The sequence below is a fragment of the Copadichromis virginalis genome, linkage group LG17, assembly GCF_057382275.1.
Source record: "Copadichromis virginalis isolate Kocher_CV1m ecotype Utaka linkage group LG17, C_Virginalis_male_GT1.1, whole genome shotgun sequence".
NCBI classification, from domain to species: domain Eukaryota; kingdom Metazoa; phylum Chordata; class Actinopteri; order Cichliformes; family Cichlidae; genus Copadichromis; species Copadichromis virginalis.
The window spans coordinates 2,362,456-2,494,929 of record NC_140634.1 but is presented as its reverse complement, the minus strand read 5'-3'; the positions used below and the strand labels follow the sequence as shown (position 1 = coordinate 2,494,929).

At 41.3% G+C, this 132,474-nt stretch overlaps 5 protein-coding genes, 2 long non-coding RNA genes, 1 other non-coding gene and 2 pseudogenes across 10 annotated transcripts in view; 2 read left to right on the top strand and 8 right to left on the bottom strand.

The window, feature by feature from the left end:
- LOC146688742 (uncharacterized) overlaps nucleotides 1–2,392 on the bottom strand; it is a 12,078-nt gene extending 9,686 nt beyond the window's left edge. The window contains exon 1 of one of the 2 annotated variants that reach the window (XM_085437276.1): nucleotides 2,320–2,392. The gene's annotated coding sequence lies outside the window, so the exon portion shown is untranslated. The other variant, XM_085437277.1, reaches the window with a different exon arrangement.
- Nucleotides 2,393–13,537: 11,145 nt separating this feature from the next.
- Nucleotides 13,538–29,507, bottom strand: ttll12 (tubulin tyrosine ligase-like family, member 12). The gene is made up of 14 exons (XM_085437054.1): nucleotides 29,306–29,507; nucleotides 28,950–29,125; nucleotides 27,336–27,534; nucleotides 26,915–27,074; nucleotides 26,619–26,752; nucleotides 25,144–25,220; nucleotides 22,511–22,627; nucleotides 21,004–21,192; nucleotides 19,857–19,968; nucleotides 16,734–16,885; nucleotides 16,184–16,265; nucleotides 16,024–16,092; nucleotides 15,584–15,722; nucleotides 13,538–14,013 (listed from the first exon to the last, which is right to left on the bottom strand). Exons 1-14 carry the CDS (start codon nucleotides 29,444–29,446, stop codon nucleotides 13,862–13,864), a joined length of 1,899 nt encoding a protein of 632 aa, XP_085293180.1. The 5' UTR covers nucleotides 29,447–29,507; the 3' UTR covers nucleotides 13,538–13,861.
- A 4,236-nt stretch (nucleotides 29,508–33,743) lies between these two features.
- LOC146688740 (uncharacterized) lies at nucleotides 33,744–34,745 on the bottom strand. Its single transcript, XR_014915879.1, has 3 exons — nucleotides 34,550–34,745; nucleotides 34,366–34,426; nucleotides 33,744–34,232 (listed from the first exon to the last, which is right to left on the bottom strand). It is a non-coding gene; the product is annotated as an uncharacterized LOC146688740 (long non-coding RNA).
- Nucleotides 34,746–35,895: 1,150 nt separating this feature from the next.
- Nucleotides 35,896–35,984, bottom strand: trnat-agu (transfer RNA threonine (anticodon AGU)). The gene is given in 2 exon segments: nucleotides 35,896–35,931; nucleotides 35,947–35,984. It is a non-coding gene; the product is annotated as a tRNA-Thr (tRNA).
- Nucleotides 35,985–39,454: 3,470 nt separating this feature from the next.
- On the bottom strand, nucleotides 39,455–41,227 carry LOC146688738 (uncharacterized; annotated as a pseudogene).
- Nucleotides 41,228–56,546: 15,319 nt separating this feature from the next.
- On the top strand, nucleotides 56,547–64,550 carry LOC146688737 (uncharacterized). The gene is made up of 3 exons (XR_014915862.1): nucleotides 56,547–56,610; nucleotides 61,639–61,743; nucleotides 63,977–64,550. It is a non-coding gene; the product is annotated as an uncharacterized LOC146688737 (long non-coding RNA).
- A 2,525-nt stretch (nucleotides 64,551–67,075) lies between these two features.
- Nucleotides 67,076–78,728, bottom strand: LOC146688736 (E3 SUMO-protein ligase KIAA1586-like; annotated as a pseudogene).
- A 4,454-nt stretch (nucleotides 78,729–83,182) lies between these two features.
- LOC146688735 (sorting nexin-4-like) lies at nucleotides 83,183–93,075 on the bottom strand. Its single transcript, XM_085436750.1, has 14 exons — nucleotides 92,915–93,075; nucleotides 91,883–92,007; nucleotides 91,569–91,707; nucleotides 90,423–90,572; nucleotides 90,228–90,275; nucleotides 90,068–90,123; nucleotides 89,337–89,409; nucleotides 88,972–89,033; nucleotides 88,368–88,433; nucleotides 88,177–88,266; nucleotides 86,071–86,170; nucleotides 85,326–85,471; nucleotides 85,108–85,222; nucleotides 83,183–85,020 (listed from the first exon to the last, which is right to left on the bottom strand). The coding sequence occupies exons 1-14, from the start codon at nucleotides 92,996–92,998 to the stop codon at nucleotides 84,973–84,975; spliced, it is 1,302 nt and encodes a 433-aa protein (XP_085292876.1). The 5' UTR covers nucleotides 92,999–93,075; the 3' UTR covers nucleotides 83,183–84,972.
- Nucleotides 93,076–94,324: 1,249 nt separating this feature from the next.
- Nucleotides 94,325–109,249, bottom strand: pnpla3 (patatin-like phospholipase domain containing 3). The gene is made up of 9 exons (XM_085436156.1): nucleotides 108,937–109,249; nucleotides 107,467–107,699; nucleotides 107,320–107,385; nucleotides 104,513–104,722; nucleotides 98,432–98,492; nucleotides 98,145–98,318; nucleotides 97,922–98,054; nucleotides 97,703–97,810; nucleotides 94,325–97,493 (listed from the first exon to the last, which is right to left on the bottom strand). The coding sequence occupies exons 1-9, from the start codon at nucleotides 109,121–109,123 to the stop codon at nucleotides 97,271–97,273; spliced, it is 1,395 nt and encodes a 464-aa protein (XP_085292282.1). The 5' UTR covers nucleotides 109,124–109,249; the 3' UTR covers nucleotides 94,325–97,270.
- A 1,224-nt stretch (nucleotides 109,250–110,473) lies between these two features.
- sult4a1 (sulfotransferase family 4A, member 1) lies at nucleotides 110,474–127,680 on the top strand. 2 transcript variants are annotated; one of them, XM_085436790.1, is made up of 7 exons: nucleotides 110,474–110,837; nucleotides 115,120–115,250; nucleotides 117,543–117,623; nucleotides 118,096–118,222; nucleotides 118,337–118,431; nucleotides 119,492–119,630; nucleotides 124,456–124,645. In XM_085436790.1, the coding sequence occupies exons 1-7, from the start codon at nucleotides 110,669–110,671 to the stop codon at nucleotides 124,458–124,460; spliced, it is 747 nt and encodes a 248-aa protein (XP_085292916.1). In that variant the 5' UTR covers nucleotides 110,474–110,668; the 3' UTR covers nucleotides 124,461–124,645. The 2 variants fall into 2 exon arrangements, with proteins under 2 accessions (XP_085292916.1, XP_085292915.1); XM_085436789.1 differs by lacking the exon at nucleotides 124,456–124,645 and adding an exon at nucleotides 124,654–127,680 and having other exon boundaries at nucleotides 110,475–110,837.
- The last annotated feature ends 4,794 nt before the right edge of the window (nucleotides 127,681–132,474 follow it).

Below are 132,474 nucleotides of genomic sequence, written 5' to 3'. Positions count from 1 at the left end.
CCAGGAGGTGGCTGTACTTACTGAGAGCGTCTTATCTATGATTTTAAAAGACAAGAGACCACTTGCTGTGGGTGAGGGATTCAAAGAAATGCTGACCACTTTCCAACCAGGTTACACTCTGCCGTCTAAGCGTCATTTTACAAGCATGATGGAGAGAAAGTATGAAACTTCAGTGGAGAAACTAAGGAATGAACTAAAAAAAGCCACATCCAAAATCTCCCTTACCACTGATGCTTGGACAAGTCTGGTCACAGAGTCCTACTTAGGGGTAACTTGTCATTTCATTATTTGTTCAAAGACGCCATTGCTGCTGTTTGTATATTATTAATTTTTTGCTATGATTTCCTTTGTTATATTTGTTTTGCAAAACATTTAATTTTTTGTTAAAAACAGAAGATTGTAGTACAATGTTATTGTGGATTTTGTTTTGTGAATGAAGAGCACTTTTTGGCAGAAAGCAAAGTGAATGTTACATTTTGTTTGTTTAAAGACACCATTGTTGCTATTTATTTGAAATGTTTTGTTAACTTTTCCTTAATTTTATATATGTTTGCACATTTCATTTCTTGTTAAATGCTATCTCTATTGTATTGATTGTACGACCTCTACAACTTTATTTTGCAATTTTTTTTTATTAAAAGGTCTTCAAATGAATAAATTTGTGTTTTTCATTTATATACATAAATTAGTAAATGTGAAATTGCTATACAAGTCAAATAATGGGGAAAAAAAATCGTTAATCGAATCGAAATCGAATCAGATTGAAAAATGAATCGTTAGATTAATCGATTAGGAAAATAATCGTTTTGCCCAGCCCTACCTCTCACATGTTTAAGCTTGCTGCGGGAGATTTCACTTGTCATGTTTGCATAGTAAGCTAACGATTGATAAGACGACGTCAGAGGGATTGGTGCACAAATTATCATCACTCACAGATCAGTGCTGTCGCTCTCTATACACAGTTCGCGCGATTGCAAAGTGAAAGCAAAAAACAAGCACAAATTCAAACACGATTTCAATATGTCACATATTGACAGTGGCTCACCGATGTCAATGACATAATTACCCAGCTACATTTCCGAAAGAACACAAAAGCATTGACATATATTTTTCCTTCCTATGATAGCCCGATGGGCAGGGCAGGGCCCGACTGGAAAAATCGCTAGCCCCGGGACGTCGGGCTAGAGATTTTGCGAGCCCTGTTATTTCATTACAGACTAATATTAAATATATATTCAAATTCATGAATCTGCAAAGGATGCAACAAACAACAGCTAACCCATCTAAGTAATTTAACTACAGTAGAACAACAAAGTTATGGAAAAGTTCAAAATTAACTTCAGATAATGTGTGGTATTTATTAAACTAAGATGGATCGAAGACAATCACCAGGACACTGTACAGGAAGAGACTGAGAATGCAGAGCAAGAAAAACTACACTTCTGTAGAAGAAACACCTTCAAGCCAGACTAAAGTATGCTAAGGATAACTTGGGAGAAAGATTCTACACACTGGTAGCACTTCCTTTCTCACATGAGATGAAACTAGAGCTCTTTGGACATGGAGACAGTGCTCATGTTTAAGAAGGGAGAGGCATACAACCCAAAGGCAGTTGGTAGAGATGTGGAATGAGTACCAAAAGGATCAAAGCAAAAATGCTGCACAAGATGATTCTGAATTAGCACTCTGCAGGCACCAACCGCTTTGAGTGGTAGAGACTGACGCTACAACCACACTAGCCTGGATAAATGTGAAAACGGCGTTTTCGCCTCCGCGTCCACACTAGCATTTTCAGTCGTTTTCACGGAGTTGAAACGGCTGAAAACGCTTACGTTCCAGTCCTGCGCATGCGTGAAACGCAAGAAGATTCGACCTGCCTCATTTCCGTCTGCCGTTTATTTACTTGTTGAAATGTGGCAGCAAAATGTTGAGGAAAAGCAGCGAGCTTTTTAAATGGACTAACAATGAGGTGGAGTTGTTGCTGCGAGTAACACAAAAGTACAAAGTTGCAAAAGCGAGTGAGAATTAAAGAATTTGAAGAAAAGCTCTCTGGAGCATGTACAGACTGATATTATGAACAAGCGTACAACAACAAAAGTCAGTCACATTTATTTATATAGCAAACAGAGGCGTGTTATGTCTTTTGAACGGTAATTAAAAGGTTATAAAAAACAAACACGTCGAGGTGCTCATGTCACTCATCCTTACCGCGTTTTTCACAATGCAATTCTCATCGTCTTTGAAGCGTGCACACAAAACAATGCAACGGCTGAAAGATCAAATTCAATGATGATGCTTGCTACCAGCAAACTTACGTACCACAGTAAATACGTTTTTATATCTTGGTCCCGCTGAACTGTCTTCTTCCGTTTCTTTTCGTTTTCTTCGGACGTTAATGGCGAGTGGAGAACCGACTGGCATGCGCATTAGCGCCACCTACGGGAAGGGCGTGGTGATGGAGTACAGCGTGCGGTGGGGAATATAACTAATTCTCGTCTCTCTTCCACATGCTTTGTGCAATTGGTCCATACATGTTTAACGCTTTCTGGTGTATTACGTTAAAGACAGAGACCTGTTGGGTGTTTTGCTTTTTTATGGAGTACATGGTTTAATCCTATATGTTCTCTTTTCAAGGGAGTAATAAGCATCGTGTTCTTTGAGTTCCTGCCTTATTATATTCAACTCCTTTTGGATATTGTTAGTTATATACACCAGTAATTTTCCATATATGATTCTAAATTATATTTTATCCTCAGCTCTGCTTGTTAACTTCCTATTATTTTAATGAAATGTGCATTTGCATCTCTACCTTTCCGTTCCCTTTAACAGTACATGAGCAATAATTTGGGTAAATTACATTTCTGAAACCCTGCTGTGGAATTCCAAAAGCATGTGAAAGATGTGATAATAATAATATTCAGTCTACATGATAATTTTCCAGACTGATTGAAATGTGCTGAAAAGCTATATGTATGATGGAACTTTGATTTTGGTTACTTTCTTTGACCTACTGCAGTGCAAACATTATTCCCATTACTTTTATGCTGTATCCTGAAAAAAGATCTGTTCTATTCTTCACTGCTACATATTGAGGGATATAAAAAACAGTACTTGCAGTACTCATCAGTAAATATATATTTTCTTTGAATTGCTGTTGATCTTTATACTCTTGTATTAAACCCCGATTCTTTTGTCCCCATGACAGAAGAAACACAACATAATTCCTAATTTATCCCATTAAGTTTACATCAATTCAATCCAATTCAATTTTATTTATATAGCGCCAAATCACAACAAAAGTCGCCTCAAGGCGCTTCATAGATACAGAGAAAAACCCAACAATCATATGACCCCCTATGAGCAGCACTTTGGTGACAGTGGGAAGGAAAAACTCCCTTTTAACAGGAAGAAACCTCCGGCAGAGCCAGGCTCAGGGAGGGGCGGGGCCATCTGCTGTGATTGGTTGGGGTGAGATAACAGAGACTTTGAAGAGAGAGACCTAATATTTAATAATCCACATTTCACTGTTTTACTCTTTGGTTCAGATGTGGATTCTGTATTGTTCTTTCGTTGTGATTGTTTATGTTTACGTTGTTTACTGCTGGCTTTTAGTTTGTTTTTGTCTGTTTGGGAGCTGACACAGTCTCTATGGAGATGGGTTTTATTTGGGGTAGCATTAGGAGAGAAGCTGCAGAGAGGCGTGTTCCATGTTAAAAGCTAAAATATAACAAAAAAAATCATGCTAAACAAAACAAAACCTTTCAATTGCCCAACCCTATCTGTCCCCTCAACGGGTTGTATGTTTTCAATGTTTCCTTATTATTTTTGTCATAAAAATAAATCAAACAAATAAATCAAGTTGCGAGACAGCACCTTGCATTTACGCCAGGCTGTGAGCTGCCCTAACTCTACGTCCTTCACCCCCTTTTCAACTAGAATCCCAGTTTAAAACTATTCCTGACTTCCCTCAGTGTACACTGTAAACTCCAAAAGATACAATTAGCTTTTCCTGGTAAAAGGTCCTACTTTACTCTTGTCACTGGTTTGGAAACAACCTCTATAAAGTTAACCCGTTTCATCTTTAAAACTTAGTCCTGGTTTCTTCGTCCCCTTTAACGGGTAGCGCATATCCTGAACTTGACACTTATTAACCCATAAAATGACCAATAACCTATGATCCTGTGTTTTCCTAAACACACATTGGTCTCTTTTCTCTCTTACCACAACATCTCATGTTACTTTTATCTCAGTACTGTCTTTTTCTCACAGTGTCATTATCCTTACTTCAAAGCTTCACTTTATTCTCAAGAATTTAGTTTTACCACTACTGAGCCAATTTAATAGTTAAGATCATCCACTCAGCGAACAGATAATTTAGAATTCAGCCAATATGCACAAATTTGCTTTTTGAACAGGTTTGTGCCTACCTTTAAATCTCTTTAGACCGGTCTTCTGTTCGCCTCATATCAGATCCAACCTTCGGCCACATTTGTTCTCTCTGTTACACGAAGAACCGGGCGGAAACCCCGATTCTTTTGTCCCCATGACAGAACAGAGAAAACCGACTCATAGTGTGTTAAAACATTTATATTTCTTTTTATTCAATCATCTTCCGGAAGAGAGAGACCCCTGCACAGCTCAAACGCCAGTTGCAAGAGCTCTAACATTTTTAGCTCAACATGTGTCTCATATGGTGTTATTTCTGTACTTCAGACGTCACACAGTTTCAAACATTGCTTATATGGAAAGTTCCTCTTTTCTGTGTCTTAGCTATTAATATGGCTGTGCACTAAAACTTCCTGTTTTTCAGTCTGGCTGAGCACTTAGTTTGTGAGTCAAAAGTGGCCTTGCTTTACAAGCCTTCATTATTAAAGTACATAACACAATCTAATAGGAAAATAAGGATATTGATTTCATGACACTTGTATTATTGCACCTTCTGATATTCTTTTTGATTTTTTTTCAGGAACAAGAGAAAGTGGTTTAATGGTTTAACAAATTTTCAGGGAGGAATAGGTGACAATGACACAATCAGACTTAACCACCTTTGCCAAGGTCACAATGTTTTTGCTAGCGTGTGTGTGCATGTACGTCATTCTGTTTGTAAACACAATAACTAAAGCTTTGAAAAAATTGTGAATTGATTATGTTGTAGAGCAGGGGTGTCAAACTCAAATACACAGTGGGCCAAAATTCAAAACTGGAACAAAGTCGCAGGCTAACGCTAATATTTAATGAAATATATTTATTCCTCCAGAATGAATCTTTTCTTATGGACTCAAACACGTTTTGCTGAAAAACTGAATATGGAACAAGCAAAGCTTAATACTAAACAATATATATATATTAGCTGTATAATACCAGTAGGCCAGCTCTAATAATAATTTGGTGTGGCTTTGCGGGCCAAATGTAATTAGGCTGCTGGCCAAATTTGGCCCGCGGGCCAGAGTTTGACACCTATGTTGTAGAGTGAGATCACTGTAATAAATTTATTGGTCTAAATTTGACAGAAAGCCTTAAGTTAGACACTATGATTCTTGCAAGTGTGGTGTGTATTCTCAATATGTAGAAAGTACTTTATAAGTATATTTTAAAATATATCACCATCGTCCTTTTGTTAAGCCATAAAGAGCTGCACACACTCCCTTGTGAAATGGCATTGTCAGCTATATGTGTACTGTCCAACCAAATGAGGAAGTCCAATACCCACAATTTACCATTTACTCATAGTTTAACCTGTTCACTCCAACTTTATCATATTTGATCTATGTGTTTTTGAAACGTCTTTTTTTTCTAACTAAACCTAAATAAATTGCATTTTAAGGAATAAGTTGCAAAAAATGCATGAAATAGCAAACGTGAAACAAATTAAAACTCATATGCATTTATCAAAAAGTTTCCAGATTTTTTAAGACAAGTGCAGGCCCATTTCCAAACTTTGATTCATTTTAAAAGAATGGATTGTTAATGATTTTCGGAATTCATTTGCACTAAGGGTACATGTAAACACTCTCAAAAAGGAGACAAAAGGTGATCTGGAATCTTTTTTTGGTAATATAAAGTAATAATATAAAGAAGTAAAAAATAGCAATAATAATAAACAGAACAAGTATTATTATTAAGGTTTGTTATACACCCACAAGACAAGCTCGGGTAACAGGACAAGATGTGCTGTTCACATAAGAAAAAAAATGTTTCCCAGTCTTTTCAAATTTGTGCCCAGTACCAGATAGGGTCAGTCTGATCTTCTCCAGCTTCAGATGATAGAGCACTTCCTTAACCCAGGCCATATGAGAAGGTGGAACTGAAGAGTACCACCTCAAAAAGATCAGCCTGCTGGCCAACAAAGTTAAGGATGCTATCGAGTCTTTATGTAGATTGAGTGAAGCTCATGATACACAAATTATGCAGTCACAGCATTTAGAACAATATTTCTCCCAGTTACCTTGGACAGGGCATCAAAGACTCCAGATCAGGACACCCTCAAAGATGGAGAGTGCCAGAATATATGAGCATAATTTGCAGAAGAATGACGGAGACATTGGATTATATATTTTAGTGAGCCAGTCCTTAGTATAATGAGTACGGTGTATCATCCTAAACCGAGCAAAATAATGTTTAGCATAAATAGATGACTAAGGAGAACAGGACAATCTTTATATGAACGGTGAACAAAGTTTTGGACCTGGAAGTATCTGAAAAAAATGGCTCCTAAGTAATGCAAATTTTGCGATCAATTGTTGAAAAGATGCAAAAGATGAATCTAAATATAGATCTGCAAAAGTCCCAATGCCCAACCTGGCCCATCCAGTGAATACACTGTCTTGTAGAGATGGGGAAACAGATGGTTCCCTATTAATGGTGCTTCAATAGAGGGCCCCTGCAAACCAAAAATGTGTCTAAATTGGGTCCAGAAAGCGGAGCACTCATGACTCTGTAACCATCATTGACTGTCGGCTTGCTCTCACACGTGTGGTAATAAAGGTATTGACGTCAGCTGGCTGTGTTTGCATACTTTGTCAACAAAATCCATAACAGAAGGCTTTCATGCTACACAGTCTTTCTCTCTTTGGACCAGTTACTGGAAACCACATGTTCATCCCCTCCCTGTCAGGTGGAGGCTTTCAGGTTTTGTGTAAAAATAGTATTCTGTCAATACAGGACATTTATATAAGAAACAGTTTTCCCTCTTTCCATCAGCTGGTAAACAGGTTTTCCATACCCAAATCTATTTTTTTATGCTTACAATTACAAAACTTTGTATCCTTACATACAGATTGCTTCTTGTCAAGAGATTTATTCTAAAGACACTTCTTCAGCTGAGAATCTAAAGGTAGAAACACACAGACATTCTCTGCGACCTGCTGGAGCGGGGGGGCTAGGAGGAGGAGTTGGCCGTCCGACTGCGGTCTGGAGTGTGGGGCCTCCCTGCTGCTGCGGAGTCGGGGCGGTCTGCCTCCCCCCACCGCAGGGAAAAGGGTAACACCACCTGGGTCTGGGTGCAGTTCCCCCCTCCAGGGGTAAGGGTACCTAGACCCGGTTTGTAGAGTACGCTTGGGGAGTGTGATCGTGTGTACAGCGTCTCTTTATGTCTGTCTCCACGTTGGTTGAGTGTGGAGTAAGTGCATATGAGAGCATGAGGGTGGGAATGGATGTTTGTATCTGTGTGTGCCTGTATGTCTGTGTCTATATGTCAGGTTGGGTGTCAGGCGCCACCTCTCTGGGGACATCTCAGGCCCTCCAAGGTTTGGAGGCCTATCTCCCCCTACCACCACTTCCCCTGCCAGTGGTGGACTCCCTCAGACATCGGTGCGTTGGTGGTTCTTTGTGTCCGGGGATGGGCGTCCGGGTACACACCGGCTCACTCCTTGGCGGCCGCTTATCGGGGCCTGGAGCCTGGGGCTCGCTCGGGCCACTTCGGAGGTGGGGTGCCCCCGGCCTCTCGGCCTGGGGCTCGGTCACTCAGGCACGGCTGGCTGCCGGCGGAGCTCACGGGCGCGTCACTGCAACCCCCCCTGGCTTCTGCTCCGCGGCTGCTGAGTGAGCCCTCATTTGGGACTCTCCTCAGCTCTTTCTGGGACAGTGGCGCGGCTGCCCCTCTGTTGGTCTTCCTTGGTCTCTTGTGTTCTGGGGGCCTCTGGATGTCTGGAGTCTTGATCTCCTCCATACCTGCTTCATGCCCTGGAGGACGGGGCTGTGGCCCCCCCACACCCTCTAGCAGATCATTACATGAAGGAACCTTTTAAAAACAAGCGCGTCCATGCTCACAGGTGTACACACGGGTGATCACACCCACAAACTACACCCTTTTTGGCTCCTACCTCAAAGCACACTGTGTTCTGTTGATCTTATGTGCTGCACAATAATGTTTAATATTTAGTATTTACTGTCATATTCCCATATATCATTGTGATGTTGTTTATTCTATTACTCTTGTTCTCTTCTGCTTGCTTTCTTTTTTCTTTCTCAGCAGGTGATCCAGGTGATTGATATATGCATTTTCTTTTTCTGCTCATTCTGTTGGTTTTTGTCTTTTGCCCTTCTCCCCCGTCCCTCTTCTCAGCTGTTTCTCTTTCCCTCTTTCTTTCTCCCCTTCTTTCCCCCAGTCAAGTCTGTCCCGTATTCAGTAAGTGAAAATAAAATAAACAATAAAAGGTGAATCAAATGGACCATTACGGCAAGGCTGGGATGGTCAGTTTGGTAAAGTAAATCCGTTGGGCATCTTTCTTTGCCTTTAGACAACAATTCTGATGCAAAAGAGCCAAACGGGACAGGCAAAAAAAAAAAAAAAAAGAAAAAGAAAAAAAAGAAACACACAGACGCTGCAGCTTTTACTTGCAAGGGCGATCACAGAACGCTCACACCAGAGTGGGGGCCCTGTGATGTGCGCTCCGTTCCTGCACTTGTCTTTATTTATATACAAAAATAATACAACAGTGAATACGTCTATTCATAGGAAGAGGAATGTTAGTGTGTATGTAGGTGTGTGTGTGTGTGTGTGTGATTGTGAAGGACGTGGCCCCTCTTCTTGTTAGGGAGCGCAGATAAAAGAGTCCAGCTCTCCTCTTCCTAGCAGGAGTGAAATAATAACAGCTTGTTCAGCTATTATCGCTGTGAGAAACAGTCTTGTAGTGGACAACAGTCTAAGTCATAAAAAGGTCATCATGCAGTATTCTATCATATGCAAACTTATATCATTTAAAAGCTTATACTGACTAATAAGTACAATTTTATATTGACATTTCCCCTCTCGTCCAGCTGTTTCTCTGCTAGATGATACTTTTAAAGTAGCATTTGATCAGAATTATTGGTAACATTTATAAAAAACGAATCCACAGCTCAACCACTCTTAATCACGTAAAAGTAAAGTTTGAAGTGGATTTAAATGTTGAAATCTCCAGGGAAGACTGCCTAAAAATTATAAGTAAGATTTGTTCATCATCAATTTGCCAATGTCATACTCGTCAAAGATTTGTCCTGATTTAGACCAGATCTGGATTCTACCTGTGATAAATGTAGGCAGGCTCCAGCGATCCTCCTACATATGTCCTGGACACATTCAATGCTACATCAGTTTTGGCAATTCTCTACTCTTTTTAAAATTTGATCCATGTTGCTTTGTTGCTCTATTTGGTACCACAGGGGAGGCATCTGAAAAAACACAAGCTGAAGATGCTTTTGTCCTCTGTTAGCCAGGAGACTTGTGCTGTTGCACTGAAAGACTCCTCACCCCCTTCATGTTCACAATGGATCACAGAAGTTATGGAGTATCTTAAACTGGAAAAGCATGTCTTTTATCCTGTCTTCCTTCTCTAACCCCAACCAATCACAGCAGATGGCCCCGCCCCTCCCTGAGCCTGGCTCTGCCGGAGGTTTCTTCCTGTTAAAAGGGAGTTTTTCCTTCCCACTGTCGCCAAAGTGCTGCTCATAAGGGGGTCATATGATTGTTGGGTTTTTCTCTGTATCTATGAAGCGCCTTGAGGCGACTTTTGTTGTGATTTGGCGATATATAAATAAAATTGAATTGAATTGAATTGAACTAGAAGCCAAATGCAAAACTAGTGAAAACAAAATCGTCAGAAAAAATGATTCAAGATTTAAGATTCTTTATTTGTCATGTGCATAGTTATACAGGTATAACACGCAGTGAAATGTGACCTGATACGCTCCTTGACTGTGCAAAGACAAAGAGAGAGACAGAACATTATATACAGTGCATGAGTATACACAAAGGAGGAGGGAAAGGTCAGTGGCCTCCACCTGTAAAACCATTAAATTACCTGAAGAGGACTGACCGTTTGGACCCCAAGTCATCTCTATTTGGCTCTCTGGGAACAGACCACCTAGTCCATTCCTAGAGATCTCTTTCAGCCCAGCTGGTTCCGAGTACACCTGACTTTGAACTACAGTCTCTGACTGACCTGTCCTCAATCCCTGATTGGATTCCACCTTTTCTGATTTTGAAGAATCTTAAACTTCAGTGTAAAATTCCTATTTTTATTTTAGTTCTCCTTCTATTCTGCTATACCACCAGGGGTGTCTGAGACCCACAAAAACATCTCTATGCTTTCTGTATGACACAATGTGACCTTGTTTGAACCTGCTGGGAGTTGTAGGTGTGATGGTTGTGCTATATTTGTACATACTTGAATAGATGTTTTTCTTTTTAGGATTTCGGCCTTCTCTGTAGTCTAAGGAGCTTGGAAAGAAAAGCGTCTGGACTTCTTTAAGTTGCTTGAAGATGTTTCATCTGAGAAGCTTCTTCAGTTCTAGGGTTGAATGGTGGAGAGTCCCAGATTTAAATCCTGTGGGAGTGTCCCCCCAAGAAGGTCATGGACCCCTTATTGATCCTCTACCTCAGTGGTCTCCAACCTCTTTTGCGCCACGGACCGGTTTATGCCCGACAATATTCTCACAGACCGGCCTTAAATACAACAAAATAAAACTAGTACCGGTACCGAAAAAAAAAAGATTTATTCATAACACACGTGAAAAGACCCAGGAAAACCGAGTTAACGATAAAAACGATAACAAAATAACGCTGGAAACCGATAAAAACCCTGAAAACCAGACATTTCACACCTGAGCCTCAACTCTCACGGCCCGGTACCAAACGACTCACGGACCCAGTGGACATAGATGCTTCTTTCGCTCCTCTTTCTAACCATCTGTCTTCTCTGTCCAGAATGTGAACATTGACCTTTGTCCTTCAGATGCAGATGGACAGCCGAGTCTTGCCCCGTCGAGGCAGCTCTTCTCTGTTATTCTATTCTTATAGCTAAGAACAGAATTGATCCCCTTCCAAGGGCAAATTAAAACTTTACAAAAACAACTTGTTTGTGTAGTTTATGTCATCTTATAGTTAATGAGGCAGCTTAAGATTCACCATATCAATCAATCAATCAATCAAAATTTATTTATATAGCACATTTTTAAGACCGAAGTACACCAAAGTGCTTTCCATTAAAATCGCAGTACAAATAAAATCACAATAAAATATAAATTACAAATATATAAAATAAGATAATTACATAATCTAAATACAGAGCCAGATGTAAATTACCCTAATTCGCCTTAAATGCCAGATCAAACAAATACGTTTTTAAACGTGATTTAAAAGACTGAATGGAATCTGACGCGCGAATATGAAGAGGGAGAGTATTCCATAGCCTGGGTGCAGCAACGGCAAAGGCACGGCCTCCTCTGTCAACAGAACCTGTGCTTGTAGTCTAACACTGAGGTCTGCCTTTAGGTGGAGACAGCCCGGCAATTCCTCCTGTGAATATTTGAGAATAAAGGCGGGAAGGGAAAAGGGGGAAAAACAAAGAAACCAAAACCTCTGCTTTTTTGAATTTTAACACATGATTTAATTAACCCTGTCCTGTCTGGCAGCTTTTGCGATTAAGATCTGCTTGCACTGTTGTGCCAAACACATTTTGCTTTTCCTCTGTGACCATGTCCCACAGGGACCCAGGCCCAGCCACACATACCATTCACTCACTCATACATACCCACCAATGACACACAGACACACGAAGCCACACATGCAGACACAATGACCACTTGCCCCCCCAGCAAGCAGACTGTTTAGCCTAACTGTTGAACAGTAGCGCACATCCCCTGTCATTGTCTAAGATGCAGATAAAAATGAAGGGCAGATAACAGTTAAGGGGTGAACGGGGCCACTGCAGCAGTCCCACCCACAAGCCTCTTGGGGGGCCCCTCAAGGGCCTGTGAGTGTGTGTGGTAATATGTTGTGAACTGTAATGGAGGATGAAGGAACTGATACCAGTTACTGCCCCTCACACTCAGCTGGCCTATAGAAAACTTCTGGGACATTGAATATCAGACGTCAGTAGGAGAAGTCAGTCATACAGCGTTTGGACGTAGTGTTTTCTCCCACTGACAACGACAGAATCAGCTTTTTTGGATTTCCTTACCTGGATGACTGAGCAAGCATCAAGACTGTGTGTGTGTGTGTGTGTGTGTGTGTGTGGGGGGGGGGGGGGGGGGGGGGGGGGTCATACAAAGTACTGACTATCATTTTTCTACAAAGTGGACCCTCTGCTGCAGCATCTTTCCACTTTGTTTCCATCATTCCTAACACATTAGACTCACTGCTGCTTTCTACTCTACCTGTGCACTCAAGGCATTATGCAACCCGACTTACCCTTTCATACAAGCGCTTTTTTTCTAGGCTGAAGTACTTTTAGCTAACATGCATTAGTAGATGCTGCTCTGCCTCCTGAGCTACAACCAACTCTACCCCTCACATTTCAGGATAGCCTGGACTCAAACCAGGCCTGTTCAGAATGTGTACATCCTCATCACTGAAAGACTGGCCACTGAGTGTAGGTGTAAACACTGCAGAGTCCTGGCCTGATGAGTTAGCTCTTCTGTGGTGTGTCATCCTCTTAGCCAGAGGCTGTTTGGTTCCCCCGATGAATAAAACACAGCAATCCACTGGCTGCTGTATCTTTGGGGATGGTGTTCAGTCGGTGTTGTATTATACTGACACATAGCCAATTTAGACCCATTTGGGGGTGCTTAGGTATCATCAGAGCACCCCTAAAATAACCATAGTTGTAATAACAGCATATTTTTGGTTATTTTCTAGAATTATGATGTTACACTTTTCTAATTTGTCTATTTACAACACTACAGCATAGAATGAAAACAGGTTTTATGACCTGATTCACCCAGTTGGTGCTCCCATTACTGATGGCAATTTCACAGTCTCAGCCTGAGACTAAAAAAAGTCACTTGGGACGAAACATTTCTCCCACTGAACACGCTGCATCCAGATAAACAGAATCAACTTTCTGGGATCCTAATAGGGCCTGCATCAACACATATCACATGTCCAGTAGGATTTTTTCTTTGATGGAGTTTCGAACTATATCTTTCATTTTTTGTATGCAGTATATGTGTGACGTCTTCTGAGCTACTGTCTGCAGGAACTGCAGAACAATGTCAGCCGTGTGTGCATGAGGAAACATACAGCAAAAGAAAGAAAAAGTAATTATAATGACACAGATGAAAGAGTACAATATGGCTTTAATGAACAGTGAAACTAAAGAGATTACATTTATACTCTCTGAGAAGCCTGAGAGAGAACATCAAGAGAAATCATTAACAGAAACTGAAGTTTATCCATTTTTAATCTCACTGTGCAACACAGAGTTGACAAGGTGTTCCTCTATACGACTCTACGAGCACACAACCAGCAGAGTATGCACAGTTGTTATCTCGCATACAGGGAGTTCCACCAAACCTATGCAGCGCAGATGGATAAGGGGAAGATTTCAGCAACTTGAAGCATGAAAACATAAACTAAAGACACTCCATCATGTTCGGTTAATCACATGATTTGCGTGACAGGGCACTCCTCAGGCTGATCCAGGAACAGCGTCTGAAACATGTGGTTGTAGAAGTCAGGGTGGTAGAGGCAGGCCCGGGCACAGTCTGGGCTGAAGTTCAACTCTAGGATCTGAGGTTGTATTATACGTTCACCTGAAGGATGAGAACACATAAACGATTCACAGGCTGATCACACAGTAAATAAAGTTTTAGTCTGATAAGCTGATATGTGCAATGTCTTGTTACAAAACTACACCTGTTGTGCCGCCAACAGGTGTAGTTTTGTAAAAAGACTGTAAATGGGCCGAAATAGCCAAACACTTTCCAAAGACACTGTCTCATTAAGCTCTCTGAAGCTCACAGTAAACACATTTCTTGATGCCATATTTTAAGAAGACTGGATAAGCAGAAAATAACTGCAAAATATGGCATGTCTTTATCCTGTCGTCCTTCTCTCACCCCAACCGGTGGCAGCAGATGGCCCCGCCCCTCCCTGAGCCTGGTTCTGCTGGAGGTTTCTTCCTGTTAAAAGGGAGTTTTTCCTTCCCACTGTCACCAAAGTGCTGCTCATAAGGGGGTCATGTGATTGTTGGGTTTTTCTCTGTATGTATCATTATAGGGTCTACCTTACAATACAAAGCGCCTTGAGGCGACTGCTGCTGTGATTTGGCGCTGTGTAAATAAAACTGAATTGAATTGAAGTCTAGATACAGACACTTTATTCTGGTTCAGATGCACCAAGGCACGATTACAAGGATTCAGACTCTGGGGTAGGGTCTGCATGTTTTGTTGTAAAAAAGGGGTTTTGAGTTTCTTTTCTTTAATCTGTACCCTTCTCCTGTCACTTTCATGAATCCCTGTTTTACTCTGAGCCTTTGTCTTCAAAAGACCTCGAGCTCAATAAGGCCTCTGAAATGTTGATAGATACTACAAGGGCTCATTTTGATTTAGTCGTGAAAGCGACCTCTTTTACATATTTACTACACAAATACAGACATTCACTCAATTCTAGCTGTGCATCAGGGAGAGTGTTAATCACATGGAAGAGTCTACCAAGCAGCTAAATCATTTAAGAGAGAAAAAACCTTGTATCAGAATTGGACAGCTAACGTCCTGTGTCACTGACATCCTGATTTCTTCACACGTGGAGCGAAGGATGGAAATGCCTCTCATGCAGCCTGACACCAGCCTGATCTGAACTTGTGACGGTGGTTCTGAGAGCCAGTTTGCTGCAAGAGATGCTGCTAAAATGCAACTTGCTTGTTAAGTATTTAAACTTATAACCCACTTTAACCTCTTTTCTACTGTCAGGGCTGCTGTACATGATGATCCTTTTTATCTTGCAATCTGTACTTGTACAGTGTGGATTTCCTCCGAGCTTTCCAGAAAGTTGAATGATGGTAAAACATGCTTTGCACAGCTTTTAAATGAGTCTGTGTGATTCTTTTCTGCCTGGGAATGCATAACGGGACAAATTTGCAACCTCTCCTCCGCCCTCTCAACCTTGATTGAAGCAGAATCTCAAAGTTACAGAATCTTGTGTTAATGAATTTGGGGAAACAAAATAAATGTAGAGAGATGCTCCCAAAGGTCACAGAAGAAAAAACATGAGCCAGGTCAAATGAAGAGAGCTTGCCTTTGAAACAAATGTGGTTAAGGTGCCATTCCTCTGAGGCTCAAACAAATGTTACTGGCTTTGATGATCAGTAGGATAAATGCTCACCATTTTGTCCTCTACTCCACTTTAGCATGAGGTCTACAGCATAGATGGCCCGGGATGAAGGATAGGGACAAATACCATATGGTGCCGGTCTAGAAGTGGCTGCCTCAAAGAGCTCCTTGAAAGCTTTAAATAACTCTCCCTGTAAAGAAAAATGGACAGAAACCCAGATTTGAGTACGATAACCATACTAGGATTAAGGCCTTAGAGATACTGTCACACGTGCTTCACAATCTGTGCAGATGCTGCTACCTAATCTGCAGATTCAACAGGTGGTGTGAGGGCTTTAGATACTCCTGGAAGAATCATAATTTGTGCTGACATGCCACTGATGACTGAAAACATCAGTGACCAGCTTGGTATCACTTCTTATAAACAAACCATTTCCCTAAACTCTCAGAAAGAGCATCCTAAACTGAAAAGCACTTAACATTTTCACTCACTTCCACTTCTTTCCATGGATGCTGTGGGTACTGCTTCTCAAACATTGGGATGAAGTCATCATAGTGCACCTACGAAAGGGACCCATCCAAACTGTTATCACTAGACTTTGATGACGACAACAGCTATGGCAAGACATACAAATTAAAATAGAGAAGATACCTGCTTAAGCTCCACCCCCTCGGCATAGTTCATGACAGTGAAGTGCTTTTGGTAATCATCAAAATGGTCCAAGGAGAACGGTCTAGGCAGAAACACCGAAAGATCAGCACCAGCACGGCAAAGGGTCAAGGATGGAGGAGCAACAACAAACTGCCATCATAACAGGTTTAACTTCGTGAAGAGCCAATCGATGGATAAGAAACAAGACAATCTTTGAATATGAAAGAATAGACAGAAACATTATTTTGCTAGTTTTGGTTGGTTTGTAACTTCTATGTTAACTTTTGATATATTTAATTAAATTGTGCTGTTATTTTTTACATCAAATGGAACAAGAACAAACAAACTAATGAGTGCCACAAAAGCAGTGTGAGCCATCATCTGCCTTTTCCTGTCTGACTTCGCTTTGCTTAGTGTCCACAGATTATTAAGTATGGATGTAATCCATACTTAATAATCTGTGGACACTAAGCAAAGTCTGAGGAATCAGACTGTGCAGAGAAAGGTACCCTACAGGAAAGAACTCTTTCTGTATGTATGCATTTCTTACCTGTTGGCAAAGCGCAGCCAGAAGACATTATAGGCATAGAGACGCAGAGGCTGCACAGAACGCAACATCAACATGTAGCGAATGTCAAACTTCACCATTCCCACTTCCTCCCTGTTGAACAGGACTGGATCTTCGAGATACTTGCACACCACCTGGAACATGAAAACAACTGTGAGCTTTGTCTGTGAAGGTTCTCAGTCATCCAGGTCATGACAGGATAAAGGTCACTCTTTCGAGGATGCCAATGTTCACATTTTGGACAGAGAGGACAGATGGTTTGAAAGAGGAGTGAAAGAAGCCATCTATGTCCACTGTGAGCGACCATCTTTGAACAGAGGCGGGGGTTTACGACACCAACTCTCTGCCATGTATAATCCAGTTTTGAGATCCCTTCCCAGACGCCTTAACGCCCACTCACATCCTGGGCCATCTGACCTCAGGAATTCGCATGATAAGGTGGGGCCAGGTTTCACAATGAACACACCCGAAACTCTGGCTGATTGGGACCCACGCCCAGTTTCACACCTTGGCTCAGGCGATTAGAGGATCATCAGGGGGTCCTTTTGTCCCTCTGTGGGGGGAAACTCCCACTAGGTTTATATCTGGGACTCTCCACCATTTGACCTTAGAACTGAAGAAGCTTCTCGGATGAGAGGTGAAACGTCTTCAAGCAACCTAAAGAAGTCCAGATGCTTTTCTTTGCAAGCTCCTTTGACAACTGTGAGCTTTACAGTCCTGACACCGTGTGAATCTTAAAGTCATGCAGCACGGAGTCTGCAACTCTGTATCCCTTTGAAGATTTCTGTGATGGAAATTTGTTTTACCTTAGCGTATCGATCCTGTGTTCTGATAACAGTAAATATAAATATATGAGTTACAGATAGAAAGGATAGCATCATATATGTCTTATGTGGTTAAATGGAGTGGTCCCTATACAGCACCTTTCTACCTGATCACTGTTTTCTGTGCTAATCTAACATTCACACTCTCGCACTCATACCCGATGGACGCGTCAGAGAGCAGCTTGGGGGTTAATCTTGCCCAGAGATATTTGGCATGCACCACGGGAGCAGATGGGATCAAATCAAACCTTATTAGCAGATGAACTGTTCTAGAATTACTGTATTATTTTTGTAAAGTAATGCAGTGTTATAAAATGAGAATATCTATTAGTTAATGAAGTTAACAATAGTAGTTAATAACAGCTAATCATGCATAATTCTGATGTGTGAATGTCATTGTGACTGGTTGTCTGTAACTCTGTGTTAGCCCTGCGACAGGCCAGCGACCTGTCCAGGGTGTAAGACTAGTTTATGGTCACTCTCATCACACTGCTCTTCTCGTTTCCTAATTAATTATCAAGTCTTCTACCCATCTTTCTTTGACCTCATCCACCACTGAGGTCAAGTGGAAGCGGTTTGGAAAGTGATACAGAAGGCCCTTTCTGAACACATACACATACATATACAGTGGGGCAAAAAAGTATTTAGTCAGCCACCGATTGTGCAAGTTCCCCCACTTAAAATGATGACAGAGGTCAGTAATTTGCACCAGAGGTACACTTCAACTGTGAGAGACAGAATGTGAAAAAAAAATCCATGAATCCACATGGTAGGATTTGTAAAGAATTTATTGGTAAATCAGGGTGGAAAATAAGTATTTGGTCACCTCAAACAAGGAAAATCTCTGGCTCTCACAGACCTGTAACGTCTTCTGTAAGAAGCTTTTCTGTCCCCCACTCGTTACCTGTATGAATGGCACCTGTTTGAACTCATCATCTGTATAAAAGTCACCTGTCCACAGCCTCAAACAGTCAGACTCCAAACTCTGCCATGGCCAAGACCAAAGAGCTTTCGAAGGACACCAGGAAAAGTATTGTAGACATGCACCAGACTGGGAAGAGTGAATCTACAATAGGCAAGCAGCTTGGTGTGAAAAAAATCAACTGTGGGAGCAATCATCAGAAAATGGAAGACATACAAGACCACTGATAATCTCCCTCGATCTGGGGCTCCACGCAAGATCTCATCCCGTGGGGTCAAAATGATCATGAGAACGGTGAGCAAAGATCCCAGAACCACACGGGGGGACCTGGTGAATGACCTGCAGAGAGCTGGGACCAAAGTAACAAAGGTCACCATCAGTAACACACTACAACGGCAGGGAATCAAATCCCGCAGTGCCAGACGTGTTCCGCTGCTGAAGCCAGTGCATGTCCAGGCCCGTCTGAAGTTTGCCAGAGAGCACATGGATGATACAGCAGAGGATTGGGAGAATGTCATGTGGTCAGATGAAACCAAAGTAGAACTTTTTGGTATAAACTCAACTCGTCGTGTTTGGAGGAAGAAGAATACTGAGTCGCATCCCAAGAACACCATACCTACTGTGAAGCATGGGGGTGGGAACATCATGCTATGGGGCTGTTTTTCTGCCAAGGGGACAGGACGACTGATCCGTGTTAAGGACAGAATGAATGGGGCCATGTATCGTGAGATTTTGAGCCAAAACCTCCTTCCATCAGTGAGAACTTTGAAGATGAAACGAGGCTGGGTCTTCCAACATGACAATGATCCAAAACACACCGCCCGGGCAACAAAGGAGTGGCTCCGTAAGAAGCATTTGAAAGTCCTGGAGTGGCCTAGCCAGTCTCCAGACCTCAACCCCATAGAAAATCTGTGGCGGGAGTTGAAAGTCCGTGTTGCTCGGCGACAGCCCCAAAACATCACTGCTCTCGAGAAGATCTGCATGGAGGAATGGGCCAAAATACCAGCTACTGTGTGTGCAAACCTGGTAAAGACCTATAGTAAACGTTTGACCTCTGTTATTGCCAACAAAGGTTATGTTACAAAGTATTGAGTTGTATTTTTGTTATTGACCAAATACTTATTTTCCACCCTGATTTACCAATAAATTCTTTACAAATCCTACCATGTGGATTCATGGATTTTTTTTTCACATTCTGTCTCTCACAGTTGAAGTGTACCTCTGGTGCAAATTACTGACCTCTGTCATCATTTTAGGTGGGGGAACTTGCACAATCGGTGGCTGACTAAATACTTTTTTGCCCCACTGTATAAGTTTATATAAGTGTCATTCTTGGTTTCTGTGTATGTGTGCCATCACCTTTGGTGTACTCTCTCGCTGCCTGATTATGTAATCCAGGTTGTTGGTTATGTGTGTGTCTAGTCCACGAGCTAAATTCCAAGGCTTACAGATCCAGTGGTTATCTTCTCCCCTGAAAAATATAAGGCAACTTTTAATTATCCAGTTAATAATGATAATAACAATAATAAATACATAAAAGGAAACTTCAATTATTTCTTCATTGTAACACTGCCTGTTTATGGTCCACACTTGCATTCGTGGGTTGTTCCCTTTAAAATCTCTGCTGATGCCAAACAGCTTAAGCTGCTATTGACTTTTGCTTGCTGCTGTTTATTAAATTAATGATTGAAGTCTGAAGAAAGAAGAAATATAAAGTTTATTATTTTACAATTCAATTCCATTTTATTTATATAGCACCAAATCACAACAGCAGTCGCCTCAAGGCGCTTTACATTGTAAAGACCTTAAAACATTAATAAACATGTGGAAGAACCATACCAAGCCACAGACTGGATCTCTCCTGTTCACCAGGACGGTCACACACTGTTGTGGGATCCCACCCTTCAATCTGCATTTGTCACAACATGCCCAAGCAGACCCTGTAAGTGTTTAATGGGACGGAGGTCGGGACTGCAGGCAGGCCCTTCCATCCTCTAATCTCTGATAAAGATGACAACACAGGGTGGGGTTTAAGTTCAGTCCCAGACTGTGGCAGTAGGTCGATATCTCACCATCACACTGCCTCTACCAGAAGCTGTTACAGTATAGCCTGGATTATACTTGGTTGCTGGTGACCCACATGTACAGCTTCCAGTTCCCTTCTTTCAGCACTTCTCAAGCTTCTCGTGCTCCTTTTTCCTGATATTGCTGCCATTTGATAACAACTACGACCGTCTTCCTCTGCTTGTCCAGCATCACTATGTTAGCCATCACCACTTTGTCTGTATCTGGAAGTCCCACAGGATCTTAGCTCGGTCATTCTCAAGCACCCTAGGGGAGCGTGTCCCTTTTTGACCTCAGGACTTCCAGGCCATACTCAGCACAGATGTTTCTGTATACTATTCAGGGTGTCTGTGTGAAACACTGCGGTTAAGTTCTTCCTTCCTTTTATTATTCGTCATAAAAACTAGAGATGACTAGAAACAAACAAAATCAGAATCCCAACCTTTGTTGCTGGTAATGCTTGATGAACTGTGGCAGCTCTGTCTGTAGGTTGAAGGTCTGCGGTAACCAGTCGGGTCCTGGGCTGCCTTTCACCCTGCGAGCCACAGCAGCCAGGCAGTCCTTCACCGTGATGATGCTCTCACAGGGAAACTGGTTCAGCAACACATGAGGCCGCTCCACACTGAGTTTGCTGCCAAATCAAAACATGATACTTAACCTTTCAGACAGTCCAACAGCAACCTCACCTAACGCTGGTTCATAGCTGCTTTATCAAGTGTCAACATAACTTTGCTGATAGACTTAGAATAATCCCAGACTTCTTTTAACTTTCTGGTATTTATGAACTTAAATACCTCCCCAGCATGAAAACAGGTCACTTTTTAAAATTGTGTTGGAATCAATTAAAGCTGAGATTAGGATGTTTATGCAACAATGTAGCGCAGCCTAGCAACAAACATACAGTTTATTATTAATTATTTACTTATTAAGTCACACAAAAAAACATGTTCTTGGCATTCACACACAATAAAGCCTGTTTTCATAATTCCTGCCTGACAGTTGGTCAAGATCAGTGTTAGCTTTGAAATAAAGTCTAATAAAGTCTTTCTATTAGTCACTCAACACACACACACACCAACAGAATACACAAACTGTGAGTTAACATATAATAATATTATAACACAGCCAGGATCATACCTTTTGGACAACTGATCTCTATTATTGTTGGATCTTTACATTACAATATTAAGCACCTTAGGGCGCTATATAAATAAATCTGTTCACCACAAACATGAATCAAACAATCAAAATGTGACTGATGTGCAGACTTTCAGTGTTATTTTGAAGAGTTTAACAAACGTTCAGGTGTTTAGCCGTTTTTACACACAGTCATATTCGTTTTCAGAAGCTCAAAAATAAGTTGGCAAACTAAAATAACTTCAAACTGAAAAATATCTAAAATGCTTGAATGAAAACCCTTTGCAACGTGACCCATGGACATCACCAGTGTTGGGAAGGTTATTTTTAAAATGTATCCCACTACAGATTACAGATTACATGGCCCAACATTTATTTTGTAAGGTATTCCATTACGTTACTCAATGAGAGTAACGTATTCTGAATACTTTGGATTACTTAATATATTGTCATGCTACATGAATGTACTATTGCTGTGTGATTTATTACTATTAAAGAAGGTTACTCGCCAACCAGTACCAACTGTGATGGTTTTGTGTTCACTGAATACAACCTACTGACACAATGATCAGAAAAGCACTATACTTAGTGCATAAGAATTATGCACAATTCACTGAATTCTGTAGCCTAGTGTATAAGGCCCCAAGGACCTGTGTGCTGTGACTCTGCAGAAATAGGTGTTTCCTGGTTTCCTTGAGCACATGTTTTTTTAATCCAACAGCTACCATGTATGAAACAGTCACTTATGAAGAAATCATGTCTGTCTAGCTCCATAATGTCACCGAGTTATGAATGCAGCTTCGCTTGCTCACCTGTAGTCTTTGATGTGATTATAGCGCCAAATGATATCTGCCTCGTCCTCATCCTCTATCAGCTGGAACCGAGGGTGGCTAAGGTTGTTTGTTACTTGTGACATTTCAGAGTAAACCCTGGAAACAAATGAACAAAACAATAACAAAAAACTCTTTTTGTTGAGCTTTTTAATTAGCACTTAAAGTGGACATGAAACTCTTTATCTATAAACTGAGCGCTGCTCTCAAAAACAGACTGTCTGTGACGCTGGATTTAAGAAATTAGGGCTTAAAGTTTGAAAACATGTTTAGCGCCATCTTGTGTCAGTATATTATGTGACATCATGGGTTGGTTGGTTGCGATCAGTAGACTTGCATTAGTTTATGTTAGGTAATTGGTAACAAACCCAATAACTCAGGGAAAGCGAAGGGACGTAAACTAAAAATCAGTCTCTGGTGGCTCTTCGTTGTTTGGTTAGCTATACTGAAACGGGAAAATACACCTGCTAGCTGTAATGTTTGGATTTGTAAAGCACTTTGTAAATGAAGACTGTATGAAGTCAGATGTCTGCGGAGTCAAAAACAGATTTTTCCTTGTATGTAGCGAGTGGCACAATCAGCTAACACGATTATGTGTATTTTATGCAATAAAGGAATGTCTGTTCTCATCCAGACAGTTTACAACCTAACAGCTTAATACAGAGCTTCCCAAAGTGTGGGGCCGCCGCCTAAGGGGGGCGCAGGGCCATTGCAGGGGGCGGGCGCCGTATGAAAAGGGAAAAAAAAACGCTTGGACACTGCTAGCACGCACTGGGCTGTTGAAATCACGGACGAACAGGATCCCACATTCTTGATTTTTAGTTCACAAACACTTCTTGCAATGACTAACTGCTCCTGACATTTTGGAGATGTTAGCTCTTTATACAGTAAAGTTACAGCTGGATACAAATAACATCAGGCTGATCCTGCCACGATTTGTTCCCCTGTCTAAATCACGGACGAACAGGATCCTACAGCTGTTTATGTTTTTGAACCCATTTTGCACAGAGAGGCGATTTTGAAAAAAGTATTGACAGCAATGTTGAACATTATTACACAGGAAACAACAACTACACGTAAAATAATGGCACCGTGACGCCTCTGCCTTTGTAAATAGACAGTAACTGTTTGTGTATGTAAGCGTGTAAAACCTGCAGACAGTCAGATTAACAGGATTTTGTCTCTATCTGCCATTCTGCAGTTCATCTCATGTAAACAATAACGTGGCGCACAGCGTGATGTGGAAAAAGGCAAATATTTTATCGTCCACACTAAATGCAAAAAAGGAGTTTTAAAAAATCTCCATTCATGGTTTGGGAACCACTGGGTTATTACATGTGCATCACAACACAAACACAAACTGTTCTTCTTACCGAAGCACGAATCCTGTCACTATGTCCGCAGCAAAAATAGACTGATGTGTTCGATGGAGAGACGAAAAACCAAGAAGCTGTTTTTGGTTAACAGTCTGGTTTAAAATATAACATCCAGTCAGTCTCATTGTATACTCTTGTATATGTTTAATCGGCTTCATCTGATATATACGATCTCAAAGAGATTGATCTCTTCCAGCTTATCTTTACCCACAAGTGGAGGAAAAGGATTAAACATCCAGCCTTTTTATGGGGACGGTGACACAGAGCGCTAAAGTAGAGTTTACTTAGCAGTGACTTTGCTAATAGTTCAACATATTTAATTCTAATTCAAAGTATAATCAAGACCAGATCTAATCACCAGGATGAGTAAGAAAATCATGTTTGAGTAATGAACGCCTGACTTTTTCACCCAGATTCCCGAAGCATTCTTTTGACTACAGTGTGTCCTCGGTTCCCTCTGTGGTGTGTGTGTGTGTGTGTGTGTGTGTGTGTGTGTGTGTGTGTGTGTGTGTGTGTGTGTGTGTGAGAAAGGCACCAGAGTCCAATGTGACTGTGATTTTGAATAACAGAAGTGATGCTGTGACTGACAAACACAGCGTCATAAAGGGAAAAAGCAGGTTCAGTTCACATGAGACTGAGCTAATGAGAACTCATGTTGATGTAAAGCAGCATATAAACTGAATGAGACATGATGAAGAGCGACAGCAGATATGAAGCGATTTGCTGTATAAAACCCTGAGCAGAAGTTATTTTGAGTTTCTTTAAATTCAGAAAAGTTTTTCTAGCTGTAGACGTAGCATGAAACAATGAATCCTGTACATGCACCTTAGATTTCAGTTGAGCACCAACTATGTATTCAGATACATTCCACCACACACTGAAATCTGGCCTCTATGTTGGTAGAGATTAAAATATTATCTATAGTCAGACAAACACTACACGGAGATCATCTCGACCTGCAAATTCCCAACAAAGTAAATGTGTTATCTTTAGTGAGGGAGAGAGTGGAGGCAGGCAGCGACCTTCCTGACACACATGAACAGGCGTGAACAAGCAACGTCTGAAGCTGTGGACCAGCTCAGTATTTCTCCTTCATATTCAGATATCCACTTTCTCTGTGTCACATTATCATTAGTATATTATCCAAATACAGAAGTCTGCAGCAAGTCAGTGCCCAACTCAGAAAGGCCCTACAGGTAAATATAATAAAAAAGATTTCTGTAACAGTGACAAACTTACTTGTAGACTTTGTCCTTCGGAACAGTGTAAGGCTGTATTTCCACGGGAAGCTGCTCCTTGTTTTCCCGAGCAATGTTCTGCAGACACAGAGACGACCCAACAATTAGGCTTCAGTTCAGCTCAGATATTGACTGTGGATACATCACATACAGTGGTGGGAAAAAGTGTTCCTGACTTCATATGTTTGTCAAACTTAAACGTTTCAGATCATCAAACAAATTTAAATCCAGGACAAAGATTTCACCTCCTTTAAAAATGCAGTTTTAAATGTTTCTTATTAAGGGGAAACCAGCTGGGCCCACTCATCTTTGCAGGATTGTTGTAATTCAGCCACACTGGAGGGTTTTTCAGGTCATGCCACAGCATCTCAAGATTCAAGATTCAAGAACTTTATTGTCAATACAACAATATACACAGTATACAGCGTTTCACCCCGAGTCCCCCTGGTGCATTTATATGAGTATAAATAATATATCTCCAAGAGATATAAAACTAGGATTTACACATAAATAATAACTTGCTAAATTTGGGTCAAATTAAGTGATAAAAAGGTACTATTACTAACTTTATCTATGTAATAAACACAGACAGGACAGAGACAATATGGAGTGGATTGTGCAGCAGGTACTGAATACAAGGTTGAAGTTATGAGTCAGGATATTTTAGACGAGAACGGACGAAGACGTGCAAGAGACAAAATGTGCAAATATATTTGAGATGTGTTCAGTAACTATGTGACTGAGTGTGCAAATAAGCAGATTGTTCCCAGGTCCGGTTTGTAGTGCATTTGTGGAAGTTTGTGTTGTGTTTGAGTCTTTTGGTGAGTACTGTAAGGTGTTTGTGTTTATCAGTCTGGTGGTAGTGAGTTGAGGGCTCTGACTGCTTGGGGGAAAAGCTCTTGCAGTGTCTGGTCGTTACAGTTTTGATGCTGCGAAAACTTCTGCCAGATGGGAGGAGGGAGTACGGTGCATCGAGGTCACAAAGAGCTGGCCGGATATTCTCCTTCAGGATGTTTTGGTAGACGGCAGAATTCATGGTTCCATTTACCACAGCAAGTGCTGCAGGTTCTCAGGCAGCCACACAGACCATCACACTACCACCACCATATTTTACTGTTAGGAAGATGTTCTGGTTCTACTTAAGTGTCTTCTTAATTCAACAGGTCTGCCAGTAATCAGGCCTGGGTGTATTTAATCAAACTGAACTCACCTTTCAAAAACACGTGGTTAATCACAGTTGGATCATAATTTAGGAAATGAGGAAGGGGTGACTGGACTGTGCCTTAGGTACCGAATGAAAATACTTTGTCGTATTTAAATCTCCTATTAGTGAAACTTATTTAACATTATTTACTACTTTGTGAACTGTTTGACTTTTTTTTTTATCAAGAATCCAAAAGACTGAATCTGAGTTTGAGATGAGAATAAAGTTTAATAGAATTCTTGAGGCTGATAAATTTATGTGGTACTCCTCACCTCAAAGAATGAGTCCGGGGGCTCAGCTGTGACGCTGCTGACCTCTTCTAGATCACTAGGTATCCATGGTAACAGGCGGCACTGCCGCACCAGAGGGTCTGGCTCTCCATATGTATAGTCACGGGTAACTTCATCTGTGGATAATAATGTAATAAAACATTATGTCATCCAATCATGTTGCATGTTTTAACAGGGAAACTCTATTTCAGGTATCTTGTATCCAAAGACAACCAGATGTATTCATTTTCTGAATTGTGACATGGTGATCGCTCCGTGTATGCTGTGTGCGCTTTCACCTCCTTCGTGCAGGTCCTGCAGAGGCCAGAGCACGGTGTAGGCTAACTGGCCCTGCACGTAGAAGAAAGGAGCCATGCTGCAGGTCGGTTGATCAGAGTGCCGCACCTGAGAGCCAAACTCATCCATGACGTACCACACGGGAACCTTGTCCTCTGGGGACTGCACAGGAAAGTGAGGCAGAGGAGGGTCAGGTTCTGGCTTTCAGGTCATTATTATCACAAACTCCCTTTTGTTCAAAGTGTGCGCAGCCCTCGTAAGGACAAGCGTTCAGCAGGTTTGTGTTACACATTAGCTGCTTTATACTGAAATAAGTTTCACATCATGGTTCCTATAGTAGCTCCACAATCATCTAATATACAGTATTAGGAGAATCATGTGTAGTACATATCTAAGTGATAAGAGCAGTGTTTTCTCACACACCCCCTGAGAGAGCTGATAAGTCTGGTTGTACTTCCACATGCGCTCCATCACCAGCTCCACCGTGTCAGGGTCGGGGACCTCACCATGGAAGTCCAGCCCCATAAGGGCCGCCATTCTGGGCAACAGGCCTGGGATCTGTTCCAGCTGCTGCCGGGCATGATCCACGCGGTACGTCCACGCGTGATCCACCAGGAAAACGCTGCAGGAATATGGAGACAATCTCACGCTAGATGTTCGTTTGGAAAATTACCTTTAAAGAGCTTTAAAATGCTGACGATTAATAAAATCTTAAAAATCTCTTTATTCACATAAAGAAAGCGCTGATGGAAAGTAGCAGCAGGAAATTTGCCCAGAAACGATGCAGTTAAATATTTCTGTGGCGGTGTAATATGACTAAGCTGCAGCTGCTCTCCCCCTGGATTCCTTCAAGCTGACACCCTGACCTGCAGGGCACTTTTATTAATCATTTGTAGTCTATGAAATATTACTGGATGAACCTTTAACCTTGTCACTAAAGCAATAGTTCATTTTAGCTCGGAAAATGAAATGTAGTTACAACCAAGGGTTAAAGGGATTTCCATGGTTTTCTTAAGAATTCCAGTTGTTAACGATGTTCTCTTCTCACTATTTTGTTATAATTTTAATGAATTTAAGGTTTTCTGTGTCATTTTGTTTATATAAATACAAAACAGTAAAGGACAGGGTCAGGATTTCAATGTTCACAGCAATAACACAACAAACAACTATCCAGTTATTCTTGTTCACCATGAGGTAAGACAACTGATTAATTTCAGCTATTCTGAACATCACCCCATCCACTACCTCTAACTACCTGTTCAAGGATTAACAGTTTGGAAATATGAAGCAAAACAGTACTCAGCTCATATAAATATACCAGATACCTGGACTTTGGCACAGCTTTGGAGGAGCAGAATCAAAGCATCTCAAAATATCAAATATGAAAAAGTATGATGTAACATCCAAGAGGAGAGGAAAAGCAATTTTCTGTTAAATAATTTATCTTTTACTTTGTTGATTTGTTAGTTGGAGGCTGGAGATCATCATAGCTATGTCCTTATCACGGGCACGGCTATTATAGTTAACAAAAACTGAGCTAAAAAGTGAAACAAAATGTAAAAAAGTTTTAGTTTGAAATCAAATAAAAAAAAAAATACTGTTTTTGTTTATACACTACATCATTAGTTAATCATTCGTTATTATTGTCTGGTCCTCTTGCTCAATTGTCCCCTCCCATCAGACCAATTGGTCGCAGCAGATGGCCCCGCCCCTCCTTGAGCCGGGTCCTGCTGGAGGCTTCTTCCGGTTAAAAAGGAGTTTTTCCTTCCCGCTATTCCCAAAGGGTTTCTCAGGTTTTCTCTGTACTATTGGAGGGTCTTTAACTTTTAATATAAAAGGCCTGTATTTAAACACATTATATAAATACAACTAAAGTGCAGCCCGCACCTTTGACGTGCAGTCTGCAGTCGTATATAGTGACATAAATAAGACATTTAAACACTTAAATGTTAAGGTCGTAGCATTCCTTTCCTCTCCAAGGAGCACAAAGACAAACATGCAATCAGTGGAAGAAGAGTTATCGTTTGGCGCCCTCACCTGGTCGGCTCCGAGGCTTGCAGACCACTCTCCCGGGTTACAACCACTTTACATCTGATCTCATCTCCAGGATTGTCCTTCTTCTTCTCCTCTCCGTTTTCTTCATCTCCCTCCCTCTCATCTTCATCTTCTTGTTGGAACTGCATTATTCCGAAAACTTCCCCGGCATCATAAATCTACGGAAACAGACATGAAGGGGCCTGCTGGGAGAATGTCTTTTAATGTGTGCACGCCAAACCCCAAGGTGCTGCATCTCAGCGTGTATGAAATGTCAGCAGCAGCTTTTTCTGCAACAGTAAACAAACAGTTATTAGGACTGAACATGTGTTTCAGTGCTTCGTGATGTCAGAGCACACCTCGCTGGTGATCTTGTGGTGCAGGCTCCTCCAGTAGACCGGAGGGATAGCTGAAGCCTGGAGCGCTGCGCTGTGGAGAGCCACGAACACTCGGAACTCCTCGTCCTCCGCGCCATTCGGAACCGTGGGGTTTGTTGACATTACTGCACTGGAAGTGTATCTCACGTGGAGACGGCGTTAGTAAACCCGGAAGAAGGAGGAGTTTAACAGCTACACAGCTATGCATTGTGGGAGAGTTTTTCGACTATCTGAACTAAAACATACTTCACAAATTAAAAACCCATTAGGTCACTTTTAGAAAAAAGTAACTGGGTTAAAACGCAAAGTCTCACATGTCAGAACAAAAATAATTATGGTCTTTAAATTAAGTAAATACAACCTGAGATGGACAACAACATAATACATGTTGGTGTGTCATGTTAGTCATTATTTATTTAACAAAATGCAGAAGCAGAGTGTGAAAGACCGAGTCCAGCCCCTGGTTGTTTCTGTCATTTCGCTTTTCAGACTGTCTCTGCATGTTGGCTTAGCTGCTGTTCTATGATAGTGACTGTGTAAAATGTCATGATTATCTGAGGCTATATTTGAATAAGACCTGCTGAGGACCAGATGACTTCATTTACATCCCGATATGTAAAACCTTAGGGAGGTGTTATATGTCCTTAGTACCATGACTGTAAATGGTACAGGAGGACAAAGGAGGGGGGAACAACTAAGCTGTAGTGCCTCTGCACCTCACTGTACAATACCTTGTGCAATACTTTTTGTAAATAGTCAACAGTGCAATAGACTCAATACTTGAAATGTGCAATTCACTTGTATTTTTATTTTTTATTCCTATTTATTCTATTTATCCCCTTTGTATATTTTATTTATATTTGTCTCTGTATTTATATATGTGTGTGTGTGTGTGTGTGTCTGTATATATATATATATAACAGTTCTGTAACTGTAACTTCGGTCGTTGCTGTGCTTTTTTTGGAAGTCGAATTTCCCAGAGGAACCCACCCGAGGGATTAATAAAGTTCTATCTTATCTTATCTTATCTTAAATGCTTACTGACACGGACAAAAATCACAGTTCGTGCCCATTAACACAAACACACTGACTGTTTGTTTTGCCCTAAGGCCCGGCTGTTATACATCTGTCTGTAGCTTCTGTTTTTATCAGCAGCGCTAAGTGGCAGAAGCTCAGGCTGGTACAGATGCTTTATATCGAATTTGGTTCAGTTTAAGTTTAATCAAACTTTTGGATAGCTAACCCTAACTAACCTAGACAAACACAACTAGTATCTGCTGGCTGTCTGTCATGAGGGGACCTCGACAGCAGACCTAATCACTGAAGTTGTGGACACATATATGTGACAGACACAGAGGTATCAGAGTACCTGTAGCGTGTCTGAAATGATCTGAGATGTTTGTTTCTCATTTGGCAAATACAGAATTTCTGTGTCACATTAAAACTTCTGTGTTCTTCTCTCTTTGTTGTCAGGTACAGGATAGATGGACACTTTTGTCTAGCTGCAAACATCCCGCTGCAGCGCGACACCAACACACTTCATGAAATCCTCAGAGAAAGAAGCTATGAAGAAAAAGTGAGGACAGTCATTGAGGAAAGAAACTCTGAGAACAGTAAAGTTTATGTAGGCAACAACCTGGTTATAGCCAGGGTTTTAAAACCTAAACACGCAGAATATCAAGTTCTTCAAAAACTAGAACAATTGAGCCAAAACAGCGCTGGAAACTTCCTGCTCCTCTACTCTTATCTCTCCCCGTGTAGCACGTGTACAGACATATATGATAGCAATAACATCCTTAAACAGACTGACATGTACATTCACAAATGGGCAGACAGTGCCTTTGTGTTTACAAAAGTTTATGACAAATCAAATTCTGAAACTCAGTCTGAAGTTGATGTCAGCACACACACAACCATAGACAGTCACTTCTCGAGCTCGCGTGGTCAATGGGCAGCCTCAGCCTCGCTGTGATAAAACGAGTAATTCTGAGTTAGTGTCACAGCTGCTATACAGATGGCAGCTATTCTGAGTTTTGTATTAATAATAATAACAGGCAGGAAACCATAGACGGGAAAGGAGACAGAGTGAGAGCAGCAGAGTAGAAAGAAGATGGGGAAACAGGAGCAGCAGTGGGAGCAGGCCCAACAGAAAAAACATGGGTGGAGGCAGCAGCAGCAAGCGGAACATGTACAGGAGTCAGAGTGAGAGCAGCAGCAGAAACAGTAAAAAACACAAAGGTGGAGGCAGGAGCAGCAGGAAGAGAAGCAAACATAGTAGCAAGAGAAGGAGCAGAGGAGGAAGTACATGAGGAAGCAGGGGGAAGAGCAGCAGTAAAAACAGAGGTGGAGGCTGCAGGAGGAGCAGTAGCAGTAAAGGTTAGAGGAGTTAAAAACAAACCATCATCCCTGGAGACAAACTTCCTTCACACTTTTAAATGATTTTTTCCCCCAAACAGCATTTAAATTCTACTTAAAACAAAATATAAAAAATGTTCTGCCCTGTTTTTTCTGAATAAAGTCTTCAGCTTCAAACCTGCTCTGTGTCTGTCTCTGTTACACTGAACATCTGCAGGTTAGACTCGATTTACTGATGTCAGTCCCACGTCGAGATATTTATTGAGGCACTTACCGTTATTCTGTTTATGATCCAACAGTGCACAGTTGAATGAAAATACATTGCCAGGCAGGTATGTTGAAGTCCATTTTTTTGACATGGAATAAATAGCCATATAAATATATATATAAGAGCGCATCACAGAGACTTTATTATTCCCAGAGGAAAGATTAGTTGTCATAGCAGCAAATACACAACAAACATCAAGCACACACCAATTAGTTAAACTACAGGAATGTCTTCAAGACATAAAGATGATGACCTCAAATTTTCTGCTTCTTAATTCAGATAAAACTGAGGTTATTGTACTCGGCCCTGAAAGTCTTAGAAACATGGTATCTAACCAGATTCTTAGTCTGGATGGCATTACCTTGGCCTCCAGTAACACTGTGAGGAACCTTGGAGTCATTTTTGACTTCCATGCACATATTAAACAAATATATAAGACTGTTTTCTTCCATTTGTGCAACATCTCTAAAGTTAGAAACATCCTGTCTCAGAGTGACGCTGAAAAACTAGTTCATGCATTTATTACTTCCAGGCTGGACGACTGTAATTCATTATTATCAGGAAGTCCAAAAAACTCACTGAAAAGCCTTCAGCTGATCCAAAATGCTGCAGCAAGAGTCCTGACAGGGACTAGAAAGAGAGAGCAGATTTCTCCTGTATTGGCTTCCCTTCATTGGCTTCCTGTTAAATCCAGAATTCAAAATCCTGCTCCTCACATACAAGGTCTTAAATAATCAGGCCCCATCTTATCTTAATGACCTTGTAGTACCATATCAGCCTATTAGAGCACTTCGCTCTCGCTCTGCAGGCTTACTTGTTGTTCCTAGGGAATGTTTCTTGCTTCATGTGTGAGCGGTCCCTGGTTCGAATCCCAGATGAGTCTGTGTGGTGCTATAACAACTCTAGGAAGACATTAGATTAATTCTCCTTTTTTTTAGATTGTATAACTTTGATTTTTTCTTTCATTTGTTTAGATACCAACTGAAACCACAAAGCTCCAGTTTCACACCCCAAACTAACCAACTGTAAAGCTTCTGTTCATCAGCACAATAGTTTTCAGTTTTCAATTTCACATTGGTCTACACTCCCCACATCCTGTTATGTCCTTATCCTCATTGCAAATCAGAGATTTGAATATAATCAATTCATTAATTAACAATTGAATTCCACGCTTGTGTTCATCCACAGCAGCTGGACAATAAAGTTTATTGTGACCCTGATACTGCAGCAGATCCTTCTGATCCATTTCCTGTTATCACTTCAAATAGAAATGAGGCTGCAGAAAAGCAGCTGCAGGGCTGCTGAAAATACTTTTCTGCACCAACTTTCAGCCAGCAAACGCTCAACTTCTCCCAGCATGCTGAGCTAATGATTAGTTGGTGTTTTTCTCCAAACACTCTCTCACTCTTCTCTCAACGTGTTCACAATAAACTGTGAACAGACACCGAGCAGAGCAGCAGAAGACCTCATTCAGGAGCTAAACTCAACATGAACTGAACTCACAGTAACGTTAGCTCGGTGCTTACCTTTAGATGAGCGCACAAACTGAGAGACACTCTACTGTGGCAACACCACCAGTTTATAAAGAACAAGAGATGACAAAGAGAAGTTTTTTTCCGGAAAGAGCAGCAAAACAAACTTAGTGAGGAGGAGGGAAACCTCTCAGACAAACCCAGACCCCTGCACAAAGTGCTGTTCAGACAAACTCATTTATATTTCAGGTTTTGCAGTGTGGCACACCACTACCAGGTGAGCCATCACACTTCCTCTTTATGCCACAGTACAGGAAGTGTCAGCTCGAAGAATTTTATTTATTTTAATTTTTTTAGTTCATCTATTTATTTTAAATCCAACAGTTAAAAATAAAGGGCCGAAAATTCACCCCGTTCCTTTTATTTACTGGAAGAGATCAAATCTGAGACTCTGTTGTGTTGAGCTACATGAAGACAAGAAGATTCAAACTTAATACAAAAAATCTGATATACATTACAATATTTGTAATTAAAGGATCAGTAGCTGCTGGCAAGGCTCTCCACTTGCTCCTTCAAAAGTTGTGTTGTGAAAACCTGAGTTGTTGTTGTTCATATCGGCAACAGGGTTGAATTCATAATTGCCGTTGCCTGGTAGCATCGACCAGCCAAACAACTGGGGTGAGGTGGGGAAGATCCATTGAGGTCCAACCGCAAAATTGCCCACAGCCTGATAATTTGCACCACTTCTGATTAAATTGATCTCCAGGTGCTGGGTGTACTGCTGCTTGAGTGGGGGCTGTCCCTCTCCCTGAAACTGAATCACAGACAGCACAGTCAGTAAAAGTACAATACAAAGTTCTTGTTTCAAATTCAACACATTTCAAATGAAATTAATGAATGAATTACCCAGATGTCTGAATCAAAGTTTAATAATAGGAGATACTTACATGAAATGGGACACCCTGATTGAGATGCTGAGGATGTGACCTCCTCCTAAACTTTCTCCTTCTGTTTTGAAACCAGGTTTTTACCCAAAGATGGAAGAAAATAGAAAACATCTAATCAGTTCACTGGAGACAAGATTGAACACAAATTCAATTTCTTATGTTCAGTAAGCTGAAAAACACTCACCCGTTTGTAGGTCAGTCCTGTCATCTCTTCCAAATATTTAATCTCTCTTGGCTCATGGTAATGCTTCAAATGAAACGGGTGGACAAGAATATTTAACTGTCTCTCTGTGAACACCACCTTTAGGTTTCTCTGGAGCAGTGCTGGGATCGTGCAGAGTGGCAGTGATGGGACAGCAAAAACCTGTTTCTGCTCTGACACAGAGCTGGAAACAGCCTCAGAAGTATCACTGGTTTTGTTGCTCAGCTCCTTTTAAAGAGCACTCTCCACCCGTGAGGCGAGTTCTTCCAAGGGAAGACTCCCTTCAAGGGAGACAGGGACATTTCTCCCATTGAAACTAGACCAACAAGCCAAACAGTTAATTGTGTCATTTTCCCAAAGTCACACATCAGAGTAAAAAAATGAAGAAGAGTGTATGAAAGATTGTTTTGAAAGCTCAGAAAGTCATCGGTTTCTGTGTTTGATTCTAGTTTTTATTCTAGGATTAATTCCACAGAGATTGTGCACAGTGTGATGTAAAAAAGTAGAAGCTAAAAGTAAAAATAGTATTTTATATTAAATTCTAGATTTAACAGGAATCCAGTGGAGAAAAGTCAATATAGGAGAAAAATGCTGTCTTTCTGTTTCCTGCCAGTTTTGCTCTGAAGCTAAACGCTTTCCGTGGAGTTTTTAGGACATCCTGATAGTAACAAATTACAGAAATCAACAGGGAGGCGGCAAAGTCTTAAACAACAAATGGGCTCATCTGGGATTTGAACATAAGAAACTCAAACTGAGGATCATCCCCAAAAACCAAGTCACAGGAAACAGCTCCTTTTTAAAATCTCACATTTCAGTGCAACAGTTTCCAACAATGGCAGCCGCTACTAAGTTTTCATATTACTCTAATTGATCTTTCTGCGTCACAAAATAAACTTTTAACATATTTTCAGAAAGTAGCCGTATGAACTTCAAATATCTATTTGGTTTATCAAGACATCGCATATTTGCAAAAGTGCTGTGACGTTTTCGGAGACGTCTGTTACCCAGTGCTTATCGTGATGTGCTCGCGCCGAACGTGGGTCTATACTTTCTGTTCTTTTGTTCATATTTAACAAAACAAAAATGCAGACATAAGTGTGCACATTAGTTTTGACTGCTAGTGAAAATAGTTTTCTTTACAAATAACTCTCTCGCTGAACTAACAGCCAGTCCCTCGCTGCTCATATTGCCTTCATATTAAATCATTTTGTGCTTTTTAAAGATCTTATTTTAACATTGCACTTAAAGGAATCCAGGCACTCATCTTTCCGATCTCCATAGACTAACAGGCTGTGGATGACTGAGAACAGACAAAGCTTATATCTTTTAGGCACTGCTGGGAGTTGAACCCAGGATCTCCTGTTTTCTAGTTTAACACTTACTAGACAGGCACTTTAACCAACTAAGCCACAGCGCCACATACACGCCACACAGATGAGTGACTGATGAACACTGAGAAAACCTCCACACATCAAACCAATTTGAGCTTAAACAGAAACACATGAAAGGTAATCTTGTTTTTTTTATATTAATCACCAGAGGTTGTCGCATCAAAAGAGACGATGTCTGTCAAAGTCAGGGGTTAAAAGTGCGACGGTGTTTTTGTTTTGCTAACTCTCCACGACACTCTAAACTCCAGGCTCATCTACAGTCAGCCTCCTCCATTGCCCCTTGATGCCCACTCACACTAGTCAGCTTCTGGGTGGGAATCCTGCAGAGTTACTCTAGTTTTGCATTTTCATTTTCTTCATTTGTTTTTAATTTAGTTTAGTTTCACTTATGTTCTATTGTGAGTTTATGTATTTCAGTTTAGTTTAGAGAGCAAGAGAGTAATAATAACTAACTGAGGAAATAAAAGTAAAACCCTTCAAAGTGCTGCAGAGAAAGAAAAGATTTCACTCTTGTCAGTCTCCTTAAATGATAAAAACTGGACTTCACCACAGGCTCTAACTTGGCTGTCCAGTTTAAAATCACTGTCCAACTGAAAACCAAGGTCAGTAAGAACATCCAGGAGTCCCAAATCAGCAAGGACCACTAGTTCAAAACACCAACACCTCTGTTTTCTTATCATTAGAATTTAAGAAGTTTAAAGCCAACCAAGCTTTAATGTCATCTAGAGATGCCAAGCGAGGTTTTATGGAGATGCCATCCTTCTGCTTTAACAGTCATCAGTGGAACAATGAAAAGAGATCCCATGCCTTTTAAGGATGAAACCCTAAGGCAATATATAGAGTAAAAAGAGCAGTGGCCGTAAAATTGACCCCTGTGGGACGCCACATGACAGAGAAGCAGACGATGATTTGGAACCGAGAAGCTGACAGAGAAAGTTCTATTTACCAAATAAGACTAAACCAATTAAGTGCAGTGCCACCAATACCCACTAGATCATCTACCGTAATCGAGATATTAGAATTTTGTCTTCTACTGTGTCAAAGGCAGCAGTCAGGTCAAGCAAGACCAGAACAACGTGGTTACCAGAATAAAAACCTTTAAGAATGCAGATTCTGTGCTATAAAGGGTTTTAAATCCTGATTGAAAAACCTCAAGGATGCCATTACATCTATAAAATATTTCAGTTGACACAAAACAATTTTCTCTAACACTTGGAAAGAAAATGCAGCTTGGAAATCGGTCTATAATTAGCTAAAACTGTGTGATCAAGGCCAGGTTTCTTAAGCAGTGGCTGCACTACTGCATGTTTGAAAATTGCAGGAACCGCACCACAGGACAGACTGCTGTTAATAATGTCAAGGACAGACTGCCCTATACTAGGAAAACCTTCTTTTAAAAATTGTGGAGGGAAAGGATCCTGGGGGAACCTGCGGGGTTAATATGACACCCCGCATCCTCTGAAATGGAGAGAATCACAAGCTCAGACTGAGTAAAATCAGCAGTGCAAGGGACAGAGACAGAGGGGTCGGGAGCTGTGATAAGAGGCCTGGCGGTGCCGACCTTTTCAATAAAAGGTGATCATCATGTCTGGCGATTACACCTGAGCAGAGACTTTGTTTGGTGAATGACACAGGTCAGAAATAATAGAAACAGAAACAAACTTGGGCGTGACAGATGAGCAACCACACACACCAGCGCCATCGTGTTACCAGTCAGGTGTGAGGAACAGTTGGACCAAAGGTTCATTCAAGACTTTTTATGTGAAGGGAAGGAGTTTAAACTGGATTCTGGATTTATCAGAAAATCAGTTCTGTTAGATCTGTTTCAGGATGGCTGAGTGGTCTAAGGTGCTGTGTTCAGGTCGCAGTCTCCCCTAGAGGTGTAGGTTTGAATCCCACTTCGAGCAGTTTCTGCTTGGTATGAGGACTCTGATGGGTTTAGATTTTATTATTTGTATTGGGAAATATTTAACCATATATGCTTAGAGGTATATAATCGAGTGTGTAGTGATAGGATGTGTGATCTTTAGCAGTCTGCAAAGGCTTTGTGTGCATTCCAGAGTGCTCTGGCATTCACACCCACACCCTGGGAGCATGGGAGAGGTCGTACCTTGTTTTATTGTTTTATGGTAGGATAAACGTAGCTATGTCAGTTTTAGGCTAAGTGCCTTTTGTTTAGATGAACTGCTGGACTTCCAGGCCAGCAGGTTTAGGGAAGTCTTTATGGGGTCACACTCTGACCATTAGAGAAGAGCCTGAGTTATGACCTTGGCTCGCTGTTTTTTCTGCTTCTAACAAAGGTGGGAGTGAAGCTCCCGTGCAATGTGCTCTGTTGTCTCTACTATCAGGAAAAATAAATAAATAAAAAAGGCCCTGACTCTCTGAACACAATATTCTCTTCATAACTCGGCAGTATGAAATGTCATGAAACAGTGTAACTCACTCACAGTAAGTCAGCAGTATAGGATAATACAAACCTATCCAATAAATCTCATGATTTTCACACTCTTTTAACTCAGAAGAATGATGCAAACTAAAACTACATACTGATTACACAAGAAGTATGATGTGGCCTACAGCAGTATCATGATTCACTCATTTTGATTACAGGTATAATGTAATATATAACAGCACAATAATCTCACAACTGCTACAAGCACATTTGCCTTTCTTAACATATGCAAGAGAAAGGCAGCTGTTAAGAAAATGCCCTTTTGGGTGAGAGAGGCCCACAGGCCCTGCATGCAAGCGTACTAACACACATACATGCACTGAAGAACAGCTTACACTATAGCACACACTATACATGCACCTATATCTCTCATTGGTGTTAGGGCAGGGATAGCTCAGTAGGTAGAGTGGTGGCCCCATGATCGGAAGGTCGGGGGTTCGGTACCCCTGAGCAAGGTACCGTCCCTACACACTGCTCCCCGGGCGCCCAGTGGCTGCCCACTGCTTCACTGAGTGAATGGGTTAAATGCAGAGAGGGATTTTCCCCACGGGGACCAATAAAGTACACTTTCTTTCTTTCTTCTAAAGCAGGGAAAAACTTAACAGAGTTTTGTTATCAAATGCTGAATCTCCAGCTTGCAGGACAACAGGTGAAACGTTTGTGAAAACAGAGAAGGATAAAATAAAGACACAGAGAGTCTGGTATGACCAAGCAATAATCAGACAATAGATTTAGTTGGTAATACAATACATTGTGACATGTTTTCTGTTTGATTGATGCAACACAAGTCATTTACTGTATGAAGGAAATTCTCTTTTGTGATAATATTTTGAACGTGCATTTCTGTTGACCTGTCAACTTAGCGCATTATGAGCTGATAGGCAAATTAGTTGATACTAGATTTGGAAAAATGACTGGATTATAAAATAAGTGAATAAGATGTAACAGAGGGTTGAAATTAGTTTCTTATTTCTAGTGTGTGGAGAAAGGTTTTATCATGGCACACATCTGTTTACATGGGAGGAAACTCCTCATGTGCAAGCACTAGGTGCGGCAGTGGATAGGAAAAACTCCCTTTAAAGGAAGAAACCTATGACAGAACCAGGCTCTAGAGGGGGCAGTCAACTGTCAGGACTGGTTGGGGGGTGAGGGTGAAAAGAGAGAGAGGGGGGGGAGGGAGATGGGACAGGTATTAGGAGTTAAAGGGAGACAGGGGAGGGAGAGGTGTCAGGAGAGAAAGGGAGAGGAGAGGTGAAAATTAAGATGGAACAGAGGTGGAGGAAGACGAGGTGACATTAGCAGTAGAAAAAGTGGAAAAAGTAGAAAAAGTAGAAAAAGCAGGAGTGTCCTTCCTCCAGAAGAAGCGGAAGCGTTTTTTCTTCTTTCCCATGAGCTTTTCCACGAGCACTTTTTTCTCTAGGATGAGGGTTCTCAACTGATCGATTGTTTCTGAGTTCTCCTTCTCAAGTCTCTTGCATGTTTTCTCCACTTCTTCTAATTTGGCTTGTTTGTCTTCGAGCCTTTCTTTCATTTCTTTAGATGTTGCCTCCTGCATTAGCTTTGCCTCGTGCAGCTCTGTATAACTCTGTTGTAATTTGTCATGCGTGTCTTCTAACTGCTGACTTCTGCTCTCGATTTCCTGAAGTGTACACTGCAGGTCTTCGTTTGTTTTCTCTAGTTGTTGCTTTAGCACCTGCATCTCAGTGTTTTTGCACTTCAAGTTGACTGAAAGTTCCTCAAGTTCTGTGTTTTTTCTCAGCATGTCATTGAGCTCACTCTGCATCTCTGAGCATTGGTTTTGCAGTTTTTCCTTTTCCCCTTCCAGTTGAGTTGTTTTGTAGTTCAATTTGTTATAAAGTTCTTGCAGGTTTTGGTTTTTCCTCTCAAAGTCCTGGAGAATTTGTTTGTCTTCTTTCTGCTTTATTTCCTGTTGTTCTTGGTCTTGAAGCAGCTCTTGATATTTGTGCAGTGTTTCATCAAGCTTTACCTGCAGCGCTCCGTATTTTTCCTGCACACCTTGGAGTTGGCACTGCATGTCTCTCTGGTTAATGTCCAGTTTTTCCTTCTCTTCAAGGATTTCTTTATTTTGTTGCAGAGCTTCATCAAGCTTTACCTGCAAGCCTTCGTTGTGTTTCTCGATGTTCTGAAGCTTGCAATCCAGATCTTTCTGTTTCATGTCTTGCCGTTCTTTCTCTTGAAGGAAGTCTTTATTTCTTTGCAGTGCTTTATCAAGCTTTATTTTCAGCGCTGTGTATTTTTCCTCCACGTCTTCAAGCTTGGAGTCCATTTGTTTCTGTTTAATTTCTTGTTGCTTTTGTTCTTGAAGCAACTCCTTACTTTTGTTCAGTGTTTTATCAAGCTTTACCTGAAGCGCTTTGCATTTTTCCTCCATGCCTTGTTGCGCTGCTTTATGTCCTGTTGATGTTTTTCTTGGAGGAGTTCTTTATTTTTTTGCAGAGCTTCATTAAGCTTGATTTGCAAGCCTTTGTTGTGTTTCTCCATGTCCTGAAGCTTGAAATCCATTTCGTTCTTTTTTATCTCCTGTAGCCTTTTTTCTTGAAGAAACTCTTCCTTTGTGTGCGGTCTTTCATCGAGCTTTACCTGCAGCGCTCTGTATTTCTCCTCCATGTCTTGGAGTTGGCACTGCATGTCTCTCTGGTTTATTTTCAGGTGTTCTTTCTCTTCAAGGATTTCTTCATTTTGTTGCAGAGCTTCATCAAGCTTTACTTGCAGCTCCTGATTCTTTTTGTCCTTCAGCACTGGTTTTTCGAGTGCTTTATCAAGCTTTGCTTGGAGCTCAAAGTTTCTTCCCTGCATGTCTAGGAGTTCCATTTCTTTCACCTTCAGAATACCTTCCTTTTCTAGAAGCTGGCTGAATGATTTGTTTTGATCAGGAAGTTGAATTTTGTCTTCCTGGGCCCTATTTCAGGAAGCCGGTTTAGAACAAACTCTGAGTAAGTATACCCTGAGTTAACGGAAACTCTGGTTTTTCGGTTTCACAAAGCGAGTTTAGATTCATTCTGAGTGAGTTACTATGACGACACACTCCGTGAAGCTAACCTGCCCCCTAGCAGGTTTACTTCAACTAACCCTGACGTTCTCCGCCTCTTTGTCGGAAACCTGACTGCAGGAAGTGTCAGACATGGCGTGCTCCTTCCTTGAAGAGCCAGTAGATGTTGAAGCCCAAATTCTCCGCAGAGCTCTCCGCCGGGAGAGAGTGATTAGAGCGCGTTTGGACATTTTATCATTTCCTGATGATTTCCTGTGTGAACGTTACCGTTTTTCAGCACAATCTATAATTTATTTGAATAACATCCTCAGGCCTAATATTGCTCATGCGACACATCGCGGACATCCTCTCAGTTCTGTACATATTATTTGTATTGCACTTCGGTTTTTTGCAAACGGGAGCTTTCTGTATAATATTGGTGACGCTGAGCACGTTTCCAAGGCTACCGTCTGTCGGGCAGTCAGGAATGTTACAGTTGCACTGAAACGTTTCCTGTACTCGTCTGTGGTGTTCCCCGGTCACAGACCCACAAGATTTATCAAAGAGGGATGCCACAAAATTGCAGGTATCAGGATGAACGAAACTTAATTCATGATGTGGTGATATTTGAACTACTACTTAAATTTTACATTTATTCTCACGGTTCCCAGGCGTGATTGGCTGTACAGATGGCACTCACATTCCAATCATTGCTCCTTCAGTAAATGAAGGAGACTATGTGAACAGGAAGTCTTTCCACAGCATTAATGTACAGGTACATAGTTCCCTGTAGCATTTCAAACTAACAAATTATTTCATTATAGTAATGGATGCTAATTTGTGTTCTCTGCACTGTGAAGATCATATGTGATGCTGCCAACATTATCACAAATGTGGAAGCCAACTGCTCAGCCTCTGTGAGTGGTGGTGGTGGAGGACCCCCACCTGTTTTTCGGGCCTCCGCTTTTTTTCTGTTGGCTATAACGGGTCACATTTGAGCATACAGAGCAAATATGTACTTGTAATGTGCTCAGATAATTTCAATAAGTGCTTACAGAGGGGAAATTAATGTAGCCTCTAACTGCAATTGGTTTACATCGGACAAACAGACCAAGCACTATGGCTCATAATACAATTACACCTTACCTGTTTGGACTATATTTTTATATTTCATTTTTACTTGCTGCCAGGAACGTTTGGGGCCTGTTGGGTTGCACCTGCGCTCACGTCACATCACAAAATAAAATGTATGAAATAAAAAATAAAATAAAATATAATAAAATAACATGTTAAATGGGTGGAAATCCCTAGATCAATGTTTAAATTAACACTCATGCATTGACTCTGTCGGCTATGTTTTGCCATGCATGCTCCCTTTCTTTTGCAGCTGAGGCTGTGTTACTTTTTTTCCGCAAGATTTGCATGTTATCGGCATATGCTGCCATCAGAATTTCGGCCTCAAGCGCTGTAAAATACATTGACCGCGCCTTCTTTCCCTCCGTCTCCATGGTGACTCGCTTAATCTGTGCTCCACTAATCAGGGCTTTATGTATCCTCGTGCGCGCGCTTAATTTGGGGTTAAAGCAACTCCGCGTTGACTGAACTAATTGTTATCAGCCTTTCTGAAACCGAATATTCCGAGTTGGACAGTTCGGGGTTACTCAACCCTGAGTATCGTTTTTCACTCTGAGTTTTCTAAACCGGCTTCCTGAAATAGGGCCCTGGTCACAAAGAGGAGAGCTGGGCTTTACTTTTTCTCTTTTTGTGGGTTTTCTCTGAGACATGTTTGAATCTGTAAACTGTCACTCTGAAAAGGATCCAAATGTTTTAAAAGATTTCTCTGGCAAACGTTTGAATGCTGCGAACATAAATGCTGCAAATAACGGACTAAAAGTCATTGCGTCTCACCCCTATTTAAGGGTTTTTTAAGATCAAAGGATCAAAGCACAAAGTGGTCGTGAGATTGTAAACGTGTCATAGTTGCCAGCAGATGGCAGCAGTTTAGTTTAATCATTCTTTTTAAATCATAATCAGGTTACCACAAATTGTTTTTGAATTTAGTAGTGTCAGTGTCAGTCGGTCAATAATTCGTAATGCACAGTCAGAAACATCAAGTTATTCTTAGTACTGCATACTTGCAATGAATAAGTTGTCCTAACAGTCGTCTTCAGTAAACGTTACTCAATTTTTTGGAGGTAATGAGTTTGCATAGTTTTTTTTAGAAATGGCAAAAATGTGGAGCTGAAAAAGTTACTCATGTGATGTGATGTGATTATAATGGTCCAGCTGGTGTGCAGCCATCATATTAGAGTTCACTTTCTTCAACTGATTTAATCAACTTTTTCTGTGATGGTGTCACATTTACAGTGGTTGCAACAATTGCACCTAAAAGGACCCTGAAAAACTGGTGCACAGCCTACAGAGTCTAATAAGTGTCACCACTGTAACCACTGCAGAAATGCAATACACTTACTTTCTAACAGGAATCTGCAATCAGACGTTCCTTAAACTAAATCCTAACTCTGTCACCGGGAAGATTAAAAGAACAAAAACATGTTTGTAATGTTTATTCACCTGAACCTCTAAAACAATCAGAAAAGCATCAAGACTTTGACCTTTCCATACGATGGAGTGACCTATGTAAAAAATTTAATAACAACAATAATAGTAATAACAATAACATTTTAAATAATAATATAATATAACTAGTACTACTACTAATAATAATGACAATAACAACAAACTTATAATAATAATAAGGTCAAAAATACCAGTAATAATAATAATAATAAAAATATAACCATATCAACATAAACAACAACATTACTTCTACTAATAATAAAGATAAACAAATATATTTATAACAATAATAATGATAATAGTAATAATAAAACTGTTATTTATTTATTTCTGCAGTGTTAAACTCACCTTACAAAAAAGCCATCTGTGCCACCAGGAAGCTTTCTTTGCTTTGTTCCTCTGAGTCTCAGCTGGAGGTGAGACTGGTGCAGCAGAGGTGGCTGGAGTCCCGAGGACCACATGTTGATCCATGAGATCCTTTCGTGGACTCGCACTGGAAACACAACGATAACAGAGAAGATCAGTCTGCTGTAATGCACTCAAACTGCACTCAGTGCCTTAAGGAAGTCATCTGAACCTCTGGCGCCGGTGCCCACCTCTCAATTTTAAATCCATGTAGACATTGAGGGTTCTCGAGAGGGGCCGCGCTAACACATGCTGCTCTCTAGCAGCAGCACCATGCGCTCCCGTGTTTTAAATGCACCTTAGAACAACATGCAGCAACACTACACATGAGCGAGAGGAGGGAGGTTTGGGGTCTTCACAGATCCCTGTTCTCTGCTGGCCATCGGGGCGGGGGGGCTGGAAGGAGGTGTTGGCCATCCGATTGGGATCTGGGATGCGGGGCCTCCCTGCTGCTGCGGAGCCTGGGGCGGTCTGCTTGCCTCCACCCCGGGGGAAAGGGTAACATCTCCTGGGTCTAGGTGCCGTTTCCCCCTCCAGGGGTGAGGGTACCTGGACCTGGGGTATAGAGTGTGTTTGGGGAGTGTGATTGTGTGTACAGTGTCCATGTAGGTCTATCCCTACGTTGGGTGAGTGCTGAGTATTTGTATATGTGTGCATGAGGGTGGGAATGCATGTTTGTGTCTGTGTGTGCCTGTTTGTCTGTGTCTATATGTCAGGTCGGGTCTTAGACTCCACCTCTCTGGGGACTCCCAGGCCTTCCAAGGCCTATCTCCCCTCACCACACTCCCTGTCGGTAACTGATGCCCTCAGGGGTCGGTGCGTTGGTTGTTCTTGGTGTCCGGGGCTGGGCGCTCAGGTATGTACCAGCTCACTCCCGGTGACTACTTTGCGGGGCCTGGTGCCTGTTGCTCGGTCAGGCCTCTTCCGGGGTGCGGGGGGCCCTCGGGCCTCCGGCCTCTGGGCCTGTGGCTCGGTTCACTCTGGTACAGCTGGCTGCCGGCAGAGCCGGCGGGCACATCACTGCAGCCCCTTCTGGCTTCTGCTCCGTGGCTACTGGGTGACCCCTCATCTGGGGCTCTCCTCAGCTCTTCCCAGGAGGGTGGCATGGATGCCCCTCCGGTGGTCCTCCTTGGGCTCTCGCACTCTGGGGCCTCTGGATGTCTGTCAATACGGCAAGGCCGTGATGATTCATTTGGCAAAGTAAATCCATTGGGTCTCCTTGTTGGTCTTCAGACAACAATTCTGACGGCTAAAGAATCAAATGGGACAGGCAAAAAAAAGAAAAGAAAGTCATCTGAACCGACTACATGAAGCTGTGGACTCCACAAAGGGAAGAAATCTACAACTCACACAGTGTTACGAAATAAATATATATTCTTAGTGCTTATTTTCTATTTATATTGTTTTATAGGGGCCAGTGTAGGAAAACGCCACTTTGAGTTATAAAGTGTATAAAAGGTCACAAGGAAAACGACTTAGAGTGCAGCAAAGGTCGATGCAAACACGCTTACAGACACAGACAACACGTAGATTCATTTCTAGGTCAGAGGTAAGACACGTTTTGCTTGAAAGTGCATTTTGTACCTGCATAGCAACAGTCTTGGTACAGGACGTGCTCATGATGTTCCAGAGATAAGGGTGAAGAGAATGAGCAACAGGAAACGCCTGGAGTGAAGACGGTGAGAACGGCTCTTTAAGTGTGTTAAAGGCTGTCAACAGTGTCGCTTACACACATAAATAATATTGAGACTAATCATATATAAATAATAGAGCTCTGAACATGATAGTCTGAACTAACTTTGAATAACTAAAAGAACAATAGATGAACATATTAGATTGAGGTGTCGCAGAGAGGTGTTTTCATTTTCTGTCCTTTACAGAAGAAGGAGCAAATTCCAGAACCACAGCAAAACCACGAAGGGGTTGTCGAGAATCCAGGAAGCACCAGACCGAACGGATCTGGCCAAGAAAGGGGCCCCCAAAAGAAGCATAGAGCGCAGAGAATCGCCCGTTCCAGAAAATTAGCTGTTTCAATTGTAAAGAAGGTCAAAAGCTTGTTAGACAGAGGTTATAGTGTGAACACAAAGTAATGAAGAGTAATGGGAAGAGTAGCTTTAGTAATGGTTTGTATGATTTGTATGTTGTGTCAATTGCCCAAACACAGTGGTAAGGCCGGATATGGTCTACCCGTTAAAGGGGGCAAAGGGACAATGAAGAGCACTGTAAGTTGTGTGCTTAGAAACCAGGAGTAATTTTTAAAGAGGAAACGGGTTAACTCTATAGAGACTGTTTCCACAGATTGACCAAAGTAATCTAGGACCTTTTACTAGGAAAAGCTAATTATATCTGTTTGGATTTGAGCAGTGAGGAAAGTCAGAAGTGGGTTTAAACTGTGATTCTGGGTAAAAAGGGGGTGTAGGAAGTAAGGTAGGACAGCTCACAGCCCGGCGTAGACGCGAGGTGCTGTGTTAGAGCTTGACTTATTTGTTAGATTTATTTGTTGTGGATACAAGTAATTACGCCACAATAATAAGGGAACATTGAAAATACACAACCCATTGAGGGGATGGATGACATATATGGTTGGGCAACTGAAAGGTTTCATTTTGTTTAGCAGGATTTCTTTTGTTATACTTTAGCTATTATTCTCACATGCAAATAAACTTAATGGGATAAATCAGGAATTATGCCGTCTTTCTTAGGAAAGATGAAAAGGGGGGGGGGGGGGGACTGTTACGAAATAAATATATATTCTTAGTGCTTATTTTCTATTTATATTGTTTTATAGGGGCCAGTGTAGGAAAACGCCACTTTGAGTTATAAAGTGTGTAAAAGGTCACAGAGTACTGACAGGAAACTCTGCACACTTTGTGCAGAGAACAGGAAGCGGTGCAGACAGAAAAGTGAAACTAGGCAGAGTGCACTGCAGAGTTGTTTTGATTGAAACTATGTGTGACGTATGACTGATTATGTTATGCTCGTTTTGGCTTGTGATGCTTCAGACCTGTGGATGCTTGCTAGCGTCTGCAGCTCTCCTTTTCTGGGAATGTAGAATAAAGATGATTTTGTGAGCTTTGACCACACTGAGTCGGTGAAAGAATTTAAAAGAAGCGGATTTGATAACAGTAAAAACTGATTCACCTCAAATATTCAGACAAATATTTACTTTCAAATGAGAAAACTGTTGTTGGGTCTAAACTCAGACCCCGCTGTATCCAGGATTTATTCCCGTGAAAGAAAAACAAGACAACAGCGATCGATCGTTTACTTGCAAGAGAGGCCTCGTCTGTGTCTAACAATGACCCCGACGATGGCCTCCTCCTGCTGCCTTTTATTGAGAAACAGTTCACACAAAACACATCACAGCAAAGCAACGCCCACATGGTTCTAAGACAAGGCATTGTATGTATATGTGTGAACTTCTGTATAATAATAATGGATTGGATTTATATAGCGCTTTTCAAGGCACCCAAAGCGCTTTACAATGCCACTATTCATTCACTCTCACATTCACACACTGGTGGAGGCAGCTACAGTTGTAGCCACAGCTGCCCTGGGGCAGACTGACAGAAGCGAGGCTGCCATATTGCGCCATCTGGCCAACACCAGCAGGCGGTAGGGTAAAGTGTCTTGCCCAAGGACACAACGACCAGGACAGAGAGCCCAGGAATCAAACCGGCGACCTTCCAGTTACAGATGCGCTTCCCAACCCCCAGCGCCACGGTCGCCCCAAGTAAGTAGGTAATTAAGAATGTGTGTGTGTGTGTGTGTGTGACCTCCTGCTGACCAAAGGGTCGTAAACGCAGGAAGCAACAGATCTTCCAGATAGGATGTATCTGCAATAAAAGACTACAGCCCCCCCCCCCCCCCCCCCCCCCCCAGAACCTCGAGAGGCTGGGGAGGGGGACATTCCTTTCATCACAGTGTTAAAACAATGTAGAGATGGTAAGCATAAAAATGACAACATTTAACAATTCACTCTAACAACTGTGCATGCATGTTTATGTGTGTATTTATAAATGTACACATAAAAATAATTTTCATCATAGTAAAAATGTGACACAGAGCAAAGATCTTACTTTTTCAGTGGGGCCTTCTCCTCTCCAACACCCACAGTAACCTCATTTATTATCTGATTCAAATAAATCAAAAAGCATGTGATTAAATAAGAACTGAAGAAGAAAAAACATGACATATCAGGCTGTCCCTCCCAACAAGGTCCGCGTCAGGTGTTGAGGAACCAGGGCACCCTGACGACAAGTGGGCTACTGGAACAAGAAGGCATCGGTGGGCAAGAGATGAAAACAGGGCGTTGTTGGAATGCTACTATGCAAGTAACCCTGGCGGAAGGGGTTACATGAATAGGATGAGGGACCTATGGATTCTTCGATACCCAACATCCACAATGACGGCGAAACAACTAGTAGCTCAGTGTTCCAACATTCGGAAGAAGGGACTGCTCTCACAGCTAGAGATTGACGAGGTACAACATAAATGCTACGGCAAGGGGGAGCCAGGACGCCAGGTCAGGGGGGAGATATCATCACCCCCACCCGAGATTAGGTACATAGCCCCAAGTGCGATAGGAGAAGGATCGTTGAGTGCAAGAGGAACTGACCTGAAAAATAGGATCATGGCCAAGCTTGAAACCTGGACCCACCATAGCCGGTTACCAAGATTACGTGAAGTACCCTCAGAAGGTCTGCTAGATGATGTTAATGCAGCACTACAGACAATACCTACAACCACGATTACCGACACTAACAAGCTGATCTACAATACGGCAGCAGTGATCAGTGAGATGCTTGGCTACAAGTTGAACAGCGACAAGGGGCAGTACCCTCCATGGAGAAGGAGGCTAGAGGGCAAGATCAAAGTAGCACGGAGGGAGGTTAGCCAACTATCGGAGTTGCAGAAAGGTGCGACAAATAAGGTGCCTAAGAAATACAGCAAGCTGTCCATACCTGAGGCCTTGGAAACTGCCAAGCAAAGACTCACAGCCTTGGCCAGCCGCTTGAGGAGGTACACCAGAGAGATAGAAGGCAGGAGAATAAACCAGCTGTTCTCCACAGAACCAGCAAAGGTGTACTCTCAGTGGCAAGGGAACAATAAGAGAACAGCACCACCAAAGCTGGAGACGGAGCAATACTGGAAGAGCATACGGGTGAAGGACGCAACCCATAACGGCAATGCTCAGTGGCTAGTGGATCTGAGGGCAGACCACAGCGACCTCCCTGAACAGGGTCCAGTAACCATCACAGTGGCAGATATCCAAGAAAGGGTCTCCAGTATGAAGAGTTGGACAGCACCAGGGCCCGACATGGTTCACGCCTACTGGCTAAAGAAGCTGACTGCACTCCACGAGCGTCTGGCAGCATAAATGAACCAGCTGCTAGTTAACGAGAGACACCCGGAATGGCTAACCGAAGGTCGGACGGTCCTGATCCCCAAGGACCCCAAGAAGGGACCGGTCCCCTCCAACTACCGACCAATAACCTGCCTCAGTACTACATGGAAGCTCCTGTCAGGCATCATATCGGCTAAGATGAACAGGCACATGGGTCAATACATGAGCGGGACACAGAAAGGAATTGGCAAGAATACCAGAGGCGCAAAACACCAGCTACTGGTAGACAGAACAATCAGCCGAGACTGCAAGACCAGACTGACCAACCTGTGCACTGCCTGGATTGATTACAAGAAGGCCTATGACTCAATGCCCCACAGCTGGATACTGGAATGCTTTGAATTGTACAAGATCAACAGGACCCTAAGAGCCTTCATCAGGAACTCAATGGGGATGTGGCGGACAACACTAGAGGCCAACTCCAAGCCCATAGCACAAGTCACCATCAAGTGCGGATCTACCAAGGAGATGCTCTGTCCCCACTGCTGTTCTGCATAGGCCTGAACCCCCTCAGTGAGATCATTAACAAGACTGGCTACGGATACCGACTACGGAACGGAGCAGTTGTCAGCCACCTCCTGTACATGGATGACATCAAGCTGTATGCCAAGAGTGAACGAGACATCGATTCACTGATCCACACTACCAGGCTATACAGCAATGACATTGGAATGTCGTTCGGACTGGAGAAGTGTAGTCGAATGGTAACAAAGAGAGGGAAGGTAGTCAGAACTGAGGGGATTAAACTACCAGAATCAGAATCAGAATCAGAATACTTTATTGATCCCTGGGGGAAATTATTTTTTGTTACAGTGCTCCATTTTAAACCAACATTAAGACAAGACAGACAATACGCTAACTAAGAATAGTACAATATATACATATATATATACATACATACATACATAAGTCACTTATAAATAAATATTTGGAAAAGAAACATGTGTAGTTGTAGCAGCAAACAGTGTGTTAAGTGGATGCGTTGTACAGGGAGATGGCCACAGGCAGGAATGATTTCCTGTGTCGTTCAGTGGTGCTTTTCGGTAATCTCAGTCTCTCACTGAACGAGCTCCTGTGACTGACCAACATGTCATGGAGTGGGTGGGAGGTGTTATCCAACATTGTCTTTATCTTGGACAGCATCCGCCTCTCCGACACCACCTTGAGGGAGTCCAGCTCCATCCCCACAACATTGCTGGCCTTACGGATCAGTTTATTAAGTCTGTTGGCATCTGCGACCCTCAGCCTGCTCCCCCAGCATGCAACAGCATAGAGGATCGCACTGGCCACCACAGACTCATAGAAAATCCTCAGCATTTTCTGGCAGATGTTGAAGGACCTCAGTCGCCTCAAAAAATAGAGACGACTCTGGCCCTTCCTGTAAAGTGCTGTGGTGTTTTTAGCCCAGTCCAGTTTATTGTCAATGTGTACTCCAAGGTATTTATAGTCCTCCACAATGTCAACACTGACCCCCTGGATTGAAACAGGGGTCAAGTGTTTCCTGGTCTTCCTGAAGTCCACGATCAGTTCCTTGGTCTTTGCCACGTTGAGCTGCAGATGATTCTGCTCACACCACGTGACAAAGGAGTCGACCACAGCCCGGTACTCTGTCTCATCATCCCTGCTGATGCATCCAACCACCGCAGAGTCATCAGAAAACTTCTGAAGATGGCAGGTCTCTGTGCAGTGGCTGAAGTCTGTGGTGTAGAGGGTGAAGAGGAAGGGGGAGAGGACAGTCCCCTGTGGTGCCCCTGTGTTGCTGATCACCTTGTCAGACACACACTGTGGGAGACGTACATATTGTGGTCTTCCTGTCAGGTAATCAACAATCCAGGACACCAGAGAAGCATCCACCTGCATCGCTGCTAACTTATCACCCAGGAGGGTCGGCCTGATGGTGTTGAAAGCACTGGAAAAGTCAAAAAACATGACCCTCACAGTGCTCGCCGGCTGGTCCAGATGGGTGTAGACACGATTGAGCAGGTAGATGATGGCGTCCTCTGTTCCGAGACGAGGCTGATAAGCGAACTGAAGGGGATCCAGATGTGGTCTTACTATGGGTCGCAGCTGGTCCAGGATGAGCCTTTCCAGGGTCTTCATGATGTGGGAGGTCAGTGCCACGGGCCTGTAATCCTGGGGGCCACTGGGACGAGGCGTCTTTGGTACAGGGACGAGGCATGATGTCTTCCACATCACCGGGACCCTCTGCAGACTCAGACTCAGCATAAACAGTTTATGAAAGACTCCACACAGCTGGGGGGCACAGGCCTTGAGGACAAGGGGACTCACTCCGTCTGGTCCAGCAGACTTGCCTGAGTGAAGTCTCCTCATTTGCATCTCAACCTGGTATTGAGTGAAGGTGATGGGTGGGGGAGAGGTGTCAGGAATCTCACAGGAGGCAACATGTGAAGAGAGAGGCTGGCACAGTGGTGTGGCTCTGGATTCCAGGCTGACTGCAGGTGAGGTTGTGGGGGTGGGAGCAGACACTGTGGTGTCGAATCTATTGAAAAACAGATTCAACTCGTCGGCTCTATTCTCACCTCCCTCAGCTCCCCTGCTGTTGGTTGGCCTGAATCCAGTGATGGTCTTCATGCCCCTCCACACCTCTCTCATGCTGTTCTGCTGGAGTTTCCACTCCAGCTTCCTCCTGTAATTGTCCTTAGCCTCTCTGATCTTGTCCTTTAGTAACACCTGGACCTTCCTCACCTCCTCTTTGTTGCCCCCTCTGAAAGCCCTCTTCTTGTTGTTGAGGAGGGCTTTGATGTCCTTAGTCACCCACGGCTTGTTATTTGGGTAACAATGAACAGTCTGAGCTGGAACAATGGAGTCGGTGCAGAAAGTTATGTAGTCTGTGATACACTCAGTAAGCCCATTGATGTCCTCGGCGTGAGGCTCACAGAGTGTTTCCCAGTCGGTCACCTCGAAACAGCCCTGTAGTTCCGCTATTGCCTCCTCTGACCACCTCCTAACAGTCCTGGTGGTCACAGGTTCCCTCCTCACAATTGGCACATAGCGGGGGGTGAGGTGAATCAGGTTATGATCTGACCTACCAAGTGGGGGGAGGGAGGAGGAGCTGTATGCATCCTTGACGTTAGCATACAGTAAGTCTAAAGTTTTCTCTCCCCTGGTGGGACAGTCCACATATTGTTTGAATGTTGGTAGTGTATTGTCCAGTGATACATGGTTGAAGTCACCCGAGATCACAATAAAGGCACTCGGGTGCTGAGTCTGTAGCCGAGCTATGGCAGAGTGGATAGTGTCACATGCAGCTGTGGGGTTAGCAGAGGGGGGAACATAGACAGCCACCAAGATGACGTGAGAGAATTCCCTGGGTAAATAATACGGCCTGAGTCCAACAGCACACAGTTCAGTGTCCGGGCAACAAATCCTTTCTTTGATTGTTATGTTGGCAGGGTTACACCACCGGTTGTTAACTAAAACAGCAAGACCACCTCCTTTACGCTTACCGCTAGCGATGCTGTCCCTGTCCGCCCGAACAGTGTGGAAGCCTTCCACGGAAGCATTCTCATCGGGAATGACCTGGTGCAGCCATGATTCGGTGAAACACATCAGGCTACACTCTCGGTATTCCCTCTGACTCCGTACCAGAAGGCAACATTGCAGACATAGAGGACAGTTACAAGTACCTGGGGATCCCACAGGCGAATGGGAACCATGAAGAGGCCGCTAGAAAGGCTGCAACCACCAAGTACCTGCAGAGGGTCAGGCAAGTCCTGAGGAATCAGCTGAATGGTAAGAACAAGATCCGGGCCATCAACACCTACGCCTTGCCCGTGATCAGGTACCCTGCTGGGGTAATAGGCTGGGCAAAGGAGGAGATAGAAGCCACTGACATAAAGACAAGAAAGATCCTTACCATGCATGGAGGGTTTCACCCCAAGTCCAGCACCCTGAGGCTGTACGCTAAGCGGAAGGAAGGGGGCCGGGGACTGGTGAGTGTCAGCACCACAATCCAGGATGAGACAACGAACATCCAAGAATACATTGGGAAGATGGCCCCAACTGACCGAGTGCTCAGTGAATACCTCAGGCAGCAGAAACCCAAGAAAGAGGAGGGAGACGAGGAACCATCATGGAAGGACAGGCCCCTGCACGGTATGTACCACCGGCAGACAGAGGAGGTGGCTGATATCCAGAAATCCTACCAGTGGCTGGATAAAGCTGGACTGAAAGACAGCACAGAGGCACTAATCATGGCAGCACAAGAACAAGCTATGAGTACAAGATCCATAGAGGCTGGGGTCTATCACACCAGGCAAGACCCCAGGTGCAGGCTGTGTAAAGATGCTCCAGAGACAATCTAGCACATAACAGCAGGGTGCAAGATGCTAGCAGGCAAGGCATACATGGAACGCCATAACCAAGTGGCCGGCATAGTGTACAGGAACATCTGTGCCGAGTATAACCTGGAAGTCCCGAGGTCAAAATGGGAGATGCCCCCAAGGGTGGTGGAGAATGACCGAGCTAAGATCCTGTGGGACTTCCAGATACAGACGGACAAAATGGTGGTGGCTAACCAACCGGACATAGTGGTGGTAGACAAACAGAAGAAGACAGCCGTAGTGATCGATGTAGCGGTTCCAAATGACAGCAATATCAGGAAGAAGGAACATGAGAAGCTGGAGAAATACCAAGGGCTCAGAGAAGAGCTCGAGAGGATGTGGAGGGTGAAGGTAACGGTGGTCCCCGTGGTAATCGGAGCACTAGGTGCGGTGACTCCCAAGCTAGGCGAGTGGCTCCAGCAGATCCCGGGAATAACATCGGAGATCTCTGTCCAGAAGAGCGCAGTCCTGGGAACAGCTAAGATACTGCGCAGGACCCTCAAGCTCCCAGGCCTCTGGTAGAGGACCCGAGCTTGAAGGATAAACCGCCCGCAGGGGCGTGCTGGGTGTTTTTATATATACATATATATATATATATTTGGATCTCATATCTTCTTATCAAATGTAGCTATTGTCAAATAAACTGAAATCTGGGACTTACCCAACACTAATATTTCATATATTACTTCAACTCACTAATTTAATTAAGGGGTTTGTTTCAAATTATTATGTAAAGTAAAAAACCACAATGCACATGTGCAAATAACAGTAGCCAGCTGCTGCCACAAGATGGCAGAAAACTAAAGGTTCGCAGAGAGATTTCTTTAGTTTGGGACATTTAATCAATGTGTATTATTACACTTGATTAAATGTCAGAGCAAATAGATGACGCACAAGAGAAGAATATATGAAAGATTGTATTGAAATGTCCTGGAGCTGTATGTGAGGCATTCAGGGAACATTGGTCATTTATATGGAGAGAAATCTGTCTCAAAAGTGTTACAAATGAATACAGTATGATCCACAAATATAAACTAAGATTTAACAAATATGTGCAGTGATTGATGTGCTCTCAGGCATGTTCTTCAATCCACAAACAAATACAAAACAATCTGACCAGACGTACAACTGTTTCACAAACTCTATAAAGCATTCACACTCCAATGGATGCATCAGAAAGCAATTTGGGATTACGATCTTGTCCAAGGATATTTGGCTTGCAGACTGGAGCAGCCAGGGATCAAACCAGAAAACTTTCTGATCAAAAGCTGACTTGTGCTAAATCCTGAACGGCAGCCAGCCCATTTTAGCCATCCAAGATTAAATGACACATTCTTTAATTACAGAGTTAGGGATTGTTACATGGAACTCAAAAGAAATGTTGAACCCATCTCGTGTCCTGTGTCTTCTGAAGCTGTCTGTACTTTTACCTCCAAAGTTCATCAGCAAACAGTTTGCAGGCCTGTAATTATCAGGCTGTACCTAAGCGCTTGAATTCAACCTAAAAGCTGTGCTGTCATATAGAACAGCGCTCCCCAACCCCTGGGCCTTGGACCGGTACCAGTCCTGTCATTTGGTACCGGGCCGCAAAAGTTGAGGCTCAGGTGTGAAATGTATGGTTTTCTGGGTTTTTATCGGTTTTCAGCGTTATTTTGTTATTGTTTTTATCGTTAACTGGGTCCTGGGTCTTTTCACGTGTGTTATGAATAAATCTTCTTTTTTTCGGTACCGGTACTAGTTTTATTTTGTTGTATTTATCCACGACACCTTAAAGGCCGGTCCATGAAAATATTGTCGGGCATAAACCGGCCTGTGGCGCAAAAAAGGTTGGAGACCGCTGATATAGAACCAAGTACCCTCCGTGGAAATTATAGCTAATGTCACAATTGGATCTGATGAGACAGCTATGATTTCTGGACTCGAAGTAAATAATCCTGAATGAATTTATACAACATCAGTTTGTTTGTTTTGCTTTCATAACAAATAGTTTGAGCCATATACAAATACAGAAGTGACAAATGGAAACATATTTACAATCCAAAGTAGCGGTTTTCAGTAGCACAGTCTTTTATTTACAGTCTGCTTCTCCTGGTGGTAAACTTCTATCACATGTTTGGATTAAAACTTGGGCCTACATAGCTGCTGGTTCCAGCTTAAGCAATATTTTAAAAATACTAAATTCTTCATTGATTTGAGCTGTGGGGTTTGCTATACACTGGCAGAAAATTGTAGAGTAAATGGTGAAAACAAAGAAACCAAATCACAAGATCCTTGAATTCCATCTTTTTCATTAACAGAAACTCCAACAAATTTGTGGCCAACTGTTGATGTTTAGGATATGAAAAGTCCAGTCCAGCAGGTGGCGGTAATGCGCCTTAAAGCTTTAACCGCCAAACAAATCCAAAAGCCGAAGAAGAAGCCGAGTTCCCGCTTTATGGCGTTTTTCTCTCAGTTTATTGTCAAGACTGATTTAAAGGTAAGCACCGAGTCTAGTTAATGTAGAGATTAGCTCCTGAATGAGTCTTTCTGTTCTCAGGTTTTGTAAATGGTAAATGGCCTGTATTTATATAGCGCTTTTCTAGTCCCTAAGGACCCCAAAGCGCTTTACATATCCAGTCATCCACCCATTCACGCACACATTCACACACTGGTGATGGTAAGCTACATTGTAGCCACAGCCACCCTGGGGCGCACTGACAGAGGCGAGGCTGCCGGACACTGGCGCCACCGGGCCCTCTGACCACCACCAGTAGGCAACGGGTGAAGTGTCTTGCCCAAGGACACAACGACCGAGACTGTCCAAGCCGGGGTTCGAACCGGCGACCTTCCGATTACAAGGCAAACGTCCAACTCTTGAGCCACGATCGCCCACATCGTTGTAAACCAGTTGAAAAAAAATCTGACTAAATTGACTCAAGCTGCTTTAAACTAATTCACAGAAAGATATCAGAAAAAGGTTATGAAACACAGAGAAGAAAATAATTTTATTAGAAGAAAGCTTTTAAATGAGCTCACTGTAATCAGAGTTTATGTTATTTTATTAGTCTGTTACTAAGCGCTACTTAGCATCTCTGTGGCACCTGCACAGTTTATGAACGTGCTATCCAAGCTAGCTAGCTAGTGCCACCCTTCATCCATCACTTCAGGCTCCAAAAGACCCAACATGATGGCGGTAAAAGTGCTATAATGAAATCCATTTATGAGAAATGTAAAAATAAATGTATTCCAGGCTAAAACACAGCTGCCTTTGTCTTATCAGAGCAAAGTTGTTTGGCCCACAGGGCATGTGACTGTAAAAACTGGCCTCACTCTGAGAGGCCTGTTATTAATGAATTTGGAACAGGACATTAATTTGGAACAGGACATTAATCATTTTGAACTACAGAAAGATTTACCTCATCTTCAAAACCTTCTTGCTTTGTACAATTACAAAATTAGTTACGAAAAATCCTGCTTTGTGTCAACATTTCACATGTCAAAATCAATAAGTACAAAGCAGAGACTTCTGATCGTCTTACTACTGCTCTTATCTGGTAATGTGCAACCTAACCCAGGCCCTGAGCTGCAATGTAGCCAGACACCATCTGAATTTAAATCCTCACCTGGGCTGAAGATAGTTCATCTTAATGTGCGCAGTTTGTTACCCAAGATGGATATGATCAAGATCTGGGTTCAATCAACAGATGCAGATATTGTCCTCATTTCTGAAACTTGGTTGTCTAAATATATATCTGATGAACATGTTAGCATGGCTGGCTACAATATCTATCGCACCGATAGGTTTAAGAAAGGTGGTGGTGTTGCTGCTTATGTTAAGTCAAAATTTGATGCTACAATAGTTCTATCAGAATCAATTTGCAAACAATTGGAATTTTTGGCTCTGAATGTGAATGTTGCAAAGGGTCTTTGCATAACAGTTGCTTGTTGCTATTGACCCCCTTCTGCCTCCACAGAAGCTCTGCGTTCTTTAAACCTTTTGCTGTCCAGACTAAATTATGGGGAGCTTGTTCTAGCTGGTGACTTTAACTGGGATTGGCTCAAAACTGTTTCAGATGATTTTAAATCTTTTTGTGATTCTATCAGTCTTACCCAGCTGGTCAATTTACCCACTCGGCCGAATCTCAAAAGCCCCGAAAAGTCTACCTTGATTGACTTGATTTTGACAAATGTTCCTCATAAATTTTCATCTTTGGGTGTCTTTTGTAACGACTTAAGTGACCACTGTGTTGTTGCTGCTATTAGAAATACTAAAGTGGCCAAGTCACAACATCGTATTATTTTTAAAAGAACTCTTAAACATTTTAATGAGCAAGCATTTTATCATGATTTGTCAAATTATGACTGGAAGAAAATAGGATTGATCCCTGATGTAGAATTAGCGTGGGCATTCTTTAAGGATGGGTTTATGCAAATTGTGAATAAACATGCTCCATTAAGAAGATATAGGATAAAAGGTCGTGAAAACCCCTGGTTCTCCCAAGAGCTGGCAGATATCATTCATGAGCGTAATCTGGCTTGGGCCAAAGCGAGGAAAACAGGCTACCCCAGTGATTGGCTTCTTTTCAGACAACTAAGAAACAGATGTACTTCCTCTATTAAGAAAGCTAAAACAGAATATTATCTGTCTGTCACCACTGAGAACCTAAATAATCCACAGAAGTTCTGGAAAATCATTAAGTCTCTTTCAGTGAGTAAAAGCTCCCACGCTCTACCCACCTATGTTTTTAAGGATTCTGTTCCTGTTTATGATAGGAAGGAGATTATGAATTGTTTTAACAAGCACTTTATATCTTCTGGCTCTTTGTTTGACTCTCTGAACCCAGTCTCTGTAAAATCTGGCACAAACCTTCCGGTGTACACTGGTCAGCCATTTAACTTTGTTCCTTTCTCTGTGCAGGAGGTCTGTAAAGCTCTTAAACTGTTAGATCCTAGAAAATCTCCAGGGCCAGACTTACTAGATCCTTACTTCTTGAAACTGGCAGCTGATTTTGTAGCAGAGCCTCTCACAACACTTTTCAACCTCACACTGGACATGAATAAAATTCCCTCAGTATGGAAATCAGCTTTTGTTGTTCCTCTATTAAAAGGGGGCGACCCAGCAGTGTTAACTAATTACAGACCAATATCTAATCTATCTGTGCTGGCCAAAGTTCTTGAAGCTCTTGTGTGTGAGCAGTTAAAGGAGTTTTTGCACATCAATGCCATTTTATCTGAATATCAATCAGGCTTTAGGAAGAATCACAGTACTATCACAGCTGCAATTAGAGTGGTAAATGATATTACTATTGCACTTGATAAAAAACAACACTGTGCATCCCTTTTTATTGATTTGTCAAAAGCATTTGACACTGTTGATCATTGTATTTTAAAACTTAGACTCTTCCAGTCAGGACTCTCTGAGAGAGCAGTGGCATGGTTCTCAAACTACCTCAGTAACAGGACTCAGTGCATTAAATCTGACGGTCTATGTTCTGACTTTGTTACAGTGCACAGCGGAGTGCCACAGGGTTCTGTATTAGGTCCCCTTCTATTTATCATTTACGTAAACAATCTTAGTCTACATGTGCCAGATGCAAACTTGCACTTCTATGCTGATGATACAGTTATTTACAGCTGTGGTTCAACTCTTGTCCAAGCCATCGACTCCTTGCAGAAAGCCTTTTCTGCTGTCCAGCACTCATTACATCAGCTTAAACTTGTTCTCAACGCAGACAAAACAAAGCTCATGTTGTTTTCTAAATCAAGGAGACGAGCCCAAACAATCCCATCAGTAACCACTCTTGAAGGTAATAAAATAGAGTTGGTTCACACCTATAAATATCTGGGAATCTTAATTGATGACTCGCTTACCTTCAAACCACATGTAGAGAATCTTGTGAAAAACCTGAAGTTAAAACTGAGATTTTATTTTCAAAATAAGTTGTGTTTCTCTTTTAATAAAAAGAAGCGGCTTGTTGCTGCAACATTCTTGCCTGTGCTGGATTATGGTGATATTCTATATATGAATGCTTCTGCTCAATGTCTTCGAATGGTTGATTCTGTGTATCATGCTTGTCTGAGGTTCATCACTAACTGTAAATTTCAGACTCACCACTGTGAGTTATACTCTCAGGTAGGATGGCCTGCTTTGGTAAGTCGGAGGAACTCTCATTTATACAGTTTTATATATAAGGCGATACTTGGGTTGCTGCCTTCTTATATATGTTCCCTGCTTGTAATGAAACATGCTGGTCGGTATTCTCTTCGTCCGCATGGTTACTTGTTGCTTTCTGTTCCATTTGCCCGAACTGAACTTGGTAAAAGAGCTTTTGTCCATTTAGCACCCTCGGCCTGGAACAAACTGCAGAAGGAATGGAAAATGACTGAATTCATTTCATTAAGTGATTTTAAATCTAAACTACGAATCCTTGAGGCCAAGTCCATAACATGCAACTGTTTCAATTAGATTGATTGTCATTTTAACTGACTTTTTATTTTATTTGAATTTTATTGAATTTTATTTTTATTTTATTTGTATTATTTCACTTATTGTTGCATGTGTGTTGTTGCTGCCTGTGTTTGAGTAATTTCTGTAACTGTGAGACATCTGCTGCTGTCTATCTTGGCCAGGTCTCCCTTGAAAAAGAGGTTTTTAATCTCAATGGGATCTTCCTGGTTAAATAAAGGTTAATAAATAAATAAATAATTAAAATCATTTCAAAGATGATTTGATAAATTCTGATCAGTATTCAGTAAATGAGCCTGATTAACTGTTAGCAAAATAATAATGATAGGCCAGAGATACCAGAGATGCATTTTTAAAACAAATACAACCTCGAACCCTAAGAGGGGATCTGTGTTCTAATTTTATCACATTTAAATGTACTGCAGATCTTTTAAAGCTCCAAACAAAACTGAAATGGAGGAACAAAGATATATAGAATAGAATAGTCTTTTATTGTCTTTGTACATTTCCAGCTAAATTGTGGGGGCTCCACACCAACTGTGCATGGAAAACAATATAAATAGTAAGACAGTAAGAATAAATAACATATAAGAGGAGTATATACAAAGAGGAGGAAGGCACACATTAGAGAACAGGTTGCAGAATTCTTGAAAGTAGTGCAATGGACTTGATACAAGTAGAGAATCGGAGTGTGACTGAGTGATGAGGGTTACTCAGATCATGGCTCAGATTTCTACACCCACTCAGATAGGATAATCTTCCACGGCACACCTGATCAGTTCTCACGGCACACGTATGTGTACTCGTTTATGCAGCTCCATCGATTGTTCTGTTTTCGTTCTTGGCCAGGGCCTTTTTTAAAGAGGAATTGCTCTCCTGGTACTGGTGTGCCATACTGCTGAATTTGGTATCAGTGCTCAAACCTTTTGTCTTTGTTTAAAACAAGTTGCCCACCCAGGGAAGCTAAAATTTGTTGTTTGTACTCTCAGATGAACATATGAGACACTTTGAGTCTTCAGTGCAGTGTGGAGCCTAACAAAGTTCTGTTTTGTGTCCCAGCTGATCAGCAGGAGGAGAAGAGTCTGACAGAGCAGCAGAGGAACATTTCAGCTACTTGGACTCAGCTCAGCCACTGCAGAGAAAACAATGAGTTCGACAAAGAAGGTGACAGATACTAGTGTTAAGAAATACTCCATTAAAAGCTAAAGTACTGATATATGTTTTATGCTAAACTAACTGAACCCTGTGCTGTATTAATGTAATGTAAAAAAGATGTATACAATGCATACATCTTAGACGGTGACGTGTGCCTCTAAACATCAAAACGAGCAGGGAAGAGGTTAAAGTGGGATTCAGCAGGATTCAACCCTAAAATCAGCTGTAGTGGCTCAGTGTGGGGAAAAGAATCACAGCTCACAATAATTTCTATTGAAAGCTCCAGTAGATTTTTTTAATGTACAGGCTGTGATCAGCTGACCTGTTGGTCTCTGTGAATTCATCCAGATGTCAGCAGATGTTTCATGAGTTGTCCTGGCTGATTTCTATTCTCTGCACTGACAGTACACTGTCTTTATATTAGACACTAAACTGTTGGTATGTGGGTGGAGCTCAGTGAATGAATGTCAGCATCATGAGCTTAAGTTCAAGTTAATCTCTGCTACACTTGATGTAACCTAACTCTGACATGAGCACCACAGTCTCTGTGCACCAGTCACACACTGTTCATTACTTTAAATCCATCACAGTACAGTAAACTTACCTGCTTATCCTGCACTAACCTGCAGAGGATTTTACTGCAGTCTTTACATCACATTGTGAGACAAACTGCACACAAACAGTTTGTGTGTTTGCTGATGTTTGTTGGGCTGATAGAATCGCTGCATTTGAAATTACCTGCCACATAAAAAATATTACTCCATTTATTCTCGCTTGTCTTCTGTATTGCTAGCTAGATGTTGAAATAACGCGACCGCGACTTATTAGCACCTGCAGGTAGGGCTGCTCGATATAACGATATATATCGGATGATGATATAAAAACATCTATCGTTTCATTTTACACTATCGTTTGTTTCGTGGTGTCACAAAATAAACTGTTTACGGCAATATTTGTTCATGGTTTTGATGGTCACTGTAGTGGCTGTATTAAGTTCTTAAAGTTCTCTCTTTCTCTTATATTTTATACAACCACACTACGGACGGACAAGCGCCTGTTTTTATGCATTGTCGTTAGCAACAACGACGGTAAAACCATCGCGTGTCCGCTTGTTTATGTTCCACATAAACCTTTCACAATAAAGCTCAAGATCTTGTTGAGACTTTTCAAAATAAACTGAATCACGTGAAAGATGCAGAATGTTTACGGATGAGAAGTAAAAAAGACGCCAGGTGCTAAAAAATAAACCTTAGACTCAAACGTTAGAACAGGCTTCTCCCCGCAGCACGCCGTGTAATAAATACTCACAAAGAAAACGGCGCCGTTACAACTTATGTCTAAAAATGTATCGTTTCATGCATCGGTTAAAACACTCGACTCCAGCTACACGACGCGCAGCTGGAAACACTTCACGCAAGTCAAGCTGCCCGAGATTCACAGAATTTACAGAAAATGTTACATTTTTGTGATTTATATCGTTATCGGGACGTTAGATGTCTGATATCGGGAGATGAGATTTTGGTCATATCGCACAGCCCTACCTGCAGTCGTTCAGATTCTGTGCCAAAAAACACAAACGCTGGCCCATTTTAACCCCTGACTATGGCACACAGTTTTGCCTCTTTAATCTTTTATCGTTAGTACATGATCGGGATTGGATTTCATATGTTATTGTTTAGGCTCAAATCGATTAGATCTTTGATGCCCGCAGTGATGAAATAACTCCCCTCAAAAGAATTAAACCAAAAGTAACAGCCTGTTTTGAAAATATAAGGAGTAGAAAATACTGATTTTTTTTATATGTAGCGAGTAAAAGTAAAAAAAAAACTCAGACTCTGACATCATCCTTCACTGAGTCAACTGTTACATTTGATTTATTATTACTGAATAAATTAGACAATTATAGAAATATATAATAGGAAACAGCAACAGGAAATATAAAAAAGTGCAGACCTGGTAAACATTTATTACTATTCTGAGTGTTAGCATTAATATTTGTGCACAAGTAGGAGAGATGGGCATGATTTTAGCTTGTTTGAACAATGATTAATTATCTTTAACACCAGGTTGGATGTAATGTGTTACTACTACCAGTAGGTGGGGATAAGAGACCTTTAAGGTGTTTGGTGCCACACTCCCCCTTCAGGTTTAAAACTAGTGTTAATGGAGGGAGTTTGAAGCCTCAGTTTGTTTAATGACTGCATTTCACTCACTGCCTCTGTTTGTATCTCTGTCACTGCAGGACCAACATGGACTGAGAAGTCAGCGCTCTCAGAAGGCCGACAAACCTCACAGAAGAAAGAGAGAGAAAAAAACACCTGTGACGAGTGTGGGAAGGGTTTTACTGGGAAGTCTAAACTAAAACAACATCAGTTAATCCACACTGGAGAGAGACCGTTCAGCTGTGACTTGTGTGGAAAGTCGTTTTCCTGGAAGACTGCCCTAAAAACACACCAAGTCGTCCACAGTGGAGTTAAAGCTTACAGCTGTGATCAGTGCGGCAGAGCTTTTACTCGAAGTAGCAGCTTACAGAGGCATCTAGTTACCCATTCTGGAAATAAGGCATACAGCTGTGACATCTGTGGAAAAACCTTCAGCCGGCTATGGAGCCGAAATACACACCTACGCATTCACTCCGGAGAAGATGTGTACTGGTGTGATCAGTGTGGCAAATACTTTACAATAGACGCACAGTTACAACGCCACATGTTTACCCACACTGAGGAGAGACCTTATCAATGTGACCTGTGTGAGAAGACTTTTAAAACTCCACAGCACCTGAGACGACACCAGCAGATCCACACCAGAAAGAGACTCTACAAGTGCAGTTACTGTGAGGTATGTATTTTTGTTTTTATCTTGTAAGTTCAGTCTGACGGTTTGGAACAAGTCTGCTCATTAAATTGTGTTAGCATGTTAGCACTTCTACTGCACCCAAGAGTAGCTCTGAGCCATTATTCAGATTTTCATTTCCTTTAAGTGTAAGTCAGATGTTACTGTAATATTAAAGAAGTATTACTGTAGTATTATGGTGGTAGTATTGTAGTTATTGTAGCCCAGTACACTGAGTGTGTTAATCGAAGCAGTAAAATTGGACGTCTGCAGAGATGCTCTTTATTTCAGGCGACGTTCAGGATACAAATGTTGAAGGACTGACTTACACTGTCTTTGTGTCTTTGTTTAGAAGCAGAGCGACACAGATGGATCCACTTCTCAACCCTGTCATCACTGTGGTGGTGGGAAAGACTTTCGTTGTGACATCTGTGGAAAAACTTTCAGTGAGCAAGCTGGCCTAAAAAGACATCAACGTAGACACACTGGAGACAAACTGAAATACTGCAAAGAATGTGGGAGAAGCTTCCCCACATCAGGTGACTTAAAACCAGTGCTTTAAGTGGCCCAAAAGAGGTGCCGGTACTCTATTTTTTTTCCGCCTCCCCTGAGGTAACAACAACTATATTGAATGGGTTTTATATACAACAGTCAACAGACAACCTTATACTAAATAATAAATCATTTTATTAGTTTGTGGATTTGCTTGAGCTAGAAAGAGCTACTGAACATAAATAAAATGTGCAAAAAGGTATTGAAATTTTTTTTAACAAAATGTACATAAAATAAATTATAAACTAATTTGTATTTTGCTCTCTCTCTTGAGTCCCTGCTGGTATCAGCAGCAGCACTTGTAAAGTGTACCTGAAGAGCTTGGTAGTTCTCCCATACTACTTTCACTGTTCTCTCACTTGAAGCAACCCAAACATAATAACCATAGAACAGTAGAACATAATCTTGAGTCTTGAAGATGGTTCATTTCTTTACCCCTGAAAAATATACAAAAGCAGATTCAGCAAAATACAATCACAGTACACCAAATGAAAAATGAGAAATACTGTACAAATCATTTTACCTAGAAAAGGCTCCAGCACGTTTTGGGCTCCACTTTCCTTTCACTTTGGGCTTCGCAGTTTGTGGATGCTGCACTTCTCCTCCCTAGTGCCAGCCATGTCTGCACATATGTTTGTGCGTTAAACTGATCCAAGGGTGGTCCGTTGCATTTCAGGAAAATCATATTTGAAAGCCTTTTGATGTCGAGAGAGTTTCTTTTATCTGTCAAAGTATCATTCATTGAGCTGAAAGCTCGCTCGCATTCACTTGTTGATACTGCAATGGTGTGGACAGCTGTAAGAAGCGGCTTCAGGGCTGCTGGTGTCTTGGAAGCTTTAAGGTCTTTATACTCCCTAAATCCTAGGACACTTTCCCTCTCCCCAACTCTGAATCTCTGACATAAACGTCTGACCGCTGCATCCCCATATTGAATATCTAGAGATGCAGGCCAGGAGTCAGACTGGAGGACCTTGATGTCTGAGAGGAGGTGACTATCTGTCTTTTCAGATGAGGTTTTACTGACATGCAAGGAAGTTGTTGGAGTCATCCTGCACTTAACATTTTCAGCCAGGCTATGGAAAAATTGGCCATGGTTGATTTTTATAACCCTCTGATTTTCATGCAGGCATACATTTCTGAAGATTTTCTCCCTTTCAGCTTCAATGGCAGTTTGTGTGTAGGGACCAGGTGTGGATACCATTGACTCAAACACCCGGATTTGTCGGTCCAGCTGCCTGTCGGCTTGATCCAAAGTCATGTCCCGTCTCTGGAGCATTCTTGAGAGGTCACTGAGTTCTGTGAGAGCGTCATACATGATGCCAAGATTGACCACAAAAGAAACAGTAGTGAGAACATCATTGAGTCCTTTGTATTTTGCTCTCTCTCTTGAGTCCCTGCTGCTATCAGCAGCAGCACTTGTAAAGTGTACCTGCAGAGCTTGGTAGTTCTCCCATACTGCTTTCACTGTTCTCTCACTTGAAGCAACCCAACGCACTGATAAAACACGGCCTATCACAAGGAGACGTTGTCCAACATTGTGAGCACTCTCAGTTAACTCCCTTTGGTTTTTTGGTGATGCATGGTAGAGGGAGTAAAGCTGATCTAAGAATATTTTAAAGTGGTTGATTCCTCCTACCTCCTTCAAAACATCACAAACTGCCAGTTCCAGTCTGTGATTGAGTCGCCTTGAGGCGACTTTTGTTGTGATTTGGCGCTATATAAATAAAATTGAATTGAATTGAATTGATTGGAACAATGCCAGACAAACAGGTAAGGGAATTTGGAACAAAGCTGCGCAGCAACTCCTGCTTTCCTCCCAAGCATCACTGAGGCTCCATCACAAGCAAATGCCAACAAATGTTCCTGTAGGTAGTGAGGGTCAAAGCCATTATTATGAAGACATCCTAACAGTGCTTCAGTGATGTCCTTTGCTGTGGTCCCCTGCAGCTCAATCAGTTCAAAAAATATTGTCTGGATTTTCACTGGAAATAGCTGACCGCAGGCACACGACAAGCACAGACTTTCCACTTATTGTAGTGGATTCATCAATGAGCACACACAATTTTCTTTCATTCATCACTATGTCATTGACTACCTTCTTTTTCATTTCAGCTGCAATGTGATCCAGTATATTTGCACATGAGTTATTAGAGTGCAAAACTCTGCCCATCTTGACACCATTTAAAACTTGCAACTGGACATCTATTGGCATGTCTGTAAAGGGACGCCCATGCTTGCCAATCTTATAAGCTGTTCTAAACACATTGCAAGTTGAAGCGTAGTCAGCCTTTCTCATATCTTCAGTGTGTTTTTGCATTGTATTTTGTGTTGCCTTCTCTTTTATTTCAACTGCTTTCTTGTGATAAATTGAGTCTCTGTGCTCTTTTATTTTCTTTCGTAGTGAGTTTTGTTGTGCAGCCTTGTCCCTTCCAAAAGACGACATTAAGCACCCACTCCACTCCTGCGACACTCTCTGCCCTTGCTGCATGTCCACGCGAGCACAAACTTGACTACACACACTACAACCCAACTTTTGATTTCTGCTGATCAGCCACTTGTAATTTGTGGAGAAATACCGGACTTGTGCTTGGGACCAACATTCTGGCCACTCATGCTCGCTAACGCGGCTGTTGTCGTCGGTAGAAATGGTGTCATTCTCGTCGTCGCAAAAAGTGCCGTCGTCCGCGGCTGCGGCACTAGTGCAGCTTTCATTAGCTTGCGTCTGACCTGCAGCGATATCATTCTGGCTTGGTGGGGTGTCAGCCAGCGAGTCCTCTGATTCTGACCTTGTTCTTTTACTACTCAGAGTCTGATGCCAGGAGAGCATATTAAGTGTTCATTGTTTTTGTATTTTAACCGAGCAGCTGTTTGCGCGTTTTACACACCCTCTCCGGACCACGTTGAGTTGTTGACATGACAACGGCAAAAGCGACGCATGCGCTTTTCACTTGTAAAACACATTGGTGTATGGGTAATGTAGTCTCTGCTCTCGGTGGGACGAATTAGGAAGCGTGCTTGTGAAGGGCGCTCTGTAAAGCGGCAGCGCAGCCAAACGATTATAACAGATGTGCAAATGAGAGTACCGGTACGCTAAAAGCACGTCCTGGGCGCATGGAGAGGTGGCGGTACTCTCAAGAGCTATATTTAGAAGTGGCGGTACTGAGTACCGGCGCGTACCGGCCCACTTAAAGCACTGCTTAAAACGACATGAACTGATTCACAGTGGGGTCAAAAAGCACCTCTGTGATCAGTGTGGGTCATCCTTCAACACGGCAAGTAACCTTAAAACACACAAACGAGTCCACACAGGAGAGAAACCATACAAGTGCAGACACTGTGACAAAAGCTTCTCATGTTCAGGTAGTCGTAGCAAGCATGAACGTGCACACATGGAAGGAAACTACAGCTGTGAGCAGTGTGACAAGAGCTTCAGGAATCTCAGTTCATACTCTGCACACAAACGATTCCACGTTACTAATAAACTGTTTCACTGTTACCAATGTGCCAAAACATTCACTTCATTATCTGCTCTGTGCAAACATCAGCGCGATCACGCAGCGCTGAAATCGTTCCCATCACAGGACGACAGCGAATCTGAAGAGAGAGAAACATCCTCTTCTGGCGTCAGAGTCCAACTTAAAACCCTGGAGATCAGGCTCCACAGAGATGGGCTCTCCTTAACGTTCTAATGAGGCAATGAATCAAAATGTTCCTGTAGTTCCATGTTAATCTTTATAAATTGTTCTTCTGCAGTGTTTGTGTTCAGTGGTTACCTTTTTTTTCAGTGGTTGGATGAAAAATCAGTTTCCTGTTCTTTCTGTTTTTATTGAATGTATTTTATTAAATAAAGTTCTTAAATAAAGTTAAAAAACTGTTAAATAAAGAATTGTTTGAACGACAAAGATTTTGAGCCATGATGTCATTTCCTGTATTTCAGAGTAAAGACTGAAGTGACAAATGGAAACATGTTTACAGTCATGGAATAAACACTGATGGGTCATTTGTAGGAAGAACTATTGCTGACCTGACAGACTCGACCTTGTTCACAAAGAAAGAAAGGAACTGATGACATGTGTCAGCAGAGGCTTTCAGGGTTGTTTAGAGTAGAGCTGATAGTCTTAAAGAACACGGGGATTATGACAATTTAACACAATGATCTGAGAAAAACATCTGTTTCTCTCATTTTCACTGTATTCTGATCTAATTTCCAACATTCTTTTAATATTTCAAAAGAAACCTGCAAATTGTCTTTCTCCCACTTCCACTCTGCTCTCCTACACTGACGCCTGACTGCTCGGGTGGATTCATTTAACCAGGGCTGTGGAACACGTTTTGGGCGCCTGGTTTTTAATGGGTTCACAGTGTTCAGGGTCTGAGTACAGGTTTCCTGGAACTGCAAAAGCAGCTCATCTGGGGTGGGCCCAATAAGTAATCTCAGGGTCGGTAAAGATTTTCTTTATAAAAGTGGAGGAGAAGAGAGCAGCGGCGGAGTGGAGCACAAGCTTTAAACTCATGCACAAGAGAAACAGGTTTGTGATGAGAGAACACTGAATCCCCAATTTCCAAATATAAAACAGATAAACCATGTGATAACACCAGAGTGTGCTCCTGCTGGTGTGTAGGGCCTTCAACGGACTTTAAAGGTAAAATGACTGAATACATTTAAAAACTCTTGAGCAAGCAGACCATCAGGGCAACAGACATGAATATTAAAATCACCAACTATTATAATCTGATCCTTTTTAGGCACAAATTCAGCCAAAAAAACATGAAAAGTAATTTTAAAAAATCTTTAAATTACTGCACAAACAACTGGTTGAGAGCGTCCTAGTTCAAATATGCCACACAAAAAATGCTGGGTCAAATATGGAGCCAACGTTGGGTTTTTTCAACTGAACAGTGTTTGGTTACTGGTTTGACCCAGCACACTGAGTTACGATAACTGTCCAGAAATTGTGTTAAATTGACCAAGCTGAGGTTACCAAAAATTGGGTCGAAACTTGAACCCATCACAAGGGTTATATTACAATTAACGTTTGGTTTAAAATGTCACAGCCAGGAGGGTCAGCAGGGCGCTGATCAGCTGTTTCTGCCTTTCTCTCTCTCTCTCGTTCTTTTTCTCGCTGAACCTCATTGCGGGTTCACGCCCTCAGCCCACGCCCCTCGGAGGAAGAAGGAGGGAATCTCCCTTTCAGATCATTTCATACACCTTTGTGAGCAACATTTCACGCTTCCATCAGAGCTAAATGAGCCCTCATTCATTTGATCATATTTGGTTCATGTCCTGGGATTCATGTATTCCTGGGATAGATGCTAGAGAACCTGGGCGCATGACTTTGGGTAACTTGCATCAAAAACAAAAAAAATGTTCCCAACAGTTCTTCATCAATCAGCCTATTAGTGCTTCCCAAATCTGCTTTTTCAAAAACTCCCAAAGGCACTTTTAAGAACCACGTCAGTCTTTTTTAAATATGTACTTACTGCTGCCCTTATTTGTTCGTCTCTCTGTTTCTGCCTCTCTATTGGTCTCTCTCTCTCTCTCTCTCTGTGTGTGTGTGTGTGTGTGTGTGTGTGTGTGTGTGTGTGTGTGTGTGTGTGCTTATATCCAGGTGAAATGGAGTGGAGCATATCAGGATGGGGCTGGTTTGACACTAGGGGAGGCGGTGGAGCAGTGTCGTTCTGTCAAAGATTGCAATTACCACAAAACATTAGTCCAAAGCATGCGAGAAGGCCAAATCCTGCACTAGATTTGAAGTGTCTAACTATGATGAGAGAAAATGGTAACATTACGTTTCCTTTGTTTGCAGGACAGACATGCTAACTCTTATGGCCATGCACTGGAACCAACAAACGTTAGACAACCTGGCCACCTCCCTGACCCACCAATATCAGAAGGTCATGATATTGGTATTGTATTTTTAGATGATTACTCCTCTGTGTTCTAAATTTACTTTTACAATAATTGATTACACAGCGGTGAAGAGTAGACTTTATCAAAGTAGATGTCTTTCTGAAAGCACTGTAACTAAGTTTAAGAATATAATCCACCCACTGTTATCATCTCCAATGCCCTGTACCAACACAGAGCAAAGCAGCTATCTGAACGCTACCCCAACAGAGGTCGATTATCTTGTTAATAATTTCACCTCCTCACTACGTACGACTCTGGATACTGTAGCTCCTGTGAAAACTAAGGCCTCAAATCAGAAGTACCTGACTCCGTGGTATAATTCTGAAACACGTACCCTAAAGCAGATGACTCGTAATCTGGAGAGGAAATGGCGTGTCACAAATCTAGAGGATCATCATTTAGCCTGGAGAAATAGTTTGCTGCTTTATAAGAAAGCCCTCCGCAAAGCCAGAACATCTTACTATTCATCACTGATTGAAGAAAATAAGAACAACCCCAGGTTTCTCTTCAGCACTGTAGCCAGGCTGACAAAAAGTCAGAGCTCTTTTGAGCCAACCATCCCTTTAACGTTAACTAGTAATGACTTCATGAACTTCTTCACAAATAAAATTTTTATCATTAGAGAAAAAATTACCAATAATCATCCCACAGATGTAATATTATCTACAGCTACTCTTAGTACCATTGATATTAAGTTAGACTCTTTTTCTCCAATTGATCTTTCTGAGTTAACTTCAATAATTACTTCCTCCAAACCATCAACGTGTCTTTTAGACCCCATTCCTACAAAACTGCTCAAAGAAGTCCTGCCATTAATTAATTCTTCGATCTTAAATATGATCAACCTATCTCTAATAATCGGCTATGTACCACAGGCCTTCAAGCTGGCTGTAGTTAAACCTTTACTCAAAAAGCCATCTCTAGACCCAGCAGTCTTAGCTAATTATAGGCCAATCTCCAACCTTCCTTTCATATCAAAAATCCTTGAAAGAGTAGTTGTCAAACAGCTAACAGATCATCTGCAGAGGAATGGTTTATTTGAAGAGTTTCAGTCAGGTTTCAGAGCTCAGCACAGCACAGAAACAGCTTTAGTGAAGGTTACAAATGATCTTCTTATGGCCTCTGACAGTGGACTCATCTCTGTGCTTGTCCTGCTAGACCTCAGTGCAGCGTTCGATACTGTTGATCATAATATCCTATTAGAGCGATTAGAACATGCTGTAGGTATTACAAGTACTGCACTGCAGTGGTTTGTATCATATCTATCTAATAGACTCCAATTCGTGCATGTAAATGGAGAGTCCTCTTCACACACTGAGGTTAATTATGGAGTTCCACAGGGTTCAGTGCTAGGACCAATTCTGTTTACATTATACATGCTTCCCTTAGGCAGTATCATTAGAAGACATAGCATACATTTTCACTGCTATGCAGATGACACCCAGCTCTATCTGTCCATGAAGCCAGATAACACACACCAATTAGTTAAACTGCAGGAATGTCTTAAAGACATAAAGACCTGGATGGCCGCTAACTTTCTGCTTCTTAATTCAGATAAAACTGAGGTTATTGTACTCGGCCCTGAAAATCTTAGAAATATGGTATCTAATCAGATTCTTACTCTGGATGGCATTACCTTGGCCTCCAGTAACGCGGTGAGGAACCTTGGAGTCATTTTTGACCAGGACATGTCCTTCAATGCACATATTAAACAAATATGTAAGACTGCTTTCTTCCATTTGCGCAACATCTCTAAAATTAGAAATATCCTGTCTCAGAGTGACGCTGAAAAACTAGTTCATGCATTTATTACTTCCAGGCTGGACTACTGTAATTCATTATTATCAGGATGTCCAAAAAACTCACTGAAAAGCCTTCAGCTAATCCAAAATGCTGCAGCAAGAGTGCTGACAGGGACTAGAAAGAGAGAGCATATTTCTCCTGTTTTGGCTTCCCTTCATTGGCTTCCTGTTAAATCCAGAATTGAATTCAAAATCCTGCTCCTCACATACAAGGTCTTAAATAATCAGGCCCCATCTTATCTTAATGACCTTGTAGTACCATATCACCCTATTAGAGCGCTCCGCTCTCGCTCTGCAGGCCTACTTGTTGTTCCTAGAGTATTTAAAAGTAGAATGGGAGGGAGAGCCTTCAGTTTTCAGGCCCCTCTTCTGTGGAACCAGCTTCCAGTTTGGATTCGGGAGACAGACACTATCTCTACTTTTAAGATTAGGCTTAAAACTTTCCTTTTTTCTAAAGCATATAGTTAGGGCTGGACCAGGTGACCCTGAATCCTCCCTTTGTTATGCTGCAATAGATGTAGGCTGCCGGGGGATTCCCATGATGCATTGAGTTTTTCCTTTCCAGTCACCTTTCTCACTCACTATGTATTAATAGACCTCTCTGCATTGAATCATATCTGTTATTAACCTCTGTCTCTCTTCCACAGCATGTCTTTATCCTGTCTTCCTTCTCTCACCCCAACCGGTCGCAGCAGATGGCCGCCCCTCCCTGAGCCTGGTTCTGCCGGAGGTTTCTTCCTGTTAAAAGGGAGTTTTTCCTTCCCACTGTCGCCAAAGTGCTTGCTCATAGGGGGTCATATGATTGTTGGGTTTTTCTCTGTATCTATGAAGCGCCTTGAGGCGACTTTTGTTGTGATTTGGCGCTATATAAATAAAATTGAATTGAATTGAATTAAATATTTGGAGTAAACATGTCTTTAATGCTTTGTTTTTTAATCCCAACTTTTTAATGTGGGCCACAAAAGCTGTTCTAAGCCAGCTTCAGTTGGCAGTGACTGACAGTCAACTGGATGACTGTGATGTAAAGGAGCGGGCAGAAGAGTTGAGCAAAAACAGGTTCAAAAATGTGATGCTGATTGCACAATGACTTTATGTTAAGTGCAACTATCTCATTTCTTCTAAGCAGCAACAACAAGCACACGTGAAGCACAAGCTTCAGCTGTCAACCTAAAATCACTTACGACTTCAGACGTTCTTTGCGAACTGATATCTAACTTTGCTCTAAATGCATTTCAGTCTGTCAGCCTTAGAGCAAAGAGAAAGGCATTCGATATCATCATGGCAGTAAGAAGACTCGAGGAGGAAAAGAAGATTGTTGTTAGAGAGATGGACCATCACTGGAAATCTCTTTCAACTTATGATGATACCCTGAAAGAGCCGTCCTGCCAGTGACATATTTAAAAGTATGTATTTAAGTTATGCATACATACAAAATTTCAGTCAGTTCAACTGCACATAATAATCGATCAAAGTCCAAATGCCACCATCTCTATACACTAAAGACAATTAATGTATTGGTCATTAAATTATAGCATATTTCCATAAATTATGTGGTTTAACGTATTTGTCATGACATCCTAAATTTTATACTACATAATAATAATAATGGAAACTTTAAGTCTCAACATAAAAAAGTACTACAAGTTCACACATCTCAATGAACCTTAGATTTTTTTATTTTGACTTGCAGTAGCAGTACTCTGTATAATTACACCAGCCTTCATAGTTATAACTAAACAAAATACATGCTTCTAATGCCAACTTTATTTGAGAAAGTACAGGAAAGAGAGTGATGGGTTTATGGGCTCAGTTGCTGGTTTCAGATCATATTCATGGCAACATGACACTGACTATGTGAATTACAGCCTCCAGTACAGTCAAAGGGACCCGGTTAATGCAGTGATGCGAACCACTTTTCACATTTGACACTCACTTTTTACAGAATGTAGTGAAAAAACAAATGTTGTACAAAACATTAAAATCTTGAATTAAAACATTCAAGATAAGAATACAGAACTACTGTTGTAGGTAACAACATAAGATAAAGGTTTTTGCATAACACAATGCATTTAAACAAGTATAAATATGTGTCTAACACTTCTAACCAATCAAACTGCTTAAAATGAACACAGTCAGTTCACCTGTCAGTGAACAGCAAAGACCAATGTGGTATCTGGATGTGTGGATCTTTGGTTCCACATATTTTTGACACTTTTCTCCATAGACAGTACACAACTACAGTTTGCAGGCATTATATTTTACTTGTTTGTAGAAAAACAGTCAACACAACATCATGAAAAGACTTGCTCAGTGGCTGAAGGAGGTGGCACATCAGGCATGGCAAAGTGGGGGATGTAAAAAACCCTGAAATCTGCTGGCAGTTGGAGCGTTGGCAGACCGGACCGAGTTTCGATGCTTGAATCTTTTAGTCTTTATTTTTGGTCCCCACTATTTAAAACTGATTTTCCTCTCAGGCAAATTCGGTAGCTAACTTTTATAAACTACCCAGCGAGACTCTGTTGACATATTTGGCAGGTGTCGCAGACTATAGGTTATCTGAAAGGTGGTAGTGCTGAGGGCTCAAGCTCGAGCAGATCTTTTCAAAACTACCAGGAGAGAATCTGCTGATATATTTGGCAGCTGTCGCATACTTCAGAAGAAGACACACTAAGTGGAGGCAACTCGTTTAGTGTACGAGTCAACGTTAACTAACAGTAACGTTATCATCACAAAACCGTCATCTCAAAGGTGGTAGCTGAGGGGTCGAGATGACAGAAAAGCTGGAACAGATTCTGTCACAGCCTGACATTGAAGTTATTCAGCAGGTATGATTAAAGTTAACGTTAGCATTACTTTGCCCGGCTACAAGGGAACTTTTTGACACGGCTGCTGTAAATACGCTAGCTGATGTTTGTTAAGTTTTGGTTAGCTAACTGTAATACCACTGGTACTGATATTTAACACACTGGGTTCTCATATTAGCCGTTTACTGCCTGAATAGTTGGTACCTTAAATAAAATTCAGGCTTCGGTTCAGAGTCAAACATTTAGTAAACAATTAAACAAATAAAAGTAAACTGCAATAAATTACAGGTAGTAATAAAATACACTACTAACTCTTTTACGCTACGTCCACACCTACACGGGTATTTATGAAAACGAGGCTGTTTCTATGTGTTTAGGCCTTTCGTCCACACATAAACAGCGTTTCGAATCACTGAAAATAGAGATTTTTTAAAACTCAGCTTTTGTGTTTACGTTTGGACGAGGAATACAGAGTTCGTCACGCAACGTCAAAGGTGTGTGCCTTTTTTCATGTCACGCTGTGCGCCAATTGTTGTTTACATGAGATGAATTTAATAATAATAATAATACATTTTATTTATGAGCGCCTTTCAAGTCACCCAAGGACACTTTACAATAGGATAAAACACTTAGTAAAACAATGGCAGAATAAGAACAATAAAACAAAAGCACAAGACAAAATTAACAAACAGTGGATTCACAGTGAGTATGCAGATTTGAACAGATGAGTTTTGAGTTGGGATTTAAACTGGGGGAGAACCAATATTTCTTATTTCTGAGGGCAGAGAGTTCCACAGCCTGGGAGCAGAGCAGCTGAAAGCTCTGCTTCCCATGGTGGTGAGGTGGAAGGAAGGTACAGCAAGCTGGATAGAAGAAGAAGATCGAAGTGAACGGGCAGAACAGGTGGTGGTTAACAGGTCAGAAAGGTAGAGAGGAGCGAGGTTATGAAGGGCCTTGAAGGTGAGCAGAAGAAGTTTGAATATTATCCGGAATTTCACAGGGAGCCAGTGAAGTTCCTGAAGAACAGCAGCAGAGTTCTGAACCAGTTGAAGCTTATGGAGGGATTTTTGGGGGAGACCATGCAGAAGAGAATTGCAGCAGTCAATACGGGAGGTAACAAGACTGTGGACAAGAATGGACGTAGACTGGGTGGAAAGAGAAGGAAGCAATCTGTTAATGTTACGTAGATGGAAGTAGGCAGAACGGGTGAGATTATTGATGTGAGATTTATAGGAAAGCGAACTGTCTAGGATGACACCAAGGCTCTTAACCTGAGGAGAAGGGAAAACTGTGGAGTTATCGATGGTGAGTGAGAAAAGGTTCGCCTTCAAAAGGTTGGATTTGGTGCCAATAAGGAGGATCTCAGTTTTATCCTCATTGAGCTTTAGAAAATTAGAGCTAAACCAGGATTTTAACTCGGATAGACATTCTGTAAGGGAAGAAGGTGGGAGGGAGGAATCAGGTTTGCAAGAGAGATATAACTGGGTGTCATCAGCAAAACAGTGAAACTGAAGATCAAATTTGCGGAAAATGGTACCTAGAGGGAGGATGTATATTATGAAGAGAAGAGGGCCTAAAACTGAGCCTTGAGGTACACCAGAGGTGACGGGGAATAGACGAGAGCGGAATGATCTTAGTTGAATAAACTGGGAACGGTCGAGGAGATATGATTGAAACCAGGCGAGGGGTGTGTCAGAGATGCCGAGAGAGGAAAGTCTGCTTAGAAGGACAGAGTGAGAAATGGTGTTGAAGGCTGAGCTCAGATCTAAAAGGACGAGAATGGTGAGAAGACCAGAGTCAGCTCCGATTAGAAGATCGTTAGTGACTTTAAGTAGAGCAGTTTCTGTACTGTGACATGAGCGAAAACCAGATTGAAATCTCTCGTAGATGTTATTATTAACCAGGTGTACATGAAGTTGAGCTGCAACCACTTTTTCGAGTATCTTAGAAATGATGGGTAAATTGGAAATTGGACGGAGGTGGATAGAGACAAAATACTGTCAAATATGGTCACCCTAATATTTCAGTTCAAAGTGGGTATAATGTTCCAGGACATAAAATCTATATGTAACTTTCTATCTCTGTTTAGAAACTTTTTCAACCCGGGGTAGTTTTGATACAGTGCAGACAATGCACTGCCTAATTCAGCATGCTGGTATCCTGTATTACCCTGGTGGTTGTCCTCGGTGGGATTCTCGTTGCACACTTTGTGCTGAGCTTGACAAAACTGACCCATGGCTCCAAACACTGCCCTGCAAACATCCTCATGGGGAAACTGGGGAGAAAAGAAAGAGAGAATACCCCCCCCCCCCCCCCCCCCAAAAAAAAGCATCAAAACTACAGCTTACTGGGTGGGGCTGCCAGACATACAGACATAAAAGGTTCAACGACTGACCCTGACATTATGGCAGAACCAACAAGGTTTGACCCCTAAAACGGGACACTGTAATGCCAGTCCTCGAGGCCAAATAGTAAACTATTCCTGCTGTCCATTATTGCCTTGGTCAGTAGCAGGTATTCTGAGATTAGAGGAAACACCAAAAAAGGTCTCTAGTGGGGGTTAAGGTCACAAACCTCTTGTTATGAAAAGACCAATGAACCACCATATCACTTCCATATCACAAAAGAACAAGTGTGTTAAACTAAGATATTTTTGTCAGAGCATTATCAACATATCCTTTGAAAAAGTAAAGTATTAATAAAATGCTACAGGCACAACACCTAGCAGGAAAACATTTATTTTAAGGAAAGGGTTTTTAATGTTTATTACACACATTGGGTTTTGGTGTGAGTACTTGGAAGAAGATGAACTACGTGTGTGCATGTATGTGAGCCTTACCCAGCCACATCATGGATATCTGTCTCTTTGTCATCTTCCAAAAAATCCTCTGTATTTTTTTCCTCATTGTTGTCGTCATCGTCATCACTGTCCAGCAGAACAAACGTCTTGTCCTCCTCAAGCTGTTTCTGAAAACAATAAAATAGGAGGTGGGAAATTAAAATACTCGTTTTAACTGGGAATATTTCAAACACAAGCGCTACAGCAATAATTTCTACCATGATGCCTTCACTGGACTTCAGGGCATACAGCATGACAGTTATTATGGCAGTGAGGTGAGGAGTGAGGCAGGTTTGAACATGGATACAGCAGCGTAGAGGCTGTACATGAAAGAGGGGGCGACAGAGAGGTGAAGGACAACCAACAGGTAAGCTGAAGCTTTTCTGTACTACTATTTATGAAAATGGTAAATGGCCTGTATTTATATAGAGCTTTACTAGTCCCTAAGGACCCCAAAGCGCTTTACATATCCAGTCATCCACCCATTCACACACACATTCACACACTGGTGATGGCAAGCTACATTGTAGCCACAGCCACCCTGGGGCGCACTGACAGAGGCGAGGCTGCCGGACACTGGCGCCACCGGGCCCTCTGACCACCACCAGTAGGCAACGGGTGAAGTGTCTTGCCCATAGACACAACGACCGAGACTGTTCAAGCCGGGGCTCGAACCGGCAACCTTCCGATTACAAGGCGAACGCCCAACTCTTGAGCCACGATCGCCCCTGAAGACCACAACAACACAATACAGCGGCTTGCAAAAGTATTCGGCCCCCTTGAACTTTCCCACATTTTGTCACATTACAGCCACAAACATGAATCAGTTTTATTGGAATTCCAGGTGAAAGACCAACACAAAGTGGTGTACACGTGAGAAGTGGAACGAAAATCATACATGATTCCAAACATTTGTTACAAATAAATAACTGCAAAGTGGGGTGTGCATAATTATTCAGCCCCCTTTGGTCTGAGTGCAGTCAGTTGCCCATAGACGTTGCCTGATGAGTGCTAATGACTACATAGAGTGCACCTGTGTGCATCTAATGTCAGTACAAATACAGCTGCTCTGTGACGCCTCAGAGGTTGTCTAAGAGAATATTGGGAGCAACAACACCATGAAGTCCAAAGAACACACCAGACAGGTCAGGGATAAAGTTATTGAGAAATTTAAAGCAGGCTTAGGCTACAAAAAGATTTCCCAAGCCTTGAACATCCCACGGAGCACTGTTCAAGCCATCACTCAGAAATGGAAGGAGTATGGCACAACTGTAAACCTAAACTCAAAGGCCGAACAAGGAGAGCGCTGATCAGAAATGCAGCCAAGAGGCCCATGGTGACTTTGGACGAGCTGCAGAGATCTACAGCTCAGGTGGGGGAATCTGTCCATTCCCCCACCTGAGCTGTGGGGGAATGGACAGAGGGGGGAATGCAACACAGAGCTGCTAATTAGCGCTTAGTAACAGACTAATAAAAAAACAGAAACGCTACAATTAGCTCATTTAAAAGCTTTCTTCTAATAATAAAATTGTTTCCTTCTCTGTGTTTCATTAGCTTTTGCTGATATCTTTCTGTCAATTACTTTAAAGCAGCTTGAGTCGATGTAGTCAGATGTTTTTTTCCCAAAGGGTTCACAAAAAGCTTGAGAACCGACACCGAGGAGAGCAACAGAAAACCTCATTTAGGAGCTAAACTCTAGATTAACTAAACTCAGATTAAAGTTAGCTCACTGAATGTCTCTTCCCTTTTCTTACGTCCTTAACAAATGCCCTACCAACTTTTCAAAGAGGTTAGGAATTGGAGATCATAGGTACTTTTGGCATGCACTCCTGGTCTCCACCACTACTCCTCACCAGACTGTTATCCTGATGATCTGGTTGTAGCGCAGAGCTTTTACATACCTGATTTCTTAGTGGTGATTAGCTACGTATCTTTGTGGGAGGTTAGGTTGCACTGTGGCTAAGTTGGTTAAAGTGCCAGCCTAGAAAGCAATATAGTAAGCAGGAGGTCCTGGGCTCAAATCCCAGTAGTTCCTAAAAGATAGTAGATGCTGTCTGTTCTTAGTTGTCAGGTCATTGTACAGAAAAATGATGGGACTTCTTTAAGGGATAACTCCTGTTAGTGTTAAAAAAGCAGCCCTTTGCTTTTAGAACTGAAGAAGCCTCTTGGATGAGAGGTCTCATTGTTTCTTTTATTTGTTCACTCTGTATAATGAGAGCAGGTCATTTCTTCACAGGTAGGACTGTAAGAATCAGAACACTATATTGCTCACCAAACTGGATGTAACAGAGCTTTTAACTGAGAATTCATTTGTTTGAATTATTTTTTTCTTGTATTTTGGAAACTTCTTCTCACATTTGACCCTAAATAAGGTGATCAGTGAACAGCAGCTGCCGGTAACATAGGTAAAACACTGATGAGACCTGGATCAATTGCTAACTAAACAAGGACTGCATAAATTTTCATAGAGTTAACTAAGGACCACATGGTCTCCTATGGAATTTGAAAGCAGGCCCCCTCTCACCCAAAGCCAGAATCAAATCCCTAAACCAAACTGACAGACCTGTGTCACCAAGACAGAAGCAGACTCCGGGTGGACAGGTGGAGCACTCTCAGCTCAGTTTTTATTCAATGAAAACTGCTTCAGCAGCAGTTTAATAATTTGTAATAGCTCCAATAATAATAATAACAACAACAAATTGCATTATTTCTGCAAATATTGGTTTTGAAACATCCTTAAAAAAGACAGAAAAGTTTTGCTTTAATGTTCCCAGTGTAAGCATTCACACTTTGATGTAATAGCCTCAAGAAGTGTTTCAAATTCATGGATATCAAAGGATTGAACACACAGCTTAGTCAGTCCAAATCAAAAGTACAGGAGAAATGCAAGAGTCTGAAGAAGATCTTCTGTGTTCGTTAGACAGGGCAACAGAGAGTCCACAGAGTCCAGAAGAGTTTCTACAGCACTACAGGTGCATCAGCACAAAAACCCACAGACGCAAGAAGTTTCTTCCCAAAGGCTATAACCACCCTGAACTCACACATGCACCGATAACACATTTCCCTCTATGAACCACCACTGTGCAATACCATATTCTATGTGCAATAACCCAACTGTATATACATAACACTATTTATTACATATTTACTTTTTTTTTTAACACCAGTTTGTATATTTGTACATTTTATTTAATTTCTCTCTGTTAATACTGTTCATATGTATATAGTGCTGCAGAACTGCCAATGAGGTTAGGGAGCAGCCTAGCACTGCAATTAAACTATCTAGCTTTACTCTTAAGCCATAAATCAGGTTATATATGTTAAACATATTTAACATATAATATAAGTTGTAATCTGGCATTTCATTGGCCCATCAAGCGTCCAATACCTCTGCTTCCATGTCCTTAACCAAGCATCTCTGCTGTGGTGCTGTAAGTGTACAACGTGTAGTAAACTGGCTGATTAGGTAATAATAATGATAATAAAAGTCACTATGAGCAGGGGGCTGATCCAGATGGGAGAAAGACTGTTTAACAAAATTCCTGATAAGTTCCTGATTTGTAAGTGTTGAAATAAATGAGCAGAGGGGAGCATAAATTTGATTGCTGCTGAGCAAATGAAGCAAACAATTGTCGATGTAGACGTGCTTAATAGTGTGAAGACCTAAATCTGACCAATGCTTATACACGGGGTCCATCAAGCCAAGTGAAAGAGAAAGGTTTTAAGTTACGGGGGTAAAAAAATGATAGGTCTGGAAGGCACAGAGCATCCCTAACTTGCTTTAAGATCCTGACTGAGTGACCAAGGACAAAATCTTTACTCTGAAGTTTGGTAGGTACGGTAGGTTTAGAAAACAGAATAGCATCAAGCGATGTACTAAAAATGGATTCAGGTTTGTGCGCCTCTATAAAAGGCCAGGAAGGACCGCATCCCTTCTGAACCGCAGGAACAGCTGAAGCATTATTCCAGAAAACCCACGTTCTGGCATTGCAAGCCCAATAACATTCCTGAAAACTGGGAGGCCTAATCCGCCCTCTGAGGTAAAGTGTGCGTGTTAGTCCCCATAGGGAAATAGTTCCTCTGCATTTAACCCATTCACCCAGTGAAGCAGTGGGCAGCCACCAATGCAGCGCCCAGGGAGCAGTGTGTAGGGACGGTACCTTGCTCAGGGGTACCTCAGAGTAGCCGTTCAGTGGAGTCGAACCTCCGACCTTCCGATCATGGGGCCACCACTCTACCTACTGAGCTATCCCTGAGGTGGGTTTCTGTAACTGTGCCTTTACAATTCTACGTGGTTTATGTGCCCAGGTGAAAGGCATCTCAACTGAACAGTCTGCATGCATTAGCTAAATGTTAGTGTTTTATGTTCTCTGATTATTTGTAAAAACATAAACAAACAAAAACACATTACAGGCATTGTAGGACAGAAGTATTGTTTTCAGTCCTCGTGTATTTTTGATAGTGTATTTGTGAAAAACTAATAACAAATGTCAACTCTTAGCCTATATACAAGGGCAAATTATTGTTTTAGCTGTTTGCATTGCAGCCAATTGTACAACTGGGAATTTTGTACAATGGGATTCACAGGAAGTGGAACTGTGCTGGTAAATTGGCTTTGATATGATGCTGATAACAAAACAGTTCTGCTCACAGTCACCAGCACCATCACCAAAAATGATTTAAACCATCAAAATGAACAAAGATACAGTTTGCAGTGTCAACCCTTTTTATTCAAACAGACCAAACAGGGGCTACACCTTCACTCAGCTTCAAAAGGAAACATCGCACTCACAAAGCTTTTAGTGCTGGCAAGCATTTCCAACAAATCACATGTTGTTTAAATTATACACCGAATATCGAAGACAAAACCTTCAGAGAGTTTCAGTCAAAGATATCGTTAGATCAGAATCAGAGAGACTTTATTGATCCCAGAGGGATATCATACAGAGCTCAACACATTTATTAGACCTGTCATAAATTTGAGCCAGCGCAGGAACGTACAAATGTATTAAGCATCAATTCAAACAATAAAACATTTTTGTCTGTTAAGGAACAAAAGTGAATAACTGCAATTTTGCATTGTCAAAAAATTTGTTGACAAGTTTAGTATTTAACATTTTTTGGTTGTTTTTTTGAAAAAAAAATATTAGTTTAAAAATTCATGGAAAAAACAAAAATGATACATCAGCATTAAAAACGATTGTTTCAGTTAAAGAGCTTGTGCATACGTGTGCGTTAACCATAGCAGAAATCTAAAAAGGATTTCGGTAATTAGTCGTTAATCTACCCGTTAGCTGTGGCACACACCTCACATTGGGTGGTGGTCTAATAAATTGTTAAGCACGTATGTGTTGTTGCTACTTCAACATCCTGTAGCCTCTTCCTTTTACAGACAGAGCAAGAGAAAACGTAATGTGACTTTGGTTGTTTTAAAATTAACATTTTGTATTTGTACAGTACAACATGGACTCTGGCTTCATTAGTCCAATACATGTGCTTTATATAACCTCAATATTCTGACCAGTCAGCTCCCTTCACACGTGTAGTTCAGTTGGTTCAGACCAAGAAAAAACATGACACACTGTTGCCTGGTAGCACTGGTCCCCACTGAGATATAATGAGAGATATACGACAGAAATGTCTGACACCATGATGGAAAGGCAACTTTAGCAGTGTGAGCTGTAGTTTTATTATTCCACATGGCAAAATACACATCCCTGTAAACATTTATTCATGTTGTAACCAAAGACTGTAGATAAAATCAACTGATTTTGATGTTTTTCTGCTTCCATGTAGAAAAACGGAGAAAAAAGAGCGACTGGAATGCGAGGAATGCTGCAACTACGAGTAGCAAGCTTAGTTAGCAGGCTGCATTCATGAACTGCAAAAGCGCTACATAAAGACACAGCTGCTCGTTAGTGATTAAAAGCACATCAATAATATTCTTGTATTTCACTCATCCAACCTCAGTCTGTGTCACACAAACATTAAAAATGCTTCAAAAGGCACAAAATCCAGGGGAAGGTTTGGAATCATCAGTTATCAGGTGAAGTTACTTTATCGTTTCACTATGTTTATGCCTACTTTACTTTCACAAAAATGAAACAAACTGCACTTTGGTTCAGTTGACAGGTTTCAACATAAATCAAACCTATGGGATGGTCCAATGCAGAATTTGAACTCATAAAGTGGATAAAACAAAGGTGCCTGAGATTCCACCAAAGTTTATGTGTGGATCTAAACACCACGTATTCTTACATTTCTTTGCCAAACATGACTTTATCTGCCCCAAAGCATACTCACCCATCCCATCAGCAGTTATCCAGCTTTAAAAACTGAAAGAAGCAAAGCACCAGTTTAAAGTTAGAAAAAACGTCTCAGTTAAGTCTGGGAATATTACACTCCAGTGTTCAGGTCTTTGAATGATCCACCGCCTCCTGGCGTCATTTTCCCAGAATCATCCTAGAGGGAGAAAATCTTCGGGATATTTCCTCAGCCTCACATCTTGAGGAAACATTCCTTGGCATTGCTCCAAACCTGGATTCCCTGCAGTTAGGGAGCAGAAACAAAATCATCCAGTAAACTTGAGTGCCAGTTTTCCTTTCAACCTTAGCTAGCTGATGTGCGACGTACCTTCTTGCACATGCTGATCTGCATGACAGCGTAGTTGATGAGAGCTTCCCGTAGGTCTTTGTCTTTCTGCTCCTTGAAGCGCTGGATATCCACCCAGGCCTTTTCCACGTGCTCTCTGCAGTCAAAGATATATCATCTTTAAATCCGCGTCGATCTCGAAACATTTCCAACTGCTTTTACCCAAAACCTTCCCACACCAGGCAGCTTTCAACACTCACGCGCGCTCAATCGTTTTCTCCTTGACAGTCTCTTCACCCTCTGCTATCAGATCCTCCAGCAGCTTCAGCCTGGCCTCCCTCTGCTCAGGTGCTTCTTGTCCAAAAAGCTTGTTGGTCATGCCTTTGAAGGAGAATGTCCGCACGATCTGAGGAGGTGAAGGGGAGAAGGGACAACACTGAAAATTGCAGGTGTCTCCTAAAACTAGATCCTCCTCAAACTCGGAATCTTTAACATTTTAATCTTTGCTCAAGTGCAACTGAAGAGCGTCAGTATTTTCATGGATCAGGTTTCTGGCATGCAGTTTCCTATAAGCACGTCTTATCCTGCAGCTGATGGGTGTTCAGTTACTTGGAATGACAAGTTTCTATCAGAATGAATGTGTAAAAAGCAGAGATGGATGCTCAAAGCACAGTGACAAAGCTTTGGCTCTGTCCTCTACTGGGGAAATTATGGTTCAGCAAACTGGGAACCTACTGGGAGTCCACAGCTTCAGACTGGTCTGCTTGGATTTACCCAGGTATACAAACTCAGCGATAAACCTGAAGTTTCCAAGCTCTGCGCTTGGTCCAAAAGTTAAAGACATAACACAGTCCCAAAAGCTCACCATCTTGTTCTGCCTTTAATTCACAGATAGGTAAATCACACATCTGCAATGTGAAGGATTCCATATATGTTTCCTATGTAGCCGTGTGTAAGTGTTAACAGGCAAGGAAAAGGAATACATGTAGAACATGAGCAGTGTACCCCTGTAGCCAGCTCTTCACGCTGCTGCTTCTTCGAGATGAGATCCTGCGAGGCCATCTCCAGCTCAAACTGGGTCAGCTCATGTTTCCTGCACACTGCCCTGCCAGAGCGAAATACACAAGAATGCATCATGAACTACATGCTGCATGTTCAAACAGGAGCCTTTGGCATTGTAGAGGAACGAAAAAGAGGAGAGATACATAGACATATGTGACACATGCTACATCTGACTCTGAGATGCTCTTCAGCATCATGGAGAATCCATCACCACAGCCTACGCAGTAAAAGGCTCATTGGCCCACAGAGGAGAGCCTTTTTACCTGCGGTAGAGCTGGGCGATATATGTTTTTTTTCATTTCAGGCGATAACGATATCTATCACGATATCAGCCAAATAACTATATTTGTAAGATTTAAATGTGCCGTTGCTCACAAGTAAAATGTGAAATAATCAGCAGCTTGTTTTTATTTAAATATTTATTTCCCATAATAAGTTCAACAGGGTAGATGTACTTAAGGAACATGAGACTTTTTCAGATAAATAAAGGCAAATATTGCAAACTACACAAAAGGCAGCCGCTAAAGCGTTTAAGTTTCAAAATAGAACAAACGAAACAGACTAAACTGTCAATTCCACTTAGAAACAAAATATTAATTCTAAAAATAAATCTTAGTTTGTTTTACAGAAGAACAGACAAAACTGACTAACTTTTGTCAATATCAAATAAACTGAGAACTAAAAGGAAATTCTCGATCTCTCCTTGTTGTATAGCTGAGCTTTTCAAACAGTTTTAACAGTTACTTCAGTCTGACAAAAGCCGAATGACGAATCAGCGCTTCCAGTCAGAGACTGAGCTGCACCGCTTTATTGTATTTCCAGACTTGCTTTCGGCACAATTTACAGTGCAGCTACTCTGTTTTTGTCAGACTTGAAATAGCCGAAACACCTTCACACTACGGGACTTCTTTGGCTCTTCCGTTCGACAATCTCTCCGGCGTTGGAACCATCATCTGTTTTCTCTTCGGTAACCTTCGGTCACGCTCGGTTGATTTTTCTAGTCGGCACACTCATTTCCTCCATTACCCGGGCGGCACGGCGGCTGGCTGCTTCCCAAACAAATACACATGTGCGGCTTGGCACTTGTGCTGTACGTAACAAGTCACCTGACGTGACGCTGCGGCTGTGATTGGTTCGGCTCTGCGCTACTTAATTTGGATTGGCTGTTCTTTTTTTTTTTTAAGAGGACAAGAGCGGCGAGGTCTATCGCGACAGTTTAATTTTTCTGTCGAGAAAAAGTTATTTCGCAACACATATCGTTATCGTTCTATCGCCCAGCTCCAACCTGTGGCTATTAGACTGTAAGACTCTGATTTTAAAACTCTACACGTGCACATCAACATGTTAGAATAGCATATATATAAAACATATCATTGTTTTGGCAGCACTCACTGGATTGACCGATCTTCAGAACAATAGGAAAGTAGCTGCCATCACCAGTGTGTGACTGTGTGTGTGAATGGGTGGATGACTGGTTGTGTAAAGCGCTTTGGGGTCCTTAGGGACTAGTAAAGCGCTATATAAATACAGGCCATTTACCATTTAAAGTCCAAGGAACTGAGTAAAAATCTAAGAAAGTAGGAAGGTTCCTCAACAACTGCTTATTCCAACATTGTCAGTTCAAAGATCTTCAAACCTGACTGAAATGTCCCGCTGCCCATGTGGACATGCCAGATGCCTCGTGGAGAAATGTTCTCTGGTTAAACAAGACAAAGACTGAGCTATTTGGCCACAATGACAGGAGGGATGTTTGGAGGAGCAAAGGTGAGGCTTTCAGACCTAAAACACTGGCAGCTGTAAAGAGCAGCGGTGTTAGCATCGTGCTGTGGAGCTGTGGTACTGGTACAAAGTAGACGGAATAACGAAGAAGGAACACCTTAGATTCTTCAACTTTATTACAGATCAACAGCTAAATCATTGCAACTTGTGCACAACTGGATACTCCAACAATGATTCCTAACAAATACTGAAACTGGCTTTGGAATGGGTAAAACAGGCTAACACGGAGCAGCTGCTGGAAAATCGCTCGGTGTCGCAGTTTGGTCTTACCTCAGAGCTTCGGCATAGAAAAGATATTCTTTCAGCTGGTCTGCATAGTGTTCCTCCTCCTCTAGGATGTCATCTATTGAAGCAGCATATCTGCAACCATGTGACAAAACACAAGATCTCACTTCAGCAGAAACACAGCTGGTGGTAACATCTGTAGCACTATGTGGTAAATCTATGTCAGGGAAACGTACGCATCCATATGATGACCCGCACTTTGCAGTCCATCTCCCATCTCTTTTTCAATGGCACTCCACTCACTGCAGTGAAGACATGGATGTGCACACATAAGTATAAACAGTACGCCACCCAGTGCAACATCTGACAACACAGTATCTTAAAAATGACGTTTTCTTTCCTTTTACTTAACACAAAACGGCACGTGAGCAGGGTTAGAAGAGTCTGTTACTCTGTTACTAGATACATCGTTAGAGCCATTCATCTCTACACTGCAAACCGGCCCACACTATGTGTGACAGCGCAACAAAACCACGCTATCATCCAAAAACGCCTCTGCCACTCGGCTTCACACAGGAACAAAGAAGACAAAAACATACATAATGTGAACATGCGTTCTACATATACTCAAGTAAACATTGCCAGTAGATTGTTTAGTTAAAACCCCAAATTGGCTCCAGTTTGAGGATATAAGGACAGATGGTGCAGCTTGTGAAGCTAAAACTCAGGATTTGTATTAAAACCAACTGAGAGAATGAGAAATTAGGCAATGAAACTTGAACAAATTAACGATCAGTACATTTTTCTTAGCCTTGCAGACGCATAATAAACTTGTCAAACCTGAAGACTCGTCCATAGTTTCCATGAACTTTAAAAACACCGTACAGTCGGTCAGCAACCCTCTACAAGAGACACACAGAAGGATGTTTGTTAACCTTAATGTTCCTGAGGTTAAGGACGAACTTTCACTGTTATTTTTGAAGTTCAGTATAAGTGACTCATTGATTTTTAAGTAGCTGTAATCACAAGTTCACCTCATCATGTCTGAGGCTGGATGATGAAGATGTCACTGTTGTGTTTAGAACTGGCTTCAGATATTTCCAAGGGGCAAAAGATTCAGTGTGTGTGTGTGTGTGTGTGTGTGTGTGTGTGTGTGTGTGTGTGTGTGTGTGTGTGTGTGTGTGACAGGCAAAAGTGAGACTTACTGCTCGTGCTCGGAGCAGCTGAGATGTGTGAGACTGCAGCTCATCGCTGTAATGCTTCATCTCCATGAAGCATCTGAGTGATAAAAGAAGAGAGACACATTTACACAAGATTCATATTTTTATTTCGTTTGATCAGCTCCTTACGAAGAACAACATCGATGCAAATGACCACCAAGTGCCTAAAGGTCCTTCCGCACACAAAGTGGCGTGCACTGTGGGAACTGCTAGGTTGCACAAACAGCCTAAAACGTATCTTGCAGCTGATGATCGGCCTGCACTACGTCATGGTTTGAAGTCGCTCATGGTCTTGACATGCATCACATGCACACTGCTGTCATCCTGCATTTCTATTGCTCATGCGAGAGTATGTCATACCCTGCCGTTCGCTCCCTGGCCAGTGGACACTGTGCTTTGCTCAATGCAATGGGAAACGATTTTTGCGTTGCATTAGTCATAAAAATGAATGTTATTGTTTTGTATGTGAAAATCCCTTATTGGTTACTTAAAAATATCTCAGAAATCATCAAAGACTGGGCTTAAACATGCAGGAAGGTCCAAACTAGTGTGTGTCTGTGCACACCCACAGACACACACTAGTTTGCGTATCTGTGGACATTTAGTTTAGGCTTCTGGCTGAGTGGTGGCAGAGTCTGTCTTATTTCTGTGTTGATGCTTTAAATTAAATGTTTTTACAAAAAGAAAATAAGTCTCTTATTAAAACAGCAACTTACTTATCTGGATTCCTCACTCTGAAGGTGGCACTGAGAGCCCTGAGCCTGGAATCAGCCTGCAAAAGGAGTTCCAGGAGATATTTACACTTACTGAACACTGAGAATATCTGCACAACTGTTAGTACGAGTTCAGCAACAGATGCTCGCAAATGTCCAGTACCTTTGCCTGAAATCCTGTCTCGTACACCGCTTCTTTCCAGCCATGCTCCTGACACACACACACACACACACACACACACACACACACACACACACACACACACACACACACACACACAGAAGAACAGGTTAGTTACACTTCAGGAGTTCATCTATAAAAGATCAGCTGAATCTGCCCAGATGCCGCACCATGTACCTCAGTGAGGAAGTAGCAGAGGATCTTGTCATTGCAGAGGACTGGATGAGAAGCCACACGAAGAAGAAAGTTCTCGAGTCCAACCCTGCGTCGCTCCACAAAGTCAGGGTCCATGTTGTCTGCAGACAGCTTGTGCCACACAAACTCTGCCTGTATACATGAAGACCAACCATTTTCACTCGACCTATTCACACATGCATTTGTTTTTGACACTAGGCTTCTGTTTACATATATAAAGAAACCCCCCTTATCTAAAGGATCACTCCAATCAAGTTGTAGCTCAGGCGGTAGAGCAGGTCCCCTACTGATCCAAAGGTTCGTGGTTCAATCCCTGCTCCTCCAGTCTTGGGCAAGATACTAACCAAGTTGCTCTCTGATGCATCCATCAGAGTGTGAATGTGGTTAAACCGCACTCAGTTTAGAGTCAGTGCTTGTGAGAATGGGTGTGACTGGGTGAATGTGGCATGTTGTATACAGCGCTTTGAGTACTCCGGGACAGTAGAAAATGGCTATATAAGAATCAGTGCATTTACCATTCCACCCAAGTCAAGCACGTTAGCATTAGTTAACATTAACAAGCAAGAATGAAATATTCTGGTGAGACATGCTTCATTAAATAAATTAGCACTAGCTACATCTAACTAATGCAGCTAGTGCTAATTCAGTAGCAGTTAGCTAGCTACTCTTAGCTTGTTTGACTGCTAACGTTATCGCTAGAAAAATCCTCTTTGATGCCACGTCACTGTTTGCTTTTCTGTCCTACTGTGGAATCTGCTTTGGAGTGTGGGTTGTGCTATTAAGTGGATGCTAGTCATTAGTGACATTAGTGATTAATGAGCAGGGTCAAGGCGGTCTGGAGGAAACATCACATCCTTCACAAAGAAATTACTCTACAACTTAATGTTGCATTTTGACCCATTTTAAAATTCAGCAATAAAAAGATTAATACATGACAAATCATTATATGTCAGTGTTATGATGGTATTAATCATGTGTCATGCATTGTATGAGTAATGACAAAGATTTTCAGCTCAATATTGACTAAGCCTTCAATTGCCAGAGTTAACTGGAAGTGCTTACACTTGTGTTGTCATATTAGATTATATATTTCTTAAAAGACACTTAACAAAGTCACACTGGACTCACCCTCTTCTCAGGCAGAGGAGGTACCACAATGTACGGATAGGTAACTATCAGGTAGTTCCGCAGCAGTTCAAACTCACTGTACCTCCTCCACAGGCAGTCGGGGGCTGGGTTATGGCCTTCAGCGACTGCATCCATTGGCCTTTAAAGAATGGACCACAGTAGAATTTTGTTCTGTTTTTGCTGAGCCAATAGATGCAATTCATGCAACATCACAAGAGGAATTACAGATAAAATATATACAGTGTGAAAACCTCACAGCTTAACCCACAGAACTTCCTTTCATACCAAAGAGGCTAACAGCATGCTGTGCTCACCTTGTTTCGATCAGGTACACAGTGAACGTCTCCTGCATGCTCACTGCATTTTTGCCGCTCCTCTTCTCGGCCTCAGCTACGCAGATCTCCATCCTGCGCATGAGGGTCGAGCCCTCTTCCACCATCTGAGTCGACACAACAAAAGAACACATGATTTGGCCCTGACACTTAAACCAAGAAACACAGAAGTCAGTGAGAAAAGCTGAGGTAACATTAGTCAGCGAAACAACAAAGCCTCAGACGGGTATGGTGTTTTATCCTTCAACACTTGATGTTCTTTACAATGACAAATATGAATGAGTTGATACCACTAAAATCTTTTGGTGTAAATTTAATTACGAAGAGTTGGTAGGAGCAGGAACCAAAAGCAAAGAGGAAGTGAGAGCTGGAGTTTTATTTTTTACACAGATATTGTCACATGTTCTGAATATGCATGACGTGCACCCCACCTATGCCAGCTGGGTTATGCTCCAGCCCTGAATTGGACAATTAATGAAGAAAATGGATGGATGACGGAGTGTATCCCTGACACAGGTAGACAAATTGATTCCATTAAGTTCCTTAAATGAAAGACAAAAACGTTTTAAACAGACTCCGTGACTCTCACATAGTAATTCGTGTTTGTTGACTCGTAGGGTGAACAACTACTCTGACTGCGCTGCATCCCAGGAACATGCACAACTCCAACCTTGTGTTTTCCTTCAGCTGTCTCTAAAACATGCGCAGCTCGATCATCCATCAGCTCCATGCTCCTCCCTACGCTAACAGCTGTTTATATGACGCACGCGATCCGCTTTTATAGCCAAATTAACATGGTAATATCCGCAAAATGAGTTAAACGCAAAAACATTACTGAGCACAGTGATATGCTGACGTGTATGGTCCTGCATGTGCTAGACTGTATGTAAGGAGCCTCTGCCCTGAGCTTTAGGTCAACGCTAAATGCCATGTAGCGTTGAATAACGCGCAATGACAAATAAAAACGAAACAAATGAGCAGGTCAACCGGGATAAAGAGAAGCTACGGTCTCACAGTGTTGTTCAAGCTGCCATCCGCTCCCGTTTGGTCTGAATCATCGTCAGTCCCCAGCGACTCTTCCCTTCCATCATCCGCCATCACCTTTCTCTCCGTGATGTTGATGTTGATCACGGCGCATGCGCAACACGTCCCTTCATCCTCGAACTCCCCCGTCCCGTGGTCGTTAGAGCCGTGCCAAGCAAAACGGGTATTTTCTGAGATTACACAGTCACATATTGATGGAAATACGAAATGTGTGTTCAGCCAGCGAATCGCGATTTTAAGGAAACACCAAGCTACAAGCTAGTTTTCATCTACATGAGTGGTGCTCAGGGAGAAGCAGGGGTGTGTCTGGAGTGAGAACTAGGGTGCCACTGACCCCTCCCACCATCACCACCAAACCTTAAATTAACACTTTGCAAAAGTGTTCTTGGGCCCTTTATGCCACTCCATTTCAAAAGTCCTGTAAACAGCCCTGGATACCTCCTGGATGTTTAGTAACATTAACAAAACTACTGACACAGCAGGGAAAATCAGCTGTGATACAATACTGACTCTGGAAACAAATGAATAATTTACATGGGAAGGGGTCTATAATTTGAGGAAAATGTGGAATCATTACTCAATGAATCAACTGGTTGGGAGTCTGAAGTTTGATTTAATGAATAGTGGAGGTTCTACGTTCCATTTTTATAATATAAGGGTGAAATCTTCTGACAAGAATTCGTGGAGACTGCGTGGTCCTGAGAACTGAGACTTGGTGGACTCCTGGACTTATCCAGGGAGTTCCAAAAGGTTGATTCTGTTCATCTGGACGTAGCGTTTTCAGTGGGAAAAACATTGACTGAAGTATACACTTGGATGATTGACCAAACGTTCCTCCCACTGAAAACATCCAGATGAACAGAATCAACCTTTCTGGATTCACCTGGATGATTGAGCATGCATCAAGATATCCAGGGAGTTGCCTTATTACAAACTATTCCTTCCTGTATGTGTAACAGCTGACATGTAAGAAAACATTTCTGTCAGATCTTTAGTTGTTTGCGTGTTAATAAACATACTATCATTTTGCATGAATTCATGCATCACTCTGGGGTTGTCTGCAGTGCATGAAACTGAATTATAATTATTCATTGGGGCTACTAACTCACATGCAGATAGGAATCCAATGCAATGTATTTTATAGTAGCCTAAGAATTGAATCCGTGTCTGCACATGGTAATCAACTGGCTGTCAAATAAAACAAAGAAGTTACAGTCCAACAATAGTTTTCCATTTTCACACGTGCTCTAAATAAAGCATTTGATTGGCTTAGTAGGGCCACGTGGGAGGAGTTGCAAGGCAAGAGGTCTGTGTGTTTCCTGTGTACATACATTTATGGTAAAGGAAAAGGCTGCACAGATTAAAATAAGGTAATCAGAGTACAATACAACATGAACTATTTTTATTGTTTCCATTAGAGTCAGATATTAATCAGATTTGCTTTAGCGCATGTCATGTCACAAAGACAAACTTTGCCTTAATAATATTAGAAAACAAAAAATAAAAATAGTCAACAAACTCAGGAACATCAAGAAGTATTCTAAATCAAATAGGGCCTGGAGCTGAAAGGTGTTCTTCACCTGGAGAAAGAGGAGAGCAGGTTTTTTCATGCGCTGCATGAAGAATGAGGAGGTTTGTTTCAAAACTATATCAGCCATCCAGTCAAAATCACTGCACTTGTGCAGGAACTCTCCGTGTTTGACTTTATATATAGAACGTGCATATTTTTGTTGTTTTGTGATCATATTTTAGTCACACTTGCAGGTGTCTGCTCTACCATACACACTTGAATTATGGGCTGCTCCTGAGATTGTAATCCTTCTGGGACTTTCTCCCGTTGTTGCGGATGACTTCTGAAGTTCTCTTGTGTCAGGATGAATCTTTGTGTTTCACAGCCTCATGTGCAAATGTGGCTGAGACCACATGTGGCTTTATGTTGTATAAAGTGCTTTGAGTACTCCAGGAGAGTAGAAAAGTGCCATATAAGAATCAGTCCATTTACCATTTACAGCAATGGAATCAATTGTTTAATCTTGAAATATCACAGTGCCTTAACACAAATTACATTTGTGGGAAACAAAACATTTCAATATTTCAAGGTCTGACCATGTAAATACCAGCAAATCTCTGGGAAATAGCACATTGAGTTGATATTTTATACTTAAAAGAAGGGAATTAAAACAAGCCTGTCTTCAAAGGTCATTGCACTGTTATCTTTTAATTTTGAACTTAATAATATAACAAATAAAAATTGTGACTGTGACATGTGCAAAAGTTTGGTCACCTTACAGAGGAAGAAGCTCAATAACCACATCTGATGGCGGTTATTGAGCTTCAGTGTTGGAACCATTAGCAAAGGTCTGCCGCTGGCTTTATGGCTCAAAATGATTTGAAAGTGAATAACATGACTTGTGCTGTTTGGTAGATACATCTCAATATTTAACATTACTTTTCCATTTCAAGTCAGTCACCCTGAAAGTTATACTTACAGTGAGCTGCAACTTAGATATAAAAGCCATTATTGTATGGCGGGCTTCAGGCAGCCGACTGTTACTTATTTAACACTGAATTATATGTTATGGGAGAGTTATTATCGCCTACAGAAGACAGTTTAATGGCATGTCTGAATACTGTGCCTGTGCAATGTCTAAAGTGTTAAAAGTTTGTAAAGTTTTGTGGTGTACTGGACCATGTCTTCATCCATGCTAAAACTGTGCGTTTGTCCTATAAAAATGGAACGTATTGGCTCCAGCACGGTACTGTGTCGGTGCTACAGAGCACTTTGCAGATGCAAACAACTTGACATTGCTGCTATAGTTTAAAAACATACATGTACTGTTTAATAACTGGAACATGGGCCACTCTTGTTTGTGGTTCTGTTGGTCCTTTTGCTGGAATTACAGAGTTCATAGTGCACAAAGAAATTCTTTGTACTGCAGATTAAGGCTGTGGTCATTCCCTTTTCAGTTTACGCTTCCTTTCAGCCAATCAGCATTCAGCCTATGCACTGCATTATTGGCCAGAAGCAATGGGCTGATGTGACTTGTACTACTGATTGCATTCCCCTTTGCCTAGCTGGCCCAGGACCAGAACCAGCCTTTAACCTGAAAATGTCAGCTTCAGTGCATTTTCTCTAGCAGAAACATTTCAGGTTTCAGTGGCCAACTAGTAATTTGGGCATGGGTCATTACTACTGCACAAAACAGCTTTGGCTGCCTTCTTCTCTCCCTTGAACATATCTACAGACACCGCTGCCAAAACAGAACCACTAACATTCTCAGACACTCATCACATCCAGGTCATCATCAGCTTAGAAGAGTCGCCAAATAATAGGCAACCAGTCTCAGGAACAGCTTTTTACCCCAGACCCATCATCACACATAACTCTGCCCAATCATGTGAAATAGCCTCTCCTTATGCAGTAGAGATTTACTAATACAAGACAGCTGCAATGACGAAGAGTTAAAAGTTCCAATTAAGTGAACAACTTGGTTTTACTCAAAAATCCTGGAAAGGTCACCTGGATTAATGCTAAGGATTGTTGCACCAAGATTTGTAATATTAGAGCCTTTATATATAATAAATAGATTTCAGGTTTAAAAGGCAATAAGGAAGTGCCTTAAACTTGCATTCTCCTTAAAGGCCACCACAGACTGACCCCTGTAGTTGCAAAAAGTCTCTTTTTAGTAAAACAGCTTTCAGCTATGACCTAAAAAAAGACTCCTGATGACTTTGAGGTCTCACTCCCTAGTTTCACATTATACTGAATACAATCAGTCTCTCTGGAATTTGATCGCACTGAGAACCAAAGGACACCTTCACACGGTAGCCCCGCCTTCTTTGGTACCCGTTTTACTCTGTGGAGTATTAATTATTTAGAAAATTAAAATCATTATATACTGAAAAAAACTTTAAATTAGTGATTGGGACCACAAACCTTGGACATATCACTCAACGGTACAAGTCCATCAGCGTGGTGAAATGAAGAAGGAGTCAATATTTGAAGGGAAAGAAAGAAGCTGTCATTGAATGCACTGGGATGGTTCCTATGAATGCATATTTTAAACCTAAAAATATTTAGGGAAGTAGATAGATATCATACTGTGCTGCGCACCGATTTAGGTCATAAAACACATCACAGAAGTACAATACTCTTTGCACTGGATGGAGTGTTCAGAGTCAGTGTAAAAAACAGATACACACCAGTGAGTACTGGCTAAAATTTCTACCATCCATCGATCCATCCTTGTCTCAACAAGAGAGCTGACATTAGACCGTGTTTCTGTTAAAGTTCAGGTCCTGGAGCATCTGACTGTTGTGAACGTTCTATGGTTCATCTTGGATGCCAACAAAGAAGCAGACATCCTGTGGGGAGGAGGGATCGATGGCTGGATGGCTCTGATGAGACGCGGAGAAGGCAGATTTGGGGATTTCCCAGTAGTTGCTGTGGAGCTCGACAGAGGAAAGAGCAGGTGGGATATCTTTCTGACTGGGCCCGCACTCCGAAGATAGCGGTGGAACACTCAGGCATTTCCTCAGGCAGGGCTCACTGTACAAAAAGCAATGGAAACAAGATTCATGTATAGAAGTGAGAGGTGATCTGGACTCCACAATGAGAATAGTGAAAACAGAAAAAAAATGAAGACAGATATTTTTCCAGCTTTCAGATTATTAGAAAGAGGACATGTCTGAAAGCGTCTGACGCTAAACCTCTAACGTTTGTTTGAAAATGACTCTGTATGCCATATTTTCTGTCACCTCATAGCGCTGGCTTGTTCTCCTTTCCAGGCCTGTCTGTAAACATCACCTGCCACCTCAAACAGCCAACGGACATCAGCGGGCACCTCTGGGATCCACTCTACAAACCTGGTCCAAAGCAAAGTGGTAATGGTCACGGATTTGACACCAGCTAATTTTAAGTTCAAAGCTCATTTGGTTAAAAGTGATATACCGTTATTGATGCGACCTCTGTCTTACCTCTGGGCCACTGAGTATGCTGACTGTACAGGAAGTGTGTATGGCATGAGCATGTAGGAGGCCACCCTTACTGGCAGCATCCCAGATACCCTGCCATACAGTCCGGATCTCTCTTGGCAGGCCTCACAGAACACTGACAGCCACATACAGAATAGGATGCAGTTCTTTAAACATTTTAAAGAAGAATGATGCAATCTGTGCTTATTCTGGGATGATACCTTACCTTTCTTGATTGAAGTAGGCAGACTAATGTGTTCATCCACCCCACAGTGCTGTTTACGAAGTAGTCGGAGCCTTCGGAGCACCCACTCCTTGGTTGTTTCAGTATTGTTGCAGCAGCTGATCGAGCTCTCTGGCAGGGAAGGGCCAGCAGTGGGACACTCCAGTGCAAGCAGGTCTGCAACCAAAAAACACCACATAGGTAACACAGTCCAAATGTCAAACTAGAGGCTGATATGAAAGTGTGTAAGTTGGAGAATGACCAAAGCAACCAAGGAATAGAGGACTCACTGTTCTCTTCAAGAAAGCGTAGAGCATCTTTATAACCGCTCTGACACATCTCAGCCAGCACCTGTGGACGGGAGGCAGAAAATATATCTAATAAAGCTGCAATTCATTCAAAATGGAAAAAAGTTAAATATTTACAATAAGACATTTTACTTCTTCATAAAAAATATCATCATAGATATATCAAGATCCACCCCCCACCAATTTGCATGTTCTCCCCATGTCTGCATGGGTTCTCTCCTAGTTCTCTAGCTTCTCCATCTCCGTGAAGTTAGTGGGGTTAGGTTAATTAGTGATTCTAAATTGGCCCTAAGTGTGAATGTAAGTGTGAAATGTTGTCTGCCTCTCTCTTATGTCATCTAGGATATGCTCCAGCCCCCCGGGACCATGAATAGGATAAGAAAAAGATGATGGATGGATTTGAAGGCATAAAAAAGCTAGGATGGTTCAACAAAGGGTGGAAAAGTAGGTGGTACTAAAATGAAGTAATTAGGTTGATCGACAGCAGGTCAGTAAGCAATTTGGTATAAAAAACAGGATGTTAGAGAAGCAGAGTTTAAGAACGCAAAGATGAGCAGAGGTTTACCAGTGTGCAAAAATGTTTCTACAAATTATGGTATACCAATCTGAGCACGCCCAAAAAGAACTAGTCCATGGGACAACTTCAAAATAGTGATCTTCAAGGTGAAATTCTGAAGGCTGACTATGTCATTATTTACAGCTCATAATGTTATCAGAAGATTCAGACAACCTGGAGAAGTCTCTGTGTGCGAGGGACAAGGCCAGAACTGAATATTGGTTGCCCGTGATCTTTGGGCTCTCAGGTCGCACTGCATTAAAAACAGATATGGGTCGTCCATGTCTCTGAGTCGACTCTGGAGGAGAAGTGTAGTCCTTACACAAAGTTCATGCAAAGAAAAATCCACATGTGAACATTGTGGACATTATTCCAGAAGCGGCACTGCCTTCATATAAGCATTTAAAATCTTCCTGCAGCATCTAATCATTGTTTGAAGTTCTGCTGTGAGTGTGTACATTTCATAGGCGAAGATTGACACTGTAAGTGCAATCAGATGTTTCTCTCTGGCTGGCCTCACGTCTTATTATTGCAGTTGTTGTCTTTGGTATACTTGCCAAAATCTCAGGATTTAATTTTTTACCTGATATGACTGAACCGAGGTAGCTGGAAGTCTTCACGGTTACCAGCCTCCACTGAATATTTGGTCTCACTTGCCTGGGTGTTGTTGGTCATGAACTTTGTCTTCTTGGACCTGAGCTCCATACCACAAGCTGCTCCATTAAGATATTCCACTAAGCAAGCAAGTTCATTTCATTCCCTGCATGTCTTTCCTCTGATGGGAACTGTGACTCATTGCTTTCTATTGGCATCTTCCATAACTGTCATACAGTACTGTGTCTGAATCTGTATAACTCCTAATTTATTTATATTTTGCTTCCAAGGAGTCAGACTTGAATTTTTTAACACTCTTGAGCAACAGTTCTGTGGGGTTTTGAAGGTCTTTAAAAGTTTTTCTTTGGACATTGGCTGCTTTTTCACTCACTTTCACTCAAGTCCTTGTACCTGAGTACCTGAACAGGTGTTTTTTCTTGTTTGCTAAGCCACTTGAACCTGAGCTGTGAGTCATTCAAGGATAAATAAGCACCTAACTCAAGGGATGAACCTGTGTTATGTTTATACTAGCAAAAAACGTAGAATCTCTGTCATAGATAACATCTTGAAAGGTGTCAAGTAGTACTTTTGTACCAATAAAGGTGATTCCAAAGAGCTATTAGCTGAAAACTTGGCATATCATGGCATGGTGTGCAGCGTGTCTTTGAGGAAAGTGGAAGACAAAAGAAGAAATGGCTGGCCTATCTGCAGCAGACACTTGGTACCTAAATGTCATGACCTTAAGAAGTAAACAAATCCTGCCAGAGGACCTGAGAATTGCATGTGGGCTTTCAGTTGATCCATCTATTGTTCACCAAAGCCTCGTCAGAAATTATCTCAGTGAAAGTCATTTCAAGGAAAGGAAATGGGGAAAAGAAATAAATTACATATCAAGTGAACTGAAAAGGAGTCTTGGAATGTTGGAAGCCAGGAGACATGTAAATATGAGTGTATACAGCAATCCGTAAAACACGGTCTGTCATGGTTTGACGCTGTATTTCAGCTACTGGCGTTGATGATCTTATCAAAAATGAAGGAGTCATGAAGGTGGTCACACCAAGACGTTGACTTTTAAGCTTGTTGGAATTGTAATACTGTAATATTGACACAATCTCCCTAAAAAGGTCAAATACTTCCTAATATACAGTTTAGCATTGTTAAAATTAAATATACATGCCTTTCATTGTTATGCTATTAAAGTGTTTTGGCAAGTGAAAGGTACAGAGTCGTGTCATTAGGTCTACTGTCAGTTTGTTTTATTGTGTAATAGCTTCAATACCAGCAAGCTGTGACATTGTTAGGAGATGCTCGTTTCATTGGCTGGGATGGTCAGGCCACAGGAGACACATATTTGCCAAGCCTGTATGTTTGTATTAAGGACTCACTTTGTTCAGGCATGTAATGTGTGCACTTGTTTTTCAGGTGAAGTGATATAGTGATGTCATTCCAGGAAAAAACACACACATCCCCCAGACACAGATAAGTGAGCTCATTGACAAAATCATAGGACCCAAATAAGGTATGCATACACACACGAGAAGGGGGTGAGGCTATATAGCAATGATACAGCAAATAGATGTACTGCAACAAGGTCAAAGGTCACCTTATCTTAGAGGTTAACTGACAGTCATCACAGTGGCAGGAAATAACAAAAGGAAACTTGGCTTCAGTTTGAATAATAACAATTACATTAAAAAGGCACTTAAAGGCCTAAAACCAAATCTGAGAATTTTGGGGAATTTCTGTTCAGGGGATATTCATTTAACAGATGTTTTAAGATTTAGGTTAATGTTGCATTCAGCACCATAGGACCTCTGTGGCACAGACATCAGGAAAATCAACTGTACATAGTGTTCACTTGAGGCACTTAGAACAACTACTGTAATAAAAATGAAAGATAGTGTACAACACCACTTTGACTTCTCCTGCAGAGCAGCCACTGTGACAACAGTTAGTAGGTAAATGTTACAATATACAAGCACAGAGAGTCACTACATTTGAGATATATGACAAATATTTAAAGATTCTCTTAGGTAATGCAAAAAAGCACAAAATCCGACAATAGGTAGTCTGAGGTAGCGCTGAGCTTCTAATGACTTTGCACCATATTTTGTTGCAGATATAGAGTTATAAGGTGGACTTGCATTATTTCTGTCTAGTTGTTGTAGATTTTTCTCATTGTTTATCTGAAGCTTAACAGCGTTACATTGACGCTGTCTATTAACCGTCAGCAGAGCTAATCAAATTAGCTGCCTAGCTCCCACAGTAATTTTGTCAGTTTACTATCAACCATAGCTGCTAGCTGTTACCTTAAACATAACTTCACAGGCAGCTAATTCTGCTGTTTTTTGCGTGTTAAACAGCTAACTTTAATGTTTCATGGGGTCACGTCTTGAAACATGATTTCCTTAGGGATTATTAAAGTATTCTGATTCTGAAATTCCTCATAAAGTGGTGTTCACATTAAAAGCACTGACATAGAGTTTGGTGTCTTAAACCTGCGTTCCATATAAAAGCCACCATATGGTGACAGCTGTGGTTGTGTTCACGTCTCTAAACATTTTTGGTCATACTGAATATAAATATTTAGTACATTTTGAAAATATGATTCAATTTATCTGTTGCACAAAGCCAGCTGGTTAAAAACTTACTGGTTAACAAAGGGCTAACACTAGTCAGCAGCCAATGAGCATGCGGTCTCAGAGTAAGCCCCACCCCCTTCTCGTCACAGCTTTTTTTGCAACAAATGGCAGCAAAGCTCATCTCAGTGCTTCAAAGCAGGACTTTTGAAACCGGTGGTTGAGTCAGAGCAGCTCCTGTATGCCTACCTGCAGGGAAGCTGTTAGCTGGAAGAGCCAAAGGCTGCGCTGTTGGTAACGATACTGTCGCAAATGAGTCATTTTTAGTATTGATTCGTGTCTGCGTATCAATGTTTTCACATAGTTATAGTTCATTTACTCTGAATTACTCTGAATTAGCTGACGGGTTTGTAAACATGTAGCTTTTTCCTGTGCTTTGGTTCGTTTTCACACAGAAAAATCAAGTGAACTCCAAGCAAACCAAAATGCGACACTTCAGCCTGCTCAGTGGCCAGATGCTTCTGGGGCGGGAGCAACAAAGGTAAATACAGGAAGAAGGTGTTGTGCTCTAGGCTACTAGAAAACACAGAGAAAGTGGTTTACACTGGGTCCGAGGCTCAACCACCAGTGCTCCCAATGTCTCTTCCATCACACTGCACAGCTATGTTTGGTTTGAGGCCATGGCAGAGGTGTGTGGTGCAGGTTTTACCCTGCTGCTGGGAGATGCTCAAACAGCACTTGAGTGGTGCTTAGTTTGCTGGCAGTGTCTCAGAGCTGCTTTACACACGCTTTCCAGGCTTTGGCGACTCCATCAAATAGGGCTGCTCAATTAATTGAATTTTAATCACGATTACGATCTGGGCTTTCAACGATCATTAAAAATGACTGAGCCGATTATTAGCCCCTCCCTCATTTATCTGCGACACCTTAAAGGCCGGTCCGTGAAAATATTGTCGGGCATAAACCGTCCGTGGCGCAAAAAAGGTTGGAGACCGCTGATTAAGAGGACCCGAGGGAAGCTCGGAAAGCTAAGCAGAAGTTATTTGGAGAGTGACTGCCGTTGGTTGAAAAGAGAGTTTAAAAAAAAAAAACTTCAGTGGTGTTGCACACCATTTTATATTATTTTTTAAAAGTCATTGTTAACCCTTTAAAGCCGGTCAGAGCAGCACGCTCCGTTTTGCGTAACTACTGTTAAATCCCTGTAGAACCTGAACCGTGTAAGCTAGCGCAATAATTTGTTTTGCATATGAAACCGGAGGAGTTGTACTTACATCTGATGCCATCAGCTTGTCCTCGGTCACGGTTTCCTTCCACATATAGCTTTGCAAAAACTGCATAAAAAGCGCTTGCAGGAACAAAAACATAATATTCCAGAAACACGCTTTGTGATCCGATCAGCTGTTCGTAACACTTCCCACAGTGAAATGATGCACCTGCTGTTTTCTTTGCAAATTTGCATCATAGGATTGTTTTTTGTTTTTCCTGCAGTATATAAAAACTGTATCTCCAAAATAAAACTATGAAGACACTCAAAATAAATTTCCTGTTGTTGTAAACTATTTTTTGCAACTTTATTGTATTTAAAGTTTTGAGGGATAAACCTCTTAAATTTCTCCAAATAGAAATATATGTAAACAAAACAAAAGCGATTTTCAATTTTTTTTAGTTTATTGCACTTTTTTGCAATTTATGTAATTACTATGGACTTAATGCATACATATTATTAAAATATGGGCTATAACAGTTGTATTGATGTATAGCAACTTGAAATGCTCCCACAAATGGCACTACAGCATGTAAAAAAAAAAAATAAAAATAATATAAGCTCTGGTGGACTTGGTTCTATAGTAGGTCTTAAAGGGTTAAATAAATATCGTCAAATAATCGAGATCTCAATTTCAGTGAAAATAATCGTGATTATCATTTTTGCCATAATCGAGCAGCCCTACCATCAAAGACCGCCGCTTCTGAGGTTCTTGTCTGGTGACAAAGGATTGACCCTTTGCCTACGCACAGATGCTTTTACTACTATTGTTAATCCTTGTAAAGGTGAAAGAATGATTGATTTACTGTTTTGTTATTTTAGATTTTCAACTTTAAAAGATGAAAATCTTAAGTAGGGGTCTCCTTCCTTCTATTCTCTACTTAAAAACATGTGACAGAAGCGACTATCAGTGAGAGTGCAAGATACTGCTGATTGACATATGGCCTGGTAGTAAATACATTACATGGCCTACGCAACCAAAGCCTGGAATGTCTGCAAGAAACTGACCATCAGCTTCAGTGCAATGCACAACGAGTACATCGCCTCCAGTGTGCTGCACAGGTACCTACCTTGGGTTCTGGTGGAAAGAGAGCCCTGCTGAGGCGGTACATGTTGCCCATGTTCATCTGGATGCTGGTGTTAGTGAAACGCAGCTCATGAAAGCTGGTGGACTTATCCCGTGGACAGATGTCACTTTCGCCAGAGAAAGGAGATATGGTGATGGTGTTCTTCAGCTCTGACTGAGGCAGGTTATCACTGATCCCACCGTCTACATAACGCTGAACACACACAGACAGTTACCAATATACCTGGAATAAACACATCACTCTTGGTTGTCATTTATAGAACAGGCCACAATGAAGCACAAGGAAACTATTCATTTCTGCTATACCCTGATACCTGGGCCATGCACAAACTACAAACTTTTTTGGTATGCACATTTTGATCCACCATCTAATTTTTCCTGTGGCTGCTCTCACCTACCATCACACAGGACACTTACAATATTAAAACCCAGGCTTCACATTTCACACAATTTTAAAGACTTTACCCAGTTTTTATGTAATGAAAAATTCTGATTACATTTCATTCTCTCAACCAATGGGATACGAAAGCAGGGTTTTCTCATTTAAAGCGCTTAAAAGCGTGACGGAAAGTAGGTCAGTAAGGGAACAGTTGACTGTGCACACAGAGTAAAAACATGATGTTCTTTTTAAATGAATCTTTGCTACACGAGTGTATTTAATTAACTTAAATATGCTATAATTACTATTTTGTTACAATTTTGTTATAATTTCCTTAATAGTAATAGCTAAAGGTTTTAAAGGTTTTAGCACTTTTTATTTGTTTCTTTAGTATTTGGAGACATCCGACTGGAGTCAGATCTGTGGCAGAACAACGTTCCCAAACATTTCAGGCAAAGTGAAAAAAAAGAACTTTATTAGAAAACTACACCTGATGTTAGACATCTGTCTGCATGTGCATACACAACCAGCCGTGGAACACACAGTTCAGTGAAATCGCACATTAGCTTACTGAGCTGTACTCCCTTTTCTGTGTTCACACTGAACTTCAGCACCAAGTTTCAGACAACAACGTCTACGCAGGGTGAAAAGAAACCAGGTGTCCTGTTTTGTTGTTTGGATGGAGTTTACAAATCTTTGACTGTACCAACTGCATTTGATTTTACACATTATAAATGCCTATATTCATTTACAACACTGAATTTTATTTTTTTAAGTTGGACCCTGATTTTTGTCACTGTGTTTATCTTTGATTACAAAGCTTTTAGATTTTGTTATCACACTGACATGTCAGCTGCTTCAATTGTAAATGAGAATTTAAATAAATTTTAACTGACACAATTTATTTGAGGATTTTCAATATTATTTGTTTTTTCTGTTTTCTTTAAGACTTTCATTCCCTTTTGTAAATCAAAGTACATTCTTGTTATTATTAATCCACCATGTCTGCTAAACATGGCATTTCTATAACATCAGTGTTTGTTGTTGGACTCTTTTCATTTTTAATAAATGAAACATGTATGAACTGTAAGTGTAACTGAAAATTGACATTCTCTGATAGTGGGAATCTGATTATCACTAAACTACAAAAATGTGGAGTAACTCAGCCCTGCTGTCATTTTTACGACACCAATATCAACTGAACTTCAGTATAACTCAGTATAACAACAGTCAAGTTTCTTTTTAGTTTCACTTGTAGTTTTAGTTTCTCTTCTGAATGACATTTGTAGGTGCAGATTTTAAAAGTTCAGAACAGGCATTTTACTGTGAACGTAACACTTACAGTCATTTAGATATCTCACTCTAAATTAACACACTGTACGTTGTAAGTCCCAGCAAAGCCTGTGCTTCCTCAGACAAGTGAAGAGCCGAAAGGGAAAAGTCCAAGTAAGTCCCTGAAAGTGTGATATCATTCAAGGTTACTAGACGCTGACTCCAAAGGAGTCTGACTCTAAACTCTGCCATTCATAAAGCACTGACTTTTCTCAATACATGTTACGTCAGCACATTCGGCTAAGTCAGTGAAAATCACTCCTGAATACATTTCATTCTTTTGAAAATATTAATCACCTGTTTATTAAATCAGAGGCTTCAGAATGTAAGTCAACAAACCAACAGCTTCTACATTCATTTCTCTATATGGTCGTATTAATTATGTGATTAGTGTTACCATAGCTGTAATTTGCCAGATATCTCCATTATTTTTAGCATAATCCAGTCAACACACTTAATGTTTGTGTATTTGTTAGGCAATTTCAAGGAAATGGGGTTGAATTCTAGAAGATGTTACATTTCTTGATTTGTTATCAGGTTTATTATTTTTATCTGCTGTGACTATGATGAACTCCACTTTTGTGATTTTGCTATTATATTATTCTATAACTGGATCTAAATCCAGTCATGAGTGTCTCAATTATAATTGTGGTAATAGGAGAGTTGAGCTGATTACTGAATGAGATTGCTGCCAAAGTCCAAGAGCTGCTGATAAGTCACAGTAAAGCAAACAGCTATATGCTGGGACCTGCAGCTTCTTTATCACTGCTCAGATTGACTACTACACAAAGCCATCCCACAGTCTTTACTCTGTATATTAAATGTGTATTTTTCCTTCTTCATGTTTAATGCTTAAAAGAAGCTAAAATCAAATGTGATTATACAAGACGAGCCACGTCTCAATAACATTTTTTACACTCTTTTGCATCCACTCAGCGCTTTTCAACTTTGCTTATTGCTACATTTTTTCTTCACTGCTCAAGCTTCCTTCTTCTTTTTCTGTTCTTTTTAGTCACATGTGTGCGTCTGCTTCCCCAAAGCAGAAACACGCATACATACATGTAAAGAAGCAAACCTACCATTCCTCTGAAGCACGGAGGAATCAGTCCACAGTAGATGGGGATGAAACAGCTGCAGATGAGCGCCTGTGGATAGAGCACAAGGTTAAACTACAGAACACCCATTCCCTGTTATGTGGAATATACCCACCACCTCTTTGTCCTCACCTGAATGAGCTCCTCTTTGGAGTCAAACTCTGACACGAGCACATTCTCCCCATCACTCACTCTGGTCAGAGAGATGCACAGTTGCTTTGAGGCCAGGGTGTGTGCGTCAGAGGGCAGGTTGCGATTCAGGCCAGACCTTAACACCTTAATCAGGTTGAAAGTTGGATGCAGGGGGCCCAGGTTTCTCTTTCTGGCCTCCTTAGCCACCTCAATCACATCTTCACAGCATTTAGCTGGGAATGAAAACACACTAATTAAACCTGTATCAGTATTGTCTGACGCTATCGATGATAACCTGGGCGTCAGTCTAGGTTTACAGATGAGATCGGTCTGTAATGATTGCTTCATCATGAGAAAGAAAGTGAAAGGGTGCCTCTGACTCAAGCACAGTCATGTTGTGGTATGAGCCAGTCCCATTTGAACACAACCTATACATATATATACACATGTATATCAATGAAAGACATTCTCTGCCTGCTCTGTATAAGCCTTGCACATATATGAATTGCTGTCTTAAGTTTATAGTACTACTGGTCTCAAGTTACTGACAAGTAATATGTAACCTTGAACAGAAATTAGCTACTAGACTATTACACTCTTAGTTGTGCTTAAGGGGCGATGGTGGCTCAAGAGTTGGGAGTCCGTCTTGTAATCGGAAGGTTGCCGGTTCGAGCCCCGGCTCGGACAGTCTCGGTCGTTGTGTCCTTGGGCGAGACACTTCACCTACCTACTCGTTGGCCAGAGAGGCCGACGGTGCGATATGTCAGCCTCGCTTCTGTCAGTCTGCCCCAGGGCAGCTGTGGCTACAACTGTAGCTGCCTCCACCAGTGTGTGAATGAATAGTGGAATTGTAAAGCGCTATGAGGGTCTCGAAAAGCGCTATATAAATGCAGTCCATTATTACAAGTGAATTTACAGTACATTTAATGTGGAACATGTGGAACTGCCCCAATGATCCGGTTTAATAGCTTTACACTCTAAAAGGTTATATATTTATTTATTTATTTTTATCTTGGGGGCTTCATGTGATTGTTTTGTTTTGATGTTTTCTCTCCCTTTTTTAGGGTTTCTACTGTTTTCTACTGTAGAAATCTGAAAGGTTCCTTAGATATAAACGTTTATTATTACTTTATTTCATATATCTGCATGCTAACATGTAAATGGTTTTAACTATAAGTAGCCTATGTTTTAAACAACGTTTCGTATATACAAATATTTCATAGTATATTTACAATGTATACAACTTTCTACTAACTTTAAGGTTCGTGTTGTTTATGAAATCGACCTAAATCGCTCTTGTCAAGTGCAACTTTCTTTACGCCTGCTAACTCTACAGACGCCTGCTATCTACACAAGCTGAACCCATATTTATACATATCCCCAGCAGGCTATCAGATCATATTCGGTAATGAATATGATTTTAAGTGTACATTATTATTCAGGCTACCGAGCCCCAGCATTGTATCTTACCTATGGGTGCCTTGCTGGCGAGGATCGAGGCGGTCAGCGCACCGGCCGAAGCCCCATACAGCTTAGTGGCCTCTTTGATAAGGTACGGAGCTTTCTCCAGCAGGCAGCTGGCTACTCCGATATGGTAAATGCCCAGGAACCCGCAACCAGCGAAGGACAGGTTCCAGCCACGGCTTAAGTCGAACATAGCGGGGCATTCCCCCGCTGGGGTATTCTGACAGGTAACGAAGACTGAGCAGGACACCAAGCTGTCAAGCCTGTCACCGCCGCGCGGCCAGAAGGAACGCACGCAACAAGTCAACAACCAGCTATAAAAACAAACTGTGGTGCGTTCAATGACTGTCAGAAAAAGCGTTACGAAACAACGCAACTATGTCCCACTTATCGATTTATTTGTATTATAAGTACATATACATATGTGCATTTCTACTGTCACTGTTTATTAAAAAGGCGTATTTTAACAAAGAGTCATCAACTCGATCATTTTATTCTACTTAAATGACATGTCAAAGCAATATAAAATATGATGTCGTAAGTAATTTGAAAGTCTTCCTATTACCGAGTTAGTACAAAGGCAGCACGGGTTACTGAGGCTTGTCACATGAGCCAATCCATCCAATCAGTAGAAAGGTTTGACTCCGAGACGTCACAACACCTAAAAAAGGTGACAACAAAGTATAAGTTAAAAAAGACAATGGGCAACATTAACAGTATATGAAAGTTCTTGCTTTAAAATCATTTCACTGTGTTTTAGGCTTCGTTTTTATTGATAAAATGTTTTTGAAGATAAATCCACAATGGTAACATAACATGAAAAGATATAGAACTAAAAGATTGCAATGTCTTATCTGTTCTTTGCGGGAATAAAACTGACAGATGAAGTGTGAATGCATGTTTCACAAAGGGCTAGACATTTCTTTTTTGACTTTATTTTCCAAAAAATTTTTTAATTTATTTTTAATTTTTATTTTTTAAGAAATGTAAGAAAATTTCAAACTAAAATGCCACGTTTAAATAATTTAGTAGTTTCTAGAAATCACTTTACCAGCAGTAACACCTTTCAGTCTTATTATGTAAGACTCCACAGGCTTTGCACACCTGCATCTAAGCAGTTAATCCTATTCTTCCTGATAGATCCAATCAAGCTCTGCCATATTAGATGGAAATTATCTATAACCTGCTATCATCAGGTCCTATTCAACCACACAGATTGAATAACTTTATCATGCAATAACTCGAGAAGTGTTCTGGTTGTTTGCTTTAGGTCGTTGTCTTGCTGAGAGGGGTGCTAGTGCACCAGTCTCAGGTCACTGCGCTGTGGAGCAGGTTTTCTTTTTTGTGTTTGGCTCCATGCAATCTGTACCCGAAGTCATGCTGTATCAACACAACATGCAGTCATCATCACCAGCCTCATAGCCCAATAGTTCTCTTTTGTCTGTGGAACGAGTTTGCTTCTGCAGGGCGCGCGCATCCTCGAGCCTGCTGAGTGGTCCTGATGCTGGTTCTCATGCACGCGTATTACATCACTTCTCTGTTGCGCCATTGGCTGAGGGTCAACTCCTCCGCCCTCCGCCGCGAGCCACAGCATCCCGACGCAAAGCAGCGCTGTTTCAAGCCACCTCATCACGGTCATCATCTTCTTACCTTTAAATACATCAAACCACACGTACACAAAGCTGTTCACGTGGGTGTGCGCGTTTTCTTTTTCCTGCACTGGCGGCTCGTTTCGACGATGGCCGAGAGCGAGGCAGATACGCCGAGCACGCCGATTGAGTTTGAGAGCAAATACTTCGAGTTTGATGGAGTGCGGCTGCCGCCCTTCTGCAGGGGAAAGATGGAGGAAATCGCCAACTTCTCCCTTAGAAGTAGCGACATATGGATTGTGACGTACCCAAAGTCAGGTAAAGGAGCCACCACACCACCCTGTGCACGAGTGTCTTCGTGCCTTCGCATTTCTTGCTGCTCGCTACTGCAGCAGTTTCTGCAGGCCTCTCTTGTTATTATCAAAGTTTAACAACACGAATAAAACACGAATGCACAGGTAGCCCGTATCTAGTATCAGTCACAGGGTTCATTTTGCGTAGCACGCAGGTATCACGGTATCGTGAGAGTTGCAAATCCGTTCACTTTATTGCAGTGGGTGGATGACGATATCTGTTTATGATGCTTGTGCCGTAGAACTACTTTTTATAGGCCTCTATCAAGCATGTACACGTAGCATCAGCAGCCCGTACTTCATACTCAAATATCAGCAAATAAATGAGTCAGACTGATTAGATCGATTAATGGCTGGCTGAAACACATCAGTGCACACAACTACTGTGGCCTTCATCATCCACCTCACTCGCATGAGCACTTCTAGAAGTTGGTGTTTACATCTATCCCCAGAGTGTCTTTGCGCAGCGCTGCTGCATGCGTCGTTCCCTGCTGTGCGCTGGGTGGGTCCGGTCATGTGACAGGTGGTGGGCAGCTGGAGCAGTGCTTGCAGAAGGCCAGAAGGAGTTTGAATATTCAGAGTTTAGTTGCATTTCTATGTAGCACAGCAGAGGAAAGCAACCCAAAGGACGGGGTGGCGACCATCAGGGATGTTTTGAAAGTTTTTGGCACAGGGTGGTTGACGGGACCCAAAGGAATCAGAATATCTGATCATAAAAGCATTTGCCAATGAAGCAGAACCTTTGAGGAAAAATCGAATTTTACTTATTATTAAAAAGGTTTTATAAGCAAAATATAGTTATACTACTATACACTATATACTATACTATACTATACTATACTACACTATACTATACTATATACTTTGGGATCATAACTGTTGCTTTATTACAGCTTCATTAAAGTGTGTGTGAAACATCACATTTTAATGTTGTTGTCCATAAGACTTACTTACATAAAGATAATTAGCTTTAGCTGTAATAATATAGTCCATTATAAAATAGAACAATGTAATAATGTACGATTAACGGTACTCTAGTCCAATGACATATTAAAAGGGGTGGTTTTCATTTAGTTTTGCCTCTTTAACCACCCTATACGCACCTACAGTGTACATCTGGATAGATGCATGCATAGAAGAGCATTACAGATAGCTGTAAGCCACAGAGGCACTTGAGAGGAGCACATGTCTTCTCAGATCTTGCCACTGCACTATTTTGTTCAATGTCAAACATTTTTTGATCCAGTGTGCTGTCAAGACAAGAAACACTGGTATTGCACACATTTCTTAAAAAAAAACAAAACAAAACAGTCACAGGAACACTTCAGAAGAACTCTACAAATTCAGCACAGCATCATTAAATTAGTTTATTTGTTAGTGCCTATTATACAGTGATAATGACTCAGAAGTTACAAATACACCCAACAACCCAACACACTCACTTAGAACTGAAGCACAGACTCAGAAATCTCCAGAGAACACTGGTGTGATTTCAAAGTAGTGATTTTTTCCCCTGGATTAGAGCCAGTGACATTTGATAAGGTCACCAGAGCTAAAATTATTGGGAACAGCAGTCACAGATGCCAAGAATGATCCCTTTCATAAGTTTATCACAGCAGGATCAGGAATGATCCGTCACATTTGTACACCAAAACAGTGCATGCTTGAGCAGAACTTGGTGTCCTTGGCACGCAGCTGGTCTCCTGAGGTTCTCTGCAATATTCTGCAAATATTCATTTTAACCAGTTACAACTTTGTGCATCCAAGCAATCTTTGTTTTTAAGCTTAAACAAGCTTTATATATCTGTAGTCTTTTGGTGCATAGGAGAAAGAAAGCACATGTCAGGCCACATGGCTGGGATGCTGCAGAGCTATGATGCCATTGGCTTACATGTGATCATCTTAGCCAATAGGATTAGCAGCACTCCATAAACCAAAGGGAGGGCGTGAGCGATATGATATTACTTAGGTCTGTTTCATATGTCATACTGTATACTTGCACATCCTTGAAGTTAGTGGAATCAGGAGGTCTGGCTCCACAAACATATTGAACTTTTATCAGGGATTTTGTTTCCCCTTTTTAAACCACAGCTGTCTTTAAGCCATGACTGTTCATTTTCCTTAAAACATGCGTTAGGTAACTTTAGGCAAAAATTCTAAACACATGGTCAAAGGAGTTAGAAAGACTGGAAAACAGCAGAGTTTGAAAGAGGTGAGCTGGGAGAGTCTGCAATGTGCTCCTGAGTATCCTGCAGCTTTATGCTCCATCCATTTAGAAACTCTATGTCAGTTTGTGCTACACTGATTTGGTCTTTCTTTATTTAATCTGTCTCTAGCATTTCCATCAGCTTTATGGGAATCCAGTATCAAAGTCTCATATTAAACATATGATGAGTGAAATTTCCAAACATAATATCCATATGCTAACCATACATATGTTCGCTTATAATCAAGTGAAGAATTTGAAATAAAGATAAGGACTTTAATTCTTTACTAGGAAGGAGGTATGAAATATGCATTGTGATGTATTTAAATTAAAAACCTGCTACTGATCTGGATCAAAATTTAACAAAAATGCATCCAGAAAAAAGAAACAGATATAATATCAAACATAATATAACACAAACTCAGCACAATGCTTCTTGGCAGTAAATCTTATATCATTGGAGAGCCTGTTTATTTCCCTCAAAATCGTGCAACATTTGCAAGGAAAATGCAAAGTTGAGTACGTGAGTTGCACCTATGAAAAGCTTGTCAAATCTTCTCTGGCAATGACAAACAGTTTATTCTGCTTTTGACTCTTGTTTTAAGCTTCTGGTACCCCAGGTACAGACAATAAGGTGCCCGATAGGCGCCTGTGAGCATGAAGTATTTGCTCCAAGCAGTTTCTAATGTTTCAGTCACAGCAGCTATGTGACTGAAACATTAAGCACTTGTAAAATTAGGCTGCTTACATGCTCAACCTTTAAACACATTGTACTAGAAACATAAACTGGTAACCCGTCCTGGTTACCAGTTATCACAGCATGACAGAATGACATCATATTGAATGAGGATCCAGTTTGAAAATGAACTCATTGCCATTGCTGCTGGTGCAATCCGGACACATGATGGGCTCCAGTTTTCATCTTTCACCAAGACTTACTGTTTCAGTTAACAAAATCAGTTTATATTATTTTATATTGTTTAATGTGTCATGATCTGCATTCAAGCTTAGGTTGCTTAGGCTGATTTATACACTCCGTGCAGGCAAATTAATGCTTTCCATAAAAATGAGTTCTTTATGATTTTTTTGCAGAATCTCTAGGATTTTTGATAAATTATTTTCATTCTTTGTTGCTAAATTAGATGAAAAAAGTGATTCTTTTGTACTTACAGAAAAAAGAGATTTTCAAAATGACCCCAAACTGTTGTGCAATTGAATACGTGTAAAAATCATCCATCATTTGAATCTCAGAGTTATTATGAGAACAGTGTTCTCTGTTAATCTTTGTATCACAGGCTCCTAGAGGTTTTTTAAACTTTTAGTTGTAAGCCGCAAATGATTTTTTTCATCTATCAACACACTACATAACTGCTGCTAATGGGTTATAAAAATGTTCTTTTAGAACGAGAAAGCTTTTACTGAAAAACTTTCTTATGCAATTTATTCGGTTTCAAAGCCAGTATGTGGCTAACTTCACTTTATTTTTCTCTAAGTGAGAGTAGTCAGTCTTATTCATATCACTCTGTAATGTAGAACACTGGCAAGCCTTTAAGTTATTAAGAAACAAGCTGGGATGAATTGATTGCATCGTGTTAAAATGCTGACTTTTTCCATTGCTTAACAGAGAGGCGTCCTTCAAGTTTCACATGGTGTGATCTGCATCTGTGAGCCAAACTGCCCATAAATCTTTGGACTGGCAACAAATAAGACATTAATAATGTGAGAATGGTAATCTTTTGTAACTAGCGATTAAATGGTTACAATGTAATTGATTAGGGTGACTGAAAAAGTGGAAACAGTAAATAATTTCTTCCAAGATGTCTTTTAGTGACGCACACACTTTTACATGTGACTCATTGAGTTCCCATGGACGAATTAAGGCCTCAAAGACTGTTTGGGTGTTCTGTGCTGCAGTACAATAGTTCAGTGGTTAGTTTGTATTAATCCAAGCTCATCAGCTGTGGATCCAGCAACTTTCACTGTTTCATGCTGAAGTTTGACTTTTGTCATTGTCCCCTGATTGTCTTTTCTGTCATTGCAGGCACCAGTCTACTTCAGGAAGTTGTGTATCTAGTGAGTCAGGGAGCAGACCCTGATGAGATTGGCCTTATGAACATTGATGAACAGCTGCCTGTTTTAGAATACCCACAACCTGGGCTGGACATCATACAGGTAGAGTGAGTCACTGACATCACAGTAGCAGACACTCAGCACCATAACCAATTTAGAACTGAGGCAGCAGGTGAGATTAAATTATTCGATCTGGTAAAACAATGCAAAATCTAGCCTGCTAACTTAGCCTTCCACTGTAGCCATGTTAATGGGTAACTGGTTCAAGACTTACTGTCATAAGTCTTGCTTATAAATGCAGATAATTTAGAAAATTTAATAAAAAGCAAAGTCATCAAAAGTTTGAATATTACATTTCCCACTTTTACCTCCCAGATATACTGTTTATTTGCATTAACTGAGCTGAGACTACAAATGGAAACTTGAAAGTTAAAAATCTTGTCCCCTGGATATAGATTCCTCACAGGCATATATCTGTTTATTCCTATAGATTTAGGAATGAATAATTGTGTGGATTACATTATGACAACATTAAAACGAACTAACTGCTGATTTAGATCAGCCCGTTCTCACTCCTGAAGCGTAACATCCTGACGATTTGTCACGTCCCACGGCGTTCCTGAGGAACGCGAAAGGCGACCTTCGGCATTCTTAAGGTACGCGCCGGGTTATGGGTGAAATACAGTAGAATGACGGTCCCACGGTAAAAGACGTTCCAGCCACGTATTCCAGCTCTAACCATAACCTTACCCCTAACCTTAACCAGCACTGTAATGACGTGAAATAGTGTTTTCCAAAGCGATTTGAGGAAAATGAACGAACATGTGTGGATGGATTCCAAATGGTTCTCACATTTCCTCATTTTTCCGATCTCGTCATTTGTTCACACTGCAGGTCTTGATGCTCAATTCCAATGTTTTGATCAAATCCGATTTTTTTGTCTGCTTGTTCACACTACAATTAAAATGTGACAGCAAACGCGCTCTAGTGTGAACGCTCAAAGCAGCCGCATGCGCAAAAGAAGACGTCACACACAACGTGCTCTGTTTAGACCCAGACCAAACAGCGTTGTTTGACTGATGTTGTTTCGGACTTTACGTTTCCCAATTTTGCTTTAAGTTAAAGTTATTTTGTTATTTACATATGGCCTAATAATGATCCTTATTGCTGTTTTAGAGGAGCGGTGTTGTAAAGTATTCAATTCAATTCAATTCAATTTTATTTATATAGCGCCAAATCACAACAAAAGTCGCCTCAAGGCGCTTCATAGATACAGAGAAAAACCCAACAATCATATCACCCCTATGATCAAGCACTTTGGCGACAGTGGGAAGGAAAAACTCCCTTTTAACAGGAAGGAACCTCCGGCAGAACCAGGCTCAGGGAGGGGCGGGGCCATCTGCTGTGATTGGTTGGAGTGAGAGAAGGAAGACAGGATAAAGACATGCTGCGGAAGAGAGACAGAGATTAATAACAGATATGATTCAATGCAGAGAGGTCTGTTAACACATAGTGAGTGAGAAAGGTGACTGGAAAGGAAAAACCCAGTGCATCATGGGAATCCCCAGCAGCCTACGTCTATTGCAGCATAACTAAGGGAGGATTCAGGGTCACCTGGTCCAGCCCTAACTATATGCTTTAGCAAAAAGGAAAGTTTGAAGCCTAATCTTGAAAGTAGAGATAGTGTCTGTCTCCTGAATCCAAACTGGAAGCTGGTTCCACAGAAGAGGGGCCTGAAAACTGAAGGCTCTCCCTCCCATTCTACTTTTAAATACTCTAGGAACAACAAGTAGGCCTGCAGAGCGAGAGCGAAGTGCTCTAATAGGGTGATATGGTACTACAAGGTCATTAAGATAAGATGGGGCCTGATTATTTAAGACCTTGTATGTGAGGAGCAGGATTTTGAATCCTGGATTTAACAGGAAGCCAAAACAGGAGAAATCTGCTCTCTCTTTCTAGTCCCTGTCAGGACTCTTGCTGCAGCATTTTGGATTAGCTGAAGACTGAAGAATGTTTTTGGTCATAGCGCCCTGCTCTACTCGGGAGTGAGAACGTGTTGTTTAGATCTATAACATAAGGAGATGCTGGTAGTGGTCTCTATGTTTGACCAGCACCATCAAACTGATGCTAATGGTTATTGTCTATCAGGCTGCTCTTTGGTTTGTTTTTGTTTCACCACCAGTAACAATGACCTCATCTGGTGTTATTAAGATTTTTATTGGGGGAACTTTTGTAGGACCTCTTCCAGGGTCGTAAAATGTTATATGAGACACTCTATTGGCTAAAACTCAAACACCTCAGTCGTGTCAAAGCTGCAGATTTCTTGGACAAATGTCCAGAGTTGCACATGATGGGAAAAGTTCAGTGCAGATTCACTGTGTTTGTCTTTCACAGGAGCTGTCGTCACCTCGTTTGATCAAAAGCCATCTTCCCTATCGATTCCTCCCTACAGCCATGCACAATGGAGAAGCTAAGGTTAGTTCTCTAAGAGGCTGAGTTCATCAAATCAACAAGTAAACAGGGAGATTCAGCAGTCATTATTATTTCACTAAAACACAGAGGTAATATATCAACCTAGTATCACGACAAAAAGTCAAATAGACCGCTTTGCCTCATGTACATGCACGCAGGAGCTGCAGTAAAACATCAGATGGAGATATTCCATTTCAAGCCAACATGAAAATAATCACGGGAAAGTGTTCAGACATTATTAACACTCTTACATGTAGATACATTTTAGCTGCCTAGCTTTATCGTTTCTGGCATTTGAGCACCCTGAAATGTACGCCACACGTCTTTTGCTCAATGCAGACTTTAAATATATTATCTCCCACTGCTGGTAATCCAACTTCTGTCCACGGTGGACTGTGTCTGTTACACGCCTTGCTGTGATACTGGGTTAAATCTATACTTCCTGTTTACAGCGAGTACTGTTGCCCTCTTCCAGGTGATCTACATGGCTCGAAACCCTAAGGATTTGGTGGTATCCTACTACCAGTTTCACCGCTCTCTCAGGACCATGAGCTACCGGGGAACCTTCCAGGAATTCTGCCGGCGCTTCATGAATGATAAACGTGAGTATACAGATTAATAGAAGATTTGGACATTTCATGTAATCCACTCCATAGAAGCCCTGTCCTGTTTTGTCGAGTCCCTGTATCTCACTGATTGATACTTTTCCTTTATAGTGGGATATGGTTCCTGGTTTGAACATGTTCAGGAATTTTGGGAACACCGTATGGATTCTAATGTCCTTTTCTTGAAATACGAAGACATGTACAAGGTAATATCACAACTGTTTTGTGGGCCCTTTTAGCATCTTATTGCTAGTTCATGGAAACTTACACCCAGCTGTCTGCCCCTGACAGATGACTTTACTGAATTTTGTGTGCAACGTAGGCAGTAAATTAGGGGGAAATTGCTCCTATGGAGCCTGGATTTTCTGAGCAGGCATTCTGGCCTTGAACATACCCATATGGAAAAGAAATAGTAACTTAGTACTTACATGATTTACTCATGAAAGTGGCCACTTTCTCATTACTTTCATATATTGTTTTTAGGAAGTGTCCAAAACATACAAGTTTCATTATATAATTTTTCAAGGGATCTTATATCTGTTTTCACTCTTGTATGCTTTTCATACAAGTTTCACACAAGACAGATACAAACTTTATAAGATTTATATATATCTTTTCCATATGGGTAGTTTTTGCCCTCTTAGTATACTAAACTATAGTTTGACTAAGGAACTCAATAGGATAAAAATCAAGAAGCATTGAATATTTCCAACTAAACCAAAAATCTATTTTAATAGAAATGTGTTTATATAATATGTTTTTGATATTTCACATTAATTTGTTATCTATTTGACATTTATGCTCTTTTTTATGCTCTATGGGCGTTAAACTTACCAGCCTGTATCAACGCTTAAGGGCATAGATAACATCAGAGGTTCAAGGCACCAGCTACTGATTGATAAAACAGTACGTCAGGACTCTAAGATCAGGCAGACCAATCTTAGAAGACACACAGGATAGCTGCAAGTACCAAGTATCCAAATACATTTCTACCGTTCATCAGGCACCCAGCTGGAGTAGTAATCTGAACGAGTTCAATGTCACTGATGTCACAATATGAAAACTTTTCACGATGCATGGAGGCTCAACCTTCAGCACACCGAGGGTATACGGGCAACAGAAAGAGGGGGAGGGAGGATTAATGCGTGTCAAATCCAGGAGGAAACAAGCAGAATCACGCATTAGCGTTATTTTAACAACAAAACATTTTCTCTGTGTTTGTTTGTTACATTTGCTTTCATAGATTTTTCTTCCTCTCCTCTTCAGGATCTGGGGACATTAGTGGAACAACTGGCACGTTTTCTGGGTGTCTCCTGTGACAAGGCTCAGCTGGAAGGCATGGTGGAGAGCTGCAACCAGCTCATTGAGCAGTGCTGCAACTCAGAGGCACTGTCCATGTGCAGAGGTGAGTGGGAGAGGAAAGCTCAGTTATTTTGTTCTGGGCACAGACAGCATAAAACATGCACATACCGACTGAGACATCAGCCATTGGTTTAGGACTCTACACTCTGAGTAGAGGGAGCAGTGCTAATTTAAGAGCTAACACTAGTTAGCTATATTCACAAGTTGTCTCCATAAACTGTATGGGTGCAACAAAAACCCCCCACATATAGTTACAGACTAATAAAGCAATTGAATGCACCCACCAAAACTGCAACACAATCTTCACACAGAAAGCCATAATTAGTCAAATCATGCAAACACAGTGAAGACACCCATCTTAGCAGACGCCCATCAGAACCAGCTACAGACACTCATTAATCAAGGCCACTAACTCAAATATCCAGGTGGATGTAATTCAGGTAAGGCTCTTATAAAGAGGGGATCTTATCTATCGGCAAGTAAAGGGAACTGCAGTTTTTGTGATTTCTATGTTCATTTTACAGCTCTGGAGGTTGTTCATTGAGTCTTCTGAATAGGCAGTTTAACTGTATGTATGGTGATTACCTGCATAGATATGATGCAATATGTTAGTTGATTAATCAGGAGAAAATCAAATGTGTCTGATGTTATATTTTTATCTATTATTTGTATTATTTTGAACTATTTTCCAAGTGTGGCTAAGGGTAACACATAAATACCAATATAAAAACAGGACATGCTAGTTTACAAAATCCAAGCACAGAGCAGGCAGCTGTAATATGTCACCGCTAGTGGTGGCTGTGTAACATCTTAGAACAGGGGTCCACAGACTGTAGGCCAGAAGTGACCCACCAAAGGGTCCATTCCACCCCCACTGATATCGCTGTGAGTATGCAGAGGAATAGAGTGCAGGAATATCAGACTGTTGGTGCTGCTGCTCTGAGTTTGTGCATCTAAACCTAAAGCAATGCCTCCCGTTGTTTACATTATGTCTGTGTGTAGTATGAAGAGTAAAATATTACTGGAAAAATGAATGAACACAGAAGAACAAATTCAAACAAATGCTGCAAACAAGAAAGAGTACCAGGAAAACACAAATCTTACAGGACATTGCCCACTTTATATTTCCATGAATAAGTGCAAAAAATGCAGTTTCTGGTAGAAGATTGGGTAAGCTCATCGTGGTAGGATTGCCAAATGCCCGAAGCAGTGGAGGAGCATCGAATTTTATGCGTTGCTCACATCAGTGAAAAGTCAATTATATAGCAGCTTCTCTTTCAAAATCACTGCCCTTTCATGCTACTTAATGCTACTAAAGAAAGTAGCAGCTGGGTCAGATCTTTTTGGTCCTTTGCTCTGAGCTGTTTGCTGAGAGTTGTTAGTTTCTTACAGTGCTTACCTCCTTGTTAACTCTTGTGGTGATACTACAATATTGTGTAGTTCGATTTCTGTATGCTCCATGTAGGTGTATTCAAACCTTTTTGTTTATAGCAGTTTCATTGTTTTTCATTCTGTTCCCATTAAGAGATTAGCTGTTCCCATTAGCTGATAGAGGTCAGGATGCAAATAATCGAAGCTAATCATATTTGGGGTCAAATTCAATACAAGCTAGTGCAGACAAACTCAGACAACAACTAAATCACTAACTATAACTCTCGACTGCTGCAAAGGAAATGTGTAGCATTGCAGATTACACATTTCCTAAAGTCAACCACACCATAAATTATTTAATGTACACTGAGCTTATAGACAACATTTTTTAAGGGGAGATAACTACATTGATTTGTGTTGGTTAGTTATTAATGTCCCTGGAGACGATAGTTATGTTGCAAGAGTTTGTGTATGCAGACCAGTCTCAGGTCACTGACCTGTAGTAAACAGAGCAAAGGCTTACCCATGCAAATTTACCTAATACTAATAATATCTCACAGCTGGACTAATAATCTGATACAAGCTAAATACATCCACGTCTAAGTTGTTCCTTATGTGAACTATGGTAAATGGTAAATGGCCTGTATTTATATAGCGCTTCACTAGTCCCTAAGGACCTCAAAGCGCTTTACATATCCAGTCATCCACCCATTCACACACAGGTGATGGCAGCTACATTGTAGCCACAGCCACCCTGGGGCGCACTGACAGAGGCATTACAATGAGATTAGGACTTTATGAAGAGAAACACCTTTCTGTTTCAGGAGTTTAGATCATCACGCAGTGTCATAGTCAATACTTTACACTGCAGGTTAGCACAAGGCTACTTAACGTTAGCTTCTTAGTAATTCAGTCACTCAGAGCTCTTGGTGCACAATACTACTTTAACTCATGTAGTCAATGATTTATATCAGCAGTCTCCAAACTTCTTTGCGCCACAGACCGGTTTATGCCCGACAATATTTTCACGGACCGGCCTTTAATGTGTCGCGGAAAAATACAACAAAATAAAACCAGTACCGGTACCGAAAAAAAGAAGATTTATTGATAACACAGTGAAAAGACCCAGGAAAACCGAGTTAACGATAAAAACGATAACAAAATAACGCTGAAAACCGATAAAAACCCTGAAAACTATACATTTCACACCTGAGCCTCAACTCTCACGGTCCGGTACCAAACGACTCACGGACCGATACCGGTCCGAGGCCCGGGGGTTGGGGACCGCTGATTTATAACACATATGACTCGGGACTTGACAGTAGGTCTTCACATAGCAAGGGGCAGGTGTTAGACACAGTTTAGGATAAACCCTGCACTCCACCTGAGCCTCAACTCTCGCGGCCCGGTACCAAACGACTCCTAAACTCCTAAACTCTGTGTCTAACACCTGCCCCTTGCTATGTGAAGACCTACTGTCAAGAAGAACTTTACACTTCTATGGGTGCAGCTTTGGAAATGCTGTTCACAAACACATAGCTGACTCTGTACTTCTTTGGACAAACCCTGAAAGCAGGTTTTTGATGTCATAAGAAAATTGTTGTTAAATGTGACCCTTGTTATCACAATGAGAGCTCTGATCACTCGCTTCATCTTTATTAACTTTACTGTATGAAACTCTCTTAAACTGACAACTGAAGTTATTAAGCTAACTGTGAATTTATGATTTAAAATGGGCTGATCGCTCCATCAGGTCTACACCTCTGATCAGTAAATGTTAACATACATGCTGCATGAGTTGAGAGGTGAATACTATGTTTAACTATGTTTAATTATTTATATACTGAGTTTTAAACGAGTGAATGTTAAATTGTTTGATTAATGCAAAGACAAGTTCTGTGAAAAATATATAAATTTGTGAAAAACCTTTTGACTGGAAGGATTATGAGCTTGATTTATTAACGTGCCAATGTTAAGATAGTTAATTTACAGGTTTGGTGTTTTCTCAATATGACCAAATATTAAGAATATGGTTTCAAAGAGAAACACACACTGAGCCTGCTAACAATGCTTATACTGGCATTTAAATTTATACAACTTTCATCAATAGATGTTTCTGGTTTGCCTCACACACTACATAGTTTCATGGTCACATAGCAGCTAGTTAGTGTGTGCTTGTGGGTCAGTCAGTGCCTCCTATGACAGTTATAGGTGATAGCTACCAAGGCTCTGTGACAATCAATCACAGCAACTGTAACAAATTGCAGCTGGTAGGGAGATTCTCATTTTTTAATCAGCGGGTCGATGTAGTCACCAACTGATCTCCGGGTCTGTGTGACTGGGACCTAAGAATTTAACGCTTAACTTTATCAAAATGATCGCAGAAGAAAACAAGATGATGTGATTCAACTGTAGGAATGACGATGGTTCGAATACAGAACCAAGTTATAGTTAAATTAGTTATGGCGTTAATTTAAATAGTTTTGGTTAAATTAAAAATGAGTTGTGCCAAGGTTACCTGCATGACATTTCATATTGCATGACTATGTGATTGAATATTTTTGGATTATTACATAATGCATTCTGATGAAAACATTATAGCACCAGTGTGTCTGACTCTGCACTGCAGACTGTAGTTTAACACTGGAGTGTTGTGCAGGATGTGACTGCGTTTGTTTTGATTGAACCTTTCATGAGTTCCATGTACAGTCATATGAAAAAGAAAACTGTCAAATGATGATTTATTATCTATCAGAACTATTTTAGCAGCAGTAACTTGAAGTGTCCCCTGTTTTCTGTGTGACCTCCAGTCCCTTCAGTAGTTGAGGAAATCTGGCGTACTCCTTCATGTCATTGTTCAGTTCACTGAGGTTGGAGGAACTGTGTTTATGCATATCTATCTTAAGGTACTTCCACAATCGAGTTGAGCTCTGGACTTTGACTGGGCTATTGCAAGACCTTGACTCTTTTCTGTTCCAATCATTTTCATGTTGCATGACCCAGTTTTGGCCACGCTCTAGCTGTCGACCTTACATTTGACTCTAGAGTACTTTGGTATACAGAAGTCTACACGGTGACTGCAACAAGTCCAGGTCCTGTAGCTGCAAAACAAACCCACTCATCACCTCTCCACTGCTATGCTTGAAGGATTTCCACTTGGTCTCTTCTGTCCAAAGGACGTTGTTCCAGATCTGTTGTCCTTTGTTTCAGAGAAAGCTTTGCAAATGCGGTCAAGTTCATTTTAGAGAGAATAGGCTTTTTCCAAACAAGCCATACTTGATCTGTCATTTTGTAATTGTGCTTTCTGAAGCTACTTAATTCCTACAGAAACAGTAAGGGTGCGCATAGTTTTTCACATGAGTGTACATGTGTTTTACATTTGTTTCCTTATTTGTTATCATTTTGGTTTATGTGTATATTTAGTTTTTTATGTTCACTTACAGTTTCTGTCATCTGTTTTTGTTCTATGTTTTTCCATCTGTTTTTTTTCCTTTTAGTCTAAGGAAGTCTGGTGTTTGATCTGCTATAGGTTAGAGAGCTGACAGTCAGTCACATACACACTGCAACTGGTGAGTCACTGCCGTGCCGGGCTGCATTCAGTCTGCAGCAGAAATACGCTCAATAAGTTTTGGTGTTTTGAGCACAAATAAAGACGGTGCTTATTAAAATCCTTACTACGCTCCATTTCCCTGCAGGTCGTGTTGGTCTGTGGAAAGATATCTTCACCGTGTCTATGAATGAAAAGTTTGATGCGGTATACAGACAGAAGATGGGGAAGTCCGACTTGACCTTTGACTTCTGCCTGTGAGGAACGCCTGACCATCTCTCCGTATCGCCTCCCGACTCACTTATCTATGCTAGCTCATTTCCTGTCGAAACCCAAACTCCTACATCTTCCCTCAGTCAATCTGAAGTTCAATAGTTCAACCTAACAGTGAGCTCTCACTAAAAGACTTTTCACATATGCAATCCCATGTCAGCAGAAATCAGAAGTCACACTGTTGTGGAGATTACCGAATTTTTTAAATCAATAGTTAAACCAAATCTCCCTCAGCCCCTACCTCCACTGCTGTGTGTGTTTATAGTATATATCGACTAGATTAGGGTCAGCCACTGAACTGAAGTCTTGGTGGGTGGATTCATAACAGGAATTTAACCTGTATGCAGATATTTGTGATGAAAAACGTTGGAAATGAACGGGGAAAGTTGTTATAGCTGTCCTCAAACATGCTAACGACAACACTAACGATGTTGAGTCGGCACTAGTTGAAGGAAAAAAATGATACTTTGAACCACCAACTGTTTGGCAGCATTATGGACACGACCTCGAGCTGTTGTCAAAGAGTTGTATGTTTACCATAAGTCCAGAATATTCAGGAGCCACAGTCATTTATCGCTGTGGCCATTTGACAAACATAAGCTCTGTTTTGGTCTCCGCTAAAATAACGATGAAAAATATCAGGTAGACGAATAGTGCTCGCCATCAACTTGTAGGTAAGACTGTGTGAGGACAGTCGATAGGCGCAGCAGCAGCGTATTTCTGGAAATGGGTTAGAAAAAACCAAAACGATGAGCTGCAATGCTAAAAACGTCTTCATCGGGTTGTCGCTATGAGCCACAACTTTGAGATTACACAAAATGTTTTGACCAGTTTTTACTGTAAACACATTTACCACGCAGTCTGCCAGATCTTTTATTTGTGGTCTATATAAAATACCTTTATTTAAACAGGGAAGGCTTTGAGAGCAGGCTCTCTTTTACAAGGACCCCCTGGTTATGACACACATGAAAAACATTTACTTTGACTCATTACATAAAAATAATATAAAGAAACCTCTTGAATTATGTATAAAATCATAACAGATAGAAACTGAATAAAACAAAAATAATATTGCATCAGAAAGAAGCAAGTATGATGCAAATATCCATAATCGATTTATTGCAGCAATTTCCTACATTGGTATTATTGTGATAAATTTAAAGGACTAAACAGTCTTGGTACCAAGTATAGTGTGAAGTTGAAATATAAGCAAGAAGACACATCCAATATTCCCATGAAGTTTGCCAATAAGAGCTCTGTAAATAAATAAAGTCCAGTGTTGTTCTCGTCTCACTGCCAGCAGCTGCTACCTTGCTTTCTTATATAAAGCATTGTAATGTTTTCTAAATCTGCTCCCAGATTTGAAACTGAGGGTGGACTGAGGCCGAGTCAGGGGAAAGCATATCAATGATTTCAACACGATTCAAAACAAATAAATCGTTTGCTTTCTGCATCACTGGGAATACAAGCCTTAATTTATAGAACAATGTCAGCTTTTCTGTGAAAGACATCTTTATTCCACTAATATAATTTGAAAGCATAACTTGTCATTAAGGCAGAAATCTGGGTATTTACAGCAGGTGTCCTGGTAAAAGTAGTAAAACTCACTACAGTGTAACTATTAACCATCCTCCTGATGTCAGCAAACATTTGGTGCGAGTTCAACAATTATTTTTAGATTAATTAACGTTTAAAACTGCTTGGTGATTAGAGGGCTCTGCTCTGCATCAGCTACAGATATTTGGACACGTCTGATGTGAGTGTGTATGAGATGTGGAGAGGGACAACTGTCTAGTTAATCCTCAAACATGTCACCCGAGTACATCAGGGCCCCGTCAAATTCATTGACTGTGTCTAGATCCACACAGTAGTGGTCGGGTCAGGTCTGGAAACATTGACATAAATGGATATTTATGCCATCAAATTCATCTAAAACAGCTTTTGTCACATAAAAGAATTGCAATACTGGATTTAAAGAAGAAGTTACGTTATCTGCAGTTTACCAGCATTTAGCTGAAAGTAATGGAATGTCGCCCTCTGGCGGTCTAAATGGGGAGCTGCACTCACTTGCACATGTCGTGTTTTGGAGGCAGTTTTGGGCATCATAATTGATGTTGGGTCACCTGGGCGGTAAAACCTGATGACAGAGCTGACACACCAGAGCTGAGCTGAAGCATAAGGATCATTTGGAGTGCATTATTTCTTTTTAAATTACTTTTAAGCTTTGACAAAAATCGGTGTTGGGGACACAGATCTGTTGGACTCATCGGAAATTCCTACTGCTAATCCCACGCATTTGATCTTATGCGTGGGGCCAGTTGTTGCGACATACTCACAAAATTTAACCAGTTTTTTTTCTCTACAAAGAAGGGAACACAAAGGGAATCAAGCCTGTACCACCACAGTGGACAGTAAAATGTTTTTTTCTCAGAAATGTCAGGTTGAAGAGGGGTGGGCAGAATATTAACCCATAACCAGCATTAACTGTGTTCTGCTACTCAGTGTAGGGCAACAACAGCACCACTGTCTAACTGGAGTCAGACTGGAATCAACCTGAGCATCACTTCCAAACAGTATAGCACCTTCTACTCCTTCTCATCCTCTGTTGCTGCAGTAGTTCATGCAGACTAGTCCCTGCGCTCTACCTGACACATGTGAATGTCTTTATTGTGTGGATGTACACTACAACCTCAGCACAACTCTGCACATTCGTTTTTTCATTGTTCTTATTTCCTACTGTAACACTGTTTACAACCATTGGCAAGGCTTTAGCAAGTCCAACTCCACCTATCCTTTTATTTGGGGTTTTTATACATGCCTGTCTCTGTTTCAGGACATCCTTTTATTGTATTTGACATGCTTTGCTTTGCTGGTTTATTAATAAAGTAATGTCTTCATGTGATATCCGATGGATGGAGAGTCTTTCTTTTAATTGCTATAATGCAATTTATTAAAAAAAGTTTAGTTTTAAAATACTGTTACTGGACAAATGGGGAATGAGAATCATTTACTCAGTTGTTTGCTCAGAAATCTTTGCTCTGAAAAAAGAGGCTGGCCACAGACATCTGGAAAGCACTGGGCTTCAGCACGTGAGGCACATTATTCCTAATGACTGCATTGAGCCTTTTAGGTTCTAAACGGACATTTTTCTATATTGTAAGGTCAGCTGGTAAAATGTTTAAACATGCTTGTTAGATTAAATGGTGATTGGAAATTGGCAACAGGTAAAAGTGATAAATTACGGTACATTGCTACTTACAAGTAACTGTCAAGTAAATATCACATATATGGAGGTTACATCAGCCATCGTGATACTGCTGTTCAACTCTTCGCCAGTGTAAAGCTGGTATAAAGGTGAAAGACCATCAGCAGGTTAAGCTGACTCTTTCCAAAAGCAAGTCCCACAACTCAGCAACACATTATTGAAATTTTCATTTCTGTGGTGAACAGGACATAAAAACTGCATGTACAAAAATATTCTTGGCTCAAAATCATTTGCCCCTGTTAAAGTTATGCTTCTACCACCATCTTTGATGTTGCAGATCTCACTGCTGGATGCCACATGGCTTACATGAAACCCATGAAATCGTAAAACAAAACAGAACAATTACAATTGTTTTTATACAGCACCAAATAACAACAACAATCGCCTGATGGCACTTTATATGGTAAGTTAAAGACACTACAATATTACAGAAAACCTCCAAACCAGATGATCCCCTTTGAGCAGGCACTTGGTGACAGTGGGAAAGAAAAACTCCTTTTTAACAGGAAGAAACCTCCAGCAGAGCAAGGTTAGGAGACATCTGCTGCAACCAGCTGAGTGTGTGGCAAGCAATACAGGACAAAAGACACTGGCTGTGGAGGAGAGCAAGACATTAATAATAACCAACGATTATTAATGAAAAAAGGTCAGTGACGAAGAAACACACAGTGCATCGTGGGAAGCCTCCAGAGTCATAGGGTCACCAAAATCCAGCCTTAAAATAATCAAAATTGCAAATCAGAAAGTTAAAATCAGCCTTACAAGAATATTTTGACCTCTTTAAAACAATATCAGCTGGGTCTTCAGATTGTGACTTTTTGTGGATTATTAGATTTTCTTGAAATGTGAAATATACTTATTAAATGTGCATATATTATTATTTCGTTAAATTAAATAATATCATTAATATAACATCAAGATATGGCTCACAAAGATGGGTCTTTAAAGTTGGACTGTCTTGTGTGACATCCTCCAGAAGATGGCAGTAGAAGCTTTTTAAAGCATCTGAAAGGGAGCTGACATTGATAAATGAGGCTGAGTGGCTGTGTGGCCGGTCAGGCAACAAGTCAGTCTAACAGACGGTATTTGTTTCACCTCTGTTGCATTAGCTGGCACTAGTTCTTCCTCTGCTACAGCCCACTGGCTTACTTTGTGCTATGTTTTATTTCCTGTTTTCCTCAGCAGCCTGCAGATGTTTACTAAAAATAAAGGTATAAAAAAACCTTTGGACTATAAAAGAGGTTGCTAATATTTTGGGTGGTGTGTATGTGGTTTTAAGTCATTACTCTGCATCCACAAGGCCTAATGAGAATACGAGGCCTTGTATCAGGATGTTTCTCCTCTCTGGCATTGATCAATCGAGCGTGTGCGTCTCTGTTGGTGTATTTGGCATCTGTGCGTGGTGGAGTAATTCCCGTTCTCCCTTCATCTTCATCAGTGTGCGCCATGCCTCTGTCACTCTGCTTCGCCACTGTAATCGTCTCCACTGTTCTTCTTTGTTCCGTCTCAGCGCTCACGCCTGACAGTTTGACTGCCTGTCTTTCCCACACAGATTTCTTCCTATAATATCAGCTCTTTGTGTCCCCCCGCCACCTCCCTAACACATACACAATCACACACACTAGCACAAACCCAACCTCACATTCCTCCATCTCCTACCCATCTCCCAACTCACTGTCTTATTCATTAAAAACACTTTGTGGGTGAATGCATGTGTGTGCTTTCAGGAGAGTTGGGGAAAGTTTACTTTAAAGGACTATCACCGGAGCAGCAGCTGTTGTTGCTGGTGACATTTTGATGTGGAAGTCGCTTTGTGCTTGAGGGAGCGACATACCACAAGCAGCTCCACAACCCAGTCGAACGACTGCTTCTTTTAAAATCAACATTGAGAACTAGGGTGAGAGCTTTGCTGTTAAATATGGATCAATTTTTAAATGTGTCCTGGTGTTTGTGCTTGTGGAAGAGATGCTTTTTGGATAATTAGAGCTCGTATAGAATGAGGAAGGGTTAGTGAAGAAAAAAAAGAACGAAAAAAGACCCCATAAAATATTTTATAATTTTGACTCAATGGCCCTCATTTTTTTATTTTTTGTTTCCAAGGAGACAGACTTCATTCAAATTAAAGTGGTCTTGGGCAACTGGCCTTCCTGAGACTATTTAAAGGTTTTATTTGGACATTGGTTGCGTTTTCATTCATTTTCAGTCCAGTCCTTGTATCTGACCCATTTATTTTCTCTTCCAAAACCGACTGTCTATAATAAATAAATAAATAAATAGCAGGACCCAATAGATGCGTCCGTTCAAAAGCATGAAGCATCTACTATCTTCCGTCGCCTCTTCAGAAATGGTGTCAATGGGTGACTGACAAGAAGCAATTCTTAGGAAAGGGAAACTGAAAAGAGAGGAAGAAGAAAAGGTAAATGACAGCGGGATGCCAACATACACACGACTAACACTGAAAATCCGTAGTAGTGGGTCTGATGGAGCGATGAATGCAAATTTTACACTTTTGGTTCAAATCATCATCAATACCTGTGGAGGAGGTGAGAGGAGGGGGGTACAAAGTGAGTGTCTACAGTCATCTGTAAACCATGGTTTGAGGCTGCAGTTCAGCCAGCGGTCTTGGGGATTTTCCCAAAATGGATGGAAGTATGAACATACGGCACTGCATGGTGAATCCACTGCAACTATGTTTGCATGTGTCAGGAAATTATTACACCTATTTCCTATTTTCCATCATAATATAAAGAAATAAGGAGTGGCTCAAGACTTTTGTACAGGACTAGGATGTTAGGATGCTACAGTTTAAAAACAATTGTAATCCCACATTTTCAGCCATGATTTTCAAGACATTGGAGAATCGGTTCCAGAATTATACTGTAAATCTAGATTTGTAAGGATTATTTGTGTTTGTGTTTTTCTTTTTTGTTGCTTTACTTTAAATGAATAATGGTTGAGATCTCTTTCCATGCTAATTCGTTTCAATAACGATTCTATATCCGGTCTTTAAATCTGACGTCATTACCCGTGTCTGGGCCCAAACTCCGCTGCAGGTCCGTAAGTCAAGCGATCACTGCGGCATCACTAAGAGTTAAAAACTGTCTAAATTCTTTCATCTGTAATAAAATGATCAGCGTTGCTGCTTTACCAGGTGTAACAATTAAGTTTAACATCCAGGCATCCATGAAAACAGAATTTATTAAACTTAACGGAGTTAGAAGTTAGCAGGAAGTTAGCTCGCTAGCTTCCATCTAAATATAATATAGCATGTCCTGACTGAGGGATTTCTGAAACAAATTCAAACGTACAGCTCTGCTATCACTTCCAACATAAATGAAGACCGAAAACTAAACAGCAGTGACGTTTGTAGGGTTACTGAGGTTTGGCTAGCTGGTATATGATCGCTAGCGACACAGCTATGTTAGCATAATATAAACAGTGAAGCTGGAGGATGAACGCTAACTTTTTTCACCTCGATAAAAGTTAACGTGAGGGTTCCCGATGGTTAGGGACAAATGTAATCACATAGCAGGATGCTGTAAACGGACCAAACGTCAGCCAGGAGAACTGAGATAATCCATCCACAATACGAGGTTAGTGATTCATATACTGCTGCATGGGCTGGGCTGGAGGGGGCTTAAAAACTGAGCTTTAAAATGAACAGTGGTAATAAAAATCGAGAGAGGCTGACAGTGATCACTGACTGGTTTTAGGGGCTTTTTGAGAATAAATAAAACAACATACAAAGCATTAAAACATGTTAAAAACACAAAAGCCTTATTAAACACAGGGTAGTTTGGGCCCGGAAGCAGGATCCATCATGCCATCACTTAAAGACCAGATTTTATGTGCATGATCAGCAATGCACAAAACCAAGAATAATACGCTGGTTTTATTTAAGAATAATTGTTTTTAAACAGCTAGGGCAACATGGACCTTTAATAAAGAGAGACAAAATCCATCCATTTTCTGCTGCCCATCCAGGACCAGGTGTGTGCAGCAGTTTGAGCAGAGATGCAGAAACCTTCTTCTCCCCAGTTACCTCCTCCAGTTCTCTTTCCTGCCACTTCACAGACAGCAGTGAACTCCTCCATTATGAACTGAGAACTGTACAGGGACCAAATGGGCCAGTCACCTCATACTGCTGAAGCATTTCTCACAGGATCCCCTGAGGGATGTGGTTGAATGCTTCTACACATCTACAAAACATATGTGGGCAAACTCCCGTGCACCTCGAGAGGATAAAGAGCCAGGACCAAAAAGAATATTGTTCCTTCTGAGTCCGAGGTTTGACTAACGGATGGACTCTCCTCTCAAGCACCTTGGCTTAGATTTTCCTAGTGTGGCTAAGTAGTGTGATTCCCCTAAACTTGAAGCAAACTCTCTTCCTCAAGATGGCAACCACCACCCCAGTCTACAAAAGCAGCTTCC

Excerpts from the sequence above, each read along its gene's own strand:
- ttll12 (XM_085437054.1), bottom strand. The coding sequence starts at position 29,446 with ATGTCAACAAACCCCACGGTTCCGAATGGCGCGGAGGACGAGGAGTTC. Across the intron at positions 21,193-22,510 it reads AATCACATCAAAGACTACAG|CAAACTCAGTGTGGAGCGGC; the intron begins GTGAGCAAGCGA and ends TTGATTTGGCAG. Across the intron at positions 16,886-19,856 it reads AGCGAGAGAGTACACCAAAG|GTGGTGTGCAAGTATCTCGA; the intron begins GTGATGGCACAC and ends TTCATGTTCCAG.
- LOC146688735 (XM_085436750.1), bottom strand. The coding sequence starts at position 92,998 with ATGGCGGATGATGGAAGGGAAGAGTCGCTGGGGACTGACGATGATTCA. Across the intron at positions 90,573-91,568 it reads CTCCTCTGCCTGAGAAGAGG|GCAGAGTTTGTGTGGCACAA; the intron begins GTGAGTCCAGTG and ends TCATGTATACAG. Across the intron at positions 89,034-89,336 it reads AGCTGCTCCGAGCACGAGCA|AGGGTTGCTGACCGACTGTA; the intron begins GTAAGTCTCACT and ends TGTCTCTTGTAG.
- pnpla3 (XM_085436156.1), bottom strand. The coding sequence starts at position 109,123 with ATGTTCGACTTAAGCCGTGGCTGGAACCTGTCCTTCGCTGGTTGCGGG. Across the intron at positions 107,386-107,466 it reads CCAAAGAGGAGCTCATTCAG|GCGCTCATCTGCAGCTGTTT; the intron begins GTGAGGACAAAG and ends CTCTATCCACAG. Across the intron at positions 98,493-104,512 it reads TCTTTCCACCAGAACCCAAG|GTGCTGGCTGAGATGTGTCA; the intron begins GTAGGTACCTGT and ends TCCCGTCCACAG.
- sult4a1 (XM_085436789.1), top strand. The coding sequence starts at position 110,669 with ATGGCCGAGAGCGAGGCAGATACGCCGAGCACGCCGATTGAGTTTGAG. Across the intron at positions 115,251-117,542 it reads CTGGGCTGGACATCATACAG|GAGCTGTCGTCACCTCGTTT; the intron begins GTAGAGTGAGTC and ends TGTCTTTCACAG. Across the intron at positions 118,223-118,336 it reads GCGCTTCATGAATGATAAAC|TGGGATATGGTTCCTGGTTT; the intron begins GTGAGTATACAG and ends TTTCCTTTATAG.